This window comes from Parus major, chromosome 2 (genome assembly GCF_001522545.3).
Source record: "Parus major isolate Abel chromosome 2, Parus_major1.1, whole genome shotgun sequence".
Taxonomy (NCBI): domain Eukaryota; kingdom Metazoa; phylum Chordata; class Aves; order Passeriformes; family Paridae; genus Parus; species Parus major.
This window is the reverse complement of record NC_031769.1, coordinates 65,284,443-65,428,621: the sequence shown is the minus strand read 5'-3', so window position 1 is coordinate 65,428,621 and position 144,179 is coordinate 65,284,443. Positions and strand designations below refer to the sequence as shown.

General features: G+C 44.8%; 2 protein-coding genes across 23 annotated transcripts in view; one reads left to right on the top strand and one right to left on the bottom strand.

The window, feature by feature from the left end:
* LY86 (lymphocyte antigen 86) overlaps positions 1 to 26,136 on the top strand; it is a 26,173-nt gene extending 37 nt beyond the window's left edge. Inside the window, exons 1-5 of the mRNA XM_015618120.1 lie at positions 1 to 342; positions 13,739 to 13,825; positions 15,269 to 15,397; positions 22,414 to 22,466; positions 25,387 to 26,136. The exon at positions 1 to 342 is cut by the window's left edge and continues 37 nt beyond it. Coding sequence (XP_015473606.1) covers positions 222 to 342; positions 13,739 to 13,825; positions 15,269 to 15,397; positions 22,414 to 22,466; positions 25,387 to 25,482 — 486 coding nt within the window. The 5' untranslated portion in view covers positions 1 to 221 and the 3' untranslated portion in view covers positions 25,483 to 26,136. The remainder of the gene's footprint in view (positions 343 to 13,738; positions 13,826 to 15,268; positions 15,398 to 22,413; positions 22,467 to 25,386) is intronic.
* Positions 26,137 to 72,003: 45,867 nt separating this feature from the next.
* LOC107200677 lies at positions 72,004 to 122,714 on the bottom strand. Of its 22 annotated transcripts, none has more exons than XR_004495963.1 (17): positions 111,085 to 111,168; positions 110,750 to 110,934; positions 109,464 to 109,808; positions 107,294 to 107,521; positions 105,505 to 105,850; positions 102,003 to 102,146; positions 96,858 to 96,930; positions 94,392 to 94,473; positions 89,171 to 89,273; positions 88,053 to 88,385; positions 86,982 to 87,939; positions 82,205 to 84,972; positions 78,814 to 79,047; positions 76,779 to 76,873; positions 75,186 to 75,285; positions 74,652 to 74,789; positions 72,004 to 73,361 (listed from the first exon to the last, which is right to left on the bottom strand). XR_004495963.1 is itself a non-coding variant. In XM_033512087.1 (4 exons), the coding sequence occupies exons 1-4, from the start codon at positions 122,427 to 122,429 to the stop codon at positions 96,817 to 96,819; spliced, it is 717 nt and encodes a 238-aa protein (XP_033367978.1). In that variant the 5' UTR covers positions 122,430 to 122,714; the 3' UTR covers positions 96,518 to 96,816. The 22 variants fall into 22 exon arrangements, 1 of the variants encoding a protein (XP_033367978.1); XR_004495967.1 differs by lacking the exon at positions 111,085 to 111,168 and adding an exon at positions 97,262 to 98,770 and having other exon boundaries at positions 110,750 to 110,984; XR_004495971.1 differs by lacking the exon at positions 111,085 to 111,168 and adding an exon at positions 80,478 to 81,818 and having other exon boundaries at positions 110,750 to 110,984.
* Positions 122,715 to 144,179: the final 21,465 nt, after the last annotated feature.

Sequence of the window (144,179 nt, the reverse complement as noted above, 5' to 3'; positions counted from 1 at the left end):
CCAAGCAGAAAGCAGAAGTACAAAGAAATAGCACCCTCCAATTCTGATTAGCCTCTTGTTTATACCACATTGTGAGAAGCTGAGGCTGCACTGGCTCACTTACCCCTTTTGCAGGCACAAATGTTCTAAGTCCCTTGTCCCTTGGAGAAAGGAAGGAACACCTCCCTCCAGAGTGTTAGCAAGAGACAGAAGTGATCCTGCAAACTACCACCACCACCACCATGAAGACATCAAGTGCTCTTCTTTTCATCTTAGTCCTGCTTTACATCAATGCCAGCACAGAATGGCCTACACACACAGTCTGCAAAGAGGACAACTTGGAAATACATTACAAAAGCTGTGGTGAGATTTTTTTACATTTCCATTTGCCTTTTACCTGCTCAACAGAGTTGTTCTTATGCAGTGAGTGATGCTTATAAGCCAGGCAGTGAAAGGAAGGGTTACACTCCCAAACCTGCACTGGGTTTCACATCTGAAATATTTTTCGTGTTTCAAGTATAGGTGGTTTTGGTTCACACACACAAAAATCTAACTGTATTTAGAAGATAATAAAGAGGAAATAATGTAACTAAATTCAGAATAATAAATGACTGTGAAAAACCCAGTTTAGCATGAAAGAGATGACTAAGATTTTTATCTTGAAGTTATGATTAAAAAAAAAAATAGGAAGACCCTAGGTCTTTAACTGTTTTACCGCTGGGATGAAACAGGCTCTTCAATTCGCTGATCTGCTGCTTTCCTAGTGTGCGATGAGGCTGTGGTGATGTGCTTTCTGTCCTCCCACTTGGAATGACAAGGGACCCAGTGTGACAGTGGGAAGGATTCGTGTTCTCTGCCATTGCCACTGTGCTTAGCGAGACTTCAGCAGCAGCCCTCACCAAAGGCATTTCCCAGGGATCACAAGGTTCTGTTTGCTCTTTAAATCTGTAGAGAAGAAAAGGAGCAAGCGACACTGGAATTGACTGAAAATGAATTCACTGAATGGTGCCTGCTTTCCACCTCTTGCTTTGCTGGCCGTGTGCCTCGCCTATTGTGCTGATATGCTTTACAACTGGGACAAAGGGAATTAGATTCACAGACGCCTCATTCATTTTCCGCACGTGATTTGAAAAGAGATTCATGGCAAATGAGCACCCTAGAGTTTGTTTTTCCAATTCATCCAGCTACAAAGGGTTTTCCCGGGGGCTTTTCCTCTCCTGTAGCTTTCATGCGTTTTTGCACACCCATTAAAATAAAGCCAGTGAGGGACAAGAGAAGTAAATAAATATTTGTAATGCTATTCTTTACTGGCCTGCTCCCAGGGGACTAAAGTCAGGCTTCACATTCTATAAATGGGTATAACGCATTAAGAAAATATTTAATTAGATATTTAGTACAGACTTTGGTATTGCCTTCATTCTAGTAAGAATTTATTGCATAAGTGAATTCTGTTCCCTCAACAGGTCTCAGTCAGCATGAGATGCCTTGACACAGAGGCACAGGCTACAGACTGAGTGAATTCAAAGTATGATGAATTTGTCTGCTGGCATGTGCCAGTTAAATGTTGCCTCTTACTGTGCACATCACTGGCCTAGCTAACAATTGCATTTGTTTAGAGTCATTTGTTTCTGTCACTTCCTTTGGTTTGCCATGAACAGAAAGTTAAGAGGTATATTCATTCAGGGAGAATTCACAGTTTGAGAAGCACGAGCCAGAGATCATAAAGGTCAGGTCCCACCACTTAGAGTGGTCTTCTGTTCTCTGAGGCACAGATATGGGAGATGAAAAGATTACACAGATGTGGAAACAATGCAAGAATTTAAAAAGACTCCTTGTTTAAAGTCAGGTTACTTTCTCCCTTACTGCTCTGTCAGATTAAAGTTGAGGCAACTCACAACTGCCATCACAATGTCCTGCCTTGCCTTTTTCCAGAGGCTACCATGTGTGTAGCATCAGCCCAGGATACACCATCTGCATTGCTGCTGATACAGTTCATAATCTGGCAGTTTGCACAAAGGAGGAGAATAAAGAGCCCCAAAAACTGTAGGTCAGGAGGATCAATCCAAGTACACTAGTCCACATCTGCTTCAGAGAAGACACTGTCCTTACTGAACTCACTGGCCAGCTCACAGTGGGGCACAAGGTGCTAATCACCCTTTCAAGAGAAAGGGGAGCTTTGTCCCTACTGCATTTCACTGTAAACCATAACTAAATGGGCAGAACATAACTCCATTTTTCATCTGTGTCCTGCCAATTGTTCTCACCCAGGAGGACACAGACTTGTTAGCATTTGACGAGACCCTTTCCCAAAAAACCTTCTCATTACAAATTCATAATGGCAGCAAATGCAGAGTTTATACTAGGCAACTGTCCATACTCTTTAGCTGTTTCAGAGGAGTACTGCCCCATATATCCCTCTAGTCTGAGAAATCCCTTTGGTATTTTCTGCTCTACTGAAGATATTGGAGGATGTCCCATTTGGATGATAACAGGAGCCACAGTGAGGTAACAAGTACAAAATCTTGGGTAAAGGATTGCCTGATGGTTTCAAGAGGGTGAGAATTTTACCTCTAATGTTGTTACTATAGACTTCAGGATGTTACCAGTGAATTAGGATTGAATCAAGTAAAATATAAGGCTGTTAAAAGAATTTTAACCAAGTACTTCACAACTTGCTTCTGGAGCTTAATGTCTTCTCTCAACAAATTACTAGAATGCAGTTTGAGCATTTAAAGAGGAGCCAAGTACCCATTTTTGCTTTGCTGTTTATCAGATCATCTCCTATAACGCAGTAAAAATCTGACTATAGTAAAAAATATGGGCTAATACAACTGTGGTTAATGCAACAGGGAAATTTAGGTGGGTAACTGAGAAAGTGTAGCCATCTCCTCTACCCAGGAGTAAGTTGCAATTCCTGGTCACAAGTAATTGTTCCTGCTGCATCCTGCACGTAAGATACAGGCATGCATCAGGCCCCCAGCCTCAGCCCATGCTCTGGATCCTATAAAAAGCATTTCCATTCCCACTTAGCCACATCAGACTAAATCTGTAACCAGGACTCCAAGTCATGCATCAAATGAAAGGGCTAGACAAGATCCTAGTGATCAGTATAATGTAACTGTAAAAAAGTAATCTATAAGAAATCTGACAAAAATTCTCAGCAGCAAGTCCATGGTAAGAAAATGAAGCTGAGAGACAGGTGGTCTAAAAGTAGAGTAAATAGACACTGTGCTGCCTCCTCTATGTAACCGCAGGAGACATAACACCGAGACAGTCTATAAATAGCAAGACATTTCCTATTAGGGCCACTCTTTCTCCCAGAAACAAGTGACAAAAATGAAAGAAGATCTCAAATGACCACAAATCACTTTAGAAACCTGGGCAGAGATCCTGAGATAAAAGCAGCACAGGTTAATATCTCTGACTGAGAAAAGAGGACCGTAATTGGCAAGTCTATGCACAGACATGAAAAGAACCTGCTACGTAAATGGCCAATTTCTACCCCTTTTAATTTCACTGTAATAATGCTTTTGATCTTTCCAGCTACATTTTAAAAGGCAATTGTCTGGGAAGGGAAGGGCAGGTAGGCAACAGTAACAAAGTGCCCTGGGCAGATTCCAGTGTTATTTGAGTAACAGGCATCCACTTGGAAGTGCAAAGTGCAATACAGTCAGAGACTACAGAACAAAACTCCCAAACACATCTACCAGCACCTGCTTCTAGATCATTCATGTAAAGCCTAATTGTCTTAATTAGCCATGAAAACATTCTTACTATGTAGTGTTCAAATGGGACCCCCTTCGTAGGGGAAAGCAGCTGATTGCTCCTGCAGACACATGAAAAATATTTTCCAACTATTTTTACAGCTCTTTCTTGAAATGTTAGGTGGGCCTGTATTAACACTTTAATGCTTCAGAATGCCTGCTTTTGTTTCGACCAACAAGCTTGGTGATTATTTAATTAAATTATTTAGCTTAGGACTTGGGAGATTTCAGAGCTGCCCACTGCCTTAAACTGTAAATTTCTTTACAGTGCAGAAACAAACACTAATAAGGCAGAAGGTTCTAAAAAAAGGGGATGGACACCATCAGCCATTAAGGACTTAATTTTCTGTGCACAGGAGTAAATAATGGGGAATTTCAGGGAGATCTTCAGAAAAGTCAATGTAGTAGTATTCAAAGATTACATCTTCAGAAACAATCCCAAGACTATATAAAACATTGCTCAGACCACATGAGATTTTTAAATATAGACAAATATATTTTCCCAATTCATATCTGATTTTGGTTTTTTCCTTCTGTTTTTCATCTGAAGTAAGGTTAATAGCCATTAAAGTTTCAGGAGAAGGAGCAAACAATCAGTATTCATTTCAACCTTCTGAATTAAATATGAAATTGGCTGCACCCTTCATAAGTTTTATGTCTGTATATCTACAAGTTTTAAAATAATAAAAATATATAGAGATATGGGTAAACATTTGCTATAATTCATGTCTTCTGCTAGACAAAGAACCAGGGAAATCTGGCCATCTAGAAGATTTTTTTTAAGTGACAATGCCTCTTCCAAAAGAGAGGAAAGTCATGCTGAATTTATGTCCAATGAGTTCCATGCTTGCTTGCATAGTTCTATGTCACACTTGAAGCAGTGTCCTTTCTATAAACCTTTTTCCTGGCCTTCAGTGGCACAATAGGAGAGAGTAGCGCTGCCCACTTCAGTACACGCTTGCATTAAATTGCATTCGTAGATAGAGAAACTCTCATTTGTAAGGCTTTTCTTTAAATGTGTGAGCTCAGATTTGGATTTCTGTTAAAATGGCCCCTTGAACTCAACAGGGTGTAAAACCCACTATGGTCAAACTGTGCACTATAGACAGGCTCCTGTTAAACCCTGTATTGAGGGAACTCTTTAGTGCTTAACACAAGTGGAGAGAGAGACCAATCAGCTCACAATTTCCTGATGATTTGTCTGTCCTTTCTGAAGAGTTTCAGGCTTACTAGAGTCCCCCTCACACACTCTTTATACTTTCTCCTACATATTGAGAGATGAAATATACTATTTTTCATGAACTGCATTTGTTCCTTTTTTTAAAAAATGTACCTGTAACATGCAGCCCTGCTCAATCAGCAATACCAATTTGTAAATAGTACTGTTAAACTGGCATCACTGCAGCACTAATTTTACAGCACATCACCTTCTGTTCTCTATGTCAACCAATGTAACTAGTCCTTTTCCCTCCATGACCACACACTTATATTCTTTGCTTAAAGGATGTAAGTAATGCGATAGCTTCAGCTGGGAAAGAAGGTCTGCAAAAAAGTTCTCACTCATGCCTCTTCAGGGCAAAAATTCTTCTAGACACTTGGTAAAAATAGGTTATTTTTCCATTATTCTTTGGGTTTTTGGCAGGCAGATTGAGCCAGATGCTTCTCTTGGACTTATTTATTTATTTCCCTCAAACAGTCTCCAGCAATTGCTTCTGCTTCTAAATTATTTAAAGCCACATGATACCAACTCCCCTCTGATCTTTTGTTGCATAGATTGCTAATGGGCAAACAATCAAAGAACTTAAGAATTCCACTTGAAAACTATTTTTTTGTATGTTTACTCTGTCCAAGCCATCTTACTGTCATAGCTTTGCTGTTGTACTCATCTGGTATAACTTACTTATTCCAAGGGGAAGACCAGATGTGTACATGTATATTTCTGGCACCAGATCCTAACAAAATGAAACTCAAGGTAGCATAGTTATGAGTGCACACGCAAATCTTCTTTTAAAATTTTGATCCCTCCATGAATTAAAACTAACCCATCTATTTTATTCTCCACATCTCATTAGAAGATTTAAATTTTCTTTTTTCCCTGTGAACTTTTGAGATGATTCTGAACATCATTTTACCCTACTTTCTGCAGGGGGAGTACTTAGTAAGTTTTAAAATGTAAATGACATAGAGAAGCAGGAGACAATTTCATACCTCCAAGGTACTCTGGCAGAAACATTAGAATCAGCACCTAGACTTTAAATCTTTCAGTAAAATCAATATTAATGCTTTCAGTGAGATTAGTAGTGGAGAAAATTAACCTCAGCTGAACTTCCCCCACCAGGCTTTAAATATTCCCCTCTAATTTAGTTCTCAGTGGTTTCCTCACAGAGCCAAATTCTTCACCAAATCAATTAAGGTCCTGCACCATGGACTGCAAAAGAGGGTTGTTTATGTGTGACAGCCTCTCCTGCTTATCTCCAGCTGATAAATCTAAACTGTTTGGCATGTTTTTCATCTATTCACTTTTGCCATGTCATTGGTTGCTGTAGCCACTGAGTCACTACAGTAAATGTGAGGATGAGTGGTAACAGTTCATCTCATCTAGAGCTGCCATCAAGGCCTCAAAATATCTCTGGACCCTACTATGTTTACAGTTTAGCAAAGAAAGTAGAGGCAGGACATCACAGCAATTTAATATCCATCAGAAAAACATCCAAAGTATTCTAAGAAATATTAACACCTCAAAATGAAAAAACTACACCAGCATTACTGTGTGTTAGTGTCACTGAGCCAACTTTAAGGAGGCAACCTAAAACTAGGGAGAAACGGTGGCCATCAGGGACAAGATGTCCAAATGCCCTTTACAGATTCACCAGGTACCGAATCAAAACCCTTTGATCTATTCCAGATGCTGCTTTTAGACTCAGGAGAGCTTCTAGTTGCCAAAAGTTAGCATTTTGAAAACTACCACAAATTAATTCAATGCTTCAGTTTCCTCTTCACCTGAAGATGGATGGTTCCTGCCAAATGATCCAGCAGTGATCAGGCAGGTGGGAACCCAGCTGGTTTCCTCAGCAGAGGAACCATTCCAACTGTAGCTTACTGCCATGCTCCTGTAGTGGATCTAAACCCATCCTGGGAAAATGGGAACATTTAGCCCATTTATATGCCGCTGATTACTGTTCTGAATAATTAGCGGTATAGCTGCCATCCCAGAGCATGGCATGTGTCTGACAGCGGGGCAGTTCCCAGCAACATTTGATTCTATTTCTGACACAAGTGAAAGTGTCTTGTGAATCCCCAGTCATTCTGGTAAGCACCAATGTCCAGAGATCTCACTCAAGTAGAGCACTATGAAAAATTATTAAAAAAAACTCAAACAACAACAACAGCAAAACAAAACAAAAGAGCAAACAAATTATAAATAAATAATAAATATACAAAAATACACATTGAACAGAGTAGAGACAGCTCTGATTAGGAATACAGGCATATGCTGTAAGCATTTTATTCATCCAGTGCATGGTGTTTTCTTACCAACAGAAGAACAAAGACTTTCTCTCTCTAATACAGTCCCTGCTGGGCCCAAATTAATGCAGTATTTTCTTGTTACACTGCTGTAGTTGAAGCCTGGGCTGTCTGCCCTTCTCTCTCAAGCTAACTGGGACAAATCAGGATTATCAAGTACAGAGCTATATGTGCTGTGTCTCAAAGCCTGCCTCTTTCAGTCTTGTCCTCTTAAACAGGCTTGGATAAAGCTTTGTCATACCACACAAAGCACAGAAACCCCCCTTTTCAAAATACCACCTCTGGCAAAAGCAAGGAAAAACTCCAAGAGCCTTCAGATACTGAGCCTCCCCTGAAGCCTCAGCCAATAGCTCTAACAAGCCTGCTCTCAGAAAAGGTGGTTCAGGCAGGAAAAGGCAGGGAGACTCAGGACATGTCTTTGACAAGGCTGCTTTATGCATGCTAGTGACATCCCCATCCCCAAATACAGCCCTGCAGCTGCAGAGAGCCCCTCACACCTTCTGTCTTCACAGGGGCTTCCCTCCCCCTCATCACATCAGCCTGGTGCCAGAAAATCTCTTCCTCTCTTCTCCACCTGACATTTGGAGAAGCCTTCTCTGTTACTGTTTCTTAATATCTGCACATTTGGACATCAGTTATACTCTGCAACGAGTTTTATTTGAAATAGAAAGTGACAAAATCTTTGTCTTTTATTTAAACTAATTTTTAAGACACTAAAATCACCTTGCCCCAAAACCAAGCACCAGCCAGTAATGCTTGTGTCTTAATCTAACCAAGAAATACATAACTGCTCTATGCATTACCAATGTTCAGTATTCTTGGGAGAGGACTGGAAATTATTTAACTTGCATAAACCTTCTTTTTTGAAGTCACATTTTAAGTTTCTTTTGCTAGCATCGTGGGCTTTTTTAGTTTATAGATTACACTGAAACCAAAACTTCAGGCTTCCTTCTACAGCCATGTAAGTTTTATCAGAAAGGAAGCAGAGTTATTCACTCTATTGGACATCTCCAAAAGCTTTGGAGGTTTGGGTTTAAGCAACCTCAGAGACCACAAGTTGATAGCACTGTTTGCAGAGGGGAACTCCCACAGTCTGTAACCCCAGGGCATTAAGGGATACATGAACTCTAATCTTCCCTATTCCTTCTCCTCTCTGTTGCCTAAATAAACCAGAAAAGTTCAGGTGATAAAACTTGCAGTGACTTCTGCAAATGAGGCCAGAGCGACTGAATTGAACTAGGCCAGAGTTCCAATCTGAATTAGGCAGAAGCCTGGAGCTGGTCAAGGCTAAGGCAAATGTCTTGGGATGAAGCATTCTCATGATAAAGTAGACACAGCCGGTGTCAGTCTCACAATTTATTCTGCTCTCCTCTGAGGAGAGGGTCACTCTGCCCCTCCCAGATGTGTCTGGATGTGGCAGTGGCATGCAGTGAAGGCAGGCCCAAAGGGAACTTCATTAAACTGAAGGTGTTCAGGGAAATGCAGATGCATAACCAGAGAGCTGCTAATTCACCTGATGCTTCCTCCTCAGTAGCTTATAAGTAGATTCCAGTGTCAAATATAACCTTGAGCATTCTGGTTAATTTATTTAAATAGACATTAAAGGGAAATTGTTGAATGAATACATAAAGTCTGAAATCCCAAACAGTTCCTCATTCTTTGCCTCTCCTTTCATCACCTTGACTGTTGTAAAGACTAATGATTTAATTTTATTAAGAGCTTTGAAGGTGAGGAGTATTGGGTAATTGCTAAATGTTTCTTCCTTGTGCTAATTTCCATCTCCTCTAGCACCAGCTTGTCCTTGTATGACCCTAGCCAAGTGCAGTTATGCCATTTTGTTCCATTCTGTGGCTTAACTGCTTCGAAAAGTATTATTTTGAAACACCCAAAGCTTACCAGTTTGGAGGGTCTTCTTACCACTCCAGAGCTTACAGATGTGGACTTTTACAAGTGAAGCTCATCTGCTTGTTGTTGCTATTCATTCATACCACGGATTTTCATGTTCATATGGAAACAATGTGATTTTAGAGCAGATTCAGAAGAGAGGGAAGCCAGTACAGGATAGTTAAAAATGGGGGGTGGGAGGGAGGGGGAAGAATGAAAGACAGAGGCTGTTGTACACCAGCGCAGCAAAATTCCTAGAACAGGTGCTTCCCATCTGGCCATGCAGTTTCTGTAATGCCCAGTTAGTCATCTAGCAGCTCAGGCTCTGAGGGACATTGCCACACTGGGTTAGCACATTATCATTCCCAGCTGTCCACTTCATCCTGTGCCCTGGAGATCCCCTCCCAGGAGGCTGTAAAGGCAGCCCCAGCTCACAGCCCTGTGCCTCTGTGCACACCCATGCTCAGCAGGGGCAGGATCCACTGGCCCCACAACTGCAGTAACCAGGGCACAAAAGGGAGTCTGTTGTCCTTGTCATTGAGGTTACACTGCTCTAAGTATGTCTGAGCTAATTTACCTACAACCTTCTGCCAAGAACAAAAGCAGGGGGAAAAAAAAACTCTGGAAAAGAAAAGCAGGGGGAAAAAAAACTTTAGAAAAGAAAGTTCAGGAACTCATCTGAGCTTCTAGGCTGTACAACACACACCTGTTCAGTCTTCTAAGAAGAACCCAGCCAAACCCATCACTGTGAGCACCTCAAAATAGTAAGTCAGGCTGAAATCTTGCACTGTGGTGCCAGTGCACATGGAAAACCACATCCCAAGTCAATATAGGAACAATCTCCACCAAGAGTACTTGGTCATCTCAACCAAGGGTACTTGGGTAAGGGTGAAATGGGCAGTGGGATGCATAGGCTCAGCTGACACTAAGCCATGGTAAGGGGTGATTGGTAGCAAGATGTCAGGTACATCTCAAATTCACTTCTCACAAAGCAGGACTGTACTACAGAAGCCAGTCTTCAGCAAAAGCTGGACATTCTGTGCTAAATACAATTGGGAGCTCAGCATCAGCTACAGCATCAGGTTCAAATAACAGGCCTGAAAGATCTTGGAGTGCATTGATTGTTTATAATCAATGTAAAGATAATTGTAAATACAATGTAAAGATAATGTAAATACAAAGACTTTACCATTTCCCAGAGCAGTTGCCCAAAATTTAGTACTGCCTAGAGAGAAACTTGAGTCAAAATTCTGCTTCCAGACACCTTTCCTACTAGCTGTAAATATGTTGCAGCCCAAGTCCTTCTCACTAGATACACAAAAAATGCCCTTTTCCCCCTCAATAAGCAGATTTTCACTGATAAACCTCAATGTGTTTGCAAAATTTCCAACAACATTATGAGTGTTATATGGTGATATATCAAATCTGAACTGGAAAAGCAAAATTCTGCAACCAGTTAAAGAGTTTCTAGCCTTAATTATGGGAGAGGGAGCAGATTGAAGGGAGTAGGTGGAGGGAAGTCTGGGAACATACAGTACTGTGCACCATGAAACATTGCAGGGAAGTGGAAGGCTGAAGGGCAGCCCCACATATTTTAGAGATCTAACAGTAAATGTTATTGCTGTGCACATGTGAAAGACATAACATGTATTTTTTTTTTTTTCAGTCTAACCAGCTCATTTCAGATTGAGGCAAACAAGGAAGAATAAGTATTAAACCTCCATAGGAGACACACAGTGACTCACAGTTGTACATCTGAGATGGAAAACAAAAACGGCAATTGCTTTGAATTGCCTCAGCCACAGAAGGGTCTCCTCACTAAGTCAAAAGGGGTATGGCACAATCCCTTAGTGCATAAAGCCCAGCTGAATTTACAGACTCTTTCACTAATCATGTGGCTAAACCCCACAAGTTTCATTAATTTCATTTTAGTAGCAACATTTCTCCCTACATATTTGGGAATCCAGATTCCCTGGCACCACAGGTTTAACACAGCCATTCTTTCAATTTATTTCAGCAAGTGGCCTCCATATATGCTGCAGTATCTAAGACTGCAAAGTTGGATTGCTAAATCTGAGCAGGAATTTCCACAGGGAGGGTCAGAAAACTATTTGGGGTGCTTTTGGCAATGGAAAATTTTACATATTTCAGCAAGAGAATAACAACACAAAATCCAAGTGTTCCAATTCACATTTTTTGGAATTTCTCATGTGAGTGCTTCCACACTCTCTTCTCCTCTGAGGACCAGATAACACCTCCTGGATATGTCAGCAGCCTATGCTGCATCACTAGCAGTGCAGTAAAAGACATCCACAGCTACAATGCACTATGAAGTGTGTCATCTGTCAAAGGTGCTCAACCCATAGAAATAAACAGACATTCAAACTAAAATAACTAACCCTGAGATCAGGGTCACTGTAAGAAGCCCAAGCTTTCCAAAAAATCTTGGTTTAATGAACATACCCTTTCCACTCAGTTATTGGTGAGAAATTTTAAAGTAAAAGTTCTAATCAGCCCTAACACCACAATTTAATTTGTTTATTAAAGTACAGCCTAGTCTCTTTTAAAAGAGAAGAGCATCATGTATGTTCTACTGCCATGTTTGAGCATAACTCCCGCTTGAAATTGCAGAACCAACAATTTTACTAACTGACAACCAGCACTATTTGTAGGTATCAATGCCCAAATTGCTCTGAATCTGAGCAGCTGTTTCCTGAACCTTATCATCACACCACACACAAAACAGAAGCAAGAGGGGATCTAGCAGAAGTCCAGAGGAAAAGCGGAAGCCAAGGCCTGAGAGATGGTAGAAACCAGAGGGGAAGCAGGAGCAACAGTCCTAGAGAAAAGAGAAGTTTGACATGCTTTCCAGCTGGAGCAGGAAACTGCTCTCCTAACCGATTCCAACAGCTTCTGAAGCTGCAAAAACAAAGCTGGAACTGACAGGAATAAGAAAAAAGAGGAAAGACAACCCTCTGACAGTGGTCACATTTGATAAACAACTCCAGGCACTAACTTCTTGTCCCGAGCAGATTATGCAACTGCAGACTGCTTCAGTGGTGTGGAGGACAAAATCCAGCACAGGGACACAGAGGTTTGAAAATACCACTGCTTTTTATCTCCCTCCTTTAAACAGTCATTTAAATTTACCAGAATTTAGGGCTTGGAAACTCCTGTTAGACCACACTGATAATCTGTGGGCTCACAAAGCCAGGCTCAGTTAAAGCCCTCCAGGTCTTCTCAATACTTTCTTTCATTCTGTGATCTCCTCTAAGCAATCAGGTTTTGGTCACACAGGCTTGATGATTGCCAGCTGCTGCAGCTGCGGGGCACTGCTGCAAAAATAGGGTGAGACTATGGGGATGCTGGCTCAGCCTCTCAGAGGACACTCGTGACTCAAATTTCACCACAGCATCAAAGGAAAATTCTCCCAACCTGTTATTTTCAACTCAGTGAGAATATTAGCTCAAGCAACAATAACTTAGAAACAGAATTCAGTTCCCAATTCTATATTTGTCACTATCAGATTTGTGTAAACCAAGGAGCCTATGGCTGCTTCTGCACATGCCACAGTTGCCTGTCTTCTTCCCACAGAGAATGATGTTGGATGTACAGGCTGGCTGGAATGCCGTAATGAGGGACAAAACTATGCCTAAAGCAAGTTTGAGGCTCAAGGTATTTTTCCAAATTGGCCAAATCTTTCCCCTCCTGCCGCAACTTTGGAAAACAATTGCACATTCTATTGGTTGTGGCAGCTGAGCTGTCAGTGGTTGCTGCTGCCTGTCACCAGAGAGTGACATGTCAGCAAGCCTTCAGGCACAGCATTAAGTCTTATGGAGGCTAGCAAGGAAGAAGGTGGAAATGGAAGGAAAACAATTATGTTTTTACAAGAGTTTTAGAGCTTTTTGAAGAGAAAGGGATACTTCAGGACCTGGAAATAATCACATTCATGACAATTATCATTCAAAGGGCTCCCTTTGGCCCCACAGCTCTGCTAAAGTCTCCCAGAAAAAGAGAAATGGTAGAATATTTTCTGGCTTAGAAATATCACTGGATGATGGACCCAGAAAAAAGTGCTGCAGTATCTCAGTTAATACAATTTTATTTTCAGTTTTGGACTTTCCATCCCACTCCAGAATTCAGTTTCCTAATCAGCTTCACCAAGCCATCTTGCGAGACAAATTAATTAATAAACATCTTCATAACCAATTGCTTATCAGTGCTGTGGAAGGAATGACAATATTCAGAGGCTGGGAAGATCAGTTCTTCTGAAGTGCTGAGACTTCACCTTGAATAAGTATTGGCTACCCACCATTGTGGGGAACTTGCTTTCTTTGAACTTGGTTAATTTTCCTACACAGTAGATTCTAGCCTCGCACAGGTTTTCATCTGAGTGTGCTTCAGACTGAAGGGGAAGGAAGGACAGAAGTAGTTATTGAATGCAAGGTATGGGAGCTCTGAGCACTTCTTGGAGAACTTTTAAGGAATATGTAATTTGTTTTTTATAACACTTCTATATTTTATTTTCTTCTATGTATCTCATTAAAGATACAACTTGTAACCCACTGCTTTGTGTCTTCAAACAGATCCCCAGCAAGATTTTGCTTTCAGCATTGACCATTGTGCTGATATTGCAACCCACACCTTTAACATCAGAGCTGCAATGGTCCTAAGTAAGTGAATTGCTGTTTTCTCACACCATACACAGGTAATTCATGTGTGAGTGCTGGTATTAAGCAAGTATTAAGCAAGGGTGACAATCTCCTATAAAATATGAATGGGCTTCATTTCTTAGAAATTTGAAATAACCTGTGCAGGGTTACATAAATGTCAGTTCTGTTGTCAGCTCGGCTTCAGACTACAAACGTCACCCCAAACAGGTCATATCAGCCTTCAGCCACGATTCTGCTCCTACTCTTCATTTGTACACATGGAGAGTCAAGGAGGGGCTGCTCTAGAGATCATTATCTTCATAGCTAAGTCTTCTGGGGAGAGTCTTGTTGAATGAGACAGCTACAGCACCCACACTCTTGTGTCAGTACCTCACCAAATTTCCAAGGCTGTGACCCTTGCTGGTAGGGGAACTGAATGGGGCAAAGCAACATGGGGACACCCCTCTGTCCCTCCTGGGCATACAGAGAAGTGTCCTGGGAAAGTGCTGGCCTGAGGCAACAGTCACACCACCAGTTTGCCACCTGCACAAGCTGAAATTTTATCCTTCAGCACTTGACTGATCAGCAATAAAAGGTTAAAACTGGATGTACAGTTTAATTTTAGGCATAGCTTGCTTTGTGATTCTTTCACAGGAAAGCCACCTCTTGCAAACCTGAGCCCCAAGCTCATCTAGATACTGTACTACCAGAGCATAAATATGAAAGTGCTGCTGTATGCTCTTGGTGCTGAAAATAAATTTGTGTGCCAAGCGTCTTTTAGCACCTGGGAATGCTTCCTTGCATGCAAAAGGTCTCCCTTCCTGTGAGACACACAGCCTATTTGTCCAGGAAGCATTGGTTTTCAGGTGCCTGCAGAGGTAAACAAGCCTGAAAAAAAAAATCACACTACAGACATTTGCAAATACTTTTCCCCCAAGTCAGAGTACAGGACCTCTGTCTAAATCCAGCAGCCTCACTGGCTCTGCCTGTGTCAGCAAGCCAGGCATAAGCAGGCAATTTCCCAGCACTGCCAAGCTGCCACGCTGGTCCTGGGCACATGTTTGGCTGAGGCCAGTTACTGTTTTCCCAGGCAGCAGTTACAGGTCACAGGTTGCTCCCAGGGGCCCATTGGGTATGATCCCTCTGCTAAGAACACAAGAGAAGTTCAGATGTAAGGACATGAGATTTGCTATGCCATTTGACCTCAGAGTTAGAAAACAGTCATGGGCACAGTTTATTCAACAGTCAAGATTAACTGCTAGTATGTCCCCTGTCATATGCCTTGAAGGGCCTAGAGACCTGCTCCTGAAGCACAGATTTCTATGTATCAGGAGCCCTTGGTGAAGAGAAAACCTCTGATGGCTCAAACAGCAGGGAGGAAAAAACAGAATCTCCTTTAAAATAAAGTAATAAACCTGTTTATCCTTGCACTTTCTCTGAGCTCTCTTTCTGTTTTGTGTGTAGGACACAGCATCAAGGAACTCTATGTCAAGCTGGACATGATCATAAATGGAAAGACTGTCTTAACCTACTCAGAGACGCTTTGTGGGCCGGGTCATGATAAGCTTATTTTCTGTGGAATGAAGAAAGGAGGTAATTTAGGTAGCACTCTAAGTGTTTGATGGTAACTGAATACTCCAAGCAGGATGCACCCGCTGTGCTGTTGACTGCACCAATACATTGTAATGTTCTGTTTACTTCACCAGCATGTTAATGGGTGACAGGAACACAGTAGGACAGAGACATTTTAATTTAAGGGCCTGCTTTCCCCCCCCAACCTGTTTGTTTGCTTTACTTTTAATCACAGAACATTGCACTCACATGGGATTTCAAGTCCATTAAAAATAACTGTGGTTATGTGACCCCCATCCACCAGCAGAGAGGTTCATAAGCCCTGTTTAGAGGCATGTCTTGCCACGTGGCAAGAAGTATGACAAAAATAAAGGCCAGTTCTGTAAAAGAAATGGCTGAGCAAACAAACAACCGCTCAGAACATGCCCTTCACTATTAAGCAAGTCACACCTCCTGTCCTTAAAGGCAATTCTTTAATCACTTTATGAGGAAATATGCTTGAATAAGGATATTTGGAAGGAGATACTATTTGCTACCATCTATGGTTTGCATCTTGTTTCTGTTCAATATGTGCCTATGCAGCAATCAGATGATTTCAGCTCATGCCAACCACACTACCAGCTGGTGAAGACCTGCTCTAGTTGGTTTAGAGCTCTATTACTTACCCCCAGAAAACAGGCATCTTTGGGCCCAGGTAGCCTGGGCACCCCAAACCCTGCTGCCACAGCCCAGGCCAGGTAATGCCAAGTTAGCTGTGCCATGTCTGGAAGAGCTATGGTCATGCTTCTGGACTGCAATAGCCATGTATCCAGTAATTTTTAAATCCTTCTTACATCATGATAATCTATTTAGGCTGATTTTATTAAAAATAGGTAGATCCACAGAGAAGTTTGAGTTGTCAGAGCACCAGTTAGTTACAGAAGCTCTGCTTTCCTTCCATTCACTTGCATCTTCAAGCTGATAACACTGCAATAACTCATGTGCAAGGGCCATAAGTTTAAAGACCATGCACAGCACTACTGCTAAGGCAGTCCCTGGAAAATTACTAAGGCATTTCACACTGCACAAAACTATCACAAAGAATAATAGAGAAATGCTGCATGAGCAACCAATTATGTAAATCCTGTAGGCCAGATAGACAAAAAAATTAAATTCAGAAGTTTCTTCAATTGTGTATTGAATTACAAGAGAAGAAAACCCACCCACAGACCTACTGAAAAACTATCTTATTCTGATGAAGTGCTTAATAACATCCTTTAGTGAATACATTAAGGAGAAGCAGAGTCAGTCCTGAGCTGGGCACAAACTGCTATTCACACATTAAGCTACAAAGCCAAAACCTCCTGGGGCTTCCAAGTCTCTAAATCTTAAACTGACAGGCGATTGTTTCTGCTAATTGAAGTACATTATGACATAAACACATAGTTGCTTGTTTAAATAACACTATATATCTTCATTTAGAAGTATCCCTATTTTAGTGCAAAGACGTCTGCCATGTACTTTTTAATACACATCTTCTCATTCAGTAGCTGTTTTTATTTAGTAATTAAGTCACAGTGGGAAAGAAGTGAACTTTCTCATACCGGTTCAAACTGAAAATGGGGTATTTCTTAATTAGTTGACAGTTGAATCTACCTCATGTTTTAGGACGGAGAATTGAGGTGAAGACAAATTTAAGGCATTCAGGCATAATTTGCCATATTAGTACAGGTGTATATCTGACCTAATGCCTGTGCAGGAAGGACAACTTGTGAATGGCCAAGTATGCAGAGTACGAAGACCCAGGAGGGCAGAGAGCTTTTTCAACTGAAGCTTTTCATGGAGAGCCTCTTTTTCCCTGTTGTATGGCAACATTTCCAACATCTGGCCAGACCTGACCTGAGTTTAAATATAGTTTCACACAGAATTTGCTTGCCTTTCAGAAGGAAGCCAAAAATTGCCTGCCCCTCCCTCTCCCAAAATTAGACAGAACATCATCCTTCTATGGGTTTTGTTGATCCACTTACTTGTAGGGAAAAGCAGAGCAGAAGTCACAAGAAAAAGAGACTTTTAAGAGCCGGATGTGGCAAAGTCTTAGTTATTTGAGGGAAGTTTTCTTTTTTTCTTTATATTTGCTTTCCTATAATGCTGCATGTTTTTCATGACTGGAAATACTCTCTGTGCTGGAAAGACTTAATATAGCTGGAGATTTCATGTTCATCATAGTCATATAGTATTTACTGTTTTAGTTAACCAAAGGTCACGTCTAGCACTGCTCACTTGGACTCATAAACAGGATTCCAAGATCTTTTTCTTTGAGCTATATGTCTGTTGTGAAGTTGTTAGCTCAAAGTTTGCAAGGAAATTTGCCATTGTCTATTTAGGAAAAATAGCAACAAAATTGCTAAATTCTTTGTGGTGTAACATGAAGTCAGGCCTTCCTCTTTTTTAGTAGAAAGTGCTGGTTATTCCCCATTTCCTCCAAATAAAACAGTTACATAAGATTTAACAGATTTCCCGATGCAATCACTAAAATCAGAGTGGAAGATCTACCAGGGTAATATTAAGCAATGTGCCAACCACAGCTTGCAGGCTTAAGCAAAGCTACCTGACAAAAAAATAGCTGCATCCTCTGCAAGTTTTTTTTGGGGTTCAACTGACAGAGGAACCATCAGAGCACTTGCACAATTCCTTCTGCACCCTCCCCAAACCATAGAGAAACCGCCACCTTGCTTCAGAGCTCCATTCTTTTACATTATTGTCCATTTCAGTAGGTGTTACAATGAGCAAGTTTCTAAAATAGTATTTGTGAATAAAAGTAGAGAACATAACATGAATTAAAAGACTGACTATCACATTGAGAATGTAGGTAGCTGTTTCTGAGAAATCAGCTATACCACAAAGCTAGGTCTTTGGGCTGACACACAATGTCATCTTGCTTAGCCCCTTCACTCACCTTTTCCTCATCAGTAAAAAGAGCAATTCTTTCTCACCTGGCCATGTATTTACATAAGTTTTTTTCCCACTCAACCATACATCTATAGCTGGAAGTTATTCACATCGTTCCTACATCCATAGCACCCACAGAAGCTGTGTGTCAGTTGTATGGGTGCAAGATTGTGTCCTAGAAGAACTCCAACATGGAGCACTGAAGTTCTAAAAATATTTAAAACATAGAAAAAGGAAGAGGTGGGTGCAGATGTACAGGGCCTTTATATAGTACAAGAGTGTGAGAACACATAAAGATTTTCAGTGAAAGGAAGATTTGAAAGAGAGGAGTGAGAATTTCATTATAGGTGTTTAGTCAGGAAGGAGAGGCATCTTCATGACAAATGATAACTAGTAATTTGAAGTAATCCTCAGGAAGTTCTTACTAACACAGTTGAAAGCTTTGCCTCAGACTCAGAAAAGCTACTAAAGGCATGCTCACTAGCAATGAAAAAGACTAAATCACTTTTGGTAGAAACAACAGTGAATAGCTGCTACAGTAGTATCACCTTGATTCAGTCATACCTTAGAAATATTTTCTAGGCAGCTCTACCAAAATCCCTTTTGTTTATCTTTATAGATAAATCTATAAGGAAAAGGACTGAAAGCACATCACTGATGACAGGATGCTTGAGAGGTACCATAAATTACCAGCAGACCAAAAAAGAAAAAGGGGAATATTTCATTGGGAAAATGAATATGAGCATGGTTTATGCTCTTCCAAATGTGTGAGCATTTTCTGCAACCACATTTGGGCTTTTCTCTAGGAAGACCACAGAATTCTTTCAATGAGATTGGCTCAGTATTTGTGACAGTTACACTTACTGCAGCAGATGTGTTCATCCTCTTTCAATGGAGGAATGTAAAAATGTATGAATATGTGGAGAAAAAAATCCATATTTAAAAATCCATAAAGATGCTGTGATAAACTGCAGTCCTTCAAGCTTTGGAGGATGTTTACACTTCTGGAATTATAGCAGAAATCCCCATGCAATTGGAACACTGAATGGTCTTTGAAAAGCCTGATCCACTGAGGAGGTTTCCATGGTCCAAAGTGAATAAGAATGATAAAATTCAGCAGATTTATGAATCCATAGTATTTCCTGACAGGTCTCAACTGGCTGAAAATGAAGGCTGCCCCTGCTTTCCTATAAGGACATGCTTTCAAAGCAGCTAGTTTCCCCCTCCCCATTGAAGCAAGGAAGGTCACAGGAGTTTTCTGAAGGACTGGTTACAGAACCACAGAATTGTTGAGGTTGGAAAGGGCATTTGAAGGTCATTTAATCCAGTTCCACCTACTTCAAACAGGGCCATCTGACAGCCAGTTGCCCAGGACCGTGGCCAGGGCAGGGTTTTTAGATATATCCAAGGATGGATGCTCTACAACCTCTCTGGACAACCTCTGCCAGTGCTCAGTCACCCTCACAGTAAAAAAATATCTTTCCTGATGTTTCCTATGTTTTAGTTTGTGCCCACTGCCTCTTTGCCCTGCCACTAGGCAGCAGTAGAGAGAGCCTGGCTCCATCCTCTTTTAAAACCCCACTTCAGGAATTTGTACATTTTGATGTGCTGTCCCCTAATGGTTTTGTTCTCTAGGCTGAACAGTCCCAGCTCCTTCAGTCTCCTCCTTGAAGAGATGTTCTAGTCCCTTAATTATATCAGTGGCCTTTCACTGGACTCTCTCCAGTAGCTCTATATGATTCAGCTGTTAACCACTGCAAGACTCTTGGTTATAAAGAGCTAAATATGGGTAAAGCTGAAGCATAAAGCAGTAAATGTGGACCTCAAACTGGACAAGTAGCACCTGCTGCTCTGCATTTGAAGGCTCCCTAAAGGATAATATAGCCCAGAAAGTGATTTATTTGATAACTGAGCAAAGGCATAGCTACAACACATCAGAGCAATCAAGGAAAACTTCTCAGAGTGGGCTGAGGCAGAGCCCTGAGACTGCATTCATCTAGTTACTTTATCACAGTGAAGTGTGTGGGGAAAAATAGCTTCTACCTACACTAGATGAGAGATTAGCATTGCCATCATTTCAGAAGCAAATTTATGGCCTGATGACACCTACTTCATTTTAAAATACAGGCTTTGCAGAGTCTGAATGCTGCATCTATGTTTTTAGATTCTGGATGGCTTTCTGAGAGCCTAGATGAGATCCTAACAAGCCACATGATCCAAGAGGAGCTTCTGTGTCCCTGTGCAGAAGGACTTTGGGTGATAGCTCACAGCCCAGTCTCCTCTCCACTCTCCTCTGCTATCATCCAAGATTGGCTAGGCTGTGAGTTGACTGAAGAAAAGGTAGTCCTACAAGGCTCTCCACCAAACAAAAGGACATACAAAGCACGAGTCCCATACACTGCATTGCCCACACCACCCTGAGGGGAAGCTCCCAATGTGCCTTAGATCACATCGACACACACAGCTCAAGTGCCAGGGGAGTCACCCATCACCTAAGTTATGCAGTCTTCAGTGCCTTTAATTCCCATTTAGAGTCTATTAAAGCTGTGAACCAAGAGGTGGGCTGTACTGTATTTTTAAAATTTTTGAGTCACCGCTCTCTGCAGTGGAGATGTGTCAGACTCCTGGGCTTTTGCTTCATGCACAGAAGCGAGCAGTGATGGTGACTGCTCTCAGAAAACAACAAGACTTCTTGCTGTCCACATGAATTAGCCAGGGATGCAGACAGGAATGAGTACAGTACAATTGTTGTAGCATAGTTGGTCAGTTTGAGATTGACAAGCCAAGACATACTTATTCTCTTCTCTGTTTTGGGATTAGGTTTTCCAGGGCAACACTGAGTTGTTTTGCATCTTCTCCACCTCCCAGGATCATCAGGGCATTACATTAAACAAATTTCTCATTAATGCAAAGGTGTAGAACATTGGTGATATCTCAGGTTTCTCCTTTTCCTAGTTTATCTAATTGCCATAATTCTTTCATATAATTTTGTTACGAAACTAACATTTCATATCATGTGTGGGAAGGACTTTTGTGGACTGTTTTCCAAGTCCATGCATGGTGAGATGGACCATACTATCTAAAGAGGTTACAAAGCTTTTATCCAGCCTTTCACAAGAAACAGTTTAAACCAACAGTGAGACTAGACTAAACCAACTCTTTAGAAGTGACAAGCATCAAAATGCCAGCGCATACCCATATAAACATGATGAAACACTCACTCCTCTGTCACTGTCAAAGTAAGGAATATTTCATGACACCTACAAAAAAGAATCCTTAAACACTTCTTAGACTTTTCCATGACTTTTGTGGGGCAAGTTGTGCAAGAAATTCTGAAATACTGAAACATCTACAAGTTTTATTTTCAGGCAAGTCTGCACAGTTTGGCCCAGTAAGCTATGAAAAAGTAGGAGGAACTGCAGAACAGCTTGCTAATTCTCTCCATTAATGCCAAAGTTGCCCTTTCTTCAACAGCCAAGAGCAGGCATGCCTCGTACGGTTAGGAGATGAGGATTGGAAGGTGGAACTCCCAGGCTCTATTCCAGTCACCAACACACTTGTGATGACTTTAATTCCTCATGTAACTTCTTGACAAATGCTCCCTCAGCAGAGAGACAGACATGTACTTATTATTTTAAAGTCATTTTCAGCAAGCAGTCAGAAGTCCACACCTACACAAACACTCAGCTCAGATTGGTTTTTCTAAAAGTTACTAAAACAGTACAGTTCAACTACTGCAGCTGCAGGTGTTTAATAGTTCATAGTAAAGGACTTGAGTCTGGCAGTCTCCCCCTCCCCTTTCATTTTCAGGATGTGTGATGACATAGGAAAGCCCGCCTGGCTGTGCAAAGATGTGTCCCCCTTTTCCATTCACATGGGCTGCACATGCTCCTTGAGCCCAAGCTCTGCCTTGCTTTCCCCATAAGGCAGCATGCATCCTGATATTTCCCTCAAGAGGGCTGCTGCAGGACAGTGTATGGAGCATTTTGCAGTTCCATAATACTTGTCACTGGAGGCTTTGAAATGCCATCACAAAAAAAGCATCTATGATCAGCTTTTTCCTTCATGTGCTGCATGTCTAACCATCCATCATCGTTGTTGCTTTCCAGAACATCTCTATTATGAGGGACCAGTCACACTGGGAATCAAAGAAATCCCTCAGGTAAGTTGGTCACAGCTGTGTTCCCAAGCAGAATGGCTTTCCAGATGAGGTATGGTCAGAGAACTACCAGCAATCACACCAGCACATTCCATGCTTCCCCAGCTGGCACACTGGATCTGACAGTGTTTTATATGGCTAATCCTTTTCAATATGAAAATAAGTTGCTTTTATTATAGTTACAGAGGCACTACTATCCAAATTTGTTTTCAGGATAGCAGATCTCCGTACCAATATTAAGTCAGCCATGGAGTTCTTTAACAGGCTCCCCCTCTCTTACTCTTAAAATAGCAAGAAAAGAAGCAGTTCCAGGGGACTCCCAGGAGACCAAGGCTGCAATTTTGCTCAGTCCTTAGTGAACTGAACAATTTGGAGAAGCTCATTCATCCTCTCTGGCTATAAAGGCAATTGAGATAGCTATTGCAATTGAACGTGTTCCACTGTACATACATGGTGTCAGGCAGAAAGACCAAGGTCTTCTAGGTGGCAACTGAAGGTAAAAGTTATTAGGCCAAGAACACTTTCTCTGGATTTATGGAGCCTTAAAATAAGAAAATAATCTCTTAGGAAGGTAAGAAAACAGGCAGTACTCTAGGCAATGCTCTGCATTTCATGGTCATCCATTACAGATGCTTTTTACTAGCTGCAGACAGCTAAGTCTTCTTCTAGAAGTTCAACCAAATCACACTGCAAAAAAAAAAGATAGATCTCAAATGCTGAATACAGCTGTCTCTTAACTGGGCACAGCATGAAGATATATTTGATCAGTACATAACAAAGGATTTTTTAGAGACATACAACAAAGAGATAGGGTTAAGGGAAGAAGGCAAAGTCTTTGACTATCAAGGCATCATCTTGTTGACAATGTGGCAAAGAAAGGATCACAGTCACCACTGCAAAAGCATCGAGTTCAGATGGTCAGTCAAATACTCCTTAGATTTACTTGGAGAGGCACAGCATGAGCTCTCAGTTCATCAGCAGAAGACATAAAACGTATGTCAGAGGCTCAAAGATGAGGTCTGGATTCTGCTCAGCACTGGATTGCTCCAGGCAGGAAAAGAAAACAGGACGAGAACAGGGATACAGAACAAAGACATGAATCCCAAAGAACTGGGCTTGCCAAGACCTGCAGAGGTGATAACAGGGATAGCTGGCTCCTGGGAGGATTGAGCCTTTGTAAGTGCTACCATCTCATATGTCTCAATCTTCCTTTGGTGACAGCAGCAATCAGGACCCTCATTTTCCAAGGGTCTCACACAGGGAGCTGGATCCCCTTTATGCAGGCTGTTATCCCACCCTAAGCAGCCTGCTTCCCTAAAGGCTATATCTACAGAGACCGTGTTGAGCATTGCCTTTTGATGTCTCACACAGGAGTGCCTGAGCTCACATCAATCTGCATCCTGCTCCAGGAGCAGTTTTACGAACATACTTACATAGCAAAGCCTCAGGACAAACTGAAGAATAGTTTTTTAAAACAAGAAACCACAGAAACATGCACACAGACCACTAATCCGGTGACTAGTGACCAGTTCTGGGCAAATTAGCTGAATTTTCAGCTAGTTTCTGGAGCTAGAAACTCCAAGACTGATCACAAGCCTCTTTCAATAACATTTTTCACCACAAGTAAAAAATTATCCTGAAGGAGAAAAACTAAATCTAATCACTAATAAGCAATGGAAATTAGTTATTAAGAAGTTGCTTTTAGAGAGTTAACATGCTTGTGAGAAAAGGAATAAGAAGCCTCTTTTGTTAATTAATCAATCAGGTAAATAACACCATCCTCCCATGCTGACAAAAAGGAATGATTCCATAGAGTGATCATCTTCTGCTCATTGCAAAGAACAGCCTCATCTGAGAAGCCTGAGGGATGTTTGCACACTCCTCACAGGAATTACAACCAGGCTCTATTCTCAAGAGCATGTTGCCATTGGCCCTCTCTCTAAATTTAGATTTTACTCTTAACTTGAACTTCTCTGTGGGGACACAGGCCAGATAGTGCTTCAAAAATCCCATTGCAAAAGGCAAATGCCAAAAAGCCCGACTCATTCTAGCCATGTCTCCTACTCCACAATTGTAAGGGCTCTAAGCAGGGCAAGAGCATTCTGTGGTTCAAAGCAAGGAGGTCACTGCTGCCAACCTCTCCTATGCCACATTTTTCTCCCCTCTGTGCTCCAGCAAAAAAACCCAGAAATAATTACTGCAGTGCCAGCAATATACAGTGAATAAAATCTAGTTCACCTCTTCCATAGCTGTTGAAGCTGCCTTGGTCACTTCCCTGTATAGTGCTTTTCCAAGTGTCTGAAGAGAGCCATTTTGACCAATACAAGACAGCCATGGCTTCTTTAAGGTTCAAATCTTTTTTGCACTGTAATGATACAAGTTCTTCTCAAAGCCTGAAATAATAATTTCAATTACACAATAGGAAATTAGACTACTTCTTGTTTTATTATATAGGAACTCATTATAGATTGAGTCATCTATACACACACTTCCCCCAGCATGCTCTGTTACAAAAATTCATATCAGTAACAGTGAACAACAAGATCCATGTAAGAGAAGTGCCAGAGAACTGAGTGCCTCCTTTTCCAGTTAGTAAACAGCACAGGCCATATTGTGGTTGCTTATAACAATCATGAGAATTTACACAGATTTCGGGGGATTTTATTTAAGCAGCAAAACATTTAAGCCCCCTTGCACTGCTTAATTTTTAATTTGTGCTGTCAGCATTGATATCCCTGATGAGAGTTTTTTGGCAGAAAACATGGGCATGTCCTTTACCACCTCTGAAATACATGGACCAGGAAGGTTTTGGAGGAACTTGATGGGAAAAGCATTATTCTGTTTCTAGAAAGAGGAGTCAGAAACTTAAGCAGTTACATAGTACTGATGGGCTAATCTCTTGCTTTGCATTTGTCTCATACAGGGAGATTACACACTTTCAGCAAAGCTGACTAATCAAGATCACGTCACTGTCGCTTGTGCCGATTTTACTGTGAAAAATTATTTAGACTATTATTAGCAACAAACCAATTTCATGAAAGCTACAGACTACCAAAACTATTCAAGTCAAGTAGGCTGCTTGCATGCTACAGTGATTCTGAAGAAAATAATCCTCACATGGTGATTCTGAAGCTGTTCCTCTTTAGAATTCGCTATTTTCAAGAAGTTGCTAGATCCTCTAGTGGTAATTTTATCTCTAAACGCACACTGTAGCCTACTTTTTTCTTCTAATATATACAGCTGTAAGAAGAAAGTATCCAATACCAACACTCTCATCTTAGGATGAAAATAGCATGAGGCAGAACAGGCGAGAGCCTAAACACTTTTTTGCAGTAAGTTATGGAGGTATCCATTTCTAACACAGGCTAGAAGATGACTTTCACATATATCACATATTATGCAGTTACAGAACTCAACATCTTAAATCTTCTCTGGAGCCTGTCTGGAGATTCCACTAGCACAGCTTTTGTTATAACCACAGAACAAAAGCAAATAGGACGAACATGCCTTTTTTCCAGTGATCGATGCCCTGTCACTGGATTCATATCAGTCTAGTCTTCTGGACACTACCTGGAATTTTTTGTTCTGTAATGTCTTTTAAGTGATGTGTGAATCATTCTGTACCTAGGCTATGTGCTCTTCTTGCTTCTCAATAAATTCATAATGAAAGACTGTTTTTTCTCATTTTTTGTCATGATTCTAGGACCTCTCCAAAGTTTAAGGGGGGAAGGGGAGGGAGATGATGAGGGAAACAAGTTCAAAGAGCACATTTTAAATACGAAGTATCAGTCATGTTTACACATATTTTATATTCGCAGAGGACAAACTGTTCCTTGGTTTGAAGCCCCAGGAGAAGTAATACAAATTATATTCCAAGTGCAGCACATCTCCATACCATCTCCTTCCAGGAGCCTTTGTAGCTGGCATAACTGATGGGTAGATAGATAACCAAGCATAGGGCAGCACATGGGATTAGGATCTTGGGTTGGAGAGTGTAGAGACCTGTTCGGGATCCTTCCCTGGAGTAGGGTTGAGCTATGATTTGAAAAGGTATGGGCAGAAATCAGAGACACAAGAGGCTCTTGGAGCTGAGCACAAGTTTACAAAGGCTGGCCACAAGCATTGGGCTGCATGCCTCTTGTTGGAGAGGTTCAGCATGTACAGCTAGGACAGCTGTGGCTCACATCTGGCCACCCAGGAGCTCTGACATATGACCTGCATCCTACACACCCACATTCTGCAGCTCAAACGAATTCCTGAGCAGCCAAAGAATCCAGGGTGCACAGATGACCAACTCCTCAGAGCGGCCAAGAGCTAGCAGCAAGGGAGAGTCTCTTGTTCTCTTCTTGTGCAGCAAAACTCTCACCTGCTATCCCAGCAATGGAGAGCAAGTCTGAGACCTGCTCATACAGGGTGGCTTACCACAGCTGAATATGAACCAGCAAGCACACAAGATGGTATAGAGCACACTAAATATACTGCACTTTCAGCCCATTTCTATTACATCCTGGTTTGGAGAGGGGAAAAAAAGGAGAAAAGAGAAAAGGGAGAAAATGTGCATCACAGCTTTGACCACCACTCCCCAAATTAGGTTTCAAATTATGCTGATTTGGAAACAATTAACCCAAGACACCATCATCACTGCATTTCAGGTCCACATAAACAATTAAATAGTATCACTGTACAGACACAAGAACGTTTTTCTCCTCTTCACATCAGCAGCTCTTCAAATTCATCTGATCCCCGTGATTCCAATGAGATATCAGAAGAGCCATACCTTGAGGAGCAGCTAACAAAATTCCATTCAGCAGCAGCATTCAAGAAAGAATCCACTTGCCCAGCTCTGTTTCACTGCAATCATACAACAAAAACATGACTAAAACCCAAATTCCTGCCATCAAGCTTCTTGGTCTGTTATCTGATGAAAGACTCAGCAGATTAAAAACAGACACAGCTCTAGTTCAAGCACTTGTATTTGAAGCTGATTCCAAAATAGCCAAGATCCTCTTAGCCAAATTCACCAGGCTCCTTGTAGCCTTGGGCACATCAGAAGGGGCCCCCAGGCCCACCACAGCAAACAAGCTTTTGCCTCCACATAGTACAGAGGCTCCCACAGAGCATCTGTAGCAGAATCTGCTGTAAGAGGTCTCAGATGACCAAAGAAATAGGATTTCAATCTCTAAGGCATCAGACTTCTGGCCCTTGAGATCTTCTGATCCTTCATTGTCAACCTCACACACAAACACTGCAGAGCCTTGCCCCCAGCACCAGCTGAACAGCATTTGGCTTCCTATCACAAAAACTGCTTGCCCTTTTTCTATGAAAATTAAACAGAAAAACCACTACATCTTAAATCCACATTCTACCACTTAACCTGTAGCTTTCTCCCTAGCAGCAGAAAGGCATGTTTGTCATATGACAGAGACAGGGAGATTTGTTGTCTAAAGATCATTCAGGGGTTGACAGCTCAAGATCTCTGCTGTCCTCTAAATTATAAAGGGCTTTACACCTTCAGCCTAAGAACTGCCTTGTTTTTTTCCTTGAATTCCTGTTTATAATCAGATACCATTTTGGCATGGTCAAGCAACAAAACCAGAGTTCATCTTCACTGATCCCAGCACAGCAAAAGAATCCCTTGCTGTCCCAGAAGATCTGTGGTACATTCACCCTGTAACACCTGAATTCTAGTACATCTGGCAGCTACTGCAGATATCCTCCTGAAGGAGCCTCAAAAGGCTTAGTAAGGGCTCTGTGGCAACAACCAGGCTCTGAACACAGCTCAGCTGTGCACAGGAGAGAGCAATATCGCCCAGGTTTGTGCAGCCTGAGCAAGAAGGTGGTGGGGGTTTTGTTAAAACAAAGATCTGCACATTTCCACACAGATCTCCTTGAAGTGAAGGGTATGAGGCACAAGTGAACCCCATAGTCAGATTCTGGGCCAGATTCTCAGCCCCTTCTGGCAAGATTGCATGAATTGGAACTGTCTTTATGCCATTACTTCTGTTATATTGAAAGATGCTATTCTTTCCATAAATATCCATTGCTTAAATTTCTCATATATCATCTCCTATGCTCTCCAGTGCGGCCCTAAAATAATTCCAGTGTGGCTGCCTTTGTTATTTTGATGGTGTTCTGCAGCATGAGAAAAGAGAGTAGTGGGAGCAGGAACATCTAAATGGTGTTATTCCAACTGAAATCGAGTTTTTGTCCCAAAAGACACAGGGGAAGTAAAGTGTGAACTTATCTTTACCCTCAGTTCTCATGTAACGGACCACGACGAAGAATCCACCTACAGCACAAACTTCAATTCTGAAGTAACTTTCCCGGGACTGACAAATGCTTCAGCGAGACAAAAGGGACGGGAGTCTGCTCCCACAGGGCTCAGGCAAACACGGTGATCAGTGTGCTACAAATACACTCACTGATCAACTAAAGCTGAGATAAAACAGCTACTACAATGTTTCTACCAAGTTATGCACACCTCAGTCACAGGGACTTCTGTGTCCCAGCAGGCAAAGTCCCAGACTGCCAGACACAAACAGATCTCCCACCACTCCTTCATAGCAGCACTTCACGGTGAAGGTCCACCCACAGATCCAGCTCTCCCCCAGCCTCCTTACAGGGCTATTAACTGCTGAGAGCCTCCTTTCTGTGCAGCAGTAGGATGGGGCATATGCTACAGGGATCAACCAGCTGAGAACAGGAAAACATTCCCAGACCTCACATATGGATGCAGGACCTTCCTCACGCAGTGCAAGAATGCTGACTGTGGCAGATATGAGGGCAGAAAGTCACACATTTTACCCTGGAAGAGCAAGGGGGAAGTCTTGCTTGAATTGCTCTGTCAGCCTTACAGATTGCTTCCGTTTCCCCTCAACATCCACACCTCCAGGAGGCCTCAAAAACAAGTACTCTGGCCTAGCATTGGCTGGTCATGTGGAGTTCTTTAAAAATAAGCACTGTAAAAAAATATATTACGAAGCAATCCTTTGCAGTCCAACGCCCACAGGGTTAACTTCCTGCTGCCTGCTCTCTTCCCTTGCTGCTCAGCCCAGTCTCCCCTTGGAGGCAGGGACTCTCTCTGGTGCTTCAGCACTGCCCTGACCCAGAGAGGAGAGCTGTTCAAATCATGAGAGCTACATTCAAGCCCAGCTTCACTCTTGCCTCTCTAGTGCCTCTAATGCAAACACATTATGAGTTTGCCTTAAAATGAATCTGAACTCAAGCATGCAGGTTTCTACAACAATCTCCCCAACAGAGTACAAAATAAATAAAAGAAATACAGAATGGACAAAACAGATAAGGAGGAAAAAAAAAACAACCACGTAAAGCAAGTCAGAAGTAAAGTTGCCTTTGTTCTGCCCTTAACACAAAGTGAGATGCAAGATGTTTGCATAGAAAGATCCCATTCCTGAAGACTTAAAAACCTTCTCCTCCCTCTGTTTCTCATGAGACTACTCTGTTTCTCACCCATGTACCTCCTTCCAGAATCTCTTTATGTATTTCCTCAGCCAGTGAGACTGAACAAGAACACTACATTCATCAAGTGAGCACCGCCCCCCCTCTTTAGACATCAACCGTGGAGCCTGAAAGGATCAGAGAGGAGATGTTTGTTTCAGCCAAGAGACTCATTGCCAAAAGGGATTCAAGCAGCTCTTGTTGGAGGAGAAAGGGGAAACCCTGAACAAAGAAATCAGTCAGAGAAGAGGCTCCAGAAGGGAAGAGCCTGGGGCTCAAGGTGATTTCTGCCAGCGGGCTATTTTGTTGATAAGGATTACACAGCTACTCAGTGTGCCAGACATGAGCCTGCAAATGGTAAAGCATTCCCTGTTGGCCCTGTGATAATGCCTATACCATCTAGTTATACAATAAGCCTAAGGTTGTTTTTCCTAAACCAGGCAGTTGCTGGCAAAGCTAAAATAAGCTACTGTTGTCTCACACTGCAGTAAAGCAGCCTCACACAATTTCCCTCTCCCTCCTGATACTCTCCTTCCACACAGCTGCACAGACGATACTGATGCCATCAATGCAAGATCAGGGCACTCCCAGTCCAAGCAGGGAACAACTTAAAAGAGGTTCAAACTCCAACTGCTTTGATCAGGGGAGTGGCTCCACCAGAGCCAAAATAAATGTTTGCTGATAATCCTGTGCCCTCTGTTTGCTTGTGTGGCTCCCATTTTATTAGCCTTCCTATGGTAAATTTTACAGCTGGAGTTAGGAGAGTGATAAAATGCACAGATTATGTTCTTCACTGTTGCTGGTCTGCTTCTCCCCAATTTAATACAGCTTTACCTTGAAAAATAAACACTTTGATCCAGGATGCTCTCTTGCCCCTTGCAAACCTTCACCTCTTTCTACTGCTTGATAGTCATCAGTTCAGAGAACAACAGCCTGATCCAGGGTGGGAGGACAGCAAGTCACAATCAGATTTCCCTACTGAATTCTTGAGATGCTCTTTACAAGAGCACTCAAATCAGAGATCCTCCTCAATCAGTGCACCACTGATAATGATTTACCCCTCCCTCCCTGCAGTGCTCTGCCTGGGCTCCAACAGGACCCCTCAGATGCTGAAATACAAATAAATGCAGGATCCAGACCATAGAAACCTATTGGCGTCCTATGATTTGATTTCTCACACCAACATCACTGGAGCAGAAACTTCAGTGTCTACACAGTAAGTTTTGATTCAGCCCCAAACCCAATACTATAACTTTCATCTCCTCCTTCTTGAAGTATTCAAGTTATGCCCCAGTTATTTCTCATTCTGAAAGCCAAGAGAGAAGCCAGCAGAAGAAAGGTACTTGCTTTGCCTTTATTTTTCCAAGTTCAAACTCCTCAGATTGAAAACTACATGAATCTGCATCACTTAGCTGGAGACACTTTTGTTCTATCTACATAAAAATCAAAGATAAACCAATTTATTAACTGTGTCACAGCAAAAGCTGAAGAAGCTGTCAGTAGCTCTCTAGCCCCAACACAGAATTCCTATTGCTTGGCAGCAGGCTAAGAAATTACTGTTCAGCCTTTAATGTTGAATTTTATGAATGGAAAACAGTTTTGCCTCAGAGCTTGTATTTATTATTCACAGCTTGGTCTGCTCCCTAAAAACAGGAAAGCAACATCAAATTCAAGGCGTCCCTGGATTCCTAGGGAACTACAGACCCAGATCAGGAACACACAATATTTTTCCATTCCTAACTCTTTTGTCAGCATCTCCAAGGGTAAACACATAAGAAGAAGCATAAGAGTTCAGAAAAACATCGGTACCTTGTGGATGATGAGTACAAACAAACAGGCCTAGAGCCACTACTACAGTGAGCTTTGGTACTGCAATTGCATAAGGTGGGAAGCAAATAACACTGCAGGATTCTTTCACCTCCAAGTCACTATTGCTTGCTCACACAATCCTCTTCTATAGTGTTGTCTACAAAAGCAAACTGCTCCCACTGGCCAACAAAAAACAATATGAACGAAAACCCCAAGTACAGCCAAGCTAAGAAAAAGACTCAAGCAGAGTCTTGGGTATCTCCAGATTTAACCACATCAGATTATTCAGTAGAGGGGAAAGAAATTTTAAAAATATCAATCTCAGCCCAACTGTGGTAACAATTCAGGGAAATTTTTCTACGTTGGCTTAACTGAAATAAACTCCCTGTGCAGACCTCCATATAACTGATATCAGCCTCAGTATTGGAGAGGTATTTTCTCTGCTAATTTTCTGGGGTTTACCTTCCCTTTAGGATGAAACCCCAAACACAGGTGAGACTGACCTAACAGACAAATATTAAATTTTGAAGACTTTCTGCTTGAAGTCAGGGGATGCAGCCAGATCAAGCTAAGCACTTTTGTCTGGAAAGAGCAGTGGCTAAAGAATCTATTAAATGGAGGAACCCTTCAGACACAGACAGGGACCACACAGCAGAGAGGACTGGTAAGACAAAGACTCACCACGAGCTATTTGAAAGAAAGTCCAAAACTATACAGTTGTACCTTGACAATATGGGGACTTCAGCAAAATTGGCTGAAGGAATTCCTGGTTCTGTCAAGACACTGGACTTGTGCTGTAGTTTTATTTACTTATTTTAAGCTCAGAAAATTCTCTGGCCTGCCTCATACCACAAAACCTTCAGCTGGGCTGAAGGATTGAGGCCCCAGGGTGCAGCATTGCTCACATCAAAATCACTGCTAAGGTTTCTACATTGCCCCATGAGGCACTACCAAACTACCAGGTTTTTCCACCACAGTGATTTTAAGATGTTTCTGCCTCCTTCCTCAATAGTAACTACACCCACAGGAAACACCGTAGAATAAGATGAAAGAGAGGAGGATGGGGAACACCATGAAATAGATATAAATCCAAAGAACTTGCCAAAGTGGTACATCAGAAGGAAGATTAGAAAGCCAGTCTGCTGTATTGCGTAAGTGATTACATTTTGTACCATCTAGAGAAAATAAAACTCAACACCCATGCTGTTACTGGAACATCTGCAAAGACAAATTGTTTCCGTAGAGAGGGAAATGCTGCCTGTACCTATAAGGTCCTGCACACCTCCAAGTGCTCTTGAGACCATGTTGAAGCAGCTGATGTGCCTCAGGAAGTGCACCCTGCTTATGAAGGCCTGCCCCAGCTGCGCTGGGAGCCATCACAAACACAGCAGAGCACTGAGGCCCCTGGAGCTGTGCTCATGCCTGTGCCACCTCAGCTGTGCACTCTCTTCCCTCCCTTGCACCCACACAAGGTTCATTCTGCTCTGCTGCACACAAACCACACCAGCAGAAGGCTGCTTGCCTCTGCCTTGGGCTTTCCTCTTGGACTGGCTCTGCTAGGGTCGTAGAAGTTCTGTAGCCACAAGTGGGGAAACAAGGTGGGAGGTTAAGAGATGCTTAAACTGCTGCAGGACTGGTGCTCATTTGCAGGGCAGTCCTGAGTCCTGCTCAGCTTCATGGAAACTCCAGTGCAACACAGCAAAAATGATTTTGTGAACTCAGTCCTCCAGGGAAACCAAGGTGGCCTCCAAAGCTGGGACACTGTTCTACTGGCATCCCTAAGGACACCTTTTTCCGCAATACCCCGAGCTACAGCTCCTCAGTCCCAGGCAAGTCCTAACTCTCCAGCTGATCCCCTCCCCATCTCGAGGAGGAGCCGAGCCATGCCATTCCTCGTGACATCCTGGCTGAGGAGGTATTTGCAGCAGTCCCAGCAGGGCTGCCTGCCTACATCCATGCTGCCTTGTGTGGCAGCCCAGGTCCTGTGCTAATTGGTGCTAACAGATCAGATGCCAAGAGGATGGGACATGGCCACCTCCTTAAATCAGGAAAATCCAGCCTGTTCTAAGGAGAAATCTTTACAAGAGTGCCATAGACAAGGTGATTTCATTTCAAAGTACCTTCTTATATTTTTTGCCTTTTAAATATTTAAGTATTAGTATTTGGACAATTAATCTGACCTTACCAAAGAGGACCTGTCCTGTCATCCCCACCCCACTATGAATCAAAACGTTTTATGTTCTGAGCTCCCCATCCCTGCAAGAGGAGGAGAGATCAGGGCGTCTTTTCATCCGATGCAATAAAAAACCCCAAACCAAAAAAAACCAAAAAAAACCCAAAAAAAACCAAAACAAAAAAAACCCAAAAAAAATACCAAAAAACACAAACCAAACAAATTGAGGTGCTTGCATGTAGTGGAAAAAATCCTGTTTGGGCCAGCCTTTGCACACCAAACGCCGTTCCCGGCTGCAGCACTGACCAGGCCTAAAGCTGCAGCTGATTTTCGCCTTTGCAGCCCCGCAGCGTCCATCGCTCGGCGAGAAATCCGTGTGCGGGACTCCAGGGCTGCTGCTGGTGACGAGGAGTGGGACACGTCAGCGGGAAGCTGGGACACCCTTCCCTGCCAGGGCCAGCCAGGAGGTGGCACTCTTAAACTGCTGAGCCTTCCCACTACGCTGGATTTTTGTAGGGTTTGGGGTTTTTTTTCCGTTCCTACCTCCCCCCAGTAATCTTTTTTCCTGGCTTGAGGATGGCGATACGCTATAGCAAAAACTGGCCTGAAAAAAAACCCAAACAAACAAAAAAACCTCGGCGATGGCTTTGTGATTTCATGATTGTTTCCCTCTCGCATAAAGGGCTGGCCGGCTGAGAGGAAGAGGTACACTCGGCCTAGGTGATGTTTTACAACTTTCTCCCTCTAGCAAGTGCCGGAACTGTTCTGGTTTAACCCTCTGACACCTTGACCCAGCCCATTCAAAGTCCCTTTTAAAATTTCTTTTAAGCGGCCTACACCCTCAACGCACAGCAATGCAGAACACCTAGCGAGCCCTGACCCAGCAGGCAAACAACAAAAGCGCTTTATCTCGAGGGACGCCTTATCGCCCGGCTCCCGCTCCCTGAGCAAACAGCAGCGCTGGCCGGGACAGCCGGGCCCCTCTGCCCCGCAGAGCCCGGGCTGCCGGACACTAAAACAGCACTGACCTGCCCCTCTCAGCAGTTTGTACCACGACTCGCTGAGCTGGGGGGTCAGGCCTTCCTCATAGGACTCAACAAGTCCCTAATCCCCAGGGAGGAGGCAGCGATGCCGCAAGGTTTTCCAGAATGCATGTCGGCACTTTCATGTCCCAGCAAGGCCCCACGAGAGCACGGCTTGTTCACTGAAGGGAGGTGACTGAACAAGCTGCTGCAGTTCACAGCAGTGCTTTGACTCTCTGTGAATCTGTAATAAAGTTCCAAGTGGGAAAAACATTGTCAGAACATCCTGAAATTATCTCCACTCACACTTTGATAAGGCAGACACCAGCTTTCTTCATAGACACCCCCTCCCCATCAGCAACACTCACTACAGAGCAAAGCCCCACCATCTAGGAATTATTGATATTCCTGCAACTGTTTCATCATCTGTTTTTAAGAGAAAGATGACATACGTGTCATATATTTAAGAGAAAAAGAACATATATGCTGGATTTTTACTTCTCAAACTTGTTTAGCAGCAGTGGAGGCAACAGGTGGGAAGCAAGCAGCCAGCCGTGACCTGCTAGCTCTCCCTAAGCTGCATCTGGCCATGGTTGAGGGAAATCAGTGGTCAGAGGCTCAGCATGGGAACTGCTCACCTACACCATTTCTACTTTCAGGGCTTCAGAGAGTTCACAAATGAGTGCTGCTCCCTTGAGTAAGGAGGTCCTCAACTACTCAGCCTGCCTTTTTCAAGTAACAGCCCAGATGAGTCATAGCAAAGATTGCAGTGTCTGTGTCTTTTTTTAGTGAGTTAAAAGTTCTCATGGCCACGTTTTTCCTCCCTGAAACTTGGCCCTTCTCTACCACAACTGCAGAGACTACCAGCAAATCGGGCTTTGTGAGCCAGGTACTCCGGGACAGCAGTGCCCCAATTGCTGGCTAGACAGGCCGCAGGTTCTTCTTGTCACGTGAGTACCACACACCTCACCTTTCCCGAGCATCACACGTCACACAGATGGAAGAGCCAACCTGTGTACGTGCAGACAGCTCAACACTTCTCAGAAACACTGCCTTTGTTGTAAGCACTCAGACAAGCCTGTGCCCACCCTGCTTTCCACTAAGGCCATCAGAAGGATGATGCTGAGCTGGTGGTACCAGAGAAAATAATTTTCCAAGAGCTCCCGGGATTCATTCTAGAAACTGCCCACAAGCACTGATTTTTTTGTGGAAACCAAGCCAATTTCCAGCTTTCCTGAGGGCCTGGCAGCCTCTCCTCTCCCACTGAGAGAACTCACACCTGGCCTCCTGATACAGAAAAGACCATCATGAAACACAGATGGGGCTGCAATGCCTCAGCTACAAGTGCACTGCCAGGACCAGCATTTAAAAGTAGCCCACTGCCTGCGTTGAAGGGCTCTCTAAAAAGGTGACAAGGACCAAACCAGAAGCCTTAGAAATTGCCCAGAAACTGGGATCTTACTTGTCAGAGCAAAGATCTCACTTGTCAGAGCAAATCTATACATACAGCAACAACCAAATGCCTTGAAAATAAAAAGTTTCCAGTTAGACAATCATCTTGATTTTTATCAAAGCCACTTTTCTAGGACTTTACCACACGAGGAGATATTTATCACTGATGTGTTAATGGCTTCAGTATCATCTGTGTCCATAGTAAGATTATTTCAATCTACATTGACAAGACAAAGTTTCCTCCTCAGAGCTAGAGCAACACTAACCCCAGCACAGTACTACTGTTACCCCTTCTGACCTCTGCAGCCAGCCAAAAATGTAGGGAGTGGTAAGTTTCCATTACAAGCAGATTTGGTAGCTGAATGGGGTGTTCCCTCCATTCCTTTGAAAGAATGCACAAATTCCTTTTGTCTTCCCCCCCAACGATGAACACAGGAGGGATCAAACAAGCAATGTATTTGCTCACATTCTCATGTCACCTTTTGAAATTCATTTGAACTCTGTTTAAAAGCCTCTTCAAACTTTGACAGTGGCCCTGGCTATTCCTGCTGCAGGACTCAAGGACACTGCCAATTGTAGGCCACTGACCCTTTCTGTGCCAGAAATTACTGTCCTGCAGACTGGACAGCTGAGCACAGCATACATTGCTCCCAAGCCACCTCCAGTAACAGGCTGGTGTGCTAGCAAACCTGACAATATCAGGCATTAATACATCTGCTCAGTTCCTGCAGCAGATACACAGCCCCTTCATTAAGAGCTTCAGCTGCCAACACAAGTCAGAAGATTTTCTTTTCCTGAGAATCACCCTCAGATCACTGGCTCTTACACCCTCACAACCCCTCTCTGCAGCTAAGGTTCTCCCTCAGGCCAGCGCGACCATCTCTGCTATCCCACAGCAAGCTGATCCTACTGGGGGGTGGGAAAAAAAAATAAGAGAGAGAAAAAGAAGGGAAAGACATAAACAGGCAAAAGGGTGAAAAGGGGGAGGGGGGGGAAGGAAAAAAAAGAAAAACGGAGGAGGGGGGAAAGGGGTCACTGTCAGGGAGATGAAGGATACTGTGTTTGTGTCTCCTTAGGCAGCTCATTTTCAGAGCCAGGAAGGAGGAGCAGAGGAAAGGGGAGACCTGGAAAGTGTGTTCAGTAGTAGCTAGCCATTAGGACAGACTTCCTTGATCATTACAAGAACACTATCATTTTTCCTTCCTCAATCCTTTTACACTTGAAAAGTCAATAGCCAGCTGAAGCCCCTGCTGCTCATCCTTTGTGAGGGAGGGGTTCCAGTATTACCACCTTCAGGTAGCATTAGGGGTCTCAACTCTTTTTTACTTCTGCTGCTAAAGGGAAGCAGTGTGTGCAGATTCTCCCTCCACCACCAGTTTCAGTGAGGCTTAGTCTGTTTGCAGTTTGACCTCAGTGTATTTGTGTCTGCACCAGCCCTTGCTGAAATCAATAGAAAAGATCCCCAATTAAGGTGGGAATTAAATTCCTTCTCTTTCCAAGCAGCCTTGAAGTATTCCTTTCTGTTCTTTCACATTGCTGCATCCTTCATGCAAGAAGAGGGCTGAAATGGCCCCTTCTACTCACTTTCACCAAAGCAAAAATAGGGGAGGATGAGCCTAATCTGAAAATTGTACTCCAATCTGTGTTGTCCCAAATAAGGCCAAGAGATGTTTTCAAGAGGCTTAATTCTTTCTTCTTTTCTTGGGATTTTAAAGCTGCTCACTTATGTCTCATTATTAAATGGTTTAAATGGTATTAAAGGTTTTTGGTTTCTTACAGGGTAGCTGCTTGTGGTTTTAGAAATATTTGATTTTTTTTCCCATGAAGGGGAAAAATTAGGTGTGCTTCCTTCAGGTCAGGTATGGGATGAGATTTCCCCCCCCCCCCCACCCCAGCTCTAAGAATACAAAATAAACATGGCCTTATCTGGTTTTGAAGAGATCAAGATGTTTTCAAGGCTGAGTACCATATGCTCTCATGACTTTTGTGAAAAAGAAGAGTACTCAATGCTTAGGAAAGCAATGCTTCTAAATACTCCTAAACACTTGGGCACTAAAAGTGCTTACTGCATTAGTTTCTCCATTATCATGATGCCTTTAAGGCTGGTCAAAACCTCTGTGTTAAGATATAATAATAATGACTTGTTTAGTACTTCTAACAAAAAAGAGAACTGCCTCTTCTTTTTTTCCTACATTCTAGTACTTCTTCAAAAAATCTTAATCATGCTTGTTCTCACACTACACTAACAGCTGACTCAGAAGACCCTGAACTATTCTGCCTGTTGATGGGCTCAGTAAAGGAAAAAGCAAACAGCTTTTGACTCTTTTATGAAGGTCTGCTAGATACCCAGATTATTGTCATTTTAAGTGCCAGCATTGCTAATAAAACCACAAAAGTGATCGGCCCATGAATACTCCCTTAAGTAATGTTCAATATTCCAGAGCCTGAAATCTATGACAGAGTAATTATTATCTCTGTTTTGTTTCCCAGGGAAGCTGAGGCCAGTAGCACAGCTGGGAATCTCCTACACTTCCAAACTGCCAGCCCAGCATCCCCCCTAGAAGCGAACTGTCCCTTTCCTGTCTCTGACATGCCTCTGGATCCTCAAGCAAGAGGCCGCCCCAAGAGGAAGCAAGGAGCCAGCCCATGAGTCACCTGCTCCCAGACTAGTTTCAGCCATCTCTCTCCTCCAGCAGGGAGGGAGGGAGAGAGAGGGGCTGTGCCAGCTCCCCACCCGCACAGGCTGGGGCAGTGCGAGACCTCAAAGCTCAAACTCAAAGTGAGTGCGCAGGGCTGGTTTGGCTGCAGCTGGGGTCAGCCACAGGCACGGTGTCAGGGGGCTGTGCCAGCACACACCAGTGCCTTTCCCAACCCCTGCTGAAGCGGACAGCACCAGGTGTGCTGCTGAGCGAGACCGGGTGCGGCTCTCACCCATTACAGCCAGTCTCCAGGATCCTTCACCTTGAGTCAGCTGCTGGCAGGGCTCCCAGAGAGGCAGTCTGCTTTGCATCTTCCATCCCAGGGCGGCCCTGGCAGCTGGGAGAAGATGGGCACACAGTGCTACACCTCTGTTCTAGGACAGCGTTACAAATCCTTTTGGCTAATGCACGCTTCTATAGGAGGGAATAAACAGCGTCTGGAAGCCACTGAATCAAAACAAGGTTTAAACTGCTGGGATAAATGTGCACCAACCCATACGAGCGAACTGCTATGAGCTGACAACCAGTTTTTATCTGGTCAGCACTGCACTCATCAATTAATTACAGACCAGCATGTCCACATCATGGTTTCTCTGTGATTTAGTTAAGTCGATTTTCCAAAACACTTTTAACTAACCCAGTTAGTTTTAACAACTGAATATGTAGAAACATATTTCAGGATCAGGGACAGCAGAATACAGTCAGGACTCTCAGGCACACAGCGCACATAAATGCAACCCTTCCAAATGCATTACAGAAACTCACTGGGGCTGCTTACACTACCCATGTCCACCCCAACCCTCTTGCAGGGGCTGCTGCACTCCCCAGTGATGCTGGTAGAAAGACCCATGCCTGGGTCTTATTTGCTTCATGTTAGAAAGGGTAATATTAAGTCTAAACTGCTGAGGAAGGTTTGTGTTCAGCCCCCAGCCTGCAAAAGGAAGGTAACAAACAGCTGAGGAGCAGTAGCATCTTAAACAGCTGCAGCTGTTTCCCCAGTGAACGTGATTCAGAGCCACAGTGTTCAAGAGCTGAAGCTCAGAACATAGCAACGATTCTTGCAAAATATTTTGCTTCTTGTCTTTTTTTTTTTTTTTTCTTCTCCCCCACACAGTTTTTTAACCTCTTGGTGCCTATGCTGAGTTCCTCCCAAAAATAGGTTTCAGGGTGGAACATACTTGCCACTTGATCCATGGCTTGCTAAATTTAGCCAAACACAGACTGCCTGTATAAGACGGGTCTCTTGAAATGTCAGTAGCCACAAGTAAAGTTGCCAATGTCATCCAGGAAGTGGGAGACCACGGCAGTTATATATTTTACTTAAAATAATAATAAAAAGAAACTTTCATACTCTGTGGAGATGTAACCATAAATTTGATTCTAAAAAGTAGAGAGAGTAAAGACAGACTTTAACAAAGCAGCACTTGAGCCAGAAGAAAACCTTTGTTTTAACATATGTAGAAAAGATTAACTCTTTGTATTTGACTAGAATCACTAAAAGTTGAAAAAGAGAACAACCCATCTCAACTGGCTTTTGGCATTACAAAGTTAAAGTAGAAAACACACTGAGAGTCTAGAGGAAGGAAGGACTTGGAAGGAAAAGAATACACCAAGATAACACACAATTCCACCTTCTTAAGTGTCTGATGTCAACCTCTAACTTTGTAAATACATGACTTCTGAAAAAATATCAAATACCCAACTAGTCCTTCATTCAACAAGGCACTGTGATCCACAAAAGCAGTTTTCCCAGGAGAAAAATGAGAAACTTTGAAAGGGTGATACCACAGGCTGCTAAAGAGCCTTTCTTTTGCTGTCCCTAGGCAGTTTTAATCCCTGTGCTCCTTGCAGCATCCCAAAGAGCCAAGTTCTGACACTCAGCATCAGCCTAGCTGTAAATATTCCTAAAATAGCTTTAAATATATATATGTATATATACATTTATGTGTATATATATATAGATGTGTATATATATATGTATAAAAAGACAGTTATCTATGAACTTAAGCCCATGTTTTAAGAATTAAAAATAAACAATATACTTCTTTAAAAATTATCTGGCAACAGTACCAGAGAAATTCCTGTACATGGAATATCAGATCAATTTATCTCTCTATGAAGGAGAAGGCAGGAACCTGAACTAGGAAAAATGCTTCCAACCTCCTCTTCTCCCACTTCCATCCTTCCTAAATGGAAAGTAAGAGCTGCTAGTGAGGCCAAGTCAGTCAGGGTCAGACCTTAAGGCAAGTTCTGAATTAATTCCCTTAGCTCCATTTGCAAATTCCCCCCTGCATTCACAGCCTTGCCTAGGCTCTGTTAGGTCTTACATATTAGAAATTACCCAAGTTGTAAATATCCCCTCTGTATCAGCATTTAAGACTGGTCACCTGCTACACGTTCAGGAACGTGAACCACTTGCTGCAGCTCAGCTCGGGACAAATCTAAACATGGGTGCAATTAAGGACTTGTTAGCATGAAAAATCATCATGGTTTGCACCCAAAGTGTATAGAAAAGCTAAGCAAAAGCAGAGCTCAGCTGGCCCAGGGCTGCTGAGGTTCCCATCCCAGGATGTACAAACAAGTGAGGGCCTAAAACATGGAGAAGGTTAGGAAGCACATCTGAATGTGGGGCTCTGAGATGAGGCTGGGGTATAGGTACACCTGGGCTCAAGAAGTGTCTTGTTGTGTTGGCAGAAGTGATGTATCATATGTCATCCAGTAAAACGTGATATTGCACTCTCCTGGCAAACAGACACAGCCTTTAAGATGCCTTTGGGGAATAACCTGTTGCACCTTAAATTTAGCTAACTGTCCGGGCAACACAGAACTATTTTCAAGATGAAGATGCAGGCATCTTATCTTCCCAGAGACTGAGGCAAAGGAATGAGAGATTAACTGTGAAAAATGTATGCATATGGAGAAGTGGAGCTGTTATTCAATATCATGCAACATTTTCCCATTTGAAGAGCTGACTCTTCAGATAGGTAAGCTTCTGGCTGTGATGGAATGGTTGTGGGAAGGGATAATGCACGGTTTCAGACAGCTGTAGAACTGTCAGAAAGAAGAAAGTGTTCACTATGCAACCAGTGGTAGAGATCCTGAAGTGTTTTGTCATCAGTATTTTGCAGAACTCTCCATAAACTGTTGACCTACTTGCCCAAAGTCACAGGTGATTATCTTCATATCCAATATAAATTTGTAAGATGTGGATGTCACTGATACTGAGACAGTGTAACTACCATCCTTTCTGGCATTCACTGATCAATAAAATAATCCTAACTATGTGCAGAGAATAATTATGGCAGGAAAAAGGGGAAGATGCATGATCAAAACTGGTGGGTGGAGCCAACAGCATCAAAATTGAGCTGATTAATCTTCCCCATATTTTATATTTTAAATTTAAGCTCTTTTTCTCCCTCCACTAAATATCTCTAGGGTCAACTGAAGAGCCAGCAGGTATATAGTTTCACAGTCCCCAAGGCAGCAACATAAAACATTCACCTTATTTTTTCAGCTTGCTTAGAACTTTAGGAGTCCTGATGACTGTGGCACAAATCAGAAAACTCAACAGAGTTCCTTGGAGATGTTCACCAGCATAAATCTGCAAGCTAAAAGGGAAGCAGAGCCTTTATTCTTAAATAATTCTTATTTAATTCTAATATCTAGCAATCAGTTGGATGAAAATCTCTCTTTGTTTAACATTCAACAGCTGCTGTTCTATTAATGCCTCCATAAGCTACTAATCTGGGCTCCCCAAGGAGGACCTCCAGCAAGAAAACTCTGAAAGAAATATCAGATCTTAAAAACTGGGTCTTTTTTTTTTAAGAGGTGGGAGGGAGGAATGGAGCAGAGGGTTCAGAAGCACTTTCCAAAGTTTTCAGAAGCTTTGCACACTTGCACACACTCTTTAGTTTCAGAGTTCCTAGCTGTCAGCTTCCACTCTTCACAGCCAACTCTAGCTACAAGCTCTGCAGGTGCATAAACCCCCCAACCAGCATGAGGAGAGCAAGCCCAGCAGGGCACAAGTCAGAGCAGATACTGTCAAATTTGTCCACCTGCAAACTTCCAATCATAAGAAACAGACCTGAAGCATCACACTAGGCCAGAGCTCCTCTGGGTGCTAATAGTTTCAGAACCTGAGGCAAGGCCTTTGACTGCAAAAGCTCTTCCTGTTTGTGGTGTAAATGTCACTGTCTGTTAAGAAGAAAGAGAACTGCCCAAGCCATGGCAGCATCACTCAGGTTACACTACTGTCTTGGCCAGCAGTAGGGTAAAACAACCATCATTTAGTCCAGTGCAAATGTTATTCTCATTAAGCTTGTGCCAAGTGATTTGCTAGTTCAGCTAATCTGAATTGGCTGTGGGTACCCAAATGCCAAATAAGCACTTTCCCCTCTTTAATTATAGTCTTCATGTTTCATGATTTAGGTTGCTCCTGTCATTGTTTGCAAGGAGGATGGGGTTGCATAACAGCGTGTAACACGATACAGCTGCAGACAGGGCTGCTCAACCAGCACAAGCCCAAATACAGAACAGCTTCTTCTATTAACCAGTAGCTGAACAACAGCAGGGAAATCTCACCCATCCCTTTTTCACTGGTAGGGGAAAGGGAAGGCCTGTGGGCTGTCCCTTTAGTCTGTTTATGTCCAGCTCATTACAGGCACCAGCATATCGGTGAGATTCAACAAAATTCTCCCTGGTGAGTTCTGCCTAGAAGAAGAACCCAAACTGCTTCTGTGTGGAGAGTTGCTTTTGGTGAGAGTTTTAACATATTTATTTGAAGAAAATGGGAAAGCCACCCCAACAATTTCACTTTTCACTCACCAAGTGTCAAAACTAGTAGGTCTCCCTCAGGCAGAAATCCAACCTGTGTCAGCAGGACTGTTGGGTTTTGTTTTGTTTTGTTTTGTTTTTGTACAATGCCCATAGGATCCAGTCCAGCAACTCCTCAGCCATCATGTTGGGGTCCAGGATTAGTCTTAACTTGATCAGATCTTTTGAGGGAAATTCTGTGGGAAGAAGGGACAGTATTAATTTACACTTTTCTGTGGCCTACAGGAGGATCTGAGATCAGAACCTGGGACCAAATTTTTACCTTGCATTCTTCAACATAGTCCCTCTGAAGTCACTGTGACCAGATAAGCTATGGAGCATAGCACAGCCTTATGGGGACGCTTGGATGGAGAGACTTATTTTTAGCCCAAAGCTCTACCTTAAGGGTTGTCTGTTTTAACAATCCAGAATGGCCCTTGCTGGTACCTGAGAAAATAAATGACTTTAAAATCATACAACCACTTTAAAGCATTGCAGATACATGTGGATGTTCATGTTACTTTGTAAGGCATCTTGCATCCCAGTGTTTTAACAAAGGAAGCTGCACAGATGTTGCCATTTTTAAAATCAGTGCAATTTCTGAGGTAAAAACTACACTGCAACTTAGTGGTTTCACTGTTCTACCCAAAATAGAAATTTTAAGTATGTTCATTGTGATTCTGGAACATGAGGTGTAGGATCTGTTAAATGAAATGAACAGCTGCACATGCTCTTTGCTGTACAGACACAGACTGAGGAATTTAGAAGCTGATGAGTGCTACTAGATATAGAAAGACCACCTGAAAACCCCATGGGTGCAAATGTTCAGCAACAGAGATGTGACCTAGAAATCCTTTTCACACATGGTTCCTAGTTCAGTGTGTTGCACTGACCTATAATGGCAGCTTAGAAAAAGCAACCTGTGTAACAGAGCAGTTTTTTAACTTGGTGCGTGCCCAAACCTGATCCAAGCACATCCCATAGCACTTTGGCTACCGAGTGCAGATTGCTATTAAACAGACTGCTGCCTACATTAGTCAGGAACATTGCTTACTAAGTATGTTCAGACTTCTGGTTGTCTTGCACCAGCCTATTATCTGATCTTAAAAAGCTACCCGGCATTCCCCTGCTGGTGAAGGCTTTGCAGATGGCTACGTGTCAGAACTGCAGCCATCTGCAGATCAGGTTGGTCTGCAGCTCATCATTCGCAGTTCAGGCAGCGAGAGAGGAGATGGAGAGCACAACAAAAGCATCCAAAACACGGCCAGCTAAACATGACTTCTATGCCAGTTCAATTTCCTCGGGACTTTCCCAGCATTCTTACCCCAACTGTTCACAGCAGTGTTAAGATTCAAGATTTCTTTTTCTGGCCCAGGCATCCTAAGAGTTCTTCAGCCTGGCTGCAAAACTATATAAACAAGGATGAAATTCTGGCCCATGTAAATCGTGGCAAAACGCCCACTGATTTGAATGAAGCCAGGCTTTCTCCCCATTACCCCCCTCCACATTTCAAAATGTATGAACAAAAATTTTATATGTATTTTATAAACAGAGCACTAAAACTGTACTTTTCAGGCTGAATAGAAGAGGGAATATCAAAGATTGTAGCCTTGCTGTTTTCATTAAACTTTCACTGAGGCCAGTTAACTGTGGTGGAACAACAGTTGTGATCCTGTGTTCTCACCAAGATTGTTATCAAAATTAGCAAAAGTAGTAAAGTTAAAAGAGAGAATGCTGCGAACAAAGCCAGGCCCCAGCTCCTGGAATTTTCTTCCAAGTGTTCTCAGAGTGCCTGTTTGTGTGCTTAACTGCAATTCATCTTTCATTCTCCCCTGTTGCTTATGGACTCCAGTCCTCAGTAGGATGCTAGATTCCTTGGCAAAGAGATGCAGGCTGTGTCGGTACCATTCTTCAAACTTCACTGATCATTAACTCATCTGCAAAATTCCTTCCAGATATCTTACTGCTTCCCCAGTGCTGCTCCAATACATCAGTGTACCTCCAGACAGTCTTAAAGATTTTGGTTCTGGGGAAAAAACAGGACTCCACAACAATCAGTGAGCACCAGGCTTTTCAGGGAGCCTGTGTTGATTCAGGGAATGCTCCCAAGGGAACAACATGCTGTACCTTGCCCACTGATAAGCAGGAGCAAGCCATTCAGCAGGGAACTGCATGGTCCCACTTCCCAAGAAATGTAATCCCTCTATGTCAACAAGGCAGGCAGGGCACCGATAATTTTCTCAGAACAGAGCAGACATTATTACAGGTCTGGTAGTGAGCAAGCAGAAGTTGACACTTTGTGTCTTCATTACTACAGAAAAACTTTTCACAAACAGAGCTGTCTGAACTCTCTCCAACTGTTTGGGCAAATCCAGAGGAGTGTCTTTCTGACCAGGTCTCCTGTAGTCTGCAGAAAGATGATGGAGTTCAGGGGCTGTGCTGTTGCTATTCTTTGTCCACCGTCTAAATCACATCTAAAGCCTTGCCTTAGGACAGGCAAGTACTTCCCTAACAGGAATCAAAGCAGGATGTGATGCGGCAAAAGCAAGGAGCAAATGATGGGGTTTGCACCGAGTACAGGGAAGAGACACACTAAACCATGAAGAATAGTGAAGAGATCTCACCACACTTTCTCTCCAGAGATTTTTCCCATGCTACAAAAACACTGGGTAAAGTCCTGAGCTAAGCAGATTTCTTTCACTGAATGCACAAAACCCGTGCTGTCCCAAGACTCGCAGGGACCGACAGCCATTAGAGGGCAGCAGGTATCTAACACATGCATTGATGGATCCCTTTCCGATACAAGATGTCCCAGCCTGCAGAACTCACTCGGCAAAACAAGACAAAAAGTATTTACTTTTAAAAAAATCTCCTTAAAGAAGCACTGTCAGCCAAGCACCTTGCCACAGGCAGTACAGCCACATGCCATTCTATGCCAGGAATAAAAGTGTTGTAATGTCTCATTCTGAATGAGCCATCCACCATCCTACCCAGCTATTATCCTGGAGATATAAGAAAGAATTGCATTTCTGGCAAACATCCTGACTTAACAGCTGAATGTAAGTCTGGAGTGAAATATTCATCCCATGAGCTGCCCTCAGCTTCCAGCAATGAAAATAGAAAGGGGCGGAGGGGGAAAGCCCCGAAATGAAAGCCCCAAAATAGTTGAACTGGAATACTTGTGACTTGAGCTGGGATACTTGTGACTCTGACATTATTTATTTATCAAGAAGCAATAAAAGCTGACCCTGCCACATAGATACAGTCCCCATTGCTTTATGTCACCTGGTTCTCAGGTGAGTGGCCTGGCCACTGAAGTCGGTCTGTGCTCAGAAGACTCTACAAGCAGAACATCCTGAGAGCAAGCAGCACCATCTGCCTGGTGAGGAGAGGCAGGGCTCTGCCCCTTGCTGAGCACTCCTCAGCAGGAGGCACAGTTTCACTGGCAGCTCCTCTCCATCCCACTGATCCAAAGGTGAAGCCTCTCAGCAAGCAGACAACGTAGAGTGGAAATAAAACTGGCCTGGCAAGCCACAGCCACTCAACTCCCATCACTGAGAGAATTCACTCATCTGCTCACATTGCCAGCACCGAGGCAGCAAGGGCTAAAGCCCAAGTCAGAGACTTGAAGCACAACATGATGCCAGTGATTTCAAGTGACAGACACACCCAGAGAACTCCTTGGCTGTGAACTAACTCCAGCAGCCAGCCACGCACAGGCACAAAATGTCTGCAGGCCCCTGGGGAGGCCCCGAGCTCCTGCAGCACCGCCCTGGGGAGCCGACCGCACTCCTGGGCCCCAGCCCCACAGCCAGCAGCCAGCCAGGAACTGATCCTTACATACCCCGGGATTACCCTGGTTGTAACAGAGGAAACTTCTCCCCTGGCCACAAAACAAAATGGGTGCCCGGTCTCAGTGGTGTTCCTTGCTTCCCAGGCAGGCACACTGAGGCTGCTGTAAGCTGCGGGCTGGTGAGAGCCCTGCGGAGAGATCAGGACTGCCAGAAGGGCTAGCGAGGGCTCATGAGGAACTGCCCACAACAGCTGCACCAGCCCCAGGCTTCTCCCGGCAGGCAGGCAGGGCAGGGCTGTGGGGGAGATGGAGATGGGCCCTGCTGCCACATTGTTTGGGCCAGAGCTGATGGCTCTGGGGGTGACGTGGGGTCCCGGCTGTGAGGGAGCCCTGGTCAGCCAGGCAGGAGCTCAGGGCTGGCGCTGCCCTCAGGGTCCGAGTGGAGCTTTGGAGCTGCTGGGCCTCCTGCCCAGCACGGCACAGAACAGGCTTGGGCAGACGTCTCCTGCGGGACCTGGCAAGCCCATGGCTGCTGTGCCCAGTCTGCTTGCACAGGCAGTGACAGCCATGCACCCTTCCCATGAGCCGCCCGAGCCCGCTGCCCTCAGCCTGCCAGCAGCAATGCCTGACATCGACCTCACTTCCCATCTCAGTTTCTGCGTGCCAGGTTTATGATGGCCATTTGCTTTTGTGTCAGCATTGTCCTTTAACTGAAATAACTCCTCTTCCTCCTTAGCATTAACCTCCAGGATGTATTTATAGAGAGCGATCATATCCCTCTCTCAGCCTTTGTGGTGCAGGACTAAATAAGCCAAGCTCTTTCAGTCTACTTTTATAACCTCAGCTCTCCAACACCCTAATCCTCCCACTGCCTTTCTTTGCACCTGTTCCAGCATGAATCAATCTTTTTGAACATGAATGACCATAACTGCCCCTCATTGTGCACATGGCATGTCACATTGCTTTCTACAACAGAATTAGTATTTCCCTCTCTTGAGCACCAGAGCTCTGCATCAGGCAGCTGGAGACTTTGCCTGCTTTCCTTCCTCATGGATGCAGAGTCATCCTGAATAACAAACTAAATTCTGAGAAGACCACAATATGCTGGGGCAAAATACCACTGGGTAACAATGATACAGAGAAGCATATGATATAAACCCAGGAGCATCATATTTTAACAACTAGAAAAAAAGTATTTTGAAGGAATGCTGTGGACAAGATTTTTTATAAGTTCAGGAGGTGGAAAAATCCAAATCTCTTTTTCTGTGACAATCTCACACTTTAAAAACCTATCAGGCTTAATATGGAACAAAACATTGTGAAAGGGCTGTGTGGAACAGGACTGTCATAAAAACCATTCACAGGTGGTAAAATTATCCTTACAACAGAAGAACTAACCAAGTAAAATGTGTCCAATATGGAGCAAGTGATGGCCTCTGTCCCACATGTTTTTTGCAGCTTGTCTGACTGTCTGTATTACTGTTCCTGCGTGACTGCTGTGCTCCTTTATCTTCCAGCATCCCCTTTGACCCATGTCAATCAATCCCAGTATTTCTGTCTTTAATCCTTCTACACTCTGACTGGTGAGAAGAGACATTTTGATCTCTATATGTATGGATTCTGAAAATTCATTACTTAGAGCAACTCCAGGGCTTTTCTGTACTCCAGTCTCCTATGGTGACTAGCTAGGGATCCCAGTCAAAGCCCAGATACAACACACTGGAACCCATATCACATCTGACCACTCAGCTCTGTTCCTTTCTAAGCCTCCCAAACACCAGATGCCTGGACTGATAAAGGAGGATGACCGTTCCATGTGCTTTCAGCTGCTGTCTTTATGCCATCCATCAGGATGTTTTCAAAGTCACACAACACATGGACTCTGTTCTCCAGCAGTGCTGGGGAGGAAATAGGGCAAGGGAACTTCTGCCCAGCTTTCTGGGCACCTCCCCGCACCAGGAAATGGTCTTTAGTGCCATCAAAAGCATTTAAAGGTAAAGCAAAAAGCCACAGATCTTCAGGCTCTTCAATTGAGTAATCAACCCTTGTGTTTCACTTCTCCTATTGGTTTTCTGTGCTAGATGGGCCTCCTCCGTTTACAGAAGGTGACCCCAGGGAGAGGGCGCTGACCTCCCGAGGGGAAGCCGGTGTCCTTGCCGTGTGGCCATCCGTGCCCAACGCTCTGCTGCTGGGCACTAGGGGCCACTCTCTGAGCTGCTGAGCACAGCCAGCAGCTGTGTCTTGTCACTGTCCTCCCCTCCCACCCCTGCCTGCTGCCCTGCTCACTGGAGCTTAGCTGGGAATCGGAGGGGAGAGCTAAGAAGGGAGGCAGAAGCAACTGGCAGGCGTGAGGAGCCGGGCTGGTACTGGCTGGGAGCGATGGGAGTGGGGAAAGGAGGTGATATGAGCCTGGGAGAGGAAGAAGAAAAACATGCTGCTGCAAGTCCTTCCCCCGTGGAGTCTGAAGAGAAGAAAGCTGATTGCTGACAGAGAAGATTAGGAAGCCCTCCCTTGCTCGTGCCAGCCCATCCCTACGAAAAGCTGCCACTTGGGTCCTGCCCTGGGACTTGGTGTCAGAGCACACTTGGACCAGAGCGTGGGAATAGAGGGACCTCCAGCTTGCTTGAAACAGATGGGGCATAAGCTTCATGCACCCAGGATTCCTCTTCCCCCAGATTCCAGCTGGAGGTAGCACCCCTTGGGCCTTGCATTAACCCACAGCTTCCTCGGTGAGGGGGGGACCTGTAAGGCAGATAAGGGCAGAAGAAGAGGCGGTGCTGGGGGAGGCAGAGAGCAAGTGAGGCCAAATGGACCCTTGCCCCTGGAGAATCCCAGCAGACAGTTCTGAGATGCTCTCCCCTTAATATAGCACCATCTGCCCATCTATTTTCTCCTCTGGCTCGCTCACAGGGATCTCCACATTGCAATCAGTGTGTCTGGCATACTTGAGCTAGCTGCAGCCCAGCGAGGTCAGGCAGAGAGCAATCGCAGCAGGGGCACAGCAGCCAGCCCTTCAGCCTTCTCACAAAGGCAGCCAGTTCTCCAGGTCCCTGAACTGGTTTTTGCTGAAGGCCATGCTGCTCCCTCTCCCCTGCTTTGACCTGTACTGACTAGATCAGCCAGCATGTGCTGCCTTGCAACGATTTTAGAGCAGCCTGGTCCCTGGGGAGCATGGCTGCATGCAGCAGGGGCTGGTATGCTGGGTGAAGAATGAGAACAGGTACACCTGGGCACTGGTCTGAGAAACTGTTTGGCAGGTCTCATGATTTTGTCACAAGTCACATTATTCCATATTTTTTGATCACACCTCAGAAACAAGAGCTTCATTCTTCAACACAAACCTGACCTTGCATAAGAAGCCAGTAGGAATACCACTTTTGTACTCGCTGTTTATTTGCTTCTCTGAGCCTTGCAATTTGGAAGGTAAATTCATTTTTCTCTGGTTCAGGATAGTGGTAGAAGGAATTTTAAGAGACAAGACATTTGTTCTCAAAGGATGTTCTTGCCTACATGTTTTTTCATCTTTTTTGTGTTTTTTATCTACACAGGCTTTGTGGTCTTTGATGCAGAACCAGGGCTTCAGGTGATTCCATTTTTCACAAAGTCTGGGTTGCCATGCAAATAATAATGACAGTAATTTATATGGCCGAGCAAAAGCCTTATTTTTTCTTTTCCCTGAAAAGGGTGTGACGCAGGGGCAGACTGGGCAAAGTTTGCAAAACATTTTATACTGTATGCTGATTGCTCCATCTTTTAAACCAAGTTAAGGCTCCAGAGAAGAGAGGGAATTTGCTGGGAAAGATCCAACAAGGACCAATGACTCGCCCAGCACAGTAGACTCCTGAGCTTTCCCTTCAAAGATAGCACGATGTCCATCTACATACTCTGAAACTAAAGCCAATGATAAATTTCCTCCCCTATGAAGCAATACTACAGCACAAATCAAGATTAATTGACATCCTCGTGCCTTCCACAGCTGCACAAATGGTTGGTACAGCACAAGTGGGGCCTGTTCTCTAATCGTGAAGTATCTAAGAGCAGACCTTGGATTACTGTGGTCTATAGTAATATATCACTTTCCATAAAAAGAAAAGAACATTGTGCTCTCTTTCCCAACACTCTTTCACCCCAGCTCATCAGTTGCCCAGCAATCACTCTCCTCTCCCAACACTTGCATAGCAGACAGCGTGGCTTTTAATCCTGGAGAAGTTCTGTTGTGCTAAACTAAAGCAAAAGGAGCAGGGAGAAGCAGCTGGGTGCAGGGGGAGGAGTTTTTTTTGACAAGAGCAAAAAGAATGCAGTACTAGGGGAGTTTCCAGGTTAACAGAAGTCTAAAGGCCACTCTGTCTTTCCTAATGGCTCCAAAGTGCTTAACTGCCACAGGGAGAGGGAGAATATCTGACGGAGGGAGCAGGCTCCTCTCTCTTCAGACTAGTTCCATCTCACTGCACACTCAAAGTTGCTGTTGAGTTGTGCTCTGTTTCAGTTGCAGGAGCCTTCTAAGGCACATACGTTATGTTCTCTGTTGTGAAACCATTTCGCAAACTGGCTGAAGTTTTCAGTCATTTTGCAGAATGCCAGGAGATGTTAGGTATGCACATGAAATCCTCACCCTCTGGCTACTACTAACTCCCTAACTCAAAGAGAGATGCAAAACTACTCTTACGTTCATTTCTACAACCAGGCAATCTTTTGTAATTACTTTTAAAGCCAGTCAGCAACACCCATCCCCTGACAAAGCTAACTAGTGTTTTCACAACTGAGCATTGTAACATCAGCATTATATTTCAGTCTTGCCAGTAACATTTGCCTCTGATTCCCAGTGCTCTGGGCCACCACAACTCCATCACCCAAGCCCACCACAACTCCATCACCCTCAACTGAATATTGATCAACTGTCTGAGTTCAATAATAAGTTTCTTTCCATCAACCAAAGGAAGATAAACAAATGGTCACAGGTAAAATTTTAAGTGGCCCAGCAATATATGCTATGGGAAATACATCAGTTCCCAGATCCAAAATGGTGACACCACTGTCTCAGTACACATTCTGCAGAGGAAGATCAGGGTCATATGCATAAAGTCAGTCAACAATGAACAGCATCAGGAAAAACAACATGCTGGATGTATAAACAGGAGAAAAACCCTCGGGATGAGTGAAGTAAACCATTCATCCATCTATCCAGTACTATTCAGGCTGGATCTCGACTGCTCTCTGGTTTTGGGATACAATTCTTCCACACCAGCCAACTGGAAAAATTCCAGAAGAGAGGTGTGAGATAGACAAGAGGCCTAGAAAGCATGATCAGTGACAAAGGACCAGAAGAACTGTGTCTGTCTGAGAGCATCCCAGTCAATACAAATTGCATACAAGCACAGCTGCCCACAGACTAACCTGTTTCTGATAGCTGTAATAACTGTAGTGCACCAGGGTGCCCAGAATGCCAATTTTAGCAAAGCACTGCAACAGCAGTGCCAGGCAGCTTGCAAATGACTCCAACTTTCAATCACTTGGCATGTTGATGGAGAAGTGGAATAAGGCAGTGAGGTAAAATGTCTGCAATTCCTATTCCAAAAAGACTAAACTTTTAGTCATCTTGTGAATAAAACATGTTGGAAAATAAAAAAAAAAAAACCATGCAGTCATTCCATGAAATTATTTTGCAGGATGAGTAACTCACATATGAAAATATTTTTTAAAATCATTCTAACCAATTGGGCCACACTGTCATAATACCTGAGCAGCGTGCAGTCTCAAGGCCCTACACAGACTACCAAGGGCTTCTCACTTCTTTTGAAAAAGGGCAGAAGGCTCCAAAAATAGTTTACATTATTTGACCACAGAAACCACAGGAGTCTTTGGCTGAATCAGGATCCAAAACAAGATCTTATAAGTCCAAGGCCATAGCCCTGTCTGTGCATTCCCCATTTTTCATGCTGTTTTTGCTCTTGGTCATCCATTAGTACAATTAGAGCTATAACTATCTATCGCCTAGCACAGCAAACTACCTGAATCCTACGATAAGTAACACAGCTTATTCACCCAAACCTAGTCACTTTTGATATTGCAGGGAAATTCAGTTTCAGAATCCAGGCATGTGGCTGAAATCACCTCCTAACCTAGGCCCTGCAAGGCTGAAGTCACCCGCCACCCCATACACTCTGCATCAGATCAGGGAAAGCCTTTCTCTTCTGTTAACAGGCAGAAACTGAGCATGGAAATATCAATATCGATAAAAAAATACCAGTTATCACAATCCTTGTTGTACAGGACAGAGAAGGTCTGGCTGCTTTCTGTTAAAATCCTTGTTTGGCTGAAGGCCCCTGTGTACACAGCTTTCATTTCCTCTCCTCCATCTTTGTGTTCACCTAAACTCACAGTTCCCTGGGAGAGGGCTGCCTGGCACTCCTTGTAGTTGTTTTATGATTACCACAAGCAGCCTTTCCTATACGAAAAGGATACGACTGGAGTCAGACTTTTCCTAGCAGCTCTCCTCTGGTGCCAGCTGGACCCTCTGACCAGAACTGCTTCTCCTTGGCTGCTGGCACTGCGCTGCAGTGCAGTGGTACCCAGGTATGGTGCATAAGGTGTCAGGGAGGTGCAGTGGCACAGTGCAGTGCCAGCAGCCATGGAGCTGCAGTGGCACAGTGCAGCAAGAGCTGCAAAACCCTGCAAAAAACTGGAAAGTCAGGTGACTGCCCTGGCAGCAAGTCCTCACCCCAGTGCTGTGCAGCCCTGGCTGTGCTGGCAGGTGAGCCTGTTCTGGGGAGGATGAAGTTAACTCCGCTCCCTCAGCACGGGCTGCGGCATAGATTAATTGCAGTGCAAACGCATCCCAAATTTCTAAGCCTGCTGGTCAGCCTCAGGACTCGGCACTGATGCATCCCCAGAGAAATCTGAAAAAATAACTGATTCCATAAAAATAGCCTATCAGTGTTAACTTCTCAAAGGCTTTTTCCTCCAGTTTCCTCCATTTGCTGACAAATACGAGGACTCTTCCCCCTCAGCTATTGCAATGGTCTTGTACAGTCAGGACGTTCAGCTGCTGAGGCAGAGGTGTGGATTTATAGCACTGGCTTTTGCATAGTATAACGCTGAGCCTCAGGGATCAAGGGTTATGACATTTTTATGGCTTCTCTTCTCCTCCCTCATATGAATATGAAGCAACTGTAAGGAAAAACATCTGGTTTCACTTTTCTTTTCTCCACCACTGTTCCCATCTGACAAAACCTTAAAAACTTGCCAGTGTTCTAGCAAGCTGTGTGTGCCAGCAGCCTGCAAGGAGCCAAGGATTTTTTGGTGTCATCACAAGCAAGAGTACATTGGTCTGGAAGTACTGGCTCCATCATTGCTAGAAGGCAAGACTACCCAGATCTTGTCCCACTGGCAGATGCACTGGCAGCCCTCCTCCTCTGCTAGAACAGGCTGAAGAGTTGCTAAAAGACTGTCCCTCCATCTTGATCTCATTACAGGCAGCATCTCCAGGGGGAAATGTGGGCCACTGTGGAGAACACTGTGAGAAGAGCCAACCCCTGCTGAGGGCAGGGAAAATGAGATGCAAGACGTTCTGCCTCACCTCAGAGTCTTCAGAGGGATTCTTCTGGGGTAGAAAAAGAGTCTTGCTCTATTTCTGAGCAGTGGCATGCTGAGAAAGGCTTGTGCCTGGTTCTGTGCTCAGGGCTGGTCTGCACCAGAAAAGAAAGATGAGCCCAAAAATCCCAGAAGCTCCTAGGTCCAGGTGGGACCCACACTGTTGGTCAGGAGGATAAGAACAAAATACTACAAACTCTGAGGCCAGTCTGGCAAAGGTGGTCAATAGCTGGCCAATAGCCTGTTTCCACAGCTGGACATTAAGAAATAAAATCACTTCCCTCATGTTGTCTTATTTATCCAAAGAAAGAAAAAACTAATCTGTTTCCAGGAATGTGAAAGTATTTCTTCTTTATCTACAGGAAAGGAAGGCATCTCTTCAACAGGCAGTGTTGTAGCTCTGGGGAACCTCCAGAAAAAATCTCTTCTCAGGATGTGGCATCTTTGAACCCCCAGAGGAAACCAAGTGGACTGTTCGGACACATTTTACAAAAGTGGGGCAACTGCTGAGTGCTGGCCCAAGGGACATGATGCTGAGTACTACTGCCTTGGAGGCCATGAGATGTGAAGGTGCTGCACAGGGATGTAGTCGCAGGACTCTGTGGCAAACAGGGTCATATGTTAGGCATCCTAAGAGTGAAGCACCCAAATAAACAATACTGGCCTCCAAGAAAGGTCTCTGAGGGACAGGAACCAAAAGTGCTCATGGCAAAGGATATTGAACTTGAAGGCACACAAAGAAAATGTTCTGTGCTGTGGGCTGCAAGACAAGACCCACGGTATTGTTTTCCAGTTTCTTTCTCTCTTTTTGACTGTCCTTCTTGACTATGCCAATAAAAAAAACACCACTCCCTCCTCTTATTCTTTTTCTTTGTTTACTTAACTTCTTTTCCTCGTAGCAACTGCATAAAGTTGAAGCCATCTGATATTTTCAAGTAACCAAGACCATTATTCACTGAAGGCACTGGCCTGGATCCTAATTGCTGCTGGTTTCATACTCAACACAAGCCTTGCAAACAGCTGTAAATATCTCTATACAGTACTCCTCTCATGTCAAGCTGACCCTAATTCTTACAAGTCCCCTGGGATGCAAATAAAAGTACTGCCAGAGAAAATAGGTGTGCTAGGTACACTTTGGAAGGACAAACAGCAGCAAAAGAGGAGACATTGTAGAAATACCGTTTTACACCATTTTCCAAGGCATGCAAAGGGGAAGCAGGTGAAAGGATTTGGTGGTGACTGGTATTTGCAGGCCACGTGACGGGATGAAGAGGCCTTACATCTGTGTGAAACTAGGACAATGAGGACTTTCTGGATCATGTCCCAGCACCCAGAGGATGTTTGAGAAGGAAGCTGGAGCATCCCCTTCCCACTTACTCTTCCAAGCCTTTGTTCCAGGCAAGCTATTATTCTGGCATTACCCAATTTCTTCATCTTCTTTCCCTCCATTCACACAAAAGGCCTGTGTTTCATGTGAACCTTTGTTTAAGGTTAAAGAGCATCATAACTGCCAGGTAGCAACATTGCATTACACGGGTGACAAGGTCAGGGTAAAACCCCTGCTCAAGGAAGAGGAGAAGTCTGTGCTTTGCACCTCTCCTTGCCAGAGTCACTGAAAGGAGAAAAGGACACGGCAGCAAAGCATGTGACAAAGTGCAAAATATGGTACTTTTGGTTAGGTTTTAGTCTGCTTCACTCTTCATTCCAGAGGAATGACAAAAAGTAAATTAAAAAATCACAGTGCAGTTATTTCACTAAAAAAAAAAAAAAAAAAAAAAAAAAAGTCACTGAAGTATCTTTTGGGTTTCTTTTCCTTTCAAAATACAGTTCAACTCAGAGATGGGGGTGGGAGGAACATCCAGTCTTTTAGCTCCCCAAGAGTTAGGCACTCCCTCACCTTTTATTGCCCCTATTCCTCACATCCTGCCCATCCCCTGTGTGATTTTATGCTGCCCTTCTGCTCTCTTTCCCATTTATCACATGGTATCTCCCTTTTCCAGTCATTTCCTCTTCTTCTCTGATCCACTCATGCATTCCAGCTTCCCTCACTCATCCCAAAGTTTGCTGGAACATCAGTCCTCTGATGCCTTCAGCCCTTCATCCCACATGGCTGGCTGCATCCTGCAAAGGGGCTCCCCTTCTGACAGCAGGGCTGCAGGGGACTAAATCCTCTGCTTCTCATGGCCAAACTAGTTCCACCACAAAGAGCAGAAACTGTGAGGAGAAAACTGGGGGAGGCGAAGAAGGCACAGTGTGAAAGTCCACAGCTACATACCAGGAGATGGAAATCAGTACAGCTGGTACTGTGTGTTCAGCTCGCAGCCAAAGTCCTTTCTCTCAAGGTTGTGCTGACAGACTACAAAAACAAGGGCTGGAAGCGCAGCATGAAAGTGAGCGATGGGGAACTTGCCCCAGCAGAAAGAATCTGTGAAAAGGAAGGTTTAACATGTTTGTTTGAATGTGAAGCCCTTGTCAGGAGATTGTCAGGAGGGGCCATGAAAGGTGTTCATCCGATGCACACCTAGTACTTCTTGGTGCACATGTGTATTTCTCCCAGCCTTTCCACCTAAGTGCTCTCCTTAAGACTCACCCTTTTCAGAGTGACATTTAAGAAGGACACACAGACCATCCCCCATCTGCTCCAAGACATGAGATATGCTGCAAATGAAGACATGTGGCAAGCAAATTTTTACCAGGAACAAATATTTGCCATCGTTCTGGATGGCTGCTATGCCACACTACATTCTTCCTGGCACACTAGAGTGGACAAATATTCTCGGAAAAGTAAGTAGATTTCTGCCATCAGAAAGGGCTGACAAACACTTCAGGCCACTGCACCCTGGGTCTTCATTTCTTGTCAAGCCGGCGGCCTATGCACACAGCTGGTTTCTCTTAAGTCCTGGCGAGATGAAAGAGCCAGAGGGTCAGGTAAATACTAATTGTTAGAAAGATGTGGACACCCAGCACAGTGAAAACTGCACTAAGGGTTGCAGATACATGCCCTGTGCTAACCAGCCACCTCTTAAGATCTCTCAGGATTTCTACTGACATTTCATTTATTTTCTTGCTCAAGTGCCACGTCTACCTGGCAAACGAATTCCCTCTACTCCCTTATGCCAAGTTTCACTCCAGCATGTCAAAACCACTGCCCTACACTGCAGCATTCCTTTCCAAGTGAACTATTCCCCCCCTCCCTCCCACAGGTCCTGCTGATGGCAGCTTGAGGTTGTATAACTGCACGCTCCCTCCTTGATAATAGCGAGAACCAGGATTTCCTGGTATGTCAGAAATGGTTTTGCCACTCCTGCCTGTGTGAAAGGGGTGGGACAGGAGGCGAAGCAGCCATCGTGTGTTACAGCTCTGGGTCGTGTCTGTGCACCTTGACATCCCGCCAGGCTATAATAAGAGAGACCTGCAGGGAGCAACATATGTCAAAGTTGGTAATTTTCCTTCCTGCCTTCACTCCTCGAAACTGCCTCTACTGGATCAACGCCCTCCCAGTTCCTTCTTTGGATAGCCAACGAAGCATGCACACTGCAGGAGCAGCTGCCAGCTCTGCTGGAAAATGTACAGACCAAAAGATCACCTGTGAGCGCGCAGTCTTGGCGTGAGCTGTTCTGCACGTCTGCAGCTCAACAATGCTGCTGTGGCTTTGGGAGGCAACAGCAGCCGACCGCAGCGCCAGCCGGCCACTCACAATCCACAGCCAGAGGCGCCTCTGAAAACATGCTCCCTGCAGCAGGGAGACCTTGCAGAAGCCTCACAAACCTCCCCTCATTTTTAAGCTGAACCAGGTTAATAATCCTCTTCCTCTCCCTCCCTCAGCAATGTTTAGCTTCCCTGGACAGCCACAGTGTCAGCGCACATCTGGAAAGGGCATCGCTGGACCATTTGCAGTTGGATTGGAGCCAGATGCAGCAAAGATTTGAAAGGTCCCTTGCACTATCTTCCTTCAGATTTCCTTAGTGCTGAGTGACACCAAGACCACTGGTGACTTCAAGTGGTGCCTACTCATGCTCCCTGCCAGGCCAGGCATTCAGCTGAGATGCAGCCCTGGCCCTGGGCAGCCAGGCTTGGAGAACCAAGTGGTTTGTGGGGCCCACAAAGTTGGCCTCCCTCCCAAGAAGAATCACTAAAATGTGCACAAAAAAACCCCCAAGTTTGCAGAGGTTTTGATAACTTGTATAGCAGCCAGGTTTTTAACTGCTTTTATGGACATAATTCTGATGCTGCATTGTTTGACGTTGTCCCATCCCTCATCAGGGCCAATCTGGCTTAAGATTCTTTCTGAAGAAAAATTGTAAACTCACCTGACCAGTGATCTTTGAGCTCCCAGAATTGCCAAAGTAGTTCTGCTTTGCCTTTCCTCTTTTCTCCTGACTCCCTTCCCCCCAGCTACTTCACAGATGCATGTGGCCCACTTCACACTTTCTAAACCCCTACCTGAATATGGAATTTGCAAGCTGCTTATTTTTGTGACATTTGTTTCAGGGAAAATGGGAGCATCAGTGTCATCACATTACCAAGCTCACCACATTTTCTGCATTGAATGCAGGCAGGCTGGCAGCACTCCTTGACACTGGGGCACTCCTTTGACAGGAGCAGGAAAGACCATGTACTCACACCAACTAATTCAGCTGATTTATTTTTAAATGCTGTAATAAGCCAGGAAACAAGTGAATGGAGAAGTGCAAACCCTCTGAGATCTAGAAGGCTCTCAGAGTTGCTTTATGGCTCTGCCTGTCTCTCAGTTGTCTCTGACAGTGATTCAGAAAACTCTGTTTAATCAGATCCAGCTCCTGCCATCTGTTAAGTGAGACACTATAGGGACTGAGTATTGTAACAAAATGCATATCAGAATTGCCCTTGATTTAGCATACTTTGTGCAACATGTCCCATTGCCCTCATTCACAGCAATCACAGAGAGGCTTTAAGGCTCCTTTTCTCTTTGGGGTGTAATGACTCACTGCAGTGGGTGAGCAGACCACACCGACCCTCTGCACCCCCCCAGCTCTGAGTCACAGGCTGGGATTAGAGGGACATTTTAGGATTACAGACAAGCACTCTCCCAGAGATATCCTTCTTTTCTGCCTTTGCCAGTACCTTGCTTAACAGAGGCTGTGTAGGCTCTCTGATGTGGCAGAAAGGATGGAAATTCAGGGAATTCCCGGACAGCTTGTGATTGTATAGCCGGGTGTCTGATCAAAGGTACCTATCGATCAGCTTGGTCAGTGACACCCAGCACACATAAAAATGGGATCGCGTAAGTCCATCCATCCTCGTGCCAGGAAGTCTCTTAACAGTGAAACAAAAGAGTGTATTGGCAATTGGCAGAGATGGGTGTTTTGCAGGACACCTGGCACTTCTGAATGGCCCCTCCAGGTGGCATTGGGGCAGGGCCTTCATTTTACACACCTTTGAGATGATGTGCTTTGTGCTTTTTCAAGCAGTCACATGTCTCTTGTGGTGGGACAGCAACCTTATTTCTTGAAGACAACCCAGGAAGATGCCATGGGAGCAGAGCTGATTATCTCCTCCTGGTAAGGTAGTTTAGCTTGCCTCTCACAAAATCCCTGGCTTGGCAGTACCTGGCATTTTGGAAGAACATCTGCAGTGGCTGGAGGGGATGCATATCCCACTGTGCTTGGGAAACACCTTCCCACATGCTTCAGTGTGTCACTCAGGCTACTGCTGCTGAAATACCTGACCTGGTTTTACAGGTATGGATACAGACACGAACATCAACGTTTAGAGAGTGACTCAGAGAGTCAGGGACCTTAATGAAATGCATTAAAGAAAAAAAAAAAAAAAAAAAAGGAAGAAAATGAAAGAGGGAGAGCTGACATCAAAGTGAGCAACAGCAGACACAGGAATTGATGGATTTCACACTTGGTCGATTGTTGCAATTAATTACATAGAAGGAGCTGTGACAGTGTGTACCAAACTGCTCCCCACACACAGCTGGGAACTCCACAGTTAGTGAGGCCAAGGGAATCAGATGTTGCAGAGGATCCAGTTGCACCATCTATTTCCACATCTTGCTCAAGCTCCCCAGGTAAATGTCTGGATTTGGTTTCTGCGGTACCACACCATGTGCCCAAATTCGTCAGGACGGGCGTGTTTATGCCTGCTACCAGCCTGCTGGGTTTGCCTCCCCGCGGGGGAAGCAGGGAGGAAGCAGAGAAATTGTCGGGTTTGCATTTCACAACCGCCTGCATAATCCAGGTTGCTGTGCACATCCCGTGGCTCAGCCTTTCAGGCCCAGTGTGATGGGAAGCGGGAGGGAGTGTTTACACAGCCCGCTGGCCGCTCTGCAGTCGCTATAGCAACCCCAAGGGTCAGTTTATAGTAGGAGAGGAAGTTCACTTTTGGGGAGTTCAGCTTTCCAACACCAGCATCAAGCATGGCTGAAAAACAAAAGGCCAGGCAGTGGGAGGAAACACATTTAAAGGAGCTTCCTATGTGCAAAACCACCCGAGCTTTCTCAGTCACGGGGAGATGCTGCATTCCTTTCCTCTTGGTCAAAGGCACACTGGCATCCGGCTGATGCCTGAGCCAGAGGGGTACCTCCCCTCTCCCGCAGATGCCTGTGTGAGTTTGGGAGCAGGGCAGCTGTGGAGGAGTGCAGCGTGGTGCCCCACTTTCAGAAACCCCCTGTGCTGGCAGCCCCAGGCCAAGAGCTGCAGCACTGATGTCCCAAGTGTACTCACTGCCGGCTCTGCAGAGGCTGCTGGTAGACCTTCACGGTGTCTCCCATGGCAGGAAAAAATAACAGGCACTGTCCTTTCTAGCCTGGATGTAAACCAGCAAATGTCTGTGCATGCAGACTTGGGGTTCTTTGAACTTACCATGCTGAGACTTAGTCTGTGTCAGTGCTGCCAGTGGCACTGTGATTAAATCTGAAAAAAATGACAGTCATCTCTGAGGTGACGACTAGGGAAACACCCTCTTTCCAAACACTGCCATCTACCCCAGAAAATTTTCTTGACCTATACAGCTCCTTGCTTGGTTGTACCTCATTACCAAAACGGCCTGAATACTGACCAAGAGCTAAAAGAGCATCTGTCTGCCACTGTTAAAACAGTGGGACAGTGTCAGAGTGCAGCCACCCTGGGGAACTGTGTTTTCTCAGGGAAAGAGGTAATAAACACAGCATCCCCTCAGCCGCAAGGGAAAACATCCTGCAGCCTGAGTCCCTCTCTCCCCCAGCAGCTCCCATCGCTTGATCTAAAGCAGCAGAAGAGAAAGAGTTCATTACAGCATGGGGGGAAGGGGGCTACTTTAAAGAAAGGTCCACCCCTAGCTGAAGAAATCCAACACTAGATGGGAGAACAGGCCACAAATTTGCTGAGCTCCCAGCTGAGCTGCCCACTGTGCATCACACTCCAGGGTTTTAGAGCAGGGTTTCAGTTTACCTACCCTGCATGCTATCCCTCTGTGGTGGATATAAGGTTATAAAAGGACCCCTGCACTCAGCAGCTGCTGGAGAAGGAGCCCTGAGTAGTCTTGTGCTTGGTCAACAACTGGGTACATGCAATGAGTACTTCTGTGCCTGGTCTGGGCTGCAATGTGGAACATAGAGAGAGGAAAGCCTGGCAAATCCCAGGGAGGTGAACTGACTGCAGAGTGTCAGAGCGAGCATTCCAAGGCCTGCTTTCCCTTCTAACATGACAATTTGTATCAGTGAAGTATCATTCCAATAAAGCTCCTTCTGTCCATGAAGATCTGTCCACCAGTACTTGGCTGCTGGCTGACTGGGAGGTAAACAAGGTAATGGCAATGTTAATGGCTGTGCTGGAGCCTACTGTGCAGGCAGAGCTTGGGGCAGCTCACATAGCTGTTTCCCAAAGAATGGAGTTCAACAAAGAGGCAGCAAGCCATTGTTCAGGGGAAGAGAAAGGGGTAAAGTGAAGATATGGGAAGGAGAGACTGCACAAGTCTGTGTGTGTAGGAAGATTGGGAATTGTGATACATTATGCCAGAGAAAATATGCAGAAAGACACAGCATCATGGAGAAACACATGTTCCAAGGAGATGAGAGGAGAGAGTTACACCATGAGGCACTGTACAGGAGAAGGAAGGACCACATGGATGGGAAGGAATGACCCATAGCTGAGGCCTTCAAAACCAAAGTGATAAAGAGAGAAAAGATGATGAAAATGAGTGTGGGTGCTGCAGGGATGGAAAGCCAATAGATGAGAAAGGTGGCTGAGCGAGGGGAAGGAATTCATCTGGCTATACAAAGATGTCAGATCCACTTGAGAAACAGATGTATTGAAGATGCAACTCATCCCAAAGCAGATGTGAAGTACATCATACATCTACTTCTCTCTGAAAATGAGGAGCTACAGTAATGATTCCAGAAGAAGACATCTACCTCAAGCAGGTCAGATTTCAATGCCAGAAACCTTCATGTCTAATAATCTGCTCTTTGGTGGCAAGCGAAAGGGCACAGCTTTGGGATAAGGGCTGTGTGTGTGTGTGTGTGTGTTTGAGGGTGATTTCCTGGGAGATTTTTCCCCAGGGCTGGGTGTTACCCCAGGAAACATGAGTAGGTTTCAGTGCTTCTTCACTGCTGAAGTCCTCAGCAGAGAGGATTTTCCCAAGGAACTCCACAGGTGGGTTTCACTTTTGCTGGCAACAGCCATCTTGCACATTTAACCTCACAGGCTTTGAGTGGGGGATGCATGTAAGGCCAGCAAGCAACAATATGTCCAGGAGCAATGAGCCAGCCTGCAGGACAAACCGCAAGAGATGATGGAACAGCTTGTGCACTGGCATGGCCCCTCACCCTGCCAGTGGCTATGACACAGCAAGGATGCCCATAGGATTAGACCTCTGGGTGTCCACAGCAAGCAAGCTTTGGCATCTTTCAAACAGGCTGCAGTTCAGGCCCTATCTTGGGAAGCCTTTTCTCCATTGCCCTCTCCTTCCTGCCCAGAATGTGGATGAGTCAAAGCAACTTCTGATGTCTCACGGTCACCCAAGACCCACACAGCCTGCCGCTAGCCCTGGTTACAGGACAGACCTGCCTGATCTCCTTACAGTAATTAACAACAGCCCTTCGGATGGTTTACTGTCACCAGGAGTCTTTCTGCAAGCTCAGCTCACATCCTAGAACAGTGCTTCCCACTCCTTTTTCCATGTCAGTGAGCAAAGAGGGTTCAGCCCTCTGCCCTGGGTTCCATCCTGCAGTACACCCAGCTCCCTGCATCTGCCTCTCTGTACAGCCCACACACAGCACCCGGGGACACTGCAATATCAGCTGAACTGGGCCACAGAGGATGGAAAAAGCAGGAGGGCACCCAGGTGACTGAGACACCAGCAGCATGCACAATAACGGCTCAAAACCTTGGCATAGCTCTTGGGAAATATTACTTGTGGGCAGGGGGGACAGGGAGGTGGAGGAAGTGTTGTCCGCATTCTTTTATTCATACTGTATGAAGAAAAATACCCTGAAACAATGTGGCTGGGATTGGCAGCTGTGAGTCACTTGCCATAGAGGCAGAGGTCTGTGTGAAGCCCCAAGCAGGGCAGGAATTTAATCCAGCTCCCCAGATGCTGCATAAAGGTGTAAAAATGTGAGCTTTGCTACTGGCTCCCCATCTGCTTCAAGGTACATGTAACAACACAGTAAATACCATTTGCATGTATTTGCAGATTTACTGGTCAGATAAGTGGTAAGGATGGTATGAAGAAGGACTGCTTAAAAACAAGTAAGGTTAAAAAGAGGAGTCTTCATCTTTGTTGCTACCACTACTTTGTATGAAAATAATGCTTACATTCATTAGACTGCAAGTGGTCATCACAGAGGGTAAAAATAATTAGGGAGGAAATAAGAGGAAGGATGTTATTTAACACTGTAAGTGTTTCTGTATCCTCACCTGTCCCTGGAAATTGCCACTGCATGCACCTCAGAGGGAATTTATTCAAAGAGAAAGAAAAAATTAGTGAGAGAGAAGACAAAAATTGTATTGAAAGAGATTGAAAAGTCAAGTGGAAAAATCTTGTACCCCATAAAATCCTCTGGCTTGTTAGAAAATGTTTATCGCCCTGAAGTCTAAAGGAAATTAAAACTTCCAGTTCCACAAAAAAGACCGAGAAAATATTTCTATTTTCCCACTCTCATCATTTCTGCCCCAGGGACAACCTCACCATTTAAAACTGATTTTCTAACCCTGAAGTGGTAATCTCCCCCAAAGTACACACCTCTTGCAATCAGCCTTGAAGCACAGCGGGACAAAGAAGCCATTTCACTTCTCCCACATTGCTGTCCCCCTCATTCTCCACTGAAGACAAAAGCCTGGGGGGATTATTTCTGTTTTCTCTGAGATGCTGGTCCTGGGGGGACAATCACGTCGACTTTCCACAAACATCTCAAGGCTAAGATAGCTTTTAGAAAGGGGATCAGGCATCGACAACACACGTGAATGAGGGACCTGACCTTTCGAAAGGATCAGGTCACCAGCAGGTCACCAGCATCGCAGTGGGAGGTGACATAGGTGAATCCTTGAGAAAGTGCAGCACCCTCAGCTCCTTCAGCTTACTCTAAAAGGTGGAGCTTCAAAATGAGTCGTGTTCTCTGCAAGTAGGAGATGGGGAAAGTCACGTTTAAATGTCTTTGATGCAGGAGCCCAGACAGCAGGTCATGATGAGGACTGGTACTTGGCTTTTTTCTTAACACACAGTCAAGAGAAATGAAGTCATACACCAGGAGAGAGATTTATCTACACTAATAACTGCAATAATTCCTGCTCACTTTTGTCTTCTTTTGCAAAAATATCCTGCATACAGAAAGGCTTCCTTATGCAGTATGTCTGATAGATCCTACAGTTTCAAAATGCTTTTCTCTTCATCTAGCCAAATCCTCAGAGAGGACATTTTTTGTTCCATCTTTTATATCACACTGGGGGCTCTAACTGCTGCCTGGCTCCTCCTGCCCCTTGAAGCTGTCACATTTCCACTTAGAAGAATAGCAGTGAAGCTCATCCCAGGCACATCTCTTATGGCTGAAGTGCTCTAGAGCAGAGGAGATGCTTTAACTTTTGCTTCTTTTTGCAGCTTTCTCCTTATGCTTGGCTTAGCCTGTTTTCAAAATAGGCAAGACCACTTCCCTTCCTGTATGGAGACAGTGCACATTTCTCACTCTCATCTGCTGGCATGCTGCAGGTATACAGAAGTGTCCAGCTCTCTCCAGGAAGGAGGTTTAACAATCATAAGACGTCCCTGTGGAAGATGCACCACTTTTCAAGCATGTCAATATTCATACAAGGCAGGAAAACCCTTACTAAAAGAGAAAAAAATCACTACATTTTTGTTCATTCTTCTTGAGGGTGTCCCTTCAACAGCACTCAACAGCTGTTAAATGGGATAATCAACCGCTATCCTCATGTCACTAATTCAAATGCTAACAGCTCTCAGTTCGTGAGAGGTTATTCAGCCATCCAGCACCCAAGGTACACTTTGCATGAGGAGGATGAAGGGATTAAAGTCCCTTCTTTGATTCTAGAAACATTGGAAATAAATGTTTTCAGATTCATTTGGAGAGGAGATGATGTTCAAGATAGTGTATTTGGTTTGTATGGCAAGGTTGCTTCCCCCATATCCAATGGAGCCATTGCCAGCCAGACCTAAGATGGATCTGAAGCTGGCCAAAGCTGAGCCCATGGTAGTAGCACTTCTAAGATAATTTGTTTAAGGAAAAAAAGTTGTCACACAAGAGCAACTGCAGCTGGAGAGAGGAGTGAGGATATGTGAGAGAAACAGCCCTGCAGACACCAAGGTCAGTGAAGGAGAAGGGGGAGGAGGTGCTCCAGATGCCAGAGCAGAGATTCCCCTGCAGCCCATGGTGCAGCCCACAGTGAGGGCAGGCTGTGCCTCTGCAGCTCATGGAGGTCCACAGTGGAGCAGATACTTGCTCCGTGCCGGAGCAGGTGGAGGACAGGAGGCTGTGACCCCATGGGAAGCACATGCTGCAGCAGGCTCCTGGCAGGACCTGTGGCCCTGTGGAGAGAGGAGCCCACCCTGGAACAGGTTTTCTGCCAGGACTTGTGACCCTGTGGGAGACCCACACTGGAGCAGGCTGTTCCTGAAGGACTGCACCCTGTGGAAGGGACCCACAGAGGGGAAATTCATAAAGAACTGCAGCCTGTGGGAAGGACCCACCTTGCAGAAATTCCTGGAGGACTGTCTTCAATGGGAGAGACCCCTGGCTAGACCAGGAAAAGAATGTGAGGAGTCCCCTCCCTGAGGAGGAAGGAGCAGCAGAGACAACATGTGATGAACTAACTGCAGTTCCCTGTCCCCTCTGTAATGTAGCCCCAGTTCCCCATCCCATCCCTGTGCCCTCTGGGGAGCAGGTAGAGAATTTGGGAGTGAAGTTGAGTCTAGGAAGAATGGAGGAGTGGGGGAAAGGTGTTTTCAATATTTAGTTTTATTTCTCATTATCATATTCTGATTTGATTGATAATAAATTAAAATTAAACTAAGTCACTCAAGTTGAGTCTGTTTTGCCCATGACTGTAATTGTTGAGTGATCTCTACCTGACCTGATCTCAGTTAAGGAGCCTTTTCTCTCTCCTGCCCAGCTGAGGAGAGGAGTGATAGAGCAGGCTGGATGGGAACCTTGCATCCAGACAGGGTCAAAGACAGGAAAACTAGGCAGGGAGGAGGCCAGCAGGAAGGATTTGCATGTTTTGATGCCACAGAGAGAGTCCAACCCTGTGCTGAAAGACCCTGTGCCCAGCCCAGCCTGTGTGCCAGCTGACTGAGCCAGGGCTCAGTTTGATCTCAGAAAAGCACTGCTTGTGCAGTGGGAGTACTCAGTAAGCACAGGTCATCATTCTGTTGTCATGGCTAAACTGCTGTCCCAGCAGTGTAATATTGGCTACCCGCACAGAAACAGAGGCACTTCATCCTAAGGCTCGGGGTCAGTGGCACAGCTCTGCTCTTGGCCAGGTAATGCCAGGCTCAGCAACCCTCCAGCCATGCAGTGCAAAGGGCCAAGCTGTCAGTGCCCTGTGGGGTGGTGTTCCTTGCCTCTGTGTCAGGAAAAAGGCTGCAAAAGGCAGCAGCAAAACCTTCAAAATCAACACCACTTTTATGGAGCAAACCTTGCAACTTGATCCTTTCAACTTTTGTTTGTGTGCATGTGTGTGTGTGTGTGTGTGTGTATACGAAAGGCAGTTCAGTGCATTAATTATATTTCACACATGCATTTCCCCAAAAATCTCCTGGTGTCTACAAAAGCATGGATTTTCTTTTACATGGAAATAACCACAGATTGTATAATCACACTGTTAAACAGGTATGTTAAAACCATTACCTGTCAGTGGTGTCTACACAAAAGCAGAGCTGGAGTTAAGCGTAAAACTATTCTGTTATGAAACTGTTGGTAATGCATGATCCATGGGAGGTGGGCCATCAGTGTTTGTCCTTCTGCACAGCATTGTGGTGATGACAAAGGAAAGAAACAATGGTGACTTTGACTTCTACTGTAGGGACTGTTTGATGTGCCTTACCTGTCCCTTCTGTTCTTCAAGGAGCGTACCCAGATGCCTGGTGTCTTCTGTCTTGAAAGTGGCAAGTAGGAAGAGACAAGGAGAATCAACAGATCGATATAATACCCTCAAGGGGAATATAGAGACGGTGAGGAGGGCAAATGGCTGGAAGAAAAAGGATAGATCTTCCACAGTTCTCAGCAATGCTCCCCTGAAACACTTGTGACCACATTCTCCAAAGGGATCAATAATCTATGAACATGCACTTTTATCTGTTGAAAAAACTATTTTGATGTGAAACCAATGATGTGTTCCTTAAGTCCATGGAGGATGCTTTAAGGAATTTTACTGACCAATGCACTTTCTCAGCCTCATTATTCATCCTTAACTTTCTTCTTAATTCTGAAATTATCTTGTATTCAGTTCTACTGGCTTGATATCTCCAGTCTACTCAGTGTATTATTCCTAATGCTAGTTCCTCGGCATCTTCTCTGAAGAGTTACTTATGCACCAGAAACATTGCTCTCACTTCATGTTCCAAAAAAAAAGTGTATGTATCTGTTGCCATGGCAGTGGTATGGGTTCCAACCAACCATTTTAGCCACACTGACTTCAAAATCGTAACCAAGTTTGAGACTCTGGTTTCCTCCAAGGAAACACAGAACCAGTGCAGTCAGCCCAATAATGAGTGCTGGAACACATCTGCTCTTGTGGGCTTGCGAGTGACCACCAGGCAACCATGACTGGTTCCCTCCATGGGCCGCAGGGCTGACCCAGTTTCTTCTCAGAGCTGTCATGGCAACCTCCACGGTCGTGTTTGTCACTTTGCATGGAGAAACCTTCATTTTCTGGCTGCGGCAAAGCAAGAACTCAATGCCAGTGGCAGTGCAAAGTGGGAGAGCAGCTCAGCCCTTCAGCACAGGTCCTGATGCTGAACAAAACCCATGTCATGTGGTAGCAAAGAAGTTGGATACAGAAGGTAAAGCAACCTGTCTTTTTTCCATTCTGGTGGAATGTTCTGTTCCTCATCAGGAAGCACATTCAGGCTGGTTTGGTAAAAGAAACGAGGCACATGGAGCGATTCCATGTGTGCATACCATGAGGCAGAGCCTCCCCCTCTTTATTTGCAGTCCTCCCTGAACTCAGGGTCATTGCACACACAGACCTAACTCAGCAGAGGTTTAATATCCTCAGATCCACAAAATCCATGGGAAGAGTCCAAACAGGGAAGAGTGATCATAACTCCACACAGGAAGGCAGCAGTGGGAGCTCAGTCTGTACTGGAGAGTTTGCATGAGCATGGCACAGGTCAACCGACACCTGCCTGGGCTGCTCCCAGGACCTCTGGTTTTGCATTTACCCATTCCCATTACCCAGCCATTCATTACTCTGAGAGAGAGCTGCCCACAGCAACAAAGAAATGTCAGCACTTTATACTAAAACCCAGTGAAAGTGGAGAGAAAAATGTTCTGAACCATGGGGCAGAAACCCAAAAATCCCTCCTGTGTGGTAGGGAGAAGGAAAAAGGAAAAAAAAAATTAAAATGAAAAAGAAAAAAAAAAGAAGAAGAACTAGAAAAAAAAAGGAGGAAAATGCCTGGGAGGTTTGATTTATAAAGGGAAATGAGCTGAAAGATAATGTGCTTGGACTGGCCAAGCTGAGGCGGGTGCGAGAAAAGTGGGTGACAGCCAGCAAGCACCAGAAAGAGCCCAGGCAATGGAGAGGGAAAAGCACAGCCTGCTCAGAGGGAGTGAGACGCACAGAAAGTGCATGCTAAGTAGGAGTGCCAGGATGACATTTGAAAAGGGGAAAATTTAGGCTGAGTGTCAGGAAAAGCTTCCTGACAGTGAGATGCATGCACTGGAGCCATCCCAGGGGAGAAGCCCTGGAAGCTTCATCACTTGGCTTGCAAGAGCTGAGCTGGAGGAAAGCTGCAAGTCCTGGAAAGGCCTTGCAGAAATCCAGAGCTTGCAGAAAGTCAAGAGCAAGGCTTGCTTTAATTATGGGAGGCCTGGCTTAGAGGTGAACTCCAAAGCCATGAAGATGGTCCAGGATGAGGGGAACTCCCAGTAGGTGACTGGGAGGTAGCAGCTCCCAGGCACAAGCATCACTCTCCCCATGGGAGCTTTGAAACAAACGGGTGAGCAAGATAGGGAAACAGATAGGGAAATAAAAAAATCCCTTCTCCTTTAAGGCAACATTATCTCTCAGCAAAGAGTTACTCTGCTCTGGCCAAGGCACATTCAGTCAGGGCTCAGGCTTCTGTTAGTCTGGGCCCCTGGGAAGGCCAGCTGCCAAAAAAAGAGGAAAATTTTGCTTTAGTCAGGGGGTAGGGCATGGGTGTATTGGGAGGAAAATGAGGGAGAGAGTGAGGGAACTTGCACAGGAGAGCGAGGGAGAGAGGGGGGACGTATGCATTCACTGTGTCTCTGGATGTGTAGCAAGGCAAGAAGCCCAGAAGAATGACTTGGGAGCGGGGGGAGAAGGTAATGGCTGCATGCAGAAGTCAATGCACAGAAATTCCAGGAATGATGCTGCTTCTCTCCTATCAAGAAGCCTTGTCTGAAGAAATCCATGATAAAAACAGTCAGGTCATGGACTCTGTCCCCAGAGCTCCCTGAGCCACCAGCCTTCTCCATCCCAGGAGGAGGAGGAGGTGATTTTCCCTGTGAGGAGGCAAACAGAGTAACTTCTCCTGCAGGGGATTATCCCTGTGCCACATCCCTGGGCACACCACTGGGCCAGCAGTGCCCTGCCTTGCCGGGAGGAACCTCTCCATCGTGGCACAAGACCTACAGCATGCAGCTCCAGAGCTGTGAGCTGAGCTCACAAGCAGCCTGGTGTGAGCTGAACATCATCCCACCGATTCCAGTGGCCTTACTGGGAGCTGAGATCACAATGTCACTTCCATAGCATGAAACTGAATTTGAAGCTCTTACCCCTTGTGAGCTCCTTCTACCCCCAAGGAAAGCACCTCTGTGCCAAAGGTAGCCACACATTCATGCAGAAGATAGTCAGGCATGGGCAGTTAAAGTGATAACTGAGCTCTGGCACAGCTGCCCTGGGAGTGCCATCCCTCTCCCATCCCAGCTTTTACTGCTGTGTTCCTTTATTCGGATACACCACCCTCTCCATTTAAACAGCAAACCCAGCAGGGCAGGAAATGACAGCCCATGCTCTTGCCGAGCCAACAGAAACGGAGCTAAAGTGGAAAGCCTATTTTAAGAGTAAAGTACAATATAAAGAGGTTGCATTTATTTCCAGACCAGACATTACAAACCCAGGGAATTCAGAGTTAAAGTTATCCTTAAAATAAATTCAAACTTGTTGAAGTGTGGCAGTGTGCTACCAAGGCATACAAATAGCCTTAATTCTGCCCTGCAGTGACACACAGCCGTATGACTGTGATTAAAATGTTTTAGTACTTGTGCTCTTAAACTAGATTTCCCTGATAAATACAATTTTTTTTTCCATATTCCCTTGCTTTTCACCTCCCCCAACAACCCTGTGCCCCAGATATAGCCACTAGCACAAATTTCACTGCCTACCAGGAAAAAAAAGAAGATATATATCACAGGTCCTTCACATCTGTAATGGGAGCCCCGGGCTAAGTGTTGTCTTGGAAATACCCTCCCTCCCACCGTCAGATCCGCAGCCACCCCTGCCCAAGGCTCTGGAGAGCAGAACTGAAGTGTGCAGCAAGTGATCATTTAGCCGTGCTGAGGAGAAGGGAAGGGCTTTCCTCCCACCTTTGATACCACTGTAATCTACACTCACGTATTTATTTCACAAGCCCATTAAAACCTTGGGCTTAAAGTGCAGAGAAAGTAAAAGAGAGAGAAAGAAACCTCATCTGGATAAACAATTATGGCTTTTTGTCAAGGATTCAGGAGATAATCTAGTCCAGATCTGTTCCACATTCACATTTACATGTGAAATTGTACTTACTGAGCTAGAAAAAGTCAGATTAGCATCAAGAGTCAGCTCTGCCCCTCAGCTACACATAGTGCAAACTCTGGAGTGAACTGGGGCTCCCAGGGTGTAAGAGAAGGCACAGTTTGGCCCCAAATACTTAAGGGCCATTTGGCTGAGATGCACATGAAAGTGGATGCTCTGCACTTCAGCCCAGTTTGAAATGATTCTACAGAAGTCGTATTTACTTAAGAGAGTGGGTGGCCTGAATTGTCACGATGTGTTCAAATATTTGGCACTAAATCACAGCTGTCCACTTATTTGCACTTTTGCTGCTGGCCAGCAGGAACACCCCTGGAATTAGTCAGCATCAGACACATTAATAAGCTAACAGATATATTACGGTTTACAGTTTGGACTTCTTTTGTTCACGTAAATACACACCTCCTCTCCTCTTGTTTCCCAGAATGGCATATCTTCTTGAACATGTTGACTTTCCAAGCTTTATTTTATCTTGCCTTTATTAATGAGTTTGCAGGGTTTTCTGGTAGATGCAGAAAAGCACCTTGCCCCTAGAAGCCTTCCTGAGCATTACACAGCAGTCTTGGAGAGACCCAGGAGTGTGAGGGGAAATGGTCCAGCCTCCGAGAGTTCCTCTTCACGAGCCAAAAGCCATCCTCTGCATGCAAAGATCCCAAGTAAATATGGAACCAATAACAACCAGGAGCAAAGACCTTTACATAAGGAAAATATTTACAAAGTCCATGTTACAAGTCACATCGTCTGGAGGAAAATGCTTGCACCTTTGCTCTGCAGAAAGCAAGTAATTTGTTGCACCAAAGGAAAGAAAATCTTGTTATCTGGGTTGACACTCCCATGATTGATTCATCCCACTTCTTCACTGCCAGAAAACTTTTATAAATCACAGATATAGCATAGGTCATGATTTAATAACTTGCCAAGAAAATTTATCCTGTGCAAGAGGACTTCAGGTCCAGTGTCAATTCTTTGCAACTTGTATGCTTCATGGATGCTAACTGCAAACTGTAATCATTTTTATTAAACAAATCAACAGAATTTTTACCAGGGTAATGCTCCAGCATGGAATCAGTGGGAGCCAGGTTTTTGTGTGTGTGAATAAAATAGTTTTTCAGAAAAAAAATGCTTATTTGCTGACACTGAAGTTTCTTGTGGGAATACATCACTTTTATAATTAAATTTTCATCTGGAAGATTTTTCAGGTCAAAAATGGAATTTCTGGTCAGAATCATAGCAGGGAGGAACACACAGGAAGCCAGGCTCTCAACTGAGCACAGCCAAGCCTCTTGCATCCCAAGCACTTGGCCTAATTATGGAGCCAGCAGCTCATCTGCCATATGGCTGCTTCTTACCTGGTCTTGACCATTTTTGGCCATACTTTTCCAGCACCATTTCCTGGCTCTCCTTCCAGCCTCTCTCAGAAGCAGGAGGTGCAAAGCCATGGACAGAAAGCATCTGCTCACTGTACAACTGTATTTTCCGGGAAGCATCCCCAAATGGGTGCTTGCCTCCAGCCGGAGGAGCACAAAAGAGCAACCCCACTGCCAGCAGCCGCTCTCACCCACGCAACAGGATCTGGGAGAGGATGTCTGGCCATATCTGCCTTCCCCTCCATGTGCAGGAACACACCATATCAACAGAAAACACCTTTGGTAAGGGCATAAATGCACCTCCCTCCCCAGGAGGCTGCACGGTGTTATCTGCAGCAGTGGAAGGAAGCAGAAGAGCCGAGCTGCTGGCAAGCCTTCCTACCCTCACAGCCTGATTCACCAGAACAGCCCGGCTGCTTTTTGTCACCATAATGACCACACACCAGAGCTGCAAGCCTGGTTTCACCACTCAGTTTGTGACACTCTTGTGCCCACGGAGTGGTACTGAATAGCTGGAGGGGGGTGGTGAGCCCCTCCACGAGCTCCTCTACATTGCATACCTCAGCCAGGCTGCTGCAGCAGAGGTTGAAACCGAGTTGTCACCAGCCCCACCGCACAGCCTTGTCCTCCGTTCACTTTCAGGAGGGCAAGTCAGAAGTGGTTCAGTTCAGCCACCACAGTCAAATGAGTCTGAAACACTGTTAGGAGGGATTAAAATCACATGTGAGTGTGTGTGTGTGTGTGTGTGGTTTCACAACACCTCCCTCTCTCCACCGCCAGCCACACCAGTTTCCTCAAAGAAAAGCAGAACAGTAGAGCACAGACCCAAAGTTATGCCGTGATGCATTAAAGCCTTGTTTTCCCACTGCTTAAAGAACTGACCCAGCCCCCTCAAATGTTCCCAGCATACTTGAATTGTGAGTCAGAGACCACAATGGAGATACTTGCCTAGCTTGACAGAGTTTAAGTATCTCCTGCCAAACAGCAATCACTGATTTTTTGCTCTGTCACTCATGAGTCCTGTTCCTGCTGCTCTAACCACACAAAACACACTGCCTCATTGTGGAATTCAGAATTATTGTTTGGATGCTTACCTGTAGCATCTCCAACTTTTCATAATCCCCTTCATGAGGAGTGCTGCTAACAAACCAGATGGAAATTTGCAGGTATTGAAAGCTCATGTCTCTGTACCCACTGTGGAAGCAACAGAGGATGGAAAGAATAGCAATACTGAAAAGTGAGGCCAGGAAACACTTCATCTTTGCAGGCAGGATCTAACATTTAAAAGGAATTATAATTCAAGAACAAGATTTCCACAGACTGGTCTGGCACCTCACTTAGCAAAACACCCCAAGGCTTAGGAGTTAATCTGTGATAGACCCTTCCTTGGGCTTCATTTGCCATAGCTAAAGCAATTGCCTGTCATGAGCTAGCATCCAGGGTGGCAAAATAAGTTTTTTTACTCATTCAGTTGCAGTGGCAAAAGGCCTGCAGCACTGAGCAGGGCTCCATTTTCTTCCACACCCCTGCTCTGCCACATGTCATCCAAACAGCTCATACAGCCCTGCTCAGGGCAATGATTATTATTTTACTCACTGTAGGTCACACTCATTTCCTATTTGTTAATTTTCCTACACAATCCTGAGTGCTAGATACATTTTTTCTTAATTTACTTCACCCTCCCCCAGCCCCTTTTTCTTCCGTCAAAAGGCACAATTCTCACACAATCCGAGCACTCTGTCAGAGAGGCACGAGGGCTTCAAGGAAATCCCCCAGTAACAGAGTGCAAGGCTTGATCTGCAGTGAGGAGAGCTGGCAGCCCTGCAGTGCACCTCAGCACGCCAGCTGTTGCTCCAGTGGTGGAGCCACACTGGGAGGAGTTCAAGGACCAGCAGCTGAGAAAAAGAGTCAGACACAACCAAACCCTCCAACGTTACTTGAGGTCGAGGTTGTGTGTGTGCACGTGTGTGCATTTGCTTTATTTTTCTTTTTTTTTTTTTTTTGCACCGCAATTAGAGTTAGAATTTCTTCAGAGGATTCATGCTTGTACTTGTACCAAGAAATCATTCCCATTATCTCCTTCATCGCCTGGGCTGCAGTGCAGAGAGCAGCAGCCTGCTGTTATCCATCCCTGCTGTCTGGGGTTTGGGACAGCTGGGCTGCAAGGCTGGAGAGATGGGGGAGTTTCCGGGCTCTGGGGTGCACAAGGAGGAGGGAGATCATTTTGTGTGCTGCTAATCTGTCTCTGCAGGAGCACTGGTTTTCGCCTCTGTAGCACCTGCCATGGGGCGCCTGGGGGTGGGACACAGGAGCAGGAAGAAAAATAACTTCAAGCAAGATTTACTCCCTTCCTTATTAGTTAGTGCTTGCCAAAAAAAGTTATGCAGAGGCAGGGGGTTGAATAGGCCTGAGTGGACTTCACATAACTGATGTAAACATTACACTCTGACATCTCTCTCCTTTCAGGAAGGGGGAATCTTTGACTGAAGCTGTTTCCAAAGCCCTAGACAGAAACCCAGGAGCTCTAGGATGTTCTTCCCAACTCCGCCTCAGGCTTGAAATTTCAGGACCATGGTGTTTTGCTGACAAACCTGAGCCATACCAGTGACGGTTTCAAACCTCCCATCCCTCCCCACCAACCCTTGGAGCACAGCGCGCATTGCTCTGAGCTGTGCACATGTACTGACCTCTCCCAGCTTGGTCCTGGGGACAGAGTGATACACGGCCCAGACCTGCACTCCCTGAACTCCCCACAGGCCCTCATCTAGCACAGAGACAGGCACTGGAACAAGGAAGAAAAAGAAGCTGTTTCACTGTGCAACTAATACAGATCTTAGTATGAATCTCATCTGAGCTGAAAGAAAAACCCTGTTGTGTGGTCACAGTAGATCAGACCAGCTAATGCAGGGTGATGCAGTGCATTTTTACACTATTTTACACTATTCTGGACAACAAGCTTTGGGAAGTGTTTCTGGAGGTTAAGCCAACCTCACAGTACTGGCCCCAAAAATATTTAATGCATGCTCTTCTCAAAAAAGGTGTTTTAAGGGAGTCTGGACTGCAATCTGAATGCAAGCAGCTTCTTTCAGCTCTCCATCCTCAGAGGCAGTGCAAGCAGATCAGGCAATTCAAGAGGCATAAGGTAGCCCTGGTAAAGTCTCAGCCCTCAGCTTGCTCCTTAAACCAAAAATAAAGAAATTGTCAGCAAAAACATTGCACATTCACCTGGTAAGTTTCTAATGCCATTTGTCAGAGCAGTGGCTGCCACCAGTGCACACCACAGCCCTCTCCCTGGTTTTGTGCCGCCACCAGCTGCTTCTTGCATTACAAAATCTGGAAAGGATGGACCCTGAAACCAGAGAAGCAGCAAACAAGGACCGCAGCAGAGCAGGACAGGCTGCTCACCAGAAGTACCTCCAGCACCTAGGAGATGACAGATTTTCTGGGCACTCAGAAAGCTTACATAAGCACATGCATTTGCACAATGTGCAATGAACCACTGGCCCTGCTCTTTTGACAAGGGCATGTAGTGATGGGACAAGAGGTAATGCCTTTAAACTGAAAGTAGATTTAGATTAGATACTAGGAAGAAATTATTTTCTGTGAGCATGGCGAGACACTGGAACAGGTTGTTCAGACAGGTTATAGATGCTCCATTCCTGGAAGTGTTCTAAGGCCAGGTTGGACAGGGCTTTGAGTAATCTGGTCCAGTGGAAGGTGTTTCTGCCCATGGCAGGGGCCTTGGAATTCAATCTTTAAGGTCTCTTCCAACGCAAACCATTCTGTAATCCTATGACAGCACATGAGACTATGAGAGCACCATTTCCTCACATCTGACATTCTGACCTGAGGACTTGAGAGGCCTAAAACAGGGGGTGCACCTCTCCCTTGCCCCTGCTAACTCACAGCAGTTGCAAGGGAAGCAGCAGCACATGTCCTCGCTCCAACCCATTGCTGGAATCACAAGCAATCCGCCAGGCTGTTACACCCTTACAAAAGGGCTTGGCAGAGCAGCTTCCCAGCCAAGGCTAGGTTTGTATCAGGGGCTAAAGATCAAGCTGTATCTATCTCTGAACACACCTTTGTTAGTTTTGGCTGCACCTTTTCAGGTATCACCTGCCTCCCCAGGCAAACACGTTCCTATCCTGGGCGCCACAGGCCTGCTGCTCTTGTCCGACGGCTGCATCCACCTGCCAGGAATCTGTGCACCTACTGCATCCACATCAGCAGCCAGCAGCCAGGGAAGGAGAGCCCCAGCACTAATATGGCTGCAGCAAGGATGTTGCAGGGAGCAGAGAAAGGAGCTGGAAGCAGATTCATGGTCAGGCTGCTGCTTGGTTTTGCTGGAAACTGGAGTGGAAAACTGGCACCGGCATCCATCCACCCCAACAAACATTGCATTCATATGCAGAGCTGCAGAGCAAACGATCTGTCAGTTGTTCATCTGGAGAACAGGTTTCACCAGCCTGGATTAAATGATTATGTTGCCACAGCATGTGCTTCTGGCTGCTCTTGGAGATAAAGGAAGAAAGGCACAAGGAGCCTGACCCTAAAACCCAGCTCCCACCACCTTTATGCGTGGAGAAGGTTCAGACCAACACAGAGAATGGGAGATGGGGAGCAAGTGTGTTTAGAAGGATGAATTTTGGTGCTGATGCGCTGAAATTGCTAATGTGCAAGAAAACACCTCATTCGATTGAGAACAGAAGGTGCACACTTTACCTCCAATTACTGTCTCCAGATGTGCACCAGACTGCTGTATTTCTGAGCCTGCTGCTCCTCGCTCCCACAAAGCTGCAGGCAGAGTGAGTGCAGTTGGAGGTCTAACAGCACATGTGCAGCTCCACCAGAGCCTGCGTCCTGCCTCCACAAAACCCCCGTTGAGTGACTCCCTTAGGATGTAATTGCAGTCGACTTCATTCCAGGCCATGAGCATATGTCTGGCTACGGACATTACTGCAAGCACACAAGGGGGGAAAAAAAGAAAAAAAAGAAACATAAAGCAGAAAGTGAGAAAAAACACTGGTAATCCAAGCTCAGCTAGGATAATGGGTGTTTTCCTCCATAGAAAAAGGTTACTTTGCTACCTTTGTCAGTCTGGCCAGCTTCCCTGCATTAGTCTTTTGCAAGGCAGAAGAGAAAGGCTGACACCAGCTTTGCAGACTCAAAACCAAAATATTGCACCAAACCCATGGGCCCCAGCAACAGCCCCTGAATCCCTCTGGAGCCCACAAGGGTAAAATGCAGAGCTAAACCGGCAATTTTAGGACTGTCACAGACTTCAGAGAGCCCTGAAGCCTTGTACCAGTGAGCCCAAGGCATTTTTCCCACTCTGTGGCCTCTGATGGGTTCACCCTCATCAAAGTTCACCCCATGTCCCCATCTCTCAGGGGATGATAGATCTGTGGTGGGTGCAGTGAAAGCTGCAGGGATGCAGTCACAGCACAGTGTGGGCAGTAGGGGCTGGAGCCACCACCCTCTCCCCCCACCATGTTTCACAAGATGAGCAGTAGCAGCAGCACTGTTGCTTTCATATTTGCCTTTTTTTTTTTCCCTCAGAAAGTGGAAACCCATGCTCTGAGCAGTGGGAGCTGTTACAAACACTGCTCTGGGGAGAAGTCCCTACAAACAGCCTGCAGCAAGCACCCAGCACCCAACGCTCCCAGCTCAAGCACCCACAGTCTGGCAAATCCCTGAGCCATCTAAAGTAAGGTCTTATCAACGGGAAGTGCCAGCCAGGCCTAAGCAACACTGAGCTGCCCTCCCCACCTCCAGTGGCCATGAAAACACATAGGATTTGTCCAGCTGGGATGGCACCCAGTCAGGCATTTATGTTTATGGCTCATGGACAGGTTTTTAAAAATACATTCCAGTGCATGCACGGGTGTACTCCAAGATACACTTATATCCACAAGCACATGACCCAGGAGGTGGGTTAGAGCTGAAGTGACTCAGCCTCCCGGTTACAGGAACAAAATTAGCAACCACTCATAGACGCCTTATGTCTTAGATGGGGCTAGATGGCACTGTAAGTTAGTTAATGTCCCTTTGCCTCAGGAGATTTCACTTTGGCAATAAGATCAGTGGAAAACCAGGAAAGCTGGTGCTCCCTAGGGTGTATTTTCCAGAGCTGGGTTAGTAATTCACACCAACGGCCTGATTCAACACATTTTTAAGGTACCTAGTTAGAAGCTGTGTCCAATAATTTAGTCATTCTCTGGAATTTACTTTTTTATTTTTGAGAAAATAATTCTTGGCTTGACAGCATTTAAACATATGTTTTCTCCAAATACTTGGCCTACATTTTCCCTTCTTTAATTTATCCCATTTCTCCTCATTAACCCCTGCCCCCCCACCCCCGTTGTTCCCATGCTGGATCCCTCTACCTCTCCTGGGAGAAAAGTGATGAAATGACATTCGCCTCCCAGACCTCCTGGCACATCACCCCTTCTCTTCAGGATCAGCCCAGCGGGGCAAAGAGCCCTTTGGCCCGGAGCCCCTGAATCACTTAAGGATGCACAGCTGAAACGGAGCAAAGCAAAGTGGTGGAGGGAGGCGAGGACCGGCCTGGGAGGGATAGTGCCTGGCTGTATTCAGGTCAGAGCATTCCGGTCCCACGGCCTCCGGTGTCTGCCTGAGCTGGTTGGGAGACGAACGAGTAAGGATCTGCCCTAATCTCACACCCAGACCTTCCAGAGCCTCTGCACTCCGGCGAGCACGCTGCGGCCGATGGCACCGCGCCACCGCAAGGGAACGGCACCCACGTGGCTGGGGAGGAAGAGGGACGTGCAGTCCTGGGGCAGCACATCTGCCCCTGGGGCTGGGAAGAGGGCGGCCACCTCTTTAACAGAGACCCTATCCGTGCATCTAGCACTCCGATGGGTATCTCTCTCCCATCAGTTAACAAAGGGAGCAACCCTCTAGGGGAAAAAAAATAAAAAAGCAGCACATCAAACCCCCAAAACCCCCAAAACACTCTTCCCAGCACTGGATTCCATCAGCTTCCTGACCGCCTGGGTCATTCATGCCTGTGAATCGTTTCCTCAAGTAACAGATTAGTCACGTACATTTGCAATGGCAGCGATTCTGCCACATAGCTGAGGAGCCGGGCAGAACAGCAGCATGACAAAAAGAAGCAGAGAGGAGAAACAAAACTTTTCTTCCTTTTCTCCCACGGCCCTTTGGTTTTCAACAGCGTTTGCATGCATAAGCTGCTAAGCAGCTGCATCACGTGGCGGAGAAATCCAGGCGTTATCTGGCCAGAGACTTGGACAACTCTGTCTTTCCTTTTTCATCCCCGAGCTGGCAGAAGCATTGCCTAGCAGCCAGAACACTGACAGCTTCTCTAAGGTTGGGACCAAAAGCCTCCTATAGCAGGAACAATGTTTGGTATCTGGGAGAACCTCTCAGTTGAGCTCTCGTCTTCTGAGTGAGTGACAAATGCCAGAGCCCGGAAGGGCTGACATCGGCTCGGGGCTGCAAAGTGTCCCGCTCAGAGGCAAGTCACTCGGAGAAGAAAACGAACAGGTAAAGGTCCCCAAAAGCTCCTGATTAGTATGCGGCTTACTGCAAACAGTTACTTTCTTCTTCCAATAACAGGCATGAAAAATCACGGTTGTCATTAGAGCAGCAGCACACGGAGCTGTGAGCAGGTCAGGCTGCTCCTCTGTGCTGGGCATGCTGTGTCAAACTGCCCCTGTCCCGACAACCTTCCAGCCACAAATGCCCTGGTAGGTAACAAAGAGGGAGATTCAAAGCAAGAACACCTGAGTGATCCAGTAACGGGAGAAAAAATGCAGGCTGTTTCGGGTCATCTGATTTGTGTGTACATTCCCAGACACTCAGTCTGTCCCTTGTAGTTCAGGGAAATGCTAAATGGGCAACATGGCCTGGAGAAACTGTAAGGAGGGGGAAAGCAGACGAGTGCCTGGGGGAAAGCTGATGAGCTGGTTTTCAAGACAAGCGTTACTACTGCAGTAAGAGATAGGGACACATGTAGGCGTTCCCTGTCTTGGTAATAAATAACAGCTACAAAACTCTTATTAACCTCTGTAAAATATGTTGGCTCTGCCAGTCCATTCATCACAAATCTATCTGTTACTGTGGTACTCACTTCAGCTGTCCCAGAGAAAGACAGAAAACACAGCAGGACGGCCACAGCATCCCACATCCCAGCCAAAGGAAGTCACAATTGCAAAGGATGCATCCTTGTTGTCATAAAAATGATGCTCTCCTCTTGTATCCTCTGCCTTTCTGCACTGAAAAAGGAGACTAAAATACAAGCATCACTTCCGAGACAGGAACTTCACCATAACACAAAATAAAGAAACTAAAAAAAAAAAAATACCTCAGGAATCTTCTACCTTTCCCTCCTAGGAACAAGCAGCCCTGGGGCTTGGCCTGAGCATCTGGCCCAGTGAATTTACTTGCAGTCCAAAGAAAGCCTGGCTCCATTCAACAGCAGGGATGGGAAGCACCAAGTCTCTTCTCCTCTCACCATCCCACTTCCTGAAGGGGAATTTGAGGAGCAAGTGGCCTGACAGTGTTGAGAGGAGTTCTGTCCCATGCGCTGCCAGGCTTCCCACGCTGTCCCGTTTCAGAAGCAACATGGGGAGGAGGGGGAAATGCATAAATCAGAGCTCTGATACTTGGCACTACACCAGGACATAGATTAGACTACTCAATCATTTTAATTGCTACCCAACAGTAATAATCTATTTAGGTGATTTACTCAAAAAACATGCATAGCACTTTGGTATGTTTATAATGCTAATTGGGAAGGTCCTGAACCAAACAACCACCCTGGGTAGCAAAGCTATGTATTTGGGGAGATTTATTTGGTTAGCTGTTTTCAGAACTTCACTAGAATACTGTTTTTCTTAGCTTTTTTTGCTTCAACATATATATTTTTGTCTATTTACTTGTCAATCTCATGTATTTGGCAGACATAAAAAAATGCAGAGCAGTAGCCAAAATTACACACACTTCCTATGCAACACAGGGTTATTCTTCCACGTCTTGTTTCTGCCCTGCATATTTAATTTTGTAGGACTTAGGTGAGGACTTAGGTGCTCAGGAAGAACCCCATTTTTAGAATTAGCAGACCTAAGTAGCCACAGCTGCATAAATGAGGAGTATGTCAAGACCTGAGAGGAGCCAATGGTTTTACTAGGTCATCAGTTAACCCACACAGCCAGGAGTGCAGGGTGTCAGTGAAGGAGATAATCCACCTCCAAGATAGATCCCAGCATGCCTCCATGGGAGTTTTGTGCTTCCCAGAGGCACTTTTCTCTCCCTTAAGAAAGATGGCACATCAGAAAAAGTTTCTCCCACTTTACCTGCACTGTTAGCACCAGTGTTATTGCAGGTAGGTACTGGGAAGGATGTGTTGGGTATGCAGAAGCTGTTACCTACCATATACTGAGCAAAGCCACAGGGGAAAAAAAAAGGTACAGCCTCCGCTCTGGCTGTGTTTATCCTACATGTCAATGAACAATAAAAACAGGGCACTGAAAAATAAACCTCACTGCTTCAAAAAGCCCCCAGGAGAGTATCTTCAGTGGTATCATATTTTTTCTGTTTCTTTCTGATCCTTTTTTTACTGTTGAAGTTGACATCTTTTTCCTCTTGCTGAACCAGCATTTCCTGACAGCAAACCGTAGTCAGAATTTTTCCATCCAGGCCTGAAGTGGATTTCAACATTTGGTGCTTGTGCATGCTCATAAAAAGAGGTTAATATCAATCTCAGAAAATTATCTACATGATGTTCAAAAGAATACCAAGTGAGGAGCAGCACCTGCATTTGGGGAAGTCCAGACACTCTCTTGTTTCTTTGCCTGAGCTGGGGTCAGCTCTTCTCTGCTCTCTCTCACATTTGTAATGGTGATCCTCCTTTGCATGTTTACAGCTCAACCAGCCTGTCACTTGGGGAAAAAAATCCTTCCATGTGGAACACTGTCTTTCGTGACACAGCACATCCCCTTTCAAACGCCCTGGGGACATTCTGAGGGTTTTAAAACGAAACATCTTGGAAAAGAGCAGTGCTCTCCCAATAAACAGCAGCACAGTCGGGCCTCAGAAGGCAAACAAGCAAGGCAGGAGCTTGTGGGAGGAGATGGTAATAAATACAATAGTCAGCTTCTTAATCACCATCCCCAATCCCTGATAACCATTACCTTGTTTCAGCTACCCTGTGCTTAACAGTGACAGGACAGCCCTCCACATTTGGAGGACTTTAGCCAGCAAAATCTCCTCAGGGATGAACAAGCATTGAACTGTAAACACACCCAAGAACTTTTAAAGGTTCGAAAAAGAAAATCTATTGTGCTGTGAGAGTCATCAGGCACGAGGCAGCCTGGGTACAGCAGCCTCCAGTTGCAGCAGTTGCACTCAGCAACCCTGAGTCAAGGCTTTTTTTTGGAAACAGGGATGGACACCGTGAAAACCAGCCTGTCCTGGCTCAGAATTCCTGCCTGCAGGGCACTCAAGCCAAAGCTGTCTTAATATACTTTTAAAAGCAGGCAAATGACAAGCAAGGCATCATTTCTTTCAGAGCCTGGCACTCCTCCTCCACTGAGACATCTAGGGCTGCTATCGTCAGCTTAAGGGGCAATAACTTCACCAGGAGGCAAAGCTGGTTTATGAGGGGGAGGAGGAAGAGTTAAAGCAAACTCATCAACCCGGCCAGTGTCATCAACCAGCAGCTCCGAGCACACTCTCACGGGGAAGCAGCGGGGAGACACGACATCCCGGCAACATGTCCAAGAGAGGATGTGTCCTAAAGGACACAGCTGATTCATCATCCCGCTTAGGAATCTCGGGCAGTTTCAGCTGCAGAGGCCTGACCTGCTTGGCAGCCGGCCGGCCGGCATCAGCTGCCTCCTGGAAAAGGGAAAGAAAAAATAAAAAGCTTTGAAACGACAGAGCGAGCAGAGGAATGGGGAGGAGGGGAAAGCAGGGAGTGTGGGGTGGAAGAGGTGGCCTTGCAGGCTCTGGTTGAGTAAGAGGCTAATTCCCCCCCCCCGACCGCGACTCCCATCTAATTACCCTGTTTCCTCTGAGCTGATTGGAAAGTGGCCTTGTGTCTGGAAAAGGCAGTAAGCATCTTACATGCATCTGTTCCACCTAATCCCTAATAACTAGTGCCTGTGTGTTCCGGGAGAGGAGGAGGAGGAGGTGGGGGAGGATGGGCAGGGAAGGGCCGGGAAGGGTTTCCCATGTAGGCTGCTGTGTGGCAGAGGGCAGGGCGGCCTTGTGGCCTGGGCTGGGGGCTTTCAGGGAACTAACACTGTTCCTCTTCCACCTCTTTCACAATCTGGAGGCCCCTTCCTCCTTCCCCTTGCAATAATAACATATCTTATTTACAAAAAAAAAAAAAAAAAAAAAAAAAAAAAAAAAAAAAAAAAAAAAAAAAAAAAAAAAAAAAAAAAAGAGGGCTGTGGCTGGGAATAAGGACACATTTTGCTGAGCCTTGCTGCAGTTGGGATCTGTTTAAGCCACTCGTTTTCCCCTTGCCCTAATCCTGCATTATCCTTTAGGCATGACGTTCAATTCCTGAAGGGGGGTGGGAAGTGCTCTCCAGGGCCCTGCCTGGTTTGCCCAGGAATTTGGATTGCACTTTTTATGTGCAGCTCCGGGAAGGGGCAGAGGGACAATTATGCAGCCGTTTAGTAGCCAGGCAGGCACATTTTCAGCGAGCTCTTCCTAGCGGGAGCTGATTCAACTCGAGGAGAGCACAGGGATAAACATCTCCATTTGCCAGTAAAAGGATCGTCACATCTGGAATTTACACGAGTTACGAGGAGCCAGGAGCCACTATTTCGTTTCACTTGCTTGGTGCCATAAAACGTGTTAGCACTTTAAAAGTGTTGCAGGGCAGATGGATGCAGGCCGACGACAACTCCCACAGCCCTGCCATGCCCCTGCCCTCCCCTGCCACCATCGGGGGACTCACACCAGACTCAGCCCTGCATCTTGCTCAACGCTCTCAACTTTGCTCCAACCCCTGGGAAGGGAGGCTTTTGGCCTCCAGCACTGCCAGCTGGCCTCTCTTCTCCACGTTATAGTCCCAGGAGGCTGGGAGAGGGACCCACTGTGCCCTCCGCACACCTCACAGGGAGTGCCAGCCTTCCCCTCAGGCTCAACCCACATGGAGGAGGACTCAGTAACTGGTCGCTTTAAACCAGTTTCAAAAAGGTTGGCTGTGCCTCTGTGGGCTGTTTATTTTCCAAGAGCTTTCCACATTTATCCAGCCAGTTTTCCACTGTTTTGCTTTTGGATTTTTGCAGTTGCAAGCTTTGAGCGCTCCTCCTTGCAAGAGCCTCATCCCTCGGCACACTAATGGTGCCAGAGGTGGTAATGGGCTCCATGGGCTGACTTCCCATAGGAAGCCACTGTCCTTACCCCAGAAAAACACTGGGAAGAATCCTGAAAAGAGCGGTGAGATACAGGCATCCACAGTCTGTACCCATCCCATCCAGTAACAGTGGACATAAAAATTAAGGGGAACAAGATGAAGTCAATGGCCTTTCGACCTTTGGCACTTCTCATCTGCACACAGGCCGTAAGGGTGGGCAAGGCAAAAGCCTACAGTCCATATTTCCCAGTTTGTTTTTTCTCTCACTTTGTCTCATGGAGCAGTGGTTACCCAAGAAACCTCCTGCCTGCTGATTTTTGTTAGGGAGTGAGCCACACTGGGTGGGAAAACCAGAACAAGCACAAAAGTCATCTCTTGGCCCACTCTGCTGTTTGTGAAACACCGTGCAGAGAGTTAAAGGCCTTCAGGTTACTGTGTGGAAACCCAGCTGTGATTTACACCTCCTCCTCATCCTCCCTCCAAGGGACAAAGGGCTGCCTTGGGGACGCTCACTTCACCCAGCATCACTGCTCACTTTGCTGCTTGCTGGCAGGGCACAATCCTGGCTTTTGTGAGTCATCCACCTAGCCCACACAGTACAGGATCCACAGCCTGGAGTCCCACCAGTGCTCACATGGGCTTGTCGGGGAGCAAACCTCATGCCAGGGACAGCTGCCCTGCAGTGGAATGTGCAGCAGTAGCCGTGCAAGGGTAATGGGAGATGGAGAGAGTCGGCTGCCTTCTGCTTGAGTTCTCTCTCGTGACTGACCAGAAAAGTGAAGTGAAAGAGCACAGCGGGAAGCTGCAAGGTCACACTTTGCTTCTTGTGTTGTCCAGATCCTTCTGCAGAGCCTTCCTATCCTCCAATGCATAATTCATCCTATGTCGTTCTAACTAAACATAAAGCCCCTTGAGGTAAGATGGTGCAACTTTCCCATGAGTGCAGGCTCTGACACTGTAAGATTAGCCGCTGAAAGAAAAAAAACAAAAAAAAACTTAAAAGTGTCTTCAAAACCTCCATCTTTAGGTAACAGATAAGTGGCATAAACACTCAAAGTAATGTGCCCACAACCACAGGCAGTTTTCTGTTAATTCAGGCTGAAGTACTCCGAAAAGGGAGGTCACCTTCCTCCCAAGCTGCACAGATGACTTCAGGGAGGAGCTGTGACCACAGGTATCCCTGTAGCACAGACTTGCCCGAATGTGTGAGTGTTGGCATGGGATATAAACAGTAGCAAGTAGATGGTGTTTTAGGATGAGAAAATATCAAATTTATGGCCAGAGGTTGTACTTACAGTTAAAACTGCAGCCTCACCACCTACCCCTCAATATTCCTACCAGCCATGCCACAATGGCTCCAGCCCTCTGAACACCTTTTCCACAGCCTGGTCATTGCACCCTCAGGGAAAAATCATCCAAACAGGCCAATCTGTTCCTCAGAGGACACACTAGCATCAACTCTGCTCCCCAGCTACTCCTCCAAATGACAGGAGCTGCAGAGGGGGAAGAAGGAAGAAAATATGTCTTGAATAGATCTCCTCTTTTAAAGAGCCAGCACAGGAGGAGATTTACTTGCACTATAGTACCAAATACTGCCTGAACTTACCTAGCATTTATCTGCAGAGCTGGGAGGAGAGCAGGGAGGTACAGCCACCTAGGCTTCCCTCAGTTAGTGCCTGTAGCAAGAGGAAGTGCTCGCAGTTCAGGAGCTGTGTCTGATGGTTCTGTGCTGTACATAGAAGTGTCAATCAGTTCTTCAGTAGCTTGCATTCTTTGAGATCCCTTTGAAAGCCTATTTAAGGGTATCTAAAAAAACATAGGTGTTTGCATGACAAATTCCACACGCTGCATACACAAATGTGGCGGTTTTCAAAAATGCTAAAGGAATAAATTCACTGAATCCTGCTTCATGTTCTGCATATGGCATCATGCTCCCAGCCTAGAAGGAAATAAAACAATCACTACATTGTATGATATGGGTTAGAATGAAGTGGCTGTTTTCTACTCTGCTTTCACTAAGCTCCTGCCTTTCCAGGATGAAACCTTCATATTTGGGAATACTGAGCAGATTTTTTTCTAATACCTGTTCTCTGGAGAAAGTCTGTAGCTTCTCAAAGATGGGCCATGGATACAGCATCTTCATGGTCACAACCCACTGAAGGGCACTTGTTATCACCCATCCCAGCTGAGCTAATTAATCCTTAATAGTAATGGCTTACTTTAATTGTCTGAACTCTGTTAAGGCAGGACCTAGTGCTCTTAACTCCTCTAATTCTAGGAGCTGGATTTTCAGCTCACTTCACGGTTTGTTTTTTCTCTTTCACTCTTGCACTGTCTTTGCACTAAATCACACACCACAGACCACACCTTGGGAAAACCCATATCTTTAGGCCCCTGTCCTAGCCCAGGAAAAAGCTGATTTTACATGAAAGATGACCTTACTTTGAAGGTGTCCCTTCTACCCAAAGTGTCTATGAGATAAAGGCATTATACTGCTTGAGTGGGGATAAGCAGAATCGAAGCTGTGTGAAGCTGGGCTGAGCCAGAGCATGGCCAGGGCACTTGGCTCCCCTTGGAAGAGCCTGGAGATGCCTGGCTGGGGGCTAATGCCTGTCCATCTCCTTTGGGGCTGTTGATACTCAGCATTGAGCATAAAATAATGTCACATTAATGGGCTTGGGGACAGAGTGACCGCTCCTGAAAGTCTGAGCCAAAAGTGCTCACCCAGGGCTAAGTAGCAAGTGAACTGGCAGAAGAACAAGCCTTCATTCTCCTTGCTAGGTCTCTTCTTTACACAGGGTCCATGGTAAAAACTTATCTGCTGCAACTTTATAAAACAATCACCATTAGATTTCAGAAAGCACCTGCAGAATCCAGTTAACTTACCACACCAAAAAATAAAAAAAACAAGGTACTTCAGATGAAAAGATAAAATTATGACATTGTTTTCAAGGGTGAAGCCTTTATGGTTTATAATTAAATATAACCCTCTATTTGCGCTATTAACCAAACTTTAATGGAAATCCTCGAGAACTTTACTTAATACTCTTTGATGGTAAAATGTAAATAAGGCATTTTTAAAGCAGGTAACAAACTTCTTTTGCAAACAACAGAAGGCATTTTGCCCACACCACAACTGTTATAGCTGATCCAACTGAGGGGCCAGGTAGACACAAACTGTACACTTTTCCCTTTCTATAGGAACTGGTGTAAATCAGGAACAATTCAACTGGTCATTAAGCATAAGAGAAACACAGGGGTTTGCTGTGGCTATAGCACATTCAGCTATGGCTTTATATTTAAATATCTTTACAATATCTTTCACATTGGTGGTTGGGGACTCCCAGATAGTCAGAGATGCAATTAGATAAAAGAGGCTATTTGACTTTTCATCCTTATTCCTTCCTGCCTTGCTTTTGTGGGTTTAAAGCACAATCTTTCGACTAATTAAACACATTTGAATATTCTGTTGCATGTGCAATGAATGTATAATTAGACTCAAGGGAAAGATTATGTGCTTTCTAGCTGACACTAACACTTCAGCATAAAGGTACCCCAGGCACCACTAAATGTAACCTATGAGCTCCTGCTAATAGCACGCTGCCTCTGATCTCCAAAGGATTATCTTACTCTGGAGCTCTTATAGGAGCCGTATACTGAAAGGGGCTTGAAACAGATACCATGTAATTTACATCCCTGCTTAGTGCCTCAGTGAGGAAAGGCAGCCTTTGCTCCAAATTGTGTTTCTTTCCTACTCTGCTTTTCAGGTCTGAAGTTAAGGCATATGATCTTCAGGGTGCAGAATGCTTTAAGGAACCTCTGGGTGGTTTCAGGGAAGAACATGTCATTTTTTTCCTGTATTTTTTTTCTTTTTTTTTTTTTTTTTAAATTCATGTTCAGTACCACTTTTTTTCTCTATAAACACAGAGAAACCTCTTAAATAAATTATACTAGACAAAATCCCATCTCTCTGCTCCAAAATTAAAGATGTCTGCTAGCTTTATTCTCACCAAGCACTACCTCCTAGTGCTATTACTTACTATATCTCATAAATATCAGGGTCCATTTCCTTTTCTCTACTTGGCACTTTTCCCATCAATTTTACGCTGCTGCCTTTTGTTTTTGTTGTTGTTTTTTAACAGAGGTTACCCTCCCAGCCACCACATGATAGTGGTTTTTTTTTTCTTTCCCATTTTGTGGTTGGACGAGCTCAGACAACTAGATAAATATTGTGGGGAGCTGACCCTTAAATACCAGGTTTGCCTGTATTTTTTCACAGAGGTCTTTATTTCCTTAAGTTGTAGGTGGTCTCCTTAAGACAGCAGGGAGACAAACCTGGTGTAATGAAAGGAGGGGAAAAAGAAGAAGTAGAAAAATTCCCTTACGATGTTTCCTGTGGTAAAACAGAGTAAAAAGTATTTTCAGAAACAGTAATTAATATTTTAGGGCAGCTCCAGAAAAATTCAAATCCAAATCTTCTGTGGTGTTCAGTGAACTCTGTAAATGGCGTTTCCTCCAAAACCCCAAGCCAGGCAACTTACCCTGATTTTGGAGTGAGTAATGGGGATCTGGCATTTCTGTACCCCTTGGCAGTTGTGAAGAGGGTTGTGTGCGTTTTTTTAAGATGTCTGTTTTTTCAGAGTAAAGTTTGCTTAAAAAAACAGTGGGCTAGCTACTGAAAATCAGTCCATATCAATTATTGTCAGCCACAGATCCAGATGAGGGGCAAACCTCCTTTACCAGCAGTATGGCTTTAGTGTAAGCAATCTGCAAATTTCTTCTTATCCGAAAAAGAAAATGATACTTGGGCAGGCCAGGAGATAACAACAGGCATGCAGCCTCAATGTCAGCAATACCTGTGACATTGTTAGCATTACCCTTGGGTTAGCATGGCAAATCACACTGTGCCATTGCAGTTCGGTCCCTTTTCCCTAGGGTCAACCCCTCTAAAAAATTTCCTTCAGCAGGAGGCTGGCTTTGTTGTTGTTGTTGTTGTTTACACTGTCAATAGGACATGTCCTCTGCTGGCACTGAGGAGAACTGTGCCAAGAAGATGTAGGACCTGTGTCAGTGTACTTGATCCCTGGATTTCATCACACATAACATGCTTCACTGCAACTGCTTTGCTTTACCCCTTGCTCAACAACAAAGAGGTACCCAGACTTCAGAGCTTTGTATCTGTGCCCAAACTTCAAGGCTGACATACCTCACATCGAGAATGAAGTGCAAAATCTTCTTTACCACTCCAAAAGCATGCAGTTTGGAAAGTTTAGGGATGAAGCAGGTGCTCAGCTAGGGAGAACTGTGTGCTGGTCCCAGCTTATCTTGGCCAGCTCCAAACAAAGCTGCTCCTCTCCCTGAGCCATAGGTAGTCAGGTTGGCCCCACTGACACCTTTCTGCAGCCCACCCCCAGCCATGGTGGAGCTGCTCCATGCCACTCATTGTTCTTTGCTTGTGAGACTTTCAGGGTTGCAGGTTCTTGACATAGGGCATCTCCTGAGACCCTTCTTCACTTTCCTCAAAGCCCTTTTCTATTGGGAAGGAAACCCCAAAGTATCTGCCTACTCACATGGAAACATACCACATATCTCAGTTGGAGCTGCTGAGCCAGATTGCTAAACTTAATTACCAGTTCCAAGGGCTGAGACAGTGAATGACAGGTCAATTCATGCAGTGAGCTAGCAAAGATTGCTGATAAATGCTTTCTAATTGAAAAGATGATAAAACAACTATTAGTCACTGAGGAGCTTGAAGAATGAGTTAGTCCTGGGGTTTTTTACACTATGAAGAGCAAGAAGTGCTAATCTCATCAGCACTCTGTTGTCATTTCCTACCAGCCTAGTCACTCAAAATGTCCAGGAGGGATCATGAGTGACATTGCAGAGGAGTGACCAGTTACTGCTCCCTCAGTCCTATTAAGGAGATTGAATAGAAATAGTCATTAGCAACGTGGATGAAGTCTATTGTACTCTGCAGAACATCAGACATTTCTGTGAATCAGGGAGAAATCAAAGGATTTTGAACAAACAAAAATAACCTCTTGCACACAGCTCTCTTGGGAAATCATCAGTGTTAACAACACAATGTATCCTTTGCAGAGCACTTTTCAGCCCGAAGTGGAAAATGGAGGCTGTGGCATCAGAGGTCCAGGTACTCGAGGTGCCGCTCCAGCAGCAGCAATGATCTGCCACATACAAGCAGTTTGAAACTCGGGAGGCTGAACTTTGCCCTAGAAAAACCTCTACACAGGCACATGTACCTGTTTGTCACTCAGGCATTAGGACAGTCACTCTGGCAGCAGGGCACAGCAGTCATACAGGATGAGAAATACTCTTAGGTTGTCACATCACGAAAAGCCGGCAGAGCTGCCCTGCAAAAGCCCTGTGCCTAGACATGACCCAAAAGTTACCTCCTGCAGCATTAAGTGACACAACACTGGCTGCTGGGAAGGCAAGAAAACAGCCACCACCCATTAGCAGGAACCTCAGCTGCCTTGCTTCCATGCTGTGCAACCCTGGATTATTTTTTTTTTTCTGCTGCTTTTCTTTCCTTTCCTCCTCTTTTGTGGGTCTTTCTAGACCAGGAGATGTTCAGAGTTGTGTTAGGCCAGCGTACTTGCTCTGTGCCTAACACAAAGGGCTACAGCCATGGCTTAAGCCTCTGGGTACTGCTGTCACATAGATAACCATCCCCGACACTTGCACACACCACACTGCTGAAATGTAGCCATGTTAGAGGTGAGCTTGGGATGTGGCCAAGTGACACAAGCCACAGAACACGTATAAAGTGAGGTTTTGCCAAAGGCAAAAGGTCAAGGCATTTTTGCACCCTTAAGAAACAGACCTCACTTTCTGTGTTAGGACGTGCCTTACTTTCCCCTTTCTGCCTCGCCAAAATCCACACAGAGTTCTTACTACATGGTATTTAATATCTGCAGTGTGAAGCCTGACATTTTCCAGGAGGCTGCAGCACTCCCAAAACTGTATTTTCCATGTTAACAGATTTGCTGTCTCTCCATCAAAATTTGGGTATATTCTTTCGACAAAGAAGCCCATTTTGCATGGAGAGGAGTGTTGCTGGCTGGTGCATCTGAGTAGATACTGACATGAGGGGAGAGAGACAATACTTACACTAACCGGTGTAGGAAAGTAGCCCAACAATGGCATGGTAACTGTGCTTGTATTTATGGATTCAGCTAGTTTGTAAAACTCTAAGACCCTGTTCTTTTAATTTCAGATCCCCAAACTCTTGAAAGTCCAAATCGGTCTCGATCAACTCATTCTTGTTGTGCTCAGTATGCTTTGCCTCATGTCAAAAGCCCCTGGCGACAAACAGACACCTTCTCCACAGTCAGATGTGCAGGTAGGTATTTTGACAGAGCTGCATGATACAAGTCAGACCAGCAGCTCTGCCAGTAAAATTTTAGAGATGTAACTTGCCAAGGAGGGACACGACAAAACATTCTTCCAGCAGCTGTGTCCAAAAGGTGTATCGACCAGGGGTGTAGTGACTAAAATATTATATTAACATTTAAACCAAGAGCCTCATGTAGTGCCTGGCCATGAATGAAGGTCACCTTGGGCCACTCACTTTATACCACATCTCAGACCTGATCTCCATGTACTCTCCATGTTATAATTATGGATCAAATATAGTTATGCATATATAAGTATGCATCAAATATACATCGGTTTAGTTCATGCAGTGTCTAAGAGTACTGTCCCTGGTGCACAGGAACCTATGTTGGTATAAAACTTCTCTTTACTGACTAAGTAAAATATATTCCTAGAATGTATTTATTTATGGAAATTTTAAAAAATTATTTATTTATACTTATATAAATATTTCTATCTTGGGGATACGCTGTGCTGCTCCACATCCCTACAAACTACTATGTGCCCATTCTCAGTGTAAGATTTTCTACTGGTGTTTGGAAAAGCGTACCTGCTGAAGCCCAGTCTGTGGTTGTGTGAAGTAACCTTCAGTATAACTCCCAATAAAGGCTCCCCAGCCATTTTCACACATACTGTGGAATAAAAGAAACATATATCAATGCCACAGAAGGTTTTCTCCCTCGCTCCATGTTTTCATCATCAGTGGACATCCTTTGGATCAAAGACTGCTGTTTGATCCCAGGAAAAGGTTAACAGTGTCAGCAGTGCTTAGGCAGTTGCTCCAAATGGCCTAACTATGGCTGCACTACTACAAATCAGATCAGGCAAATGATCCCTTTTTTTTTTTTTTTAAAACATATTTAATTTTTCAGAGTGTCTTTTTTTTCTTGAAACATTTTTTTTTAAGCCAGCTGCAGCTGCATCCTCCATCTCCTCAAGCCACAACCTGAATTAGCATCCATTTAAATTAATAAGACAGATATCCCAAGTTTTATGTTTCATGCTTACAGCCAAGGTGAGCAGATGTGATGAATGTTTACAAATGCAGAGACATTTTGGGAGTTGCCCTGTTTGATGTCTGGACTTGTTTTGTACACACTCCTCATATTGCTGCAAGTTCTTGGAGAAGGATCCTTCCATGGTGACTTTTTTAAATGAAATAAAATTAAGCCTCCTTTTGTTTAAGTCAAAGGGAACTTGGCTTAAAACTTTTTTTTTCCAGTTGCAAGATATCTCTTTAGCTTTTATCTAACTGTGTCATCAGTAATTAGGCATGTAAAGGAAATCAATCTCAACAGGGATGTAAGATGTAAAACCTGCCAGTAAGCAGTAGATAACAATTCTTTTTAAACACAAACTCTTCAAAATTATGCTTATTAGTGGAATACAGTCTCTGAGTCAAACTCCCAGATAACCTAACAATAATTAATTTTGTTGAAAAGAATAAGCCTGAACTGTGGTGACCATAGGAATACAAACCACTAAGATAAAGCCTGGACAGAGTTCCTCTAGGCTGGGAAGTATGAACAGCAGTGTGACAATTGCTAGGAGGGAAAAATACCAACAAACCCCCAAAAAAACTCCTAACAGAAATTTAGGCCTGGGAAATGCATGTCAGCCAGAAAGGAGCTCCGTTGCCATTAGCCTGGAGATTCATGGTGTCCTGACCAGGTGCAAACCACAAGGACTATTTTGAGGGAATTTGTTTCCTCCAACGGTTGTTTGCATCAGAAAGTTTTCTCTGATAGTTGCTGGACCTAAGATTTCCCACCTAAGGAAAACATGGCAAAGCATAGATATTTTGTGATCATACATGTGCTTCCATATCTCTGTACACACGCAGCAATCACATGCAAACACTGAGAAGGTCAAATGTGGAGCTGAAGAGAGGTAGCATCCCTTCTCTGGTTAAATGTCTGCACATGTAACATCAGGTTCAAACACTGAGGTGATGTAAATTGGAAATGCTGTGTTTAAGTCAGTAGAGATAGGCCATTTGATGCTGATCCAAAATACCTTCTCTAAGTAGGTAGGCAGGCCATGCCCTCCTAAATCTAAGCAGATCCACTGAGTCAGAGGTAATTTATAAGCAATCAAATTCAGTCTTTTTTATCCTTCCACCTGGAGCCGATTAATCCATAAAATTTGGGAAACAATGAAAACCCACTGCAGCGTACTATCAGATTTTGAAAAGTCCTGCATTCAACAGTCAGAGTTGGAGTTACTTGCAGGAGTTAGATTAACAATGTTGCTCTAGCAACACAGTTCTTGAGATGCAGTCAGCAAACCAAGACTACAAAAACAAAGAGCCCACAAATCAAGCTCACGAGGACAGGCAGCTAGTTTCATTGCTTCTGACAGCAAGGTAGTTTAAGCCCTGCTTTCATTTGGCCATGTGCGTCCTTAGTGATTTTGAAACTGGGAAGGACCTATTAGATATGTCGAATTGGGGTACTGCCAGTAGCTATTGCTTTCAAGACCTTTACACAGTGAGATGGGAAGAATGTGTCCATGAAATAGATACTGGAGCCTGTATGTTTGTGCATGTGTGCGTCAACTTCAGAGGGAAAAAGGAATGAATGAGTTAGATCTGTAAACTTAGCTCCCTTTGGGAAAACTCCTCCTCCAGAAACCTTCTACTTTTTCAGAAAACACACATTCTTGTTATTCCAGCTCTCTCGTATATTTTGTATTTCCAACATGCAGTGAGATCAGTGTCTACATTGGCATAAAGGACTTCTGCAATTATGGTATAAATGAGGAATAAAATATCAAGACTGCTGCACAGATACACAAACTGATGTATGGGAACGTTTAACATGCTGCTTAACATTCACTAATAAGACTGCAGGTGTAGCCTGCAGATACATCTCTATCTTTGCTCTTACAGTTTTCACTTAATAACTTTATTTACTCAAAATTCTTCTGTATCATAGAAAGAGGCACTTGGAAGAAACTTTGAAGTTGAAAGGACATCACAACACTTTGCCTGTCTGTTTCCATCTTGCATCCGTACCTTGTGATTTCAATTCCATCTCCAAGTTGGACCGAAGTGGAAGATAAACCAGGTGCCTCTCCAGAGCATCACTCTGTTAGGGAGACAAAGACATGTGTGGACGGAGACCAGCTCAGAGGAAACAAAGCTGACCACACTGCATTGCTTGCTGCACCCCTAGACTCTGTGCCCCTTCCAAACTTGCCTTTGTAGCAGGCTCCATGAGCCCTTTTATCAGCCCTAACTCCCAGCAATTGCCTGCCTGTGGGATTTTAGAGCTCCCTGCTTGCTCCATAGCTGGTAATGGAAGCAGCCAGGCATCTGGAACAATTGGCAAGTCCCTATTGCCCTCCCATGGAGTGGAGCATGCCCTCCCATCCATTTGTTCTCTGGACCAGGAGTGTGGGAAGGGATGGGGGACCTACCCCACATGCAGCCATGGCAGCCAAACTCAGCTGGGAGGCGCCTGCAGCTCCCAAGTTCAACCCCTCCACATCCAGCAACTGGGATTTCTCAGATGAATGCTCCTGCCCTGGAACTCACTCCCCTTGGCAGCTGCTCAGACCTTGAGTCTAATAACCTTCAGGGCACCATACAAACTTCATTCATTTTGTTTAACCTTCGATTAACTGAGTTTCTTCTACAATCTTCTCTGAGATTGAGGCCTCCATGGCAAACAGAAGTGAGAAACAAACTTCTTAAGTTTTTCTGCTAAAGACAGCAGGGCAACAAAGTAAATAGAGTTACCCTATGCTATCTAGACTAAAAAACAGTACTGAAATCTGTAAAAGAAAACAACCTTAATATTGATAAACCTAAAACCACTGTTTGTAAAGAGTTGACTACCTCTGCTTGTCTCTTTGGTGAAGAAAACATTTCAGACACAGAGCAGGGATATAGCAAAGGGCCAAAATAAAATGCAGAATTGATCCCTTTTTTTTATTTTAATTTGTAAAACACCTGCTATGCTAAGGATGCAAGAAAAGTTTTTCTATTTCTTTCCTCTCTAAGCAATTGCTAGAGCTGCTGCAGAGACATTTTGCAATTGTGAATACAAAAGGAGCTGGTTTATCTGGCAGTCAAGCTGTGGTTCCCATGATGAAAGTCTGAGGATTCTGGTGCTGGCATACACATGCCAGCTACTCCCTTCTGTGATCCTCTGTGTGGCAGCTCACCCAGTCTCTCTTTTTTTCTCCTGATTTTGTCATAAAGTTTCTGAACCCTTTGCTTGTGGCTTCAGATCATCTCCTGCCTCAAGTGAAGGGACTGCCTCAGGGAAAGACAGCCTAACTGAAGAGTCATGTTCTTATTGCCAGGATGAAGTAGGAGAGGGGAGAGATTTAAGGATTTTCAAGTGTTCCCTGTAATTTGACAGTTATTAATCATGTTCCACCTCTCTTAGTGCCTCCAGCTCCTTCATAACTTGGTTGTTATGCACCTGCAGAACTCCAAGGGTTTCTATGGAGCTGCATAAGGTGAAAAAACCCTGAATTGTTCCCAAAGCACTTCAAAATTAATTGGCTAGATTGTGGTGTTGTGGTTTGTTGAGCTTTTTCAAAAATCCTGACAATTTCTGTGGCTCAAAGCAGGGTAGAGCTGACTTTGAGAGTCAGTGTGGTAGGAGCATGTTGCATTTCCTTAAAGATAAGAGAGAGAATCATTTCACACTTTGCCTGGATTTGCAGTAACACTGGAGGTATGTGAATCATGGCGATAAATGTTGCAATGCACAGCAAACTCCTGATTCAAAGTCCTCCCTTTATGAAGCTTTCCTATCTCTAAGATAGTATGATGTAGCTCTTGGGTAGATCCCAGATGTAGGATCCCACTTCAGCACAAACCACACTGAGACCTTTGTGGCAGAGATGAGTGCTGTCTTCCTGGCCAGACAGTGCAAACACAGCTCAAACACGCTCATCTCCTTTGGGCTGGACCTGGTGAGACCAGGAAAAAGGAAGAAATGAGCACTACAACTTTTTGTGTCTCAGCCACAGAAAAGGACAATCTGTGCACAGCTAACACCTATTAACCCAACCATTAATGGTCCATATACTGGGCTGTCAGCTCTGCATATTTTTCAGTTTGATCCCTGGTGAGGCAATGTAGCATCCCCTACAGATATGGCCTCAGCATTTTGGGGGAACCAGACAAAACCCTGTGACTTCAGAATCTAGATCTACATCCATATTTTGTAGCTACTGCCCAGCTCTGCTTTGCATTAACAGTTTTGGAAAACACCATTACAAGAAGAAGGGAAAATCAAAAGTTTCCTCCTCTGTTTGATGAAGATCTCACTTGGGAAATCACCTACCCCACTAGTCCTGCAAACAAGATGCCAGGCATAAATATTTCACCCAGGTGAAAGTAAACACAGATCCTTCTGCTAAACCTGCAGCTCCACACAAACAGAAGAAGGCTTAAATGAAGGTGTGAGACCAAAAATGAACTTCAGCAGCATGAGTAGGCACAGTCCCGGGGAGCACAGGGAAGCAGAGGTGAAATCATTTAGCAAGCATACATGGTGGGAATTTGAGTGACTCACAGGAGCAGCAGCTTTCATTATTTCAAACCATTGAAAAACACCCTTGGTCCCCACACCAGGGTGTGGCTGCACATATTGAAGTTGTCTCAGGTTTCAAGTGGTGCAGGCATCCTTGGGGCATCTGGGTACCCCTGGGACTCCTCCCTGCCCCTTGATTCCCAGGCAGAGTGGCAGGATCTGCACATGCTTTGGAGGGCTGCCCACACTCCTGATGTTTCAGGCAATCTGTGTGGTGGGGGGAGGCAGTACCCTACCCGGGGGTATCTAGGGGGGCACCTCTCTAGGGGTACACTTGCAAGGGGATCAGCCTGCATGTTGCTGTGAAGACAAAACTTTGATTTTCCATCGTCTAAAAAAAGTCAAGGGGTGGGAAGGATACAGAGGGGAGAGGAGGTCACAGAGCACATAACTACCCAGAGATATTGCCCACCACCTGGGAATTCCCTGAACATGGGAGAGGGCTTCCTTTGCCAGAAAGCTCAGCCAGCTGTTTTCCCAAAGGGCTCTTTGGTGTTACAAGTATCTGCGCATAACAAGGAGCATCTTTTAGCCTGATCTGCTTTTTATTAAGGACTTAGTAAGCACTTTCTTAATTCATTTAGTGACATCTTTCCTTCATTTCCCAAAGCCAGTCACCCACTGAAATTACTGACCTTAGTAAACACAAAAAAAAGAATACCACTCTTTTCATAGAAAAGCTTGGCATTAGTTCTCAGTAGCAACTGCAGAAACCTTATGGAAGAAACCAATTAAGCAATAAAGCACAATAAAATACAGCCTATTACACTAACATAATAATTCACACCTACAGTATTGCTACTAGAATCACACCTGCAGTGTTGCATAAAGCCAAAAGCCAGGAACTGTTAAAACAAGCTAGCCAGTTTATTATTACAATATAATTTCTGCCTGGGGATACACTGCAGAAGAGATAAAATATTGGTATGTATTCTTATTTGAGTGTGAACAAAAATCTGGATTTTAGAAGGGAAACGAACAAGTGGTTTAAGAGTAAAGTTCGATGCAGCTTGATTAATTTAAAACTATACAAAGCCAAATGCTGAAAACAAGCTAGGGGGGTCTGCAGCAAAAGAGGAAAAGAGTGGATGAGGTGACACCATGGCATCTCACATCTGGTCTGTGGCCTGCTATCATGGGGCAGGTATTTAGCTGACCTTAACTGAAGGACCTCATTGAAGCCAACAGAGCTATTGTGTACATAGAGCTAGCTGCTGGGATGGAAGTAATTTGATAGAAAAAAAATTAAGTGCTTAGTCAAAGTATCTAGCATGCTTTCCCTTTGAAACATCCCCCAGTGATAACTAGATAACTATCATAATTACACTTCCTTGCTCAGGTTGGTTACAGAAGAATTAGGCAGCCATCACCCATTCTTGTTCTGAAGAGTTTCAGCTGTGTTAAAGGCATGGGACATGGCACTGCTCAGCTGTGTTAGCAGCAGGTCATCCCATCCTAAAGCACTCCCAAACAAGGAAGAAATAAAAAGACCCCGACAGTAGAGACCCCCTCTCTTATGGCACTCCCAAGATAGCTCAGAAAACAAAAGAAAGGCGGTGTTTTCTTACAGCACGAATGGGGCTGGATGTTCCCATTTCACTTGGTTATGACCCTGATTGGACCAGTTCCAGGATATAAGTGAAGGAGTGGTGGTCTGGTACTTGGGAAATACCTTTTCCATTTAAAACTGTGGCCAGCCAGAAAGCAGATGTAGCCTGCTCCTGCTCTAACACCTGGCAGGTTCTGGGGGCTCATGGGGGAGTTGAATGCTGGCATTCAGAATTAGTGCACCTGTAACAGTGCCTGAAGCTGCCCCTGGCACTACAGGCAAAATAAAGGCACTGCCCATTCCCACACACTGGCTAAGGAGCCTACCCTGTACTGTGGGCTCCTTGGGCAGGCTGTGGCCCTGTGGGCTCCTTTGGCAAGCTGGGGCCCTGACTAACAAGCCCCACAGCTTTTGTGTCTCCCCTTGGCCCCGATGGCCCGGGGCTGGTCACCTTAGCCCTGCCTCCTCCAGCCTGGCCTCCCCAGCATCTGCTTTCCTGTCTGTCTGATGAGCTGCCACAGAAACAACCTTCCCAGGGCTCCAACCTTGTCCCCAGGTGCCCCTGGGCGGCCACAGCTCTGCTGTATGGAGGCTGCAGCCACCTTCCCTAGTAACACTTTAACTCTAAGCAGCCAGGCAGGCGGGTGAAAGGTCACGGTTGTCCCCGTATCACCCCTGCTGACGGAGTCCATTTCCCTGGTGTGGCACACCAAGGCCCCACATGCAATCAGCCTCCTCAGACTGGATGGACAAGGGTGTCCATGTCCTGGCCTGCATTCTGGATCCCCAAGAGTACCTCTGGGACAACAGCCAGGCATGTGCTTGCCCAGTACCAGATGCAGAGGACTGGAGGGCACTTGACCTCAAGCCATGTCCCTGTGCCCTAGGTGGCCCCTCAGATCTCCAGACCATGCCAGTCTCCAGGAGTCCATGTGTGACAAAACCCAGGGATCCAGGCACTCCGTGAGGAGCTGAGCATAGAACATGGTCGAAACCCCATAAAATAAAGCCCACAGAATTATTCAGGATTACCACTAATTAGTCAAACAAACCTTACCCTCTCTGATTTCCATGGAGACTCAGTGGCCCCAGCCTCCACTGCTTCTCTTCGGAGCTGAGAAGTTATCAGGGGCATTTCCCTCAAAATTGGGTTGAATTGCAACATTTTTTTGTGGCACTGTTTGCTTTGGTCTGAGGGTTTCTGTGTGAAAAATGAACAAACAAACAAAAAACACAACAAACAAGTAAATAATTTCTAGGAACAAATTAATGTGTTTAGGGACCAAATTGGAAGGAAGGGGGTGAGGGAAAAAAAAAACAGTGAGGGACTTTAGAAATGCCTGGAACATGCCCAGAGCTTGTCCTAAAGTGAAACAGGGTGAAAATGGGTCAGATCTTTTTCATTCAAATTTGTATTCTACCTGTTTAAGTGGCTCCTTGAAAACTTGTAACAGCCAAAAGGGTGTTTCACTGCTCTGAAGTTAAAGTAATCTGGTCTTCCTCTGCTTTTTTTTGGGAAACATCCCTATACAAAGGTATGTGCTGTGCTCTGTTCAGCTCCCAAGCTGCACTACTGAACTACCACACATACAATTAATTCTAAAACGTAGGAATATAAGGAAAGGGGAGTGACACTCTGTACACTCCTTTTTTTTTTTTTAAGAAGCCATTTCTAAAGATGTGGCAAGGGGGGAAAAGAAAGGCGCAGAAAGACACATTTTATATTAAAACCATATGTAGAAAGGGGGGAAAAAATTAGGCTTGTGCCAACCAGCATTGAGGAGAATTTTTTATGTTTCAGCTTTGGAGCTGAATCTGCAGCAGGCCGCGCCACATGCTGATATCCGTCAGTGTAATGACTACGGCATCTTAGCAGCTTAACACTCCTGCCAGCAGAGAGAAGGGAGTTGGTAAACTAAAATCAACCTCTTCTCTCCATCTATTACGGCATAACCTTTTGGACAGTTAGTGAAAACTGGTTCAAACTGTGCTGCCGTCCAAACTTCAGGCCCATTGAAAAGCCTGCCTTGGCTGCAGGCCAAAGTCCAGTGTTTTATTACCAGTCTCATGTCTTTCTCTCCCTTGCCTTCCATTACCCACTTATTTTCTTTAGCTTTTTATACAAAAAGCAAAAAAGAAAAAGAAAAAAAAAGAAAAGAAAAAAAGAAAAAAGTATCCTTATAGTACAACTATCTTAACAAATTCTGGTACATGTCATGGACCTCGTTAATTGATTCCACATCCAAAACTTGGGCTATTTTTGTTGTTCAAAGCTGTACATTGGCCAACATCCTCTGCATATAATTAACCCCCTATTTCCATGGAATCTCTGCATTAACTTATTACAGACTCAGCTGGTAATGAACTCCCGGGAGAAGTCCACACACAAACATTGGCCATTGGCTTCGCTGCCCACGTGGATTAAACAAAAATTAATCTCATCTATTTGGTTATTCACTTGGTGTCTTTAAATTGGAGGCGTTTTTCTGCTTCGTTTGATGCACACAAAGAAAGAGGGATCTGGCTACTGAACTTTATCCAGAAACATCCATGTGTGGAGCAGATTAATGGGAACTTTTCATACCCATAATAGCTTTACAGCAGCGAAGTAGAACACGCAGTTCTCCCTGGGTGACTATAATGCTCTGGGAGACGGGAAAACAAATGTGGCTAGAAGATAGTAATGTTTTGCTCATCAAGTGCTGAGTAGTTTAGACATCATTAAAGTGACGTGTTTAGAACTGAACCTGGGAGGAAACTCACATTTTGTTAATGTGGGGCTTTTCTGTTTTGTTGTGTTTTGTTTTTTGTGATGCACTCAAACTTTTGGACGCTGAAATAAAAAGAAGGATGTGACAGATAGAGATGTCCCAGAACAGCTGCTGGTATCAAGTGACCACATGTAAAATGGTAAAAGGGAATTGACAGGCAGACAGCAAGGAAAAGAAGTGGAAGCAGCAGGGATTACTAACTCTCTCTCTACCTGCTTCTTGCTGGAAATGGTGATTTCTAAATAAAGAGAGAAGAACAGATATTTTTATGTCACTTAACTGGTAGCAACCACCTAACTGAAATCTCAGAGAGCAAGGTCCTTCTCCAGGCTTTCCACTGACCAGAGCTCAGCCACCTTACTGCTGTGTGCCTCATTTTCCCCATGGGATAAGCCAGGGTAAGAATAGCAGTGTCCTCTGGAAAATGTTCTGAGAGCAACTAGGGAAGAAGACCTTAAGTGGATAATTCTAAATAAACTCACTTCTCCCCTGCCTCCTCTCCACCTCTCAAACTCTTCCTCAAAAAGAGGGTGGCTCTTGGGTTTTGGGGTTCAGCAGCAGTTATCACTATGCCATGTGGGGATCTCTCTGGTCCATGGGGCTCACATGGAGGTGTCCTGAAGAGATGTCATGGGGATTAATGGGCTCTTCTCTCTGCCATGGACACAAAAGCTGCTTCTTGGCATTAAATGGCTTTGTCAAGTCAAAAGCATCAAGGTCATTCCATCTGTGCTAAGGAACTTCCTCAACAAGACCCTTACAAATTCACGCTCTGACTTTTGTGGACAGTACTAATCCCATTTCTTGCATGAGATCCAAATGTAGCAAACCTGCCTTTCCTGTAAATGCCCCTCCCTGCCTCTCATATGATTTTGGTTCTATTTAGAAAATACTCGTTACTTGGAAAGGTATTTATGCAAATTTTCAGCTGAGGGCGTGCCATCTGCTGTGGAAACCCACAGTACTGCCTAAATCACCTCCTTGTACAATATTCCTGCTGTTGTAGGACATTGTGGAAGATGAGCAGACCTGGCCCCATACCTCAGGCCCCTCGGGATTTCCCCTGGCCCAGACAAGTGCTCCTCTTCCTGCAAGCCAGGGATGGAGCTCCTCTGAGACCAGCACCTCAGAAGTGGCCTGAGCAGACTGAAGGACCACCTGCAACACAGCCTCACAAGGGAGCTGCTAGCAGGATGAGTGCTAGACAAAACCCCTGCCTTTCTCTGCAATGCCATCCTTTTCAGCCCGAGATTTTCAGGCTCACCTGGTACTCACTCAGGTGATTAAAATTTCCTGGAAATGGGATGGCAATTTCCTGCATAACAGCACCCAAGCCAGCTGGATTAACTTCCCTGGCATTTGTCTACATGCATCAAAGCCTTGGGAAGCCATGCAGATGAGCAGGGGCAGATGGGCTTGGAGGAAAGTGTGCGTGGTGGCCCAGCTCCTTCTTGGAGACATCTCTCCCCTCCCGCCCCCCACCTCTCCAGCCAGCATCCCCCCTGGCAGCAGGACTGAGGCAGCAGCCAGCTGTTCCCCCCCACATCCCCAGCAGCTGCTGTCCCCCTGCCACCTCAACATCCCACCAGCCTGGTGACCTGCATTGGTGGGAAAGCAGCCAGGGGTCACTGGTGTACAGCAAGAAGCAAAAATGACCAATGTGCCATCTCTGCAAGCAGCCTGGAGCCCCACAACGCAGGAAGCACACACGGGTGAAGCCCCTCAGGGAGGAGGGACTACCTGCCCTGCACCTCAGCCTTGCAGAAGGGAGCAGCAGGAGCTGTGTACCTTGTAAGACTTGTTTCAGATGCACCTGAACAGAAAGCATGATAAATTGCTGAAGGGCCTGGGAAAAGAGAGAGCATTCACATCCATGGCCTTAAGTACTCTTCACCTGAAAAGCACCTGCTGAGTTGTTGCCATGACTCTCATGGCAATGCCTCCAGGGTGGTGTGTTCTGGGGTGACATTGCCATTCATCTGCAGTTTGAAAGATGAGCAACAGGACTGTGACTGGGTGCTCCATGCCTTCTGTGGCGTTTTCAGGCTTGACAGAAAGTGGATAGGCTTTGCTCATCCAACGAAGGTCTCCAACCACTTCTGACAGGCTGCCACAACCTACTGGCCAACATCTCCTGTCAAAAAAGGAGAGCAGAAAGCAAAGGGTGTAAAGAAAATGGAAATCAGGCTTGAGGACAAATACCAAAGACAGTGAGGATGTGGCTGAGACCCACCCACTTCTGCAAAGCAGCTTTGCAAGTTCTTTTGCCACCAATATTTAACCAGTCAACCAGTTCATCTAGTCAGCTACGTCAGCAAGCACCTCTGCTCCAACCACACCACTCTGGTCCTCCAAGCACTTGCTGCTCAGGCACACCACTGGAAACACACTGCCTCAGGTACTGTAGCCTTGCAAAAGAGCAGCAAGGCGCAGGGGATCAACTAGCTGCAGGAGGCTGACACATTGTTCTCCAATACAGCTGCCCAGCTCGCCCTTTTCCAGGCACAGGGTGCCTTTTTCCAGGCACAGGGTGTCTCTGGCTAGATTAAGGAAAGCAGAGCACAGCTATGACCAGTCCAGGGCACAGCAAGAAGAGGAAGCAAAGCAGAAGTGTCACGTATGCTTACTGCATCAAAACCAACATCTGAAGGACACTGCTGTCACTGACTGCATATAGATAATTTCTGCAGGCAGACACATCAGTTGCACATGTCCAGGCCCGTGTTCATTACCAGCTTGGAGATGAAGTTGGTGGGATTCCTGCAGTGCTGAATTACTTGGCTCATTGCAAGCACATATTCTCACATACAAGTTTTTCACCAGAGTGCAAAAAACATTGTGTAAGAATTCTGACTTTAAGATCAGGATTGCACCTAATTTAGCAGTCTTTCTTTCACAGTTCCCACGAAAACAACAGTGTGATTGCCCTTTATTCAACATTTACTAATGCTTCTAAAATACTGGGAAGAATTTTGCTAATCATCCATTTCCTTACACTTCACAAAGGAGCTGAAATAAACCCTTAAAAATTAAAAGACGTGCAACAACCAGCGGAGGTCTCTAAGCTGCACCAGTTAAGTAACCAGCCAGCAGATTACAGCACAAAAACCTTTTCAGAGGGAACTCGATAACGGAGCATCGCTGAGAACTCCATGAATGAAGATTGCTGAGTTGCCTCTGAGGGATGATTTTGCTGAAAGTCAATGGGACCCTAGGGGAGAGATTTAGGGAATTCGCTTCTCATTCAGCCTGAAGTTTTCTCAAAGCCACAACGATATCCAAAAGCCTCCTGCTCAAGCACCCAAAATTCAGACCACCCACAGCTTTCACACACATTCAGGCCCCCCAGGAGAGTCGAGGCTAGCCTAGTGGATCCAGAGTTTCCCACTTCTCTGCTTCTCATATTTCCTGACCCCATGGAAACTACCCCCAGCACAGGAGGGAGCTGCTTGTATTAGCCAGGAATGTAGCCTGGAGAGGAAGATGAGGAGAAAGCAACTCCTACTGCTCTTCAGCCAACCCAACCATCCTGCAAGCTTTGCAAGGCTCTGCAAGGAAGAGAATGAACCTTGGGGACCTGTGGTGAATGTGACTGCCAGGTGACATCTTCCCAGGAAACTGGTGGATGGCCAACCGATGGAGACAGTGACCAGGCAGCACACTGGAAACCCTGGGATTTCAAATGCTTCCATGAAGTTTAAAACTTGATGGACTCCATCACATGCTTCCCAATCAGACTTCCAATGATCACCATACATTTTTTCTTTATTCTCTATGGTGCTCTGGACCAACAATACCAATCTATCTGTAATCACAGAAAAAGAATGCTATAAAAAGTCCCAATAAGCTGTTGGGACCCAGTAATTTCTATGAATTACATTTACTGTTTCAGTTCAGGAAAGGAAAAACAGGAAATTGATCTACAGTAAAAGTAGACAATGCTGTGTCAGGAAAGAGTAGAACTTCCCTATTTATGAAGCTGGGAAATGTCAGCTGGGGTTTTAAAACCCAACCTTTATGTGTCAAAAATGTAAAATTCACAGCAGAGCCAGGCTTCTGAAAGTTTATCTACACAGTTGTAAGCCTTGTATAGACATGAGAAAGTTCTACCAGCTTAACAAGTAACATGATTTTCAGAGTGAGCTATTCAGGCCAGCTCTGTGAATGTGTATTTAATTTTTCGTTTATTTTGGGTTAGATTAAAATTGACTTCAAAATCAATTATTCTGGTTTCAAACCAAGTTGTCCACTTTGAAACAATTTTAAACTTTGCTCACAGTTGTGGAAAGCAACTTTCCCACAGAGAAGAGGACAGGACAAGTTTTAATTTGCACCTTTGTTTATTTGCAAACTCCTGTGTGGAGCTAGTCTTATTTTAGAATAAAAGCACTCATGCAGGGACTCAAGTAACAAGAGAGTTAGAGCCCATATAATTATTTCTGAACATTTTGTGTGTACGCCACCTTCGTATCACAACACCCACGCTGTATGCCAGTTCTGATGTCATAGCATAACTCGTTGTAATAGATTATTTGGGGATTAAAACCAAAACAAACAGGTATTATAAGGAAAAAATATTGCCACATGAGGGCATGCTTCATCTCTTTCAAAGCTTGCCTTTTCCACTCAAATCTAAGGCAAGTTACATTTTAAGACCTAGTTTTAGAAAAAGGAAAACCCAGGTTTTATTTATGATTTGCTAGGTTTGTAACGTACCAATTAAGTGCAAAATTAGCACAAACTTTGAAAAGAAACATTCTTTGCTTCCATCCATGGTCACATTATTTTCCTGTGGTGACAGCAACATGCACTTTGGGCTTAAGGCAGTGGAGATGAGCCATCTCAATGCATAATACTCGTGTTCTGTACCACGCTGTGCAAAATAAGCACAGCGAAAATCCAAACACAAAGTTATGAAATACATAAATTTCACCTTTTGCCCAATGGGAACAGCTTCCCAGCCAACCAGGCAAGTCAAGGCAAAGGGAGGCATCTCATAGTGTTCTCTTGCAAAAGAAGGGCAGGGTTGCCGGGTTCCCCGGGGTTTCCCAGCTCTAACACACCACTGGATCCTTCTCCTCCCAGAAAAGTCTGAGTCTGCGCCCCCTTGACCGTGACATTGCTGCCAAACCTGCAGTCAACCTTCCTGGGGATTCCTCAAGTTGCATGGTCACCCCAACAAAGTGTTCCCTGCTAAGTCCCTCATTTAGGCAAAACTAGTATCATCAAGCTTCCAGAGCCTGCCAGGTCATTTGTGCCAACAGCCCAGAAATTAATTATGTCTGCTGACCGTACTGATGGGCAGCAAGAGGTTAATCTGTCCACCTAAACAGCTGCACCAGAGCAGGAATCATCAAGGCCATAAGCATTCTGTGGTCCTTAAAGGAGGATTCTGGACCCATGTTGGAGCACAGTGATTAATTAGGAAGCCACAGCATCCAAGTGTTTGAGTCACTACAAGTAATTTTTCTTCTAGTGAGTCAGAGTATCTGCACATTCTTGCTTCCTGGAGACTTGAGAACTTACACGTGCAACATCCCACTCTGGTATCACATCTGTGTCATGGAAATGATTCCACAAAACATTAGGATTCTCCCAGCTAATTGTATTCTCTAGTCAATATTCAGTGATGCTCAACATGCTAAAGGATCTGGCTTGAGGTGATTTGTTAAAATCAAATAGGAGGGTGTTTTCCCACATTCCAGAGGAGCAGGGTCACACACAAAGTTTCAAAGCCTACCACTCACCTGACCTGGGCTCTGCAATTCCTGCCAGAGGAGCACCAGATCCTGGAGCCTTCGTCCTTGGCTGATCCAGGGAACAAGGAAGCTGCAGAGGCTGTACCTCTCACAACACATGGCTGCACAATTTGAGAAGTCTGAGCTTGTGCTGACTAAGATGTTCCCACTGACGATAAAAGCCAGCTCACAGGGGAAATCTTTCTTTGGTTTCTCCCTTTATCCAAGAGATGTAAATTCACTGTGTGTGTCTTTCACCACCGCACCCATGCTCCAAGATGACTTCATCTGGCCACGAAAAGACAGACGAAACACGAATGCTCCGATGCTTGTGAAGACAGGTGCAGTGAAAGCCTTAGGTGGAGCAGTAAATAAGTTGAGAGACAGGCTTTTAATCCGATGATATGGAAAATACTAAATTCCCACATATTTTTGTTGTTGTAAACATCTTTCAGTCATAAAATTGAAAGATGCCAGGCTTTATGTTCTCACTGTAAAATATCACAGGACAATGCACTGTGGTATTAGATGGGAGCATCATGTGTATTCTGTGCTAATGGTGACTACGATTTTGCTCTTTCTTCTATGATTGTACCAAAGGTAGTTTTGAATTTATGCCAGAGTACATAAATACCTGGACATTTACATTTGCACTATGCCCCTGGACGAGCAGACCTGAAGGAACAAGAACCCTGGATGTTCAGGCAGGGATCAAGTTTCTCCTTATCTCCTTTGCCAGGCCATGAACTACTTTTTTGTGCACCTCCTGGCTTCTCCAGCAGCTTTTGCACCACAGCCTGAGCCCAGCCATCCTCCCAGGCCACCCCTGCTTCAGAGCCCTGCAGCTCATGGTGGAGCTGCAGCCAGTCACCCCTGCCCACTGTTCTGCTACTGCCCCTTCCTCAAGGACTTTGCACAGTCACCAGGACCCGGAAGGGCTGCACTGCGAGCTGCTAACGGGTTGGAAAGAGCAGCTGGATCCCCCAGAAATAAAAGCAAGGGCAGGGATGTGAACAGGCTGTCCTGCTGAATGCTAAGAGAGACGAGAGGTTTTCTGCTCACTTGCCCGGCCCCTGGTATGCAGCAACGTTATCTGCACCTCTGAGCATCCCAGGCTTGCCTGGCATTGGGAGATAAAGGAATTCTATCCTATCTTTAAAGAGGGGCGGGATGCGTGAGAGGCAGCCTGTGGCCCCGTCTCAGAACTGGCAGGAAAAGGTCAGCAAGTGTGTAGGAGCAGGAGTGAGGGACACCTGAGTCACACAGGGCAAGGCCAGCCTGGCACAGGCACTCACCCAGCTGGGGCAGCGGGATGGCCCTCCCACAGCTTCCTCTGCTGAACAGTGCTCTTCATGCAGGAATGAACCCCAGCACCTGAGGAACAACCTTCCCATCAGGCAGGGAGGGAGGTGCAGAGAGCAGGGTGAAAGGGACTGTCAGGCTGAAGAGCACTCAGGGGAGAGAAGTAAAAATGCTGGAGCTGAACCAAGTAAATAAAAAAAAGAACCAAGTGAAAATGAATAGAGCAAAGTAAAAAAAAAAACAAAAAAAAAACCCAAAAACTAACAAACAAACAAAAAAAACAAAACAAAACCCATAAAAAATAAAGGGGAAATAGCCACTTTCTTACCGGCTCCTGCCTCAGCAGCACAGTCCTCTCCTAGCTCATGGAAGGACAAGAGTCAGTCTCACAGAGCTGTTTCCCTGGAGGAACATTACCCAGTGGATAGATCCCACAGCAGGAGTGTTCTGTGGACAGCAGAGGAACTGACCTCCACCCACAGTGGCCAAGAAGGCTGCCCCATAACCAGGTGGGTGACAAAGAGGTCTCCATTCTCCATGGGCTCCTTGGACCCATCTCAGCCCATACCACCATTTCAGAGGTGGCTCTGTCTGGGAATCAACAGGAAATCAACACCCCTGTCAAAGGCTGGAGCAGCTTGGAAACCACAGCAAGCTCCCTGGCAGAGCTAGTGCCACTACTGCTCCCAGGAAATCACAGGAGGGGAAAACACTTCCTTTTTCAGTTCATTCCCTCCTGAATTAGGCAGAACAAGGACATTCAACATCATCTGCCCATCCAGGTTGCCTGTGCACATCCCTGTGGGGGAACTGCCACCCAGTACAAAATCTTCAGGGAACATAAGAGGGCACTGGTGATGTCCTCTTTCCTATGTCCACGGCATTGGCTGGCTCACTAGCTTCCCAAAAACACACTGGTAGGACACATGCAGCAGGGGCAGTACACAAAATCTCCAACTCCTTGATTTCATCCAAGTTTTGGTGTTGTTTCTGGCCAGCCACCACTTCAGCAGGTGGCATTCTAGCCTGTGTGCCAGCATGTGCACTTGGAGGTCTCTGCCAAAACCTGCCCTTTCTTCGCATCACTGCAAGCATGGCCTGCCTGGGAGGGTTCCCTGAGGGCTGAGGAGGAAGGGAAACAGCAACATCAGGCTTAAAAGGCAAAATCACAGCAGGATTCAGGCACTGAAGTTCCTTTGGTGCCACTGAAAATCCCATCCAAAGTCCCAGCAAAGGCAGGTTATACAAGTTAAACCTGCCCACACACAGGCACCGCTGTCCCTGGGACTTTTGCCCCACTCACAACAATAAGTCTGTTTATAAAGCACCAGCTTCCTGTTCCAGCTTCACCACTTGTTGCAGCGTCAACAAGCCCCCGCAGCTGCAAGGCTGCCCCTTGCCACCCATCCCATCCCCTGACAGGAGCCAGCAGGACGAACTCCTGCCCAACCCAAAGCATCTCCCGCTGCTCCACCGACCATCCTCCCGCAGCATTTGTGGCGTTGGTGGCTCTTGGAAAGCCGCCAGGCTCCACGTGGCCAGGGCCGAGGTGCGAGCATGTTTTGCTTGCCTGATGGCTGGGAACCTGTGGCACAGAGGCAGCCAACAGCTGGGCTGAGAAAGCTGCTGCTGCTGCTGCTGCTTGCCAAGTCTACATGGTCGCCATAAAAAAAAATATTGCCAGGCTTTTCATGGAGAAAGAGCTAAGCACAAGCTCCCACTTCAGCCCAGAGACAACTGCGCCTGCTTCTCTCTCTGCGGAGGAGAATTCCTCTTTGACTGCACAACAGGCATAAGGGAAACAGCACATGGCAGCAATCATGGGAGAGTGGCAAACAGCCATCCGAACTGGTGGTCACAAAGCTGTCCAGCAGCTGCAGAGAGAGAGGAGGGGGGAAAATGAGCCAGAGGGGGATGGAGTGGAGGAGGAGGGGAGGAAGCTTTAAACACAGGCAGATTAGAGGCAGCCCCTCAAATGAGTCAAAACTCATTGAGATGTAGTTACAACTCCCTGTTTAGCAGGAGACATCCACAAATTTAAAAAAAGGAATAAAACCTGGACAACTAGGAAGTCGTAGTCAATCAGATTCATACATATTTAACAGGGACATTCATCTGAACTGAGGCCTGCCTGTAGCATGCAAGAAACAAGTCACACTGCCTGGGAGGCTCACACAGAAAGCTTTGCTCCAGGCCAGCACAGGACAGAAAGGCAGAGGATTGTTTGCTGTACTCAGGGAAAATGCAGCCCTGATGTGAACAGAGAAGATGAGGACGCTGGTGAGGTGCAGGGGAAAGGTTATCTCCCATGCTGGTGAGATGCAGGGAAAGGGCATGCTCTCTGGACCCTGGCCCAGGGAGGACAGGCTAGACCATGCTCTGTTTCACAGCTGAAACCCGCCTCCTGGCACACACTGCGGGGACAAGCAGGGCTGCTGCCTGTGGAGCCAGAGCAGCTGAGCTGCAGCCCAGGAGACAGCACAGCTGCTCAGGGGCAACCCCAGGAAAAAGCTCTTGTTTTCTGCTCCAGAGCTCTTGCTATCAGTGCAGGAGCACAGCTCTGACAAGAAGCCCCAGAAAGCTTCTTGAAACATATGCTTGGGATCATGACTGACATTAGCAGGATGAGGGATGGAGGGATCACATCTCCTTTAGTCAGTCTAGCCTGGATGGCCCGGATCTAGGCACAGACTTGGGCTATAAACCTATTGCCACACATCCTGCTGAGCCCTTTCAGAACTACATTAGTAGGAATTCAAGCCTAAGAGAACCACGCTGCACCAGACTACATTACTTCTGCTGCACCTCTGCCCGGGCACTGGCTGAACCAGTGCCCTTGCACAGGGCTCTGCAGTGGCACGTCCTGTATCAGAGCTGCTTCATGGGCAGCCCTCAGCAACCTTGACATTTGATGTGAACCCGCTAGTATAAAAATGGGAAACCCAAACTGGGTGCTACTGGCTTGGCAAGTATCATCAAACAGGGTTCCCCCTGCCTACTTTCCTCCACTGGCACCAAATGAAACACAAAAACAACTGTTACTAAGGCGAATTCCCTCTGTCCAGCACAGCCTGACGCAGGAGTTCTGCAACCCAGGCTGTGTCCTCGCTGACACCTGCTCAACCTCAGAAACCCTCCAGAGGTTTGCACAAGCACAGCTGGCTGAACTTTCCAGTGAGACACAGGAGCACAGGCACTCTCATCCCACAGGAATTGCTGCAGCCCTGTTTACATGGAGGCTGGTAGGTGGTGTTTCCAGAGAAGATTTCCCTCTCTCCTTGATGCTGCCTTGGGGCAGCAGCAATGGCCTCAGTCCACCCTGTCATCTGTGGCAAAAAGGCATCAGCCAGACAAGGAGAGGCTCTTATCAAACAGATGGGAGGCAGGACATAGCTGAAGAAAAAATGGGGAGCGCACCTACAGCACATGACAGTAGTACATGATATGTTCCAGAGATATGGGAAAATGACGGTTATGAAAGAGACAAGAGGGGAAGGGAAAGAAAAAAAAAAAGGCCTTTTGGCCCAAGTCCAGGGGGAAAGGTTCATTTCTGTCATCAGACTTAATGGTTCAGCCTGAGGAGAAATGCAAACGGCACCAGGTCCTCCCTTCCCAGAAAGAGAGAGCAGGGTCAAATGCAGCACCACCTTTCCTCTCCCTGCGCACGCCACCTGCCTCAGTCTGACCCGAGGCGGGAGCTGTCCTGAGCTGCCACTGGAGCCAGGCTTACAGAGAACAGCAGTGGCCTGGTGATCACGGCATCATGTAGGGAATCAGAAGTACTTTTGCCCCAGGCAATACAGTAAGCTCAGTAGGAACCAGTTTTCATGCATCAGATATATTACATGGATGCCACACATCCCATTTGGCAACTCCCTCACGTATTGCAAGCTTCTGGACAAAGGGACTCCAAACTCTCTGGATCTCACGCAGCACTCACTGGGCTTGAATTTAGACTTACATTCTTGGCCAGCAGCCCCCGAGCTCTGGGAAGGAATCCTTTTTCCCTCTCTCCTCCCTCCTTCCCACTCCTGCCCCCGGACGGAAGGCATATTGGATCGCTCCTCTTTGTGAGTAAGGGAGTGCTCTTCTTCTGAAATAACACCCTCTGCACAGGCAGCGCTGCTGGTCCTGTTCTCAATCCACCAGGAAAAGAAATCTCTGCTGGAATACTGTTCTGCTGGAATCAAAACACATCACAAAATCCAGCTGATTTTGAAAGGATTTTCCTTAAGAAGAAAATCAGGAAAACAAGGAGTTCCTGATAGAGTGCATTGAAACATTTTACAGCATGTTTAAATGCAGCATAGCTGCTTTTTTATTCCTATTTCAAAACTATTATAATTGTGATTTTGTCTCCTTGTATTGCATTAGGTAAGCTGCAAAACTCAAACTAAAGAAAAAAAAAAAAAAAAAGAAAAAAAGAGTTGAAAGTAAGAAAACTGAAGATTTTAAAATTTGCCAAATCAAATTCTGAACAGTAAAAATCCTCCATGAAGCCAAACCTATATATCAATTTTCACCCTCGATATAAATATTAAACAGTATTTGAATACAGTTCTCAGTCTGTGAAATCCCCTGGTGTAATTAAATCTTTAGTACTAGGAAGGATGATAAAACTGCTGTACAGAGTAAGAAGCTGCTATAAAAGTATTGTAGAGGGTTCTACAGCAAGTACAGCATCTAAATTTTTGAAAACATACATATATTCTTCCACCAATAAAAGTAGGCAGCTAGGAGGGAAGCTATCTATACATCAGTATTTACAGGTTTAGGAATTATATAATCCTAAGTGACATTTCTCAGCATTCATCCTCCACACAGCTTTTCAAAACAGGCAAACAACTTCAGCATCCTGTGTTTTCATGTGCATGTATGCAGTCCCATTGTTCTCACAGGTGTAAATTAGGTCAGGATTTGGCCCATGATATCCACAGCCCAAAAGAGCGACTGCAAATTCTTACAGGAGCGGGGGGCGGGAAAAGAGACAACAGCCCTAAAACAATTAGTGAGACTAGAGACAAAAGAAAAATAATTATGTTGATGAAAGCAATGCTATATGTTAGCTTGACCCTAAATAAAACCTTAGATACTGGCTAGTAAGTTCTCTGTTGAAATCACTGAACTGAACACTAAAAGCCAGTTTGGAGGGGTCAGCAGCTTCAAACCTACAGAAAGCAGCTTTACATACCAACCACGGGCAGCAAGTAAAGATCACTGTGTTTAAGCAGAAATTGCAGGAAGTGTGTGGGTGGCAATAGCCATCCTCCACACTAGAGTTTAGTGGAGGACACTGTGACCATTCCTGTGGCTGGTCCAGGAAAATATCTATGCCGTGGCGAGATACATTGCCAAGATGCATCCCTGCTTTCCAAGGGCTCAGCAGCTGGACTTGGGATGAGCTTCTCAGATTTGCCAGGGCCTGAAACAAAATTAGACAAGCCAGAAATGAAAGGTGAGATCTTGGACCAAGTACAATAGATCTTGGATCCTGTACAAAAGTCACAGAGATCAGATGTCACCCAGTGATTAGGGGAAGTTGGGATAATATCAAAGTGAAGGTAGGCTAGCTACCTTAAGGAAAAAAAAACTCCTTCAATTATAGCCCAGATCTACAAGTCAGAAGATTTAGTTTATACTCTTGACAAAGCTGAAAGCTTTCTGTGACATCTTAAGCAAACTAGTTTGTGCCTTGATCCAGCAGGACAGTAATTTACATCGTCTAGAGTTTTCCACTAACTGAAGTGCATAGAGTGCTTGCAGCTCCCAAGGAGAAAAGTGCTCTTACCTTAAAACACAGCAACAAAACCCTCCCATCATCCATCTGCTGAGCACAGTGGGAACACTCTCGGTGGGGAACCACACAGAGCCAGCCCCCACTGATGTAAAACATGTTTTAGTGCTTGCTACTTGGTCCCAGTGTACTGCTTCCTATCCCTTATAACCATCTCTATCCCATCACATTCTTCATGAATGGAAACTATTCATATCACTAGACTAGAAATAGCCAAGTAAACAGGAAAAAAAACCCAGAAGGTTTGCCAGCAGGTGCTAAGGGAGGGGAGAAGGCGACGGTGATCAGCAGCTTTGGCAGCCGTGTAAATGGTACCAAGCATGGCAATTTAACCACCTCCCTGTCGAGACATTCAGTACCACAGGGATTCATATTTAGAGAAGGCTTTCCAACACACTGTTGGCTCTTATCTCAACCCAGCATTGTACATGCTATTCATCACAGGCCATGACACAAATTATATCAGCATCACCAGCAACCAGAGTAGCAAAATATTCTGCAAGGAAAAAAAAACAACCAAAAAAACCACCAATATTTACCATGAATAATGTCAGTTGTTCTACAGTTTCCAACTTCCAGTTAGGGTTATTTGGCTCTGAGGTAATGAAAGCACTTTGGGAATATCAGCTGGAAGGAGGACAGCATCCAGATGTATTTGACAGGAGTAAAAACCTATGTAAGCCCTACGTTTCTTGTCTAAAAGTCACCACCCCAGAATAGCCTGTGATCCAGTTATTTTTATTCAGAGAAGAGCCTGTGCCTTGAGTTTGGACCAGAGTCCAAATTCCGCTAGAGTTTCAGGTTTTTGCTGAAGTAGGATGCTCCATTCTAGCCCAGTTCGGAAACAGGATGACCAGTAAATTAAGGATCTCATTTAGAGCCAGGCTCAGACATTAGAGGTGGTCCATTTTCCCAGGTTTGTGACATAAAATAAATGAGCAGTTTTACATGAAAAGTAGGGTGTTTTTCCTCAAGAAGGGAGAAATTTAGAGACTGTGTCCCCATTTACACATTTCAGAAAGGCCGCAGGTTGTTTTGTGGATGCTGGGAAGACTTCTGAGTCTCACCAGTCCTCAGAGGTTACCACTTGATAAAGTAGAGTACGTTTCACTAGCTGAAAATCATAGTGCTGAGTACTAACAGCTCTCTCCATGTTCAAGCACTATCAGCACACACACACATTTACAATTAGGCCACAGGCAGTATTATAGATTGCTCTGTCTGTGCATGCACCAAGGATTCTTTGGCAGTTTTCTGTATTTTGGGATGTGGAAACCCTGTAGGAATTACAGGATCTCTTAAAAACCACCTGCCCATTTTCTTCCTCCTTCCTCCCATTTATCAATGATCCCATGAGTACAGGAGCTTTCTTCACTGCCCCAACTAGATATTCTTAAGGATTTTATTGTAACTCGCTGCTTCAGCTTTAAGCACAGTGGTAGTAATGTAATAATCAATATGAATTTCTTGTAAGTGCTCTGTTAGTAATCTGGGAAATAATGATCTCTTAGTTACCCGAGCTTGTACCCCACTGTGTACCCATCCTACAGCCTTTGCTTACACAGGAGGCTGACACAGTTCCAAATACACCATTTTAGTTGCTCGTGTAACAAATAAATACTTGACACGTATTTAACACACATGCTTGGCACAAATGTGGAAGTGCACGTGCACACGGAACAGGAGTAATATAGTCTATTCCAGCAGATGCATCCAGTACCACATGTAGGAGGCAATGCAGGAACTGTTTGTGTTCTGTGGGAAAGAATTGAGCTGCCTTCTCTCCTCTCCTTCTTTTCTAAAACTCAGGGTAAAGCTGTGCTAGTAAAAGCTCTCTCTTAAACAAAAGGAATGTCAGATGCGTTAACATGCACCACCTTTGCCTGTGTTTAGAACTATCTGAAAGGCTTCACCTGACAGATTAGGAGGACCTTGGACAAACTTTTCTAAAAGCAGAGCAAGGGATATGGGTGCCACCAGCAGAAGGTTGGTAGCAAGCATCTGGAATGGCTGTAAAATTTCCAACCAGCTCAGTGGTTTGAAAATAAATGCCATCCACAGCCTTATGGAACTGAGCTGGTACATCTTCAGACATCCCTCACATAAATCTCTTGTACACTCAAGAGATTTATGATAAACACTTGCTCTTCCCTTAACCTCCAAAACCTTTTCCACCTGCTGAATAACTCAAGAGGTCTTTCCTCTCACCCAGCCTGTTCAATATCTATATAAAGCCTCTGGAGAAGATTCGGTGGCACCATAGACTGACTTGTCAGCAGTACACATATGACACCCATCTCTACATTATCTTCACCTCCCATGCAAATAACACCATTACTCAACTCTTCAAGGGCTAGACTAAGATCAGCAAATGAATAAAGCTGACAGAAGCTGAATTGTCACAAGAGCTTGGGCTGATGGTATAGGAAAGTATTTGACACTTTGATAATGCCCATTGCTGGCATTAAGACTAACTGAAGATTTAGTGTTAATCTGAATTCCATCTTCCTGAAAGCCCCACTACTCTTGCTGCAAAAGCCTCAATCCTTCAGCAAAATTTCCAATCAGATAACTGAAAAATTTGACTTGGCCCTTATACTTGGTTCCTACAACCCAATGGATTTAAAAATGACAACCCATGCAAGAATGCTTATGGCCATTTACTCAGCAGCACAAGACCACCAAACAAGCATAACCTCTGTTCTTTGCTTTGCTGACTACTCAGTCCCAGCTTAAATTCAAGGCTTTGCTCCTATTTTCAAAGCCTTCATGACTTTAGCAAAAATTGATTTAAGGGCATCCACACCTCTGAAAAGTGACACTGTTGAAACCTGACAGTTGCATTGCTCTGTAACACAATAAATACCCCCTTTGGAGGGTATGTGCACCAGGGACAGAGATTCCCTGCTGCCTAGGACACAACCTGCAAGAGACACCCATAAATGTCAGAAGGGTCAGAACAAAAGAGAAACTTCAGTTTTTCAACCCAGCCTTCATTTCTCTGTTCCAACTGTACCAAAACCATCAGCATGAACAAGAAGTCCATGACTGAGAGATTGGAGGAAGTCTGACTTCCAGGGGATTCCACTGGGAGTTCCCTGGTGTCTGATGAAAGGTGAGCTGAGCTGGTAGCATGTTGATGCTTCAGCACAAATAGGCTCTTTCATGTACTCATCTGCCCCTCTCTTTCAAAGTTACAGGAACTTCACTTTCAGATCTGTATTCTTTTGTCAACAGGCTCAAATTTTCAGGGAGATGAGAAGGCACATGGAATCATGTATACAGAGAGACTTAAACACATAGCATGAATCCAGAGGCTTTGTTTTACCAGGAAAGAGTTATTGGCAAAATCACCCTATGTAAAAAAAAAAAGGAGAGGAAATGAGAAAGAAGAATGTCAAAGATGTCTTGTGTTCATTCTCATGAGCTCATAAAATGACTGGAAGCAGATAGATAAAGGTATACAGGAACATCTGAGGAGTCATTGCTTTCCAACACACCAGTAACAGCCAGCAACTCAGAACCTGGAGAGAGAATCGCACAAACATTTCCAAATGACACATGAGTCACTAATGATAATTAGAGCTGACAGAAATTTATTTCCTCCTAGAACAAACCCAAAGACTGCTCTTCAATTACATGAGATGCAAAACAAGGCAAAAAGTTGAGATACCACTGAAATGCACCTGAGTCTATGTCCATAACTCGCTGCTGCACAGGGAGGGGACCTTGTTTTAAGGCTGCACTCCCATGTTACTTTTTAATTTCCAGACCACTGCTCAGTTGCAATGTGTCTAACTATGTTTAAACTGCCTGCCGAGGGAAGCAAAGCGGAGGTGCCCCAATAGTGTGAACCAACCACACACATATCTGCACACTGTTCAGAATAAATGCCCTGACGATGCAGAATTTTCATGATGCATCTAGCATTCCATGAATCCTCCAGCTGGTCTTGCCTGGGAGGAATAATGTGCACGTACGAGCAGGGATACCGTTCAGAGGCACTGAAACAGGTTCATAATAAGTCATCCTGCTCTCTTCAGCACAAATATGCCCATATCAGGCATTTTTTTCTGATGACAACTGGCAGTAACTTTGTGCATTTCAAATGCCAGGCAGACAACTTTTCAAATGGTTAAAAGGTGTGTGAAAGTTGAAGAGCTTGGAAGTCTTGCCAAAGTTGATAAAACTTCACTGAAATGTTAAACAACAGTTTCCATAAAATATTCACTGCAACAACCACTCAACTTGAAATCAGCCTAAATTTGTTCAGACCTTTGGGCTAATCTGACAAGAAATAAGTGGCCAAGCAAACCATCAGAATTGAAACTTGGAATCACCAAAGAGGCCCACGACAAGGCCGACGCCTTGGTGGGGTTATATCTTGCCAGGCTCTTCCAGTGCTTGATTCCAGCAGCAACATTTGGGCTGGCACATCATAACAGAGAGACAGCATTTTTGAGTTACAACTGAGAAAACAACCAAAAAAAAGATATAAAAACAAACATTATGCCAGTTTAATGATTTGGTAAGACAGCTAGCATTGTCATGGAAGTGTCCACATTTCAGCACAAACCATCCTCCTCCCCATTCTCTCCCAAAACTCTTATCTTCTTTTCTTAAACCGACAAGTCAGAAAACAGCCAGAGTGCTGCTTCCTTCTGCCTTGTATCCTCTGCCACGCTTGCACATGTGCTTATCCAGTAACAGGCATCACTAGTGAAATGGGATTACGTTCCACTGGTTAAGCGCATGAGCACAGCCCTGGGTGGGGCTCCTGGAGGATCAGCTCTTAATAAGGTGTCCAATTTATAATCTAGCAGGGCGAAGAGCAACTGGCTCTCAGAATGAATAGCTCTTCTGTCTCGCCATCTCCTGAGGCTGGCCACTGGGCCGGCCCGCCTCATCCTTTTTTTTTTTTTTTTTCCCCTCTCTCTGTCTCTCTGATGTTGTTACTCTTTTCACTATGTTCTTGCTGTTTCCCAGACTGGAAATATAAAGAGGAAGGAAGGCAAGAAGCATCCACCCGTATCTGGTCACACACTGCAAACTGCAGCAAAACGAGCAAACGCTCTGCTAGCCTAACAGGCTATAAACCCTTGCTATTTTCTTATTGCAAGAAAGTTCCGTTTCAGCCTGCTCTGGCCTTTGTGCCCGGCGGTGTCTTTAACAGGGATGCTCGGCGCAGGCCGGCACGGCGGTGCCCGGGGTGATGCTCTCTGTCCCCGCTGCCCTGTCCCTGTCCCCTGCGGCCGCTCGGTGCCCGCGGCGATGGGGGCGGCCCGGGCGCGGCCCCGGCGGCGCGGAGGCGCGCACGGCGCAGCGCCCCCTGGCGGCGCGCGGGGGCAGCGCGGGCAGCACCTGCCGGGAGCGCCCGGGCGGCTCCGGCCGCCGATCCCGGCCCCGCTTCCAGCGGCAGTCCCGCACGGAGCCAGCGGCGGGACACCTCCTCCGCTGCAGAAACTCCCCGCGGGAAGGCCTCGTGCGCCGCTCCTGCAAGGGCTGGTGCTGGCACACCCGAACATCTCTCTCTCTTTTCTCCAAAGCGGTTCTCTGGCCAAATATTCCCCCTGTCCCGGGAGGTTTGTGGCAGGGCCTCCCATCCCTCGGCACGTTTAATAGATTTCTTTTCCATGGTGATGAACTTACCCAGCCCCTGACAAAGCACACATCTGCAGCGTGCTGCACTCAGGAAGGGCTGCTCCTCGGGAGTGACTGCTCCTTGCTAGCCACTGTCCTCCTCGCTTTCTGTCTTTGTGCTTGCACTGTGCGGTGTAGAATGATTCTTTCCTGTTTGCAGCACTTAAACAAAAACAGAACAAAAACAAACGGCAACCCTTAAATACTTTCTGGAAGTACCACCTGAAACTTTCCATCATGCCGTGCTTCCCCCCCTTGCCAAAGCAAAGTGAAAGGTGATAGCAGCAGCCACTTGATCAATCTCCGTCAGGGTCGGGGGCATCTGGCTCCCGTAAGATTTTTTATAGCAGGAGTCTGTTTCTAGGACCATTGGCTCCTCTACAGCAGGATGCTGTTTTTCAGATCTCATTTAAGCTGAACTCCAAAAGACCACGGAGAAAGAAGAAGCAGGGAGTGTGCACCCAGCTTCCTGGAAGAGACACCCGAGCTGTTCTTGTAGCCTCCTGCCACCACACTCCATCCTCCCCAGCCCCTACAGCTGGTCCCAGCAATTGCCAGCACTTCAGGCTCTGAAGGCACGGGAAGTGGCCCGCAGCTGGCCTGGGGAGCCTGCCTGGTTTGAGAAGTGTTTCCAATTAATAGCCTGCTCAGCAGCCACATCGTGTTCTGTGAGAAATGCTAAGTGTCACTAGCAGTCCCTTGGTCCAAAATGTTTGGGGAGCCACTGTTCTGTCCCTAGCCTCACAGGGACTTAGCATCTGGGAGGAATGCCTCATATGGAGAACACAAAAGGACAAGCTGGACTGGAGCACCCATTATGCCATTGAAAAAAATGAAAATAAGATGTCAACAACTTCTATGGGCCTAATTGTTTCTTCTCAAACAGATTGTTAGCTTATGTGAATCAGGGTAACTTTACTGAGTTAACCAAAGAATGGAAGGGGGGAGGGGGAGAGCCTTGGGATCAGAAAGGCAGAATACGGGTCTTTATCCCCATCGCTTCCTGGCTACTGAGTAACATTAACTTATTGCCACCGCACCCAACCACCCCCCAAGAGATAGCAGCAAGAGAAATGAAGAGACAGAGGGCAGTAAGACTGCATAAGTTTCTGCTAACACCACCACACAAGGCCACCTGAAGGACCGGGCCTTGACTGTGCATCTCCTGCTCCTGCCCTTGCTGCTCAGCTCTACCATCAAACCTGAACCACACAAAACTAAACTGACTGCAAACCAGAACCTGTCATTTTCTGAGCCAGATTTCTCCCCTGAACTGGCCCACCTTACAGCCACATGCACTTTGGACCAGGTGTAAAGATCATAACAAATGTTTTTTTCAGTATTTGAAGAGTACATCAGACTGCAGCCTGGTGAAACACTGGGAAATCCCACAGTGAGCCACAGACTAGGAAGCTGTACTTTTATTTCAGCAAAACAAAGTTCAGGCAGTGAGTGAGTGATGCAAACGCACCTAGTCACATTTCTCCACTGGACCTTCAAGAGAAAAGAGGTAAAACATCAAGCACAAAGGGCAGCCTGACTTCTCCAAACACAAAATCAGGACAAGCCAAATCCTGTCCAATTGCACAACATTAAAGAGCGATTCTGTGCTCTCTTGCCTTGTGCTAAGGGAACAGCAATGTTCTGACCTGCAGTGATTTATGTGTAGCAAATTCGTGCCATAAACAAGTGAGAGGAATCAAAATCTCATGCCCTAATCCTTCAAAGCAAAACCAAATTCTTTATGGTCAGCAAGCCTGGTGATGAAGGAGGTAATGCTTATCCTTATTTGAATCCAATAAAAACATCCAAACAAGAGAAACAATGCTCCAAGATCCTCTCTCCGCTACATTTGCAAATAATGTTAAAAAAAAGAATTAATCATTCCACATGCTTTAAAAAAATTAATTAATCTTGATGTATCCCCAGCTGGACAGGTGTTACTGCCTCCAGTGAACATATGAGCAAGCTGAGTAAGACAGACCTGGCCCTGTATTTTTAAGTAACATCTAATTTTCAGTGCACTTCTGGGTACAGGCAGTTTCTGTTAATTTTGGCTAGAGCTGTACGTGATTAATACACATGTAAGACAGATTCTGGATATCTCAAGCTACAGGGCTAAAATTAAAGCCCATGCTTGAAAATGTGATCCTAAATGACTTGCTCTTGGCTGGGCAAGGCAGGGAATCTGCTGCAGGATCAGGAAAATAAGCCAAGTCTTTAGATTCCTTGGGGCTTGTCTCCACAAGAAACGTAGGTAAGAAACAAAATTGCAGCATGCCAGGAACATTCTCCTCAGGTGGACCCTTTGGTGTTCACTGCTTTCAAAGAGCAAATTTTAACCCTGCCATAAATTCATCCCTTCCTCCACAAACACTGAGAGACCCACTTCTCAGTGCTTAGCACCGTCACTTGTTGCCACTTTCTAAACTGAGAGGTGCTCCTGGCAAGAGAAGGATCTGGTGGCTCCGGAGGTAGCAGTAAGAAAGCCACGGGTAAGGACTCACTTTGGTTTCAGCTTCCCCATGAAGATGTTTTGGTTTGGAATCAGCACTGAAGCAGCTTACCTGAGTTTCAGAGATGGGTGAGCTACCTCCCACTCAGCTCACCCAAGGTCGTGTGTACCCATTTTCAGCAGACATGTGGATGATCTGAATAGCTGCTCACAGCTGGAGGACAATGCCAGCCCAAAGGAGGAGCTGTGTGGTTTCATGCTAGTACTAAGCAACATTTGTCTGCAATAAACCCTCTAAAGATAATTTAACAATGTCTGCACAGAGGATTTGGGCTACAGATGCATATCCTCCCAAGCTGAGGTGCTGCCTGAGAAGTCTATCGACCCAGCATCCCTTCAGGCCTGCTCTGCTCAGCTGTGCTTAAATGCTTCTCACAGTTTTTCAGGCTGAATGAGGTAGGTTAGAGGGGGCCCAGCATTTCAACATTACAAACTGCCACCAAATGACAGGAAGTGGTCAACCCACAGCTTATTCCCTGGATCTGAAGCAGCAGGAACCTCTGGCACCAAGGGAGAGCTGGAGACAGAAACTCCTGCCGCAGCTTACATGAATGTCTGTGGCGTAAGTGCAGGGTAACAGTGTCCAAAAGTTCATCCTCTGGCTTGTCACATGCCAGCTTTCACATGGAAATGAGCCTGGTGCTAATGCATTAAGTCCTGGCTAACATTTAAAATGGTGTGGGCATAGCACTGCCATTATTTAAACTTTGAAATTGGTATGATATAGCTTAACTGGCAAAGATCAGTGTAGACTAGGTCTGCCAAAACTGGTGGGTGCAAAGGAAGTGCCGCAGTGCCCTGTGCTGAGGATGGCAGCCAGCCACAGAGTGACCACCCTGTGGGTGCATGTACCACACAGGCAAGCCTGAGGTCACTTTATGGTTTTGGTGGACTTGAGAAGAAGAGGAGCACTTCAGGTTACAGACACACAACCGTCTGGACTGTAGCAGGGCCCTTTGGTGTAGCTCCCCCTCATTCTTCACAAATCCAGAGAGAGACTTACACCTGCTGTCCCACAACACCAAGTCAACTGTTTGTGTAGCTGAGCTCCAAAGACTTCTTTTAAGGACCTTTGGGTTAAAAAAATCCCCACCATGCATTCTCCCTGAAATGCATGTCTTTTCTTTGAAGTGGATCATTTCACAGGACTGGCTTAAAGGGCAGCTAGACAAACAGCTGTATCAGCACAGCCGCTGAAGCAGTAACCTGGGGCAGTGGAGAAGGAGCCAGCCACAGCAGCCACCTCCCTCAGCTGACAGCTAAAGCTGGACACCTGTCTGTGACCCAGCTCTACCTATACTTTACAAAGTGTCTGTTTTGGTTTGGATTGGCTTTCTGGTGGGTATTTTTTTTCCTTACATTTCCTAAGTAAATTAGACTTACGTAATTGTTCTTTCTGTCAGTTTCCCTGTAACCTGTTTCAAGTCTGCTGTCCCATTCTCAGTCAAATCTGAGAGCATTTCAAACATAGCATCACCCTCTAAATCCATCAGTGTCTGGGTAGAGGCCCAAACTTGTGTCCTCTGCAAGGGGATAAGCAGGCAAAACTCAGCTGCTACCCAGTGCTGCTCTTCAGCTGACACACAGCTCTGGCCTGTGGCTTCAGAGGGACAGGGAGGGAGCTGAAGTGGTGAATTTAATGCTCATCATACAAGGCAAGGCTTTGTCACTGTAATTGCTCATGCACAGCCTGCCTTTATCCAGACTTTGAACCTTATGGCATGTAGACTTCAGTGTATACTTGTGTTTCAAAAGAAAGCATCCTGTCAGAAGTTCCTTCTCTGAGTCATTAAAATGTAGTTGGTACTTTTAAATCCATTCAGTGACTTCTGCATCGGGCTACTGTAAGATACATTGTCTTAACAACAAAAATCATACAGATATCCTTAGTGAAAAAAGGTGGTATTTACTTCTGTACAGGGGCTTATGTGTACCATTTGTGAAATACGATGACTGACACTGTATTTATACTGCTAAAATGCATTTTCTGGGGGGAGCTCAACACAGAGATTAATTTCATCTAACAGGAGAGGGAAAAGGTAACTTGTCAACCAGATAGGTTATTCTCTGATCTATAAATCAGAGAGAATAACAATGCCTACTGTATTCCCGCCTGTTCCCACACACTCCTGCTTGTCATCGCAAGAGCTCTTTAGTGCCCTGAAATAAAGCTTGACAATAAAAACTAATTGAAAGTGTACTACAATCATTAACTTTTGGAGCTTCACAGTTTGCCCATCCTTAAATAACGCTGGTTATAAAATCCTGTTTGCACTACAATTCCTTGGCTCTGTGCCATGTAGCATGTAGAGAAATCAATATGTGCAGCAGGGACTTCACTGGCTATAATATGAATGCACATAATAGACTTTCTTCTTTAGCTCAGCAGCAAAACACTGACTTCAGATCTAGAGACCAGTTATAGTCCCAGTGGTGTTTACTCCATGTAATTAGCAGTACCAAGTGTGTTGTCTTTTGGGTAGCCTGATAGTTTCCATATGCATGAGCACCTTCTGTGAACGAAGACAGGGCAAGAGGCAGACAGCACTTGAAGCACATAGCGCTTGTGAGGCACACAGCGTTACGGGAAGCACATATGTTTTAAATACCTTATCTCTACAATTAAGAAGAGTTTAGAAATTGGTCATATAAATCTTGGGAAATGGGACCAGCAGAGAGAGAAAAAGACCTTCTTTCCAAGCAAGAACTTTGCCTGGGTAACTACTTGAACCCAGGTGCCGGAGATGGTGCAGACATCTCCCTGCTTGCTGATGGGAGAGCAGCATGAATCAGTAGCCCATGCATTGCTCCAGGAGGGAGAAGGCTGTTGATGCTGTGTTGGGGCCCGGAGGAAGATTGGGCTGGCATTCGAGGTGGGGCATGCCTGGGAATGCTGCACAACATTCATCTTAGGGGCAGGTACTTGCTGAAATTCAAATTACTGAGAGAGATGGCTGAGGCAGAGTGAGGCCTTGCCTTTGCCTTGCAAAGAGGTGCATTTTTTTTACCTCAAGCTAGTGTTTCTGACCTGTCCCAAGGTAAAAAAGCAGCGAAGCCAAGCAACTTCAGCCTCATTGCAAGGCAAACCAGGCAAGGTCAAGTGGGGGCTGCTGCTGGACTCGCCTACATCAGCAGCAGTTACAGCAGGGTTTAAAAAAAAAAAAAAAAAAAAGGAAAAAAATCCTTGAGCTCAGGAAAGACAGGCCCTAATGTCTGTTTTGAAAAAAGAAGTATGAAATAGGTGTTGCTTGGGCTTATATATCCCTTGTTCTCCCTCCCCCTTTGACACCCCCAACATTGCCACATCTGTCAGGCTCTCTCACCCCAACCCTCAGGCCTTTGCCTCGTGGCCGGCAGCATGGCTGGAAGCTGCAGGGAAGTGGGGAGAGACAAGGAGAGCCATTTCCATTGCAGCCTAGCTCCTCCTGCTCCCTGCTGTCCTCAGGATCCTCCACACACCTCTTGTTACAGCAGGGCCCCTCTGCACCTCACCCTTCGTGACGGTGTGCCTCGAGGCACGCCTTGCTGATTGGGAAAGGCTCTCCCGAGACATTCCCTCGCACACCTATTTTTATGGCTGCAGTAGTTGCCTGAATAAAAGCCATCTTAAGTAACTGTCTTGGGCTTCGTGCTCCCTTGTGCCATCCCAGCATCCCAGGACAGCCTCCCCTCCACACTCTTCTGTGCCTCCCAAAGCCTCCTACGTGTGCGTCTGCTTCATCACTTTGCTAACAAGATTTCAATATCTGTTCTGTAGCAAAACACTCAATCTATAACTGGGATTCACCACAGGAGAGTGCTTGACCAGGTTATTACAACTACTTGGTTGTCACCTTTGCTGCTGCAGATATGGCAAAGATTTAACCTTAAAACTTGCCTTGCAGTACAGAAAATACATCCTTGCAAAACGCCTTTAAATTTGAGCAAGTGCAGCTAGGCTTACTGGCTGTACCAACTTGCATCACACAATTTCACCTGCCTTTCTCTGCTACCTGTAGAGACTATCAAAAAAAGCTCCCCAAGCAAGCTTTTTAATTAATAAATCTTCACTATAAAATACTACAACGCAATGTTATATGCAACAAATCCAGACAAAACGTGTCTTCTTGAAAATATCTTGCAGTTTGTGATTTGGATAGAATTCTGGAAGCCTAGTAAGAATAAAAATCTTACTGAAAAAAGGCATACTCTGCTCATGGTCTATCATTCATTAAACAGCCTAGCAGCTTGTTTCAGTCGTGTCCTCTGACATTGGGAATAAGGATGCTACTATTTTAACAATAAGCTATCAAACTGTTTTGCAAATAGTCACTGCATTTTAATTTCTTGAAAAGCTCTGAAAAGGCAAAAAATGCATTTGCAGCACAGCTACTGCTGCTTATTCAGAAGTGTACATTACTTCAATCTCAAGATTTGTTTATCTCAGTGAAAAATACTGCACTAAAAATTAGTTTAGTAGTTTTTATATCTATCACTGTTGACATTCTGCATTTATGATTTTCTCAGTGGTTCCTGCAAGGTTTTTTTCTATTTTTTCTTTTCTCATTTCCAGTTAAACGTCTGCCACTGACAAAAGCACTTCATAGCATGCAGTCACTGTCATTTGTGGTCACAGCAGATTCAGGGAAGCCCAGTGTAATCACTCACATTTTCAGGGAGAGAAATAATCTGTGTGCAATCTTGTGTCCTTGCAAACCTCCCTGCAGGTGTGTAACTCTTCCCTAGTGCAGAGGAAAGTTTGAAGATGCTTGAGGTAATGCTACCAGCTTAGTACTCGCAGCACACAGGACAGTGCATGCTATTTTAAAGCTTACATAAATAATAAATATGTTTTGTGGCCTTTTTATGTGTAAAATGTTAGGTTAATTGAGAAGTATGAACATTTAGTTGTTCAAATTTAATAATTAAAAACACAAATGTACTTCATACTGAGTACCTGGACCTCTGCTACATGCACATTTACATAGAAAGAGAGTATCTGGAAAACCACTGTTTTTGCTGTGATGGAAATAATATACTGTTTATGTGTCATGTTATTTTGAGTCATTATTAGTCTATTACTCAGCCAGGTTTGTAAATGTGGTACAGCACTAAACATTTAGGGTGACATTGAAGATTCTGGCCCTGGACTCCGCAGATGTAAGCATATGTGTAACATGTGCTGAAGTGCTTACAGGAATGGAGCAGAAATATGTATCAAGCCCAAACTTGAAAACAGGTGGGTTTAAGTTATACAAGGACAAAGAACAGTGAACTAGTTTTTAAGCAGACGCTTCTAGCATTCAAAAATTAAATGGCTCTTTTTGTTCCCATCTCCACCACCCAAAAAAAGAGCCCCAAAAAAGGGGTTGAGAGAGAAACACATGAAATCTAAGTCATAACCTTAAAACTGAGGCTCCTTTTCACCATGGAGGAGGTGGGAAATCACTTTTTTTCCTTTTTTTTTTTCCTTTTTTTCTTTTTTTCTTTTTATTTACCAAGGGCTGCCTGTCCAGCATCAGCCCAGGTCCCCAGCCGGCAGGTGTTCTGTAACTGTGGGACAGGAGCATTTCCTTGGCACAAACCAGGGCACTCCTGCAGGCTGGGCTCCACAGGAAGGAGCTGGTCATAGCTGGTATTTTGCAATAACAGAACTGAAAAATAAACATTTAAAAAAAAAAAAAAAAGAATAAAAGAATAAAAGAAAATAAAAGCTTCTATTAGCGTGTCTGGTGGCCACCACGGTGGGCTGGTGCGTGTGCCGGCAGCTGGGCTCCCCTGTGACCCCGGGAGTGCCCTCAGGCCCGGCACATCTGCATCCTCGGGGAGCTGCCCCTTCCAGGTCCCGGCGTGCAGGGAGCTCCCAAACCCAGCAGCTGCCCAGGGACCCGGCGGTTCTGGGGACCACCGTCCTCTCTCCCTCCCTCAGGCAGGGCTGTGCTCCCTGACGGGAGCCAGGAAAGGCGGAGCCCGGGAGCCGGGGTGGCAGCCCCCGTCCTGGACCTCGTGAGCCCCTGCCCCATTCCAAAGGCGGGCACCCCGGGGTGCCACCTGCCCCCGCCGTGCCTACACCCCCTTCCCAAACACCAGGGCCTTGCCACGGCCTGGAGAGGCCTCGGCTGCCCCCAGCACAAGGCCGGGGATGAGCGGGCAGCCCCGCTGGCGGGATGAGGTGGGTGCAGTGTGGGCCCCGGCGTGGGGCGAAATCCCTCTCAGCTGCCCGCAGGGAAAGGGAGTGTCCCTGCCAGGGGAACAGACGGAGCGCCCTCCTCTTACTCACCTGCCTGCCCGCCACTTGGGGAGGCGGCGGGAGGTGTTGCAATTATCTGGGGAAAGGGACGAGCCCCAGGAGCCTGAGAGCGGGACAGGAATGGCGAGGTTACGTAAAGGAGGTGGGCGAGAAGGGGAGCGGGACAGTCAGGTGTGCGCATCCAGGCCAACCCGGGGGCGAGGGGACGGCGGAAGGGATGCTGCCAGAGGAAGCCGGACACTCGTCCAAGAGCGGCCGGGAAAGCAGAGGGAAGGGGCACAGCCTCCCGCTGCAGCTGTTGCGGGTGCAGGCGTCGATGCGGGCCGTGGAAGGGCTGGACAAAGGGCAGGAGCAGCAGCGCCGCACAGCCAGGGGGGACGAGAGGGAATTCCCTCCTTTCCCGGAGGTCCGCAGTCCCCTCCTCCCGTGCTGCTGGGGAAACCTGCGCTGCTGCTGCCTGCTAGGAGACAGCTCGGGGGCTGCGGGTGTGCGAGGCTTGCTAAATGGAGGCTCTGCTGCCCTGCTGGTTGCTGCTGTGCTCGGGAAGGGAGGAGGGAGGAGGAGGGAGGGATGTGAAAGTGGGTCAGGAATGTAACTAGACTCTGCCCCCCTTGTTGCAGGCGCAGGCGGCGCTGCCTTAGCGATGGAAAGCAGGCATTTCAGTGTTGATGTTCCCCAGTCCTGGCGGCTGACGGTTACTAGGGGATCCTGAAGGATGTGTTTCCCTGTGACCCTTTGAGAAGAAAAACTTAGTTGCCGCAGTAACCAAGTTTGGCTTGGATGCAATGATGCAGTAAATAGCATAGGTGAGCCCTGCTAAATGGAAGAGGAGGAGGAGGAGGAGGAAGCTGGAACTGTACAGGCTGGATAGCTCTTGCATTCGGGTCAGGAAATGTTTAAAAAATATCCCAACAAACTGTATTAGTTAAGTATGCGACTTTTACATTTTCTCATGCAAGAAAACTCTCAGAATTTATCACCTATTTATTGTAAACTACTAAGTAAACAGAGGTAGAAGTAAACTGCCTTATGGATGTAGCATGAAATAGAGAGCTCACCCACAAATCTGCAGTAGCCCTGAGCAGCCCTTTTCAATGCAAACAATTTTTGTTTGATGGCCTGAATTTTTTGAAAGTTAAGGGTTGTGAAAGAAGGTGAAGGCTGACTCAACACATTAAGTTTTCATCCATCTTCTTTTTATTATTCTTACTTTAGCCTAACAATTTTTAGATTAAAAGAGAACCCATCAATCCTGCTTCTAAAGGAAAAACACAAATTACTTTCAAAGTGGAAAACAAACTAAAATACCATGCAAATAAATTAAACTTGAGGCCCTATTATGCCTAATTTCTCCCTATTCCCTCCAGTTGTTATCATCTCATTCCTGTCTTCCTCTAACAGAGAATCACTTTCATTCACAAGAGTGGGAAATCACTTCTCAGAGTTAGAATGAAGAACTGAAAGGAATCACAGAATACATATACTGTGATATATCCATTTCTTATTTAGTTTTCTTCCAGAGTTGTGTCTTTTCTAAAACACTGGTATCCTAAAGAAACAGTGGGTCACTGCACCATGCCACTGATTCTGTTCCCAGCCTCTCTCCAGAGGAGAACTGAGTTGTCAAGCTTACAGATTCATCTGTAGTGGAGTGAGGGGACACACAGACTGTCAGTGCAGGCCACACAGCAGATAGGGGTGCATCCAATCGATGGATGAGGGTATTTGTGTACATTTCATTAAAGGAACAAAAGTCACTGGAGCAAACTGTACAGCTATTCTTATTATTCCTTTGAATATTTGTCAAGGAAGTATTACTGTAGATAAACATCCCTTTAGCTTATTTTGCCTCTGAAAGCTACTCAGTCTTTAAAAGCAGACATGCCCTTTAATTTAAAGACATTCAAGGATGCATAATGAATATTACTCTTTCTACTTTTTCCATGAGATAACCTTTCAGTTGATTTTCCCTATAATTTTCTGTAAATTGTGGTGAAATACAACTAATATATTGTACCATTACTCCTGTTTTATAGAAGGAAAAAAAAAAAGTATAAACCAATAATGGTTTAAGTGCTATGGACCACATAGCTTTTCTTTAACAGAACTCAGTGGAGGGCCTGGGTGATACCTTATAGATGAATGTAGCCTATTGCCTCCAGTAAAGAAAAATATTTAGACAGTCTTCATATCTATAATGGCTTAGGTATGTCATGCTTATTTTTTTTTTGGTAGAACAATATTACTTGGTTTTGTCAACTTTCCTGGCAATGCAGAGCAGTCAGTGGACTGTCTTTCTTGCCATCTGCTTGCCAAGGCCTCTGGTACTGAGCTGTCTTGCAGATCAGGGCAGGGGGACCCCCCAAGTCTCTGTCAATGAAAATGCCAAGTTAGAAACTTCCTCTTTGGGGACTCCCACAGAAAGTTTTGATGGTCCCACCTATTACCAGCATATTCTCCCTGTGTGCTAAGGCAACCCAGTGAGCTGGGAAAATTAAACATTGCAGAAGAAGCACTTGTGCTCCCAACTATTCCTTCCCTTACTGGCAGGGAGGGTCTGGTATTGTTGTTAGTCTGGGGCCCTGTTTATGCCCCTCTAGCCAAAAAAAGGGCACGCTAAGCCTTATGGAAAGAGTCACGGGAAAATCCTCCTGTGCTCTGTGCAGGAGCGTGGCGTTTCCTATCTATTCCCCCGCCCCTTTCTGTAGGGATGATGTTAGGAAGGAGGTGTGGCCAGAAAGTTGCTGCTTTCTAGTTTTTCTTGGCTCTGGCAAAGGCCTTTCTATTCAAGGGTAAATGACAGGGACCTTGACGCCACTCTAAATCTGCAGGGGTATCTTGGAGGTCCCCAAAAGGACCAGATAATGTGACAAAGCATGGAGCACAGCTTAGGTATAACAGAGAATTTGACCTTAACCTGTGGCTGCTTTGAACAGCATCTCAGACTGGAACTCTGTTGCCAAGATTTGGTCATGGGCTTAGTCTGCAGTGAGAGGCTGGTGGTTAACGCAAAAGTGTGGAAAAAGAAGCATGGGAAAGTTCCAGGTTTGATAGCTGAGTACATCTGCCAAAGTATTTTTTTGCTTTGTTTTTGTTTTAACTTGTACACTGGAAAATCAGGAGGGGAAAAAACCCCACTATTTAAATAGAGCTTTTTCTAGCTGTGTTCAGCTGAGTCCTATGGTTATTAGACAGAAAAAAAAAGATGTGTTAATTTTTACCAAATCATGTTAGCATGCCAGTGTGCATGATTTAGTAAAATACATATTTTCTGAGTAATTTTAGCATGTCCTGGCTTTTAAAAGCATCATTTCCAAAATAGATAATAATAATATTTAAAAATACATTAGCTCATCTTGCTTCTACCTAGCAGAGGAACCATTTTGCATCCTACTGAAGTGCTTCTGTGGCTTCAAGGGGAGGATAGATTGGAACATATTAAGATAGACTCAAAGATTTGGCCATATGCTATTTTTGAGCTTTAGTTCCTTGGTTAGTATCTTGCTCTTACCAGACTGAACTGCAGAAACTTCTGTGTAAACAGGGTGAAACAATAGGAGCAAAGGTAGGATGCCATACCAAGATGAATAAAGACCTCAAAGCCCATTGCCATTTTAATGATGACATTGTTAAGCAAAGTAGCTTAAAGATTAAATCATTTACTTAATTAAGAAAAACTAGCTATTTATTGAGTGTTTTACCTCCAGCAACCGAAGTACAGCAGCGTTTTCTTTTGGAACTCAGCTCGTGTAGTTTCAAAGCTGTTTGTAGCTGAAGACTGTCAGTCACTCAGTGCACTTACAAAACAGGTTTAAAAGCAGACACGGCTAACAGGATGTGACATAGGCTCTCCTCAGCACAGCATCTGACGCATCCCTGTACTTTTCTAATAACTCTGAAAGAGGCTGCTTAAGTTTGGAATGCAACAGGTCTCCCTAAAGTTTGAATCCAACAAGAAAACCTTAAGAAAGGTATATCCCCACATGTATCTTATTGGGAATTATTTCAGCGAACTTTTGCTTATCAGTATTGAAAAGATGTGTTAAAACCAGTCTGACAACTTTTTTTCCTAACGCCATGTGCTGGAGGGCCTTGAGAAAACAGTTTTGAAACAATATCAGAGCTGAGCTACTGAAATGCTTTGAACAAGAAGAATGTTCATTAAACATATTTCCCTGGTTTTTGTACTGTCCCAAACAACAAAAGTAAAATATTTTACAATTTATAGCCCCTTTTCCAATGAGATGCTACAGCAAGAGCTCAGAAGATTTGCATCTTGCAAGTAAGAACACGATGGACTTAAAATGCTTAACCTACTCTGCTTTTTTTCAAAATTTTAGCTGTGAATTTGCTGGTTCCTGTTTCAAAACATGCATATAAAAGCCTTGATTACCCACCCAGCTCCCCTTATCTTAATTCACTGTAAGTCAGCCAACACCCACGGGAGAGGCTCTGCAGTGACCGGACCATGAGAGATGCAGACATTTCTTACTTCACTGGAAACAGTCACTGTGGTATAATCCTGCTTTCTCCAGGTTCCTATTAACTAACGCTCCTTGAAGTGAAATTAGGTTTCATTGCCCAAGGCTGTACTCTTTTCTCTCCTACAAAAGGGCTGTGCTTCAGGTCACAGGTCTGTGCATGGGTCCTCCCACCCAAGCCCAGGGCACAGTGAGAGCGCCTGCCTGACAGATCAGCTCCTCTGCAGCCGCTTGGCAGTGCCTGTTCTGCACTGAAGGTCTGAGGAGGGAAGACATGGATACGGAATTAGCAAAGCACACCAGCTTCCTGATTCCCTGTTTTACAACTGCAGATTTCTCAGTACTTCTCAGCACCCCTTTTTTTTCATGTGTAGCAAAGTGTTTCAGGTCAGAATGGGTTGTTCAGCGCCTCGTTGTATACAACTTGCTTTGAAAAATCAGAACTGAGTGCCACAAAATAAAAAAATAAAATAAAAAATATATATATATTAAAAAAAATGATTTGGAGGAAATTGTAGATGTCATTTTTCAGGAGGTGTTTCCTGACACAAAAGCTGATGGAAACAAATAGTAGCATCATGCTAGAGTGAGAGGGACTGGGTTTGAAGCATACCAGCAAAGACTAAACTTGAAATTCATCTAGAGGGTAAGAGAATTCTAGTACAGCTGGTCAGCAGCAGAACAATTTAAGAAAAAACAGGATATTGAGAGAAATGTACTACAGAAATGCAGGGCCCGACTCTAGAAGTGTACACTAGAGATGCTACCCAGCAGGGAGTGATAAAGGAAGAATCACCTTTACATCTAGGGCTGTTTTGAAGAGCTGCCGTTGATGGAGCTTCCTCCCAGGCATTCCTGGGAGCTATGTCTGTGTCTGTTTCAGTAAGTAGGAAATAGATGGTGGATCCTGCAATTGGCAGGACCTTTTACACATCCATCTTGGTATTTTCTTTGAAGTCTTGGGTAATCACAAACAAGAGTCTCTGTAGAGATGATTCCTGCAACACAGGAAGCACCTGTACACTTTCTTCGAGTTATTTCTCCATGTGACAAATGCACACCAGCTCTGCTGTGTCACAAGGCCTTTTCACCCTAAAAGTTAAGGTCAGGAGTGAACCACACAAAAAAACTCTGGATAAGGAAAAATCCTTCCCCAAAACCTTTCTTCCTTTTCCCTCCTACTCTGTGTACTCTGTTCCCCCCCCCCTGTATTATTTAACCCACAGCTTGCCTTCCTAGAAGCATCAATCCATCATTCCCTATATTTATTTTTGTGTCTGTTCCTGAGCTCCTGAGCAGATTCTTTTTATTTTTACTACCAGTGTGTGTAGAGCAGAGGTCCAGCCACAGGCTGGTTTGCATCCAGAAGCTGTAAAAGTTTATCAGTGAGTGATGTGATTTCTGCAATTTCTAAACATTTTTCTTTAAATATGGTTATACAGCTCACACCTCTCTTCCTCATTTAATTGGAGCCTGCTCTCTTTCATGCACTGAAGTGCATGATACAAGCAGGCCCAGAGCTACGAGAGGGGGCTCCTGTTCTTGGCCTTTCTACATCTTCTGATTAGCTGCCCTCTCACTGCCTCAGTTCCTTCAGCTGTGCAATGGTGCTCCCAAAACGGTCTGCTCTATAAAGTGAGTTAATATTCTTGGTGAAGGACATAGGATGAAATTAGACAGCCAGAGCTGTTGCAGAATTAGTATTACCTATGAGTATCACTGCATGGAGTGTTCTCCAACACCTTATTGTGCACACAAAGCAGCAAGAGTTTATTCAAAGTTAGCATCTTCTACTCATAAGCTTGGCTGTGGTAGAATAGCATCTTAGATAAGAAAGTATTTGTGCAGAGTGGTATCATTGGTGTGGTCTGCTTCAGATCTTGTCAAGATTCTGGCAGAAATAATTGCAATAAGGAAAAAAAAGGCTATTTCTCTTAACCAGTTATTAACCTCGAGACAGTCTATGCTTAAAAGGAGGTAACAAATGTTGTACAAAGACCGTCTCTTCCTTTGTTCTCTGAAATCAGGATGGTTTCTAGTAATTTAAGTGTTATTATTTTTATTGCTAGGTGCTACTGTATGTCTCTTAATATTGTACAGAAAACTGTTAGTAGGTGAAGTAGACCTACTAAGTAGTTTTAGAATTCCTTACAGTAATTTCTGTAACTTTATCTTTTCTCAGAGCCGGCCTCAGAAATTAGGTTTGTAGGATGCAACAGACACTGGATAATTCAGGAACAGTTTTATAAGCACTTAGACCTGTTAGTTATACTGCCTTATTTTCTTGCTGTTGAATATGCCCAGCAAGACACTGAAGGTTTTTTTATGAGAAACACAAAGTAACTTGGAATTAAAATCCTCAGAATTAAAAAAATAATAGTAATTAATTGCAGCAAATCTTGTAAACAACTTTGATACCAGAGGCACTGCTCCTTAATCTGCTATCTGAAATTATTAATGGATATTTTCAGTTTCGTTTTTAAAGCAACTGAAATGCACATGCAGATTTAGGGTTCTGGATAGGGGAGGAAAGTAATTACATTGCATCATCACTCTTCTCCAATCATCCTCTGAAATATAATTTTCCACCTAAGCAGCAGTCTGTGTAAGATGCACAACAGTTGTATGTTTTGTACATTGTATTAATCTGAAGCTGAGCCTGTTCATCCTTACACCATTTTACCATTTTTTTACCTCCAGGTGCTGTCTGGGTCAGACACATTTTCCAAAGAATGCCCCAGAAAGCACTGTGCAGGTGATACTATAATTCTGTATATTCCTACAATGGACCAGTGTGTCTGTGTAATGGGATCAGGAATTTTTCTTTGGAAAGTTAATGGTAATGCCAAATGATAAATAAAATGCCAAAATGAAAAGTAGGCCCCGAAGAATGGAAAGCATTGTAATAAATCAACATTTATATTTCTAACTGTGAGTGCTGTGAGGTCTGCAGGAAGGGTTTATGGTGAGACACAGTCAGCAGAGAGCATGCAGCATCATCACTTCAAGGAGATCACCAGAATCCTGCAAAGTCACAAAGCACACGGCTATTCAATGCTTAAGTTAATAACTCATGGAGCCTTGCGATATTCAGGAGCATTTGGCAAACATCTGATATTACTGGACTGTTTAAAGGTGTTTGCAGGTCACATTTACAAGGGGATGTCTGTTATGCAATATTATTAACAGCTCTCTTTGCTGTTATCTGCACATTAACCCCTTCCCACTGTGCCAGGAAACTATTCTGTTCTTCGATAGCTGACTCCATCCTCTAATTTTTCATGCATACAGGTATAGCAAAATATCTCTTTAGGTGGTCATTTTGTCATTCTGCCTACAAATAATTATTGGTGTTTGATAATCGAAGAAAACCTTACTAAACACATAATTTTTCAAATTATCTACATAAACACCTTTTTATTTATGTCACTCTTCTTTAAAGTTCAATGTATTTCTTCATTATATTATTTGTGTTCCTGAAAGCCATTTCTTTTGTGTTCACAGCAATCTTCCTATTTCAATCTTCCTAATCTACCTTTAATCACAGTGGTCTCCACCACTTTTCCCAACTGTTTAGAATTATTTGGGAAGACTCTAACTTGTTTTCTTAATAAGAGTTTTCCAAGAGCTTCAACATACTGCAGCATATTTTACAAAATGTAGAGGCTTCTGAGTGAATATTTCTCACCAAGTTTCACTTTTAAACTAATCCCAAGATGCAGGAAAATATTTCCATTCATTTTCATCCTATTTTCTATCAGAGACCACAGAAGTGGTTATGTTCATCATGCTATTAATTTTTAAAATGAGATGACAGTAGTTTGGCATCTAATTTGTACTCACATGCTTAAGTTTCAGGGTTGCTCAGCAGCCACAGAAGCAATGAATGTGCTCAGCATTTCTGAAAATCAGTCTATGTAGGTGCCTAGAAAATACAGAAGCAAATATCTGACTACGGGCATCCTAATTAGAAAAAAAAAAAAAAAAAACTTTTAAAAACATGTATTGAGTATGGGTGAAGTACTGGTTGCTGGCAGAAAGAGAGCACATGACATAATGGATCTCATGTTCATTCAGAAGTGGCAGATCTGATATGAATATTTATGATATTTGGCAAACGTAGTGATTTTTCCATTTAAAAACTAAGATGTAATTACTAATCTTACAGTCTGATTTTACATGTTTGCTTCACTTTTTTAATTCTAAAAAAGTAGTATTATGTTCTGTAAAATTTGGGGAGAAACAGCTGGCAGTGGGAAATGTGACATGATGTATTTTACTGATCCTGAAAGCTTAGTTTAGGCCCTCCTAATTATATGAAGTTCCCTCTTCTCACATAGCCCTGGGATAATTGGATGGTATGGCATTCCAAAGCCTTTGGGATGCTAAAATAATCATGCATTAACCCTATCAACATACTTGTGCTTTGATGTTCTCACCACTTAGCTGCTAGCTGAATAATTACAATTCACTTGTGATCGACTTTCATATGGTAAGAGTGATAGCAATGATAAAGAGGATGAAAAAGTTGCAAGACACTTGACATGTGTTTTTAGTTCATATGAAGAGAGGACATCAATTTATAGGAATTGATGTGGAGCACACCGTGCAATTAAGGTTTTGGTCCCCATTTCATTGCTGGAGGGAAGTGGGGTTTGTGCTCAGTGGTGGGGAGCAGCCACAGGAACTGGTTGTGGCTCTCTGGCTGAGATAAGTTTATGCTGTTCCCTTTGGCAAATCATTGTCTTATAAGTTCCTCAACGCTTTGTTCTAAGTACAGCTGTGTTTCAATAATAACTTATTTCTGTATAATTCCAGTTCAGTGGTTTTTATTACATATGCTGCTAACATTTTCACACGAGTACCCCAGCTGTACAGCAGCCCTCTGCAGTCAGTGCTAGCCCAAAATCATGCCAGGAACTGTCTGTATTAATTTCCATGCTACCAAACTTTTGTATACTGAACTATCATGCACCGCTCCCATCTTACTTTCCCTTCATTACACTGTTGTCCTAGCTCTCCAAAACTCACCATTTTTAATATAATTTAACCTCAATTTACTGCCAGTAATTTTTTTTTTTTGTGCTTATTTACATGTTCCTATTTTATCCAAGTACCAAGTTTTGCAACAGCTATCAGTTTCCAGATAGGAAATCTGAGCCTGCTCATTCTTTTCCAGTGTGGTTGGGTAATGTGGTGTTCATCATAGGACAGGACTAATGATACCAGCTCTTCTGAATCACCACATTCAAGCTAGCACAGGGAGCATTTCCTCTCTTTTGCAGTGTCAGTAACCTGGAGTCTAGAGCAGGAACATCATCTGTGGATCTGTCTTTGAGATTATCCCCAAAAACTGCATGAACTGTGGTGAATTCTTTCCATTGGCTGGTGGACCAGGGATCAACAGAAAAACACCAGGCCAGAATTTACTGATTAAGTCTGTGCCTAGAGAACAAGACTGGTTCTTCTGAGGTGAATCACTCCCATTTACAGCAGAAACCACAGTTCTGAATCGCAAGTCACGTAGGACCATATCGACTATGCATTCTTTATTGCATATAACCATAGCAAAACTCTATAAATACCAGATAAAAATAAACAGGAAACAAAAGCAATCCTACTTTTCAGTCAGAACTCTCGTGCAGCTTTCTAGCCTTATTTAGCATGTGTGCATGTGTGTGTGTAGGGGGATAAGCAGTTGTGGAGGGCATTAGTGTCCTTCAACAGAAGGTACTCATTTTTCATGAGGACCGCTGCTCTGAAGGCTCTGAGATGAATTGATCACATTCATTTCATGTGTTTTTTAGATCAGGCTTTTCATCCAAATCTCAAGAGGTAAGAATACAGTGCTCCAATCCGCTGTGCCACTGGACACCTTAGCAGTGTTCTCCACAGCCTCCTCTTGGACTGTCTGCTGGATAACTCTTATTCTAGTGATATTAGGCTCTACCCTCAGGATTTTTTACCTTCTTCACATTTAATCATTTTAGAAATCATTTTTCTGGATTATTCAGGCTGCTCATTTGCACTCTAAGGATTACCTTCAGCCACATCTATAAGGGAAAGGACATAGAGGAAAAGAGCATAATTAAACAAGCACAGAAGGTGTATGTGAAATGACTGCGTAAGATTATTCAGAAAATTATTGGAGAAAATCTTATTTGCAGTTGCCATTTAATCAAAATTCATAGCTCAGAAGATTATTTCTCTGCTGAGTTTAGAGAGCCACAGCAGTCTACTACCACTTCACAAGAGGTTGCAGGAAAAATTTTGCATGACTGTTAGGATTTCAGGATATTTTCATAGACATTAATCCAAAGAGATTTAATCCTTTCATGTAAACAATGATTGCAAGCTGAAAATTGGGAGTTTAAATGTCTTCTGCCCTTCCTAGTTACTTGGAGTTCTTTTGAGGAAGAGGCTGATGTCTGTGCCCTGTTCTTAGAAATCATTTGTTTTGATAGTTGAGATTTCTATGCAGTGAATTATTTCAGGTAACAGTTCTCTGGTGCTCATTTTGATAATAGTGGTTTAGGGTTGTTTTCCTTTTCAAGTTTCATTTCAGTTAGAGTGCAGTCCCTCCTGACCACCAAAGTAATTGAAAACAAACAACAACAATAAAGTTTATCTATCTACCAAATCTTTCCTTCCTATATGCTCATTAAGATAAGTTTCACCTTCTTTGTATTGCACAGAAGGAAAGAAGATCATGGAGCATATTATCTGTTATTCAAGTTGAAGAATGCAGAAAAATGTATTGAGAATACTTTCTTGTCAAGAATCCTTTATTTAAAAACAAGTGAATGTTGAACGATAAATAAAGGTGAAAGGACTTAAATGCTCTTACCCACATTGCCCTAAATTCAGACACTTTGCAATTACTGAGTTTTCTTTTTGTAGAAGCAAATACTTTCCTGTATGAAAGCTTCAGAAGTTATCTAAAATATGTCTGTATCATACACCCCTCTGGTCTAAACAGCTATCTTCTTCTGCCAGGAAGAACCTTGTGCTGACAGTTTTTGTTGTGGTTGTGGAAGTCATGCCAGTAGAAGAATTCCTTTTACCTCTCAATCATGTGTCCATTATGGACAATCTTTTAATAGAGCATGGCTGTTTTGACAAGCAGAGAGCTCTCCTGGTGTAGTTACAGCCCTATACACTGCAGCTGAGGTATAACTACCCCCAATACAATTTACAACAGCAAAACTGTTCTTTTGCCAGCATGGCTTATCTTATCATTGTCTGAATGACACGAGCTGCACTGGTGAAAGTATGGTTCTGGCTGCAAAACTCTGAACATTCACTGCTTTTGGTAGCACAGCTAAGTTTTAACCTCAGTTGCAAACAATATCCCTTTGCACATTTGAACAGTGTAAACATGCCTGCAGAACTTTATGGCACAGACCTGACCCAGTGCAATTTTGCTTCTGATTTAAGGAGGCACACAGCACAATTTAATAAGTACAAAAGCATAATGACTCTTTCCACGCTCATTTACCTGAGACCCACCAATTTCTTCTGCCTCCTCCTTGATTCTTTGCCTACTGCATCCATTGGGCATTTTTTCCTGGTAATTCGGTTCTTCTCTTCCCCAAATCCTGCCACTGCAGCCTCCCCCAAGTTATATTAATCTCTGCCCTTGAAAATAGTCCTGCTTCTTCCTTCCCTACAGGGTAACTGCTTCCTTGCATATTTTCTTCATGACTGCTGCCTCACTTCCTATTTCTTCACCTCTCTGCTGCTTGCTGGCCCTCTCTGCTGCTTTGTGGGTGCATCTCAAGGAGCTGCTTACCATCCTCTCCCTGGGATGGGGGAGGGCTCTCCTTCTTCCCCACCCCCTTTCCTATTTGCACTCTGTAAGCTATAATTAGCTGTGGCCTGAAGTTAAGAAAATAAAAATGCAGGCTAGAAAAATCAAGAGAAACATCCTAACAGCAAAATCAGCAAGGGTACAGCCCAAGCCCCCAACAGAAACTGTTGAATCCTCCATAACTGAGGATACTTAAAGCTAAACCAAGACAGTACTGAAAAGTGCACTGCACAGAGAAATACTGTGGCAGCTTCAGAGAATGGATAGCAGGTGTTTTCCATTTCTAGTTTATCATACCAAAAGATAATAAGTGATACTTCAAATGGATATTGCCACCTTCCTTTAACTGCCACTCTCTCCTCTGGTGCTACTGCAGCCCTTTGAACAACTGAAGTCACTGTTAACGTAAGTATTTATTTTGATTGTGAGAGGTTTCAGAATCCACCCTCTCTAGCAAATGAGACACAAGGAAACACACAGCTGGCTTACTACTTGCCTTCAGGAGGGAAAATAATCACATTTAAGCTAACAATCAATTAGGTGTGAGAGGCTGGGTGGTCAATAAGAATGAAACATGTTAGTACCAAATCACAAGCTGGGCATTAAACACTGACTTCTTTTCTCACACCTGTGTTTTTTTGCATTGCCAGGCAACAAAAGTTTCTGGGCAACAATGCAGAGTTTTAAAACAAGTGAAAGTATTGCAGTGGGTGGTTTTGCTTATTGTTCTTTTACCCGCTCCCTCTCTCCACAGACACACTTGCACATGGATCATACAACTTGTTTCTGAGGCTCTACATTAGTGATCACAGAACTGCTTGAGAATGTAGATGTCAAACATCTGCCCACTAGTTTTTTCATGCTATATTTTTAAAGAGTCTATTGAGGAAGAATAGGCTGTGCTGCCCCAAAATTTGCTAAATAATTGAATATGCTGAGGGAATCTTACTTAGT

Excerpts from the sequence above, each read along its gene's own strand:
- LOC107200677 (XM_033512087.1), bottom strand. The coding sequence starts at position 122,429 with ATGATGGAAAGTTTCAGGTGGTACTTCCAGAAAGTATTTAAGGGTTGC. Across the intron at positions 105,851-122,199 it reads TGTGCTTTGTCAGGGGCTGG|GAGATGTTGGCCAGTAGGTT; the intron begins GTAAGTTCATCA and ends CTTTTTTGACAG. Across the intron at positions 96,931-102,002 it reads CTCCATGGAAATCAGAGAGG|AGTGATGCTCTGGAGAGGCA; the intron begins GTAAGGTTTGTT and ends TCTCCCTAACAG.